We start from the raw sequence: 141,302 nt of genomic DNA, 5'->3' as shown, positions 1-141,302 counted from the left end.
GATACCTGTATGGAAGCCTTCTGTTAAACCAGAGTTAAGAAAGTCTACTAGGTGTCTAGATGGGTGCTGAGACATAAATGCAGTAAATACTGGCATATTAATGGACGTTAGATAAGGCTTGGAATACATTTTATTTGGACACATGGTCTTTGCATGTGCCCTAAAACATTTTGAACAGACATGCAACAGTCTACATCCACTATAATTACAAGACCCAACATTGAAATTATTACATATCTGGGACTTGCCCAGAAACTTGATTGGGCGTCCCAGTTTTTCTCTTGACAACGTCTCTGGAGCACCAGAGGAACTAGCTCCTTGTGTGGAGGCATGTTCGTCCGCCATGTTGGGACAAAAATTTGTAGAATGGGCTGTGGAGGAGCAGTATGCCAAGCCAGTGTTCTTAGACCTGCAAAGTGTCTGCAAAAAATGACGGTATCAATCCTTCCCCAGTTGGACACTTTTGCAGAAAAAGACCTATGGTAGTCATAGAAGGCTGAACCACCATATTTGTTGCCCAGGTCTACCAGCTTGAGCATATAGAGATCAAACTCCTCTCTTCTGTTGGGATAGACCGCACAGATGACATCCCTGTAAATACCAAAGGCTAGTACAAATTCAGGGATAGTCAGTTTTCTGTTCAGGCGGGCATCCCTAGATCTGACAACAACAGATACATCATCATAAGCATACGTCTTATTCTCAACAATATCCTGGGAGGCAATCAACAGGGAAGCCAGGTTGACGTCTTTACCTTCCAGGATATGCCTTTTGATGTGCTCAGGTATCATATGAGCCGGGCTAACTTCCTGGTCATGCAGGGTGATGGCTGGAGCAACTAATGGCAAGTCGGCTGGTGCTTGTGAAGCAGCAGCGGGTGGCCCTGCTAGAGTAAGGGCCGTGGTGACCGACTCAAGTTTCTCCAGCCTGGAGTTGACCTTGCTCATGGACACCATGAGTGAGGACAACATGGCATGTATGTCTCCTGGGTTGGACTGGCTAGGTCCTTCCCTGGCATCCATGTTATTTGTAGATGTACGTAGCAGTTTGAAAAGTTCTGCTTTCTTTGCTGTAGCGGGGTAGGGGATTTGTTGTCTCCTCAATTCCGTGGTTATACGCGGGATCGTCCAGGATCTGATCGATGCTGGACTAGCTAGCTCTCCTCCGTGTGTGGAAGTGACAGCTCTAGCCGGGGTGCTAGGCAGGGAGAAATCCTCTACCCCTTCCTGAGACATACTATAAACAAAACAATGAATTAGTATATGAAACCACCAAATTGTACTGGCAGGCTAGCTAGGCCGGATGGCGAAACCTAATACTTGTTTGGTGACAGATGAGGCCCTACTAATTGCCAAGCGGCTTGAGAGGCTCTATCTATGCGTTGGCGCGAGGGGTTATTGAGGCCACTCGTCGTAGTGGCAGGAGTTTTAGGCCTCTCGGTGACTGTAAGACAGAAAACAGGGGAAGGGAGTGACAGGTGAGGCCCTCTCTATGCAACATGCGAGGCGGCTAGCTAACGTGTGGCCCGATGGGTGTTTGCCTCTGAAACGTTGAGGCGGGGTGTTGGCCTCGCGGGACCACTAACTGATAGCGACTGCCAAGACGGGGTAAATACCTATTGGGAAGCCTGTGACCCTATTGCCAGTACTCTAACCTAGGGGGAAGAAATGAAATGTATGGTAGAATACCATATGAGCAGGTGTACGTACCTGGTAGTATGACAAATTCACAGGAATAAAACGTGTGGAGCAAATATATATAAGCTTGACAGCCTGAAATGGGTAAAAGAGAGTAGTACGATGAGTGTGGATTGTTGGAAAGAAAACAGACTTGTAGCCTGTAGCGGCAATGTTTTTATGGTTTGCTGGAGTATGATTGAAAATAAAATGTTGTGATATACCATGGGAATAGAGATGTGTTACTCAGAAAAATGATATCATGGCTTTAATAAGACATCTGAGGGAGGCCGTGGCCTATGTACAAACAACATATGTGTTATATAATAATGGTGTGTAAAGGAAACAAAAAATGTAAGTTATATATATATATATGTATATTGCTGTGCAGGAAACTTATGATTGGTTGGATCAGTACGTGTGATTCAACCCGAGTATGCATGAAAAGGAATTATAGCCTTATGTGTCATGGTTAACAACAAAGAAATGAGGCCTGTAACGTAGGCTGAGTCCATTTATAATGAAATGGAAAATTTATGAAAACTCCTGGAAGCGTGGGAGTCCAATGATCCATACAGAAATTTTAGCTGGTTTCATGCCCTTGATGTAATAAGTGATACCTTTAAATAGCAATGAAAATGGTCTGTCTATTAAAACAAGCAACTATATAACCGAATGTATATACATGAAATGATTAAATGTAACTCACGAAACAGATCTATGTGAATACATAGCAGAATAACCGAATCTAGTATGAAGGGAACCAGAAATTAGCACGAATAGCTTAAACGTATGCACTTTAATGCGAACAGCAATCGTGCATGAATATAATATGAATAAGTGCCGAACGGAAAACACAACCGAAATGATAATCGTTAAATGAAGCAAGGGAAAACAGTTGTGCGAAATGATCGCTTCTCTTAATACGCATGATTTAGCCGAACAATTTGTACGAAATGAAGCCGCGAGAAAGGCTGTGTAATGCGACTGTGCAGAGAAAACCGTATCAAAATACAAAAGATAAATATATATATTTTTTAATTATTTTTACAGTTTTTTTATGTATTATTTATTTTTTATAATATATATTCACAAGCAGCACCCCAGCAGCACCCCATTTAAGCATGTTCAGGTGAGTGCAACCACCCCCCCATGTTCCATATATATATATATATATATATATACACACATATTATATATATTTTTTTACATTTATTACCTTTTATTTATTTATTTAAAACTTTATTTGTACTTTTTTCACCACTGTGGACACCTATTGCTGCCATGTGACTGCTGTTTTAGAGCATGGCCCCTGGAGGTCCTAAATTGGAGATGAGGACTGTCCCCCTAAGAAGAAGACCCGGCGGGGGAACATGGGCAGGGAGAGGGAAGGAAGGGGGTTAATTTTTATTTATTTATTTATTTAATTATTATTATTATTATTTTTTTTATATATTTACTGAATGCCTTAACCACTCAAGGCACTCAGTACAGGCAGAGCATTGGAAGCCTGTCTGATGGCTTCTGATGCACTGCCTCAGTGCCGGGCTTAAAATGGAGCAACCCGTACATGATCGCTCCAGTGGGAGCGATCACGCAGTGTTTTCCAGCGGCCACCAGCAGTGAGGGGGGTATTGAGGAGAGTTCCTTCATTTGTTAGGGGAGGTAACATAGTAAAACCCTTCCAAAGTTGGAGCTGGAATGTAAGTTAAGGTACGACCAACAGTAGATTTGTTTTTACATAGAGAGGATAGTAGACATGAGAAAAATGGACATAATAACAAATACAGCTAATAGCAAAAAGTAAAATAAATTCGTAAAATTTGTAAAGTTAACCATGTTCCTAGCCCAAATGTCCAATCCCAACCCCCAAAGAAGCCAGTATCTTGTTTGATAACCTGTACTAAGTCATGTAAATCTTTTATATGTTTATGGATCATAGTGCCATGGTCAGATAGGTTAACACAGCACATACCTTCAATAGCTTCACAGCCTAAGTCATGTTTCATTAGTAAGTAGTCAATGGCTGCTCTATTCTCAAGTGTTGCCTTCTTTTTTGCCTGGGTGTCCATAAGTAGCTCTTCTAGGGCCTGGGAAGTGGCATTTAACCCCTTAAGGACCAAACTTCTGGAATAAAAGAGAATCATGACATGTCACACATGTCATGTGTCCTTAAGGGGTTAAACCCTTTGCAAGGGAACAGGCTACAGCATTAATTACTCGGTATGATACAGTGCTAAGTCTGGGACTCCTACCATAGAGTATGCTAGGGCAGAGTATTCGGATTTAGATAAGAGAGTGATTTCAGGGTTAAAATCTGAAGTAAGGGTGTTTTTAACATCTCTCCTGTCTCTCAGCAGTTTGTGTAGCTGGGTAGTTTCAGGGATCAGGTCAGATTTGGAAAACATGGTCATGGTTAGGAGTGAGATTGCACAGGGACCTCCTGTAATGTTACCTGGAACATAAGCATAAGTAATATTTCCACAGGAGAAAGTCCATCCTTTAGGAAGATAGACATTGTAGTGGTAACTCACAACTTGGTGAGTTTTGGTACAATTCATAGTGGTGCTCAGGGCTCTACAATTCATGGTATTTTTCCACCATGTGGGGCAAAACAGGGATTCAGTATTAGGGTCTCTTGAACAATTACATGAAAAAGACCAACATAGTTCATCGGCTGTCACATTAATTGTCTTCAGGGCTAGTGGAGGCTCGCCTACCAGTGGGTTGAAAGCATAAGAATATAGTTGTAGAGATTTATGGGGTCCATGGATATGTAGGTACTTCCTCAACAATGAGATGGGGATAGGGACAGCTATAAGACAAGATTCTATGGCAAGATTCAGTACTGAGGAGAGTGTTGAGGCAAAAGGAGGTTAAATTAAAAGCCTTTGCTATCTGCAACCATATATTTCCCTGCCATGCATTATTATCTTCTGGTCTCAAGTCAGAGTTGCATATCTGAACAGAACATACAATGGTAAAGGATAAGAACAGGGCCAGCGCTTCCTATAAGGCAAACTAGAAAGCTGCCTAGGGCGCCATATAGGAGGGGGCGCCCTGCGCCCCCATCGCCGGCCCTTTAAATGCAACGGCTGCCGCACTGCCTCACCTCCCCTTCCCTGTAGCATGGCTGAGCTCCTCTCCGGTCCGCGACCCGGCCGGACTGACAGGAAGTGCACACTCTCAGTGTGCACTTCCTGTCAGTCCGGCCGGGTCGCGGACAGGAGAGGAGCTCGGCCACGCTACAGGGGAGGTGAGGAGAAGATTGGAGGGGAGGGGAGGGGAGAATATTACAGGGAGGGAGGGAGGGGGGAGAGTATTACAGGGAGGGGTGGAGAATTACAGGGAGGGGGGAGAGTATTAGGAAAGAATTCTGCAAACTAGTACATTAGTGGGGTGCCCTTCATATCTGAGAGTCAAATAGAAGCGTCAAATACCGCGGTTACATTGGAGTTTTAAAAAGTAAATTGTTTTTGGTGCTAAATAGTACATTAGAGGGGTGTACTTCATATCTGAGAGTCAAATAGAAGCGGCAAATAGTGCTCTTACTGCGCAGTTGTAAAAATTCTAATTGTTTTGGTGCTAAACTGCTAAATAGTACATTTTGGGGCCTGCTCTTCATATCTGAGAGTCAAATTGAATCGTTTAACCCCTTAAGGACCAAACTTCTGGAATAAAAGGGAATCATGACATGTCACGCATGTCATGTGTCCTTAAGGGGTTAAAAGTGTGCTTACAGCGCAGTTGTAAAAATTAAAATTTTCTGGGTGCTAATCTGCTAAAAAGTACATTTTGGGGGTGCACTTCATATCTGAGAGTCAAATAGAAGCGTCAAATAGAAGCGTCAAATAGTGCGCTTACTGCGCAGTTGTAAACATTCTAATTGTTTTGCTGCTAATCTGATAAATAGTACATTTTGGGCGTGCTCTTCATATCTGAGAGTCAAATAGTAGCATCAAATAGTGCGCTTACTGCGCAGTTGTAAACATTCTAATTATTTTGGGCTAAACTGCTAAATAGTACATTTGCGGCCTGCACTTCATATCTGAGAGTCAAATAGAGGCATCAAATAGTGTGCTTACTGCGCAGTTGTAAAACTTCTAATTGTTTTGGTGCTAAACTGCTAAATAGTACATTTTGGGGGTGCACTTCATATCTGAGAGTCAAAAAGAAGCGTCAAATAGTGCGCTTGCTGCGCAGTTGTAAAAATTCTAATTGTTTTGGTGCTAATCTGATAAATAGTGCATTTTGGGCGTGCTCTTCATATCTGAGAGTCAAATAGTAGCATCAAATAGTGCGCTTACTGCGCAGTTGTAAACATTCTAATTATTTTGGGCTAAACTGCAAAATAGTACATTTGGGGCCTGCTCTTCATATCTGAGAGTCAACTAGAAGCGTCTTGGAAGATGATGTGGAGGATGATGAGGTCCTAGACCCCACATGGAATGAAGGTCATGAGAGTGACATGTGCAGTTTGGAGGAAGAGGCGGTGGTTGCGCAGAGGCACCAGCACAGCATAAGAGGGAGCAGGGTGCAAAAGCGGAATGGCCGTCCCCTAGACGGTACGCCTGTTACTGCCCACCGCACCCAGGGACCGAGCACACCAAAGCCAGCTGCAAGGAGTTCCCTGGTGTGGCAGTTCTTCACACAATGTGCTGACGACAAGACACAAGTGGTTTGCACGCTGTGCAATCAAAGCCTGAAGCAAGGCATAAACGTGCTAAATCTGAGCACAACCTGCATGACTAGGAATCTACATGCAAAGCATGAGCTGCAGTGGAGTAAGCACATCAAAAACCAAGAAAGGTCTCAGGCTCCTCCTTCTTCCTCTTCTGCTGCTGTCTCTGCCTCTTCCTCCACCTCTGGAGTGACAGTGGCACCTGCCGCCCTGCAAACAGAGGATGTGGCAGCAATGCCACTATGTCCGCCACCATCCCCAAGCATCTCCACACTGTCCCATGGAAGCATTCAGCTGTCCATCTCCCAAACACTTTAGAGAAAGAGGAAGTACGCCCCTACCCACCCGCGATCCCTGGCCCTGAATGCCAGCATTTCAAAATTTGTGGCCTTTGAAATGCTGTCATTCCGTCTGGTGGAGACGGACACTTTTAAAAACCTGATGGCGGTGGCTGACCCACAGTACGTAGTTCCCAGCCGCCACTACTTTTCCAGGAAAGCCATCCCTTCCCTGCACAACCTATTGGCGGACAAAATCAGGTGTGCACTGCGCAACTCCATGTGTGGCAAGGTCCACATAACCACAGATACGTGGACCAGTAAGCATAGGCAGGGACGCTATATCTCACTAACTGCACAGTGGGCAAGTGTAGTGGCGGCTGGGCCTGAGGCGGAAAGCAGTTTGGCGCATGTCCTTCCACCACCGAGGATTGCAGGGCATTTCTCTTCACCACCAACTTCAGCTAAACCAGGGGGAAATGACAGCAGGAGTTGTGGATGGGCATGGAACAACAGACCGATGAGTGGTTGCTGCCACTGAGCCTCAAGCCCGGCCTGGTGGTGTGCGATAATGGGCGCAATTTCGTAGCAGCTCTGGGCCTAGCTGGTTTGCCGCACATCCCTTGCCTGGCTCATGGGCTGAATTTGGTGGTGCAGAAATTCCTGGAAAACTACCCAGATATATCAGAGCTGCTGCAGAAAGTGCGGGGCTGTCTGTGCGCGCTTTCAGCGTTCTCACCCTGCTGTTGCTCGCCTGTCTGTGCTGCAGCGTAACTTCGGCCTTCCCGCTCTCCGCCTCATTTGTGACGTGCCCACAAAGTGGAACTCCACCTTGCACATGCTGGAGAGACTGTGCGAGCAGCAGCAGGCGATGGTGGAGTTTCAGATGCAGCACGCACGGGTCAGTCGCTCTGTGGAACAGCACCACTTCACCATCAATGAGTGGGCCTCCATGCGAGACCTGTGTACCATTTTGCACTGTTTCGAGTACTCCACCAACATGGCCAGTGCCGATGACGCCGTTCTCAGCCTTACTATCCCGCTTCTATGTCTCCTTGAAAAAACGCTGCGAGCGATGATGTAAGAGGATGTGGCACAGGAGGAAGAGGAGGAGGAAGAGGGGTCATTTCCACGTTTAGCAGACCAGTCATTCACAAGTGGCTTGGAGGGTGGGTTCCTGCACCAGCATAGGTCAGGTACACAATTGTCCAGCCAAGGCACAGTTGTGGAGGATGAGGAGGAGGATAATGAGGATGAGGACGAGGACGAGGAACCATGTTCACAGCAGGGTGGCACCCAATGCAGCTCATGGGCATCACTGGAGCGTGGCTGGGGGGATACGGAGGACACAGACGATACACCTCCCACAGAGGACAGCTTGTCCTTGCCTCTGGGCAGCCTGGCACACATGAGCGACTACATGCTGCAGTGCCTGCGCAACCACTGCCGAGTTGCCCACATTCTAACTTGTGCTGATTACTGGGTGGCTAACGTGCTGGATCCCTGTTACAAGGACAACGTGCCGTCATTAATTCCTTCACTGGAGCGTGATCAGAAGATGCGCGACTACAAGCGCACACTGGTAGACACGCTGCTGAGGGCATTCCCATCTGACACCAGGGGCTCAGTGGAACCCGCCGGACCCGAACATCCAGGTGTCCGCTCAACTCTAATTATTACTATTATAACTATGATTATGAATATTATCTCATTAACTGACATAGTTATGTCAAAACAATAGTCAATGTTTATACAGAACACGATGCAAACAATCGAGAAAGGGAGAAATAAATGAAGTGGAAAAAGGATAAATTGATTGATAATTTCTACAAATATTACTTTTCTTATAATACATTTTTAGAGTTTGTATACTTATTTACATTCATTGGCTAAGGCCAAGATGCTTACACACTCCTAGTATTTCTTGTTCTGACACTCATGCATTCTTTTGCAAATATTTTGTTACTAGATTCCTAATCACATTTTTTGTTAAAGGGACACTTTAGTCACCAGAACAACTACAGCTTATTGCATTTGTTCTGGTGAGTAGAATCATTACCTTCAGGCTTTTTGCTGTAAACACAATCTTTTCTAAGAAAATGCAGTGTTTGCATTACAGCCTAGTGATAACTTCACTGGCTACTCCTCAGATGGCTGTTAGAGATCCTTCCTGGGTCATGGCTGTCTAAAATGCATCCAAACTTTCAGTGTCTCCTCCCTCTGCATGCAGACACTGAACTTTCCTCATAAAGATGCATAGATTTAATTACCGTATATACTTGAGTATAAGCCGACCCGAATATAAGCCGAGGCCCCTAATTTTACCCCAAAAAACTGGGAAAACGTATTGACTCGAGTATAAGACTAGGGTGGGAAATGCAGCAGCTACTGGTAAATGTCTAAATAAAATTAGATCCTAAAAAAATTATATTAATTGAATATTTATTTACAGTGTGTATATAATGAATGCAGTGTGTGTGTGTATATGAATGCAGTGTGTGTATATGAGTGCAGTGTGTGTGTATGAATGCAGTGTGTATGACTGCAGTGTGTGTGTATGAGTGCAGTGTGTATGTATGAATGCAGTGTGTGTGTGTATGAGTTCAGTGTGTATGTATGAATGCAGTGTGTGTTTGAATGCAGTGTGTGTGTATAAGTGCAGTGTGTGTATGAGTGCAGTGTGTATGACTGCAGTGTGTATGTATGAGTGCAGTGTGTATGAGTGAGTGCAGTGTGTGTATGAGTGCAGTGTGTATGTATGAATGCAGTGTGTGTGTATGAGTGCAGTGTGTGTATGAGTGCAATGTGTATGAGTGCAGTGTGTATGACTGCAGTGTGTGTGTGAGTGCAGTGTGTGTATGAGTGCAGTGTGTATGTATGAGTGCAGTGTGTGTGTGTATGAATGCAGCGTGTGTGTATGAGTACAGTGTGTGTGTGTGTGTGTGTGTGTGAATGCAGTGTGTGTATGAGTGCAGTGTGTGTATGAGTGCAGTGTGTGTGTATGAGTGCAGTGTGTGTATGAATGCAGTGTGTGTGTGAATGCAGTGTGTATGTGTATGAGTGCAGTGTGTATGTGTGTGATGCAGAGCCTTGGTGGGAGGTGGGAATTTTTAATATATTTTTTTAATTATTATTATTTTATTTTTATTTTGTTATATTTTTTTTTTTTCATTATTATTATTATTTTATTTATTTTTTTATATTATTATTTTATTATTCCCCCCCCCTGCTTGATACATGGCATGGAAGGGGGCTCTCACTCCATGGTGGTCCAGTGGCATTGGCAGTTCAGTGGGGGGGGGAGAGGGGCTGGCAGAGAGCACTTACTCCCCTGCAGCTCCTGTCAGCTCCATCCTCCTCCGTGCCGGTCCGTGCAGCTCTTCTGTCAGCTCACACTGTAAGTCTCACGAGAGCCGCACTATGACCCCACGGCTCTCGCAAGACTTACATTGGGAGCTGACCGAGGTGCTGAAAGGACCGGCGCGGAGGAGGAGGGAGCTGACAGGAGCTGCAGGAGAGGTAAGTAACAGCTCTGCCAGCCCCCAGTCTGTATTATGGCAATGCAAATTGCCATAATACAGACATTGACTCGAGTATAAGTCGAGTTGGGGTTTTTCAGCACAAAAAATGTGCTGAAAAACTCGGCTTATACTCGAGTATATACGGTAATCTATATGAAGAGATGCTGATTGGCCAGGGCTGTGTTTGAATTGTGCTGGCTCTGCCTCCTTCACAGTCTCAGCCAATCACAGCCAATCCTATGGGGAAGCATTGTGATTGGATCAGGCCTCCACTTCTGATGATGTCAGCAGGCAGTGGGCAAGTCAAAAGGAAACAGGGACAAAGCAAGCAGCTCCAGGCTTGAATACTATATTTAGGAAGGCATGAGGGTGCCAGGGTGATGGCTAGATGGTGGTTTTAACACTAAAGGGTCAGGAATACATGTTTGTGTTCCTGACCCTATAGTGTTCCTTTAATTATCGCATTGGGTTGTGGTGTAGGTAGGGAATGAGGAAGGAGAAGCAGTCAATGCAGTCAATACAAGTCACTGCTATTGTCTATTTCATATCACCTGGTTTGTGCTCTATATTATATTATGTTCTTTTTCCAGATCTCAGACGCCATTCAGAAATCCCTATAAACCAGCCTGAGGAATCCTCAGCCCCAGTAGGAGGCTCAGCCACAATTACCTGCTCATACAATGCTCCCATAAACAAAACACCCATGGATGCTGTGATTTACTGGAGAGCTGGCAGCCATGATGGACCTATAGCATATCACCCCTCCACATGGATGGTTCATTCCACTTACAGAGGAAGGACAAATGTGACACGGCAAGCAGATCTACAGCTAATGGGGGTACAAGACACCGACAGCTCTGTATATTACTGCTTTGTGACACTCAAATTCTGTGTTGGCAATGGTGTCATTAACAATTCTATCAGCTATGGAAATGGAACCAGACTGAGTGTAACAGGTGAGATCAGAAAATACAAACATTAAATCTATATAACTATTACTGGTATGAATGGAATTACCTAGTCAATTCTGCAGGGATAGGTACAGTACTAAAAGGATATTATAAGTTGGCAAACATAACTGAGGAATTCTCAATTTAATGTTATCACCCACATATATTTTCTGTGTAATAAATATACAGTATGTGTAATTATTCTCCCATTGATTTTAAAGTGTGCTCTGTGGGCTCGTACCACGTACATTCTGCACCTGCCTTAATCACGTTCTGATTATAGCAGATGCCAAATATGATGGGAAAGAGCATAAAAAAGTTAGAATTCACAGGAAAAAATATATTTATATTTCGTTATTTAATAAACAGTTGCTGTCACCCCGTGGTCATTGGTTATTATGTGGCAAGGACATAATGCTGACAGTCACTATCCCCTGTTTTATGGCCAGCTTTATTTAGATTACATGGAATATATTTGGGTTTCTGAGCTACATAAAGAGGGATTTATAGAAAATCATGAGATTTATAAAGTTAATAGTGTGTCAAGCAGCAGTTATTCTTTGCAAATGACACCATTTTAATTCAGCCCTTTCTGTGAGGGAAAATACGTTAATGATGGCAGCTGAAAATAACAATTGCTGGCAGGAAAGAACTCCTACTAATCTCTGTCAGACCAAGATTTGTAAACCTAATCTGAAGTGCATACAACTTTGCAAAAAACTATTAAAAACCTTCTTCTTGACACCAGAATTGCAGTCAGATATCTAATTTGATCAATAAGCTATTACCCCACTAATTAAATATTATATGTCTGTATATCATGTTTTTGCAATTATTTAGCCAATTGCTGTTTAAATATCTGTATAGACTTTAATTAAACAGCCTTTTCAGGCAGATACTTCCATATTCTTATTGTTCTTACTGAAACAAAAAAAAATATATATTTTATTTGCATTAGACTAAATCTCCTTTCTTCCAGTCTAAATGTGTGGCCTTATGTCCTAAGTATAGTCCTGCTTATAAACAGATTTCCAGACAATGGTTTGTATTGGCCCCACATATATTTGTATAACGTTATTATATTCCCCCTGAGGCGCCGTTTTTCCAAACTAAGATATTTAAATGTTTTACCCTTTTTCATAACTAAAATGCTCCATCCATTGTATCAGTTTTGTAGCTCACCTGTGCACTTTTTTTGTGCCATAAAATCCTTCTTTAGAAAATGTGCCCTAAATGCACAGCATATTCAAGGTGTGGTCTTACCAGTGATTTATAAAGAGAAAAATGATGTTCTCATCACAAGAATGAATGCACCTATTTATACTTGACAATACCTTATTGTCCTTAGTAATTGCTGATTGACATTGAATGTTGTTGCCTAGTTTATGTCTGTAACAATTCCCAAATCCTTCTCATATGTTGTTATCCCTAAATTAATATCATTAAGGGTATACGTTGCTTGTGCATTCTTTACCCCAAAGTGCAACACTCTGCATTTTTTTACATCTGCCTAAGCCCCTCTGCAGCAAAGCAATATCCTGCTCACATTTTATAACTTTACAGAGTGTTGTGTCATCTGCAAACACTGAAACATGACTTTCAATGCCTATTTCAAGATAATTTATAAATATGTTAAATAGAAGCGGTCCCAGAGGGTCACCACTTACCACCTTTGTCCATCTTGAAAATTTACCATTAATGACAACTCTCTGTACTCGATCTTTAATTCAATGTTCTACCCAAGAATAAGAAGTTTCACCTAAACCAATTTCTTTTAGTTTGAACACTAACCTATTTTGAGGAACACTATCAAACACTTTGGGAAAATCCAAGTAGATCACATCCACTGCAATACCTTGATTTATACTCACTTCTTCGTAGAATGCAATTAGGTTAGTTTGACATGACCTATGTTTCATAAAACCATGCCGATTATCGCTAATAACAAAGTTATCTGCACTTGAACCCATTATCTTTAATATTTTTATCCAAGTCAATGGTGCTACCATCACCTCTACTTCACAGGCTCGCTGCCTCTGTGTTTTTTTTTACTCCAACCTCTCCTTCACCCCTCATGTCCAATCAATCGCCAAATTCTGTCACTTCCATCTCAAAAACAAAGCGCACATACGCCCCTATTTAATGCATGGATGCGGCTTTGGTGCTGGTCAATGCTGTTGTTCTCTCTCGCCTTGAGTACTGCAATCCCTTTCTTAGTGGTCTTACGTGTTCCCAGATTGCACTGCTGCAATCTATAATGAATGTGGCGGCGAGGCTAATTTTCATGTCTGCTCGCACCTCCCACAACTCCCCGCTCTGTCAGTCCCTGCATTGGCTTCCAGTTAGATATAGTTCTACATTTCAAATTCTGGTACTTGCTTACAAGTCCCTACATAATGCTGCTCCAACCTACCTATCCTCCTTACAAGTATGTCCTGTTGAGGCCCCTGTGCTCTGCCAATGACCTACATCTATCCTCTGTCCGTACTACCACCCCCATGACACCTCTCCTGCAACTGTCAAAAATTACCTACTAAGCCCTCAGTGAATACTTTCTAACAACCTACTTCGTACCCCTACTTTTACCCTTTGTGTCACTATACCCCACTCCCTCTAGAATGTAAGCTTATTGAGCAGGGCACTTCACCCCTTCTGTTCCTGTAAGTCCAGTTGTCTGGTTAAAATTACATGTCTGTTAGTCCACCCATTGTACATCGCTACGGAATCTGATGGTGCTAAATAAATAATAAAATAATAATAATAATAATAATAAGTGATATTGCAGAAGGTCTTGATGGTAAGGTGTGTCTTTTTGCGGATGATACTAAGATATGTAACAGGGTTGATGTTCCAGGAGGGATAAGCCAAATGGCAAATGATTTAGGTAAACTAGAAAAATGGTCAGAGTTGTGGCAACTGACATTTAATGTGGATAAGTGCAAGATAATGCATCTTGGACGTAAAAACCCAAGGGCAGAGTACATAATATTTGATAGACTCCTAACCTCAACATCTGAGGAAAGGGATTTAGGGGTGATTATTTCTGATGACTTAAAGGTAGGCAGACAATGTAATAGGAAAAAAGGGGAGAAAAGGCTGCGCCAAGAGATACAATAAAATAATATTAACATTGAAATTGATGCTATGTTTGGCGCCGTTTTTAAAGTAACAGTGCACCTATATATATTTTATTCTTGCCAGGTTTTAAATGTTATTCCATTTTGATAAAACCCTTGAGGTGAAACGCGTTAATGGATTTTATTGTATACTTTTAATAATAAATTACGTTTGGCTTTATCTCTGTGCCATTCATATTTTTATTATATATATTTTTATCACTCCAATTTTATATTATCCTTTCCTGGCATTTTATATATCCTAAGGTGGGGATTATACCACCCACGCCATATCTCAAGTGCAGTGTCATCTGCACTGTATACTGTGAGTATATTTATTTTGTTTTGTATATACCACATCTTATCTTCAGAGAGCACTATCTGTTATATATTTTTCTCCCTTCTCCTGAGAATTGGACAGCACCAGTGGATCAGAATTTCCTGATATCCTACTAGCAGGGATTATACTGCAGAACGCCCATTCCACCTGAGCTGGTTATAGCTCATACAAATGTGAGTTTATTACATCTTTATTCTTCATTTTCCACGTACCCCACAATCTGCACCATTGGTCCTTTTCCCTTTTATATTTTACATATCACGGGAGGATCCAAAGCATCATAAGAAGAGAGAACACCAGCGCAACATAGACATTTATCCTCCTTTTATTTTTATATTGACTTTTATATATATTTATATATATCCTTTTTATATTTTTATTGGGACTTATTTTATTGTATTTCTTAGCGCAGCCTTTTCTCCCCTTTTTTCCTGTACATCCTTATCCCAGAGGGTTAGAGGGTGACCCTCTGTAAGGTTGCTGCCTCCTTTGTATATTATTAGCGCTAACCTACTCCACACTTTTTCTTAGACAATGTAATAGAGCAGCAGGAAATGCTAGCAGAATGCTTGGTTGTATAGGGAGAGGTATTAGCAGTAGAAAGAGGGAAGTGCTCATGCCATTGTACAGAACACTGGTGAGACCACACTTGGAGTATTGTACGCAGTACTGGAGACCATATCTTCAGAAGGATATTGATACCTTAGAGAGAGTTCAAAGAAGGGCTACTAAACTGGTTCATGGATTGCAGGATAAAACTTACCAGGAAAGGTTAAAGGATCTTAACATGTATAGCTTGGAGGAAAGACGAGACAGGGGGGATATGATAGAAACATTTAAATACATAAAGGGAATCAACACAGTAAAGGAGGAGACCATATTTAAAAGAATAAAAACTACCACAACAAGAGGACATAGTCTTAAATTAGAGGGGCAAAGGTTTAAAAATAATATCAGGAAGTGTTACTTTACTGAGAGGGTAGTGGATGCATGGAATAGCCTTCAAGCTGAAGTGGTAAAGGTTAACACAATAAAGGAGTTAAAGCATGCGTGGGATAGGCATAAGGCTATCCTAACTATAAGATAATGCCAGGGACTAATGAAAGTATTTACAAAATTGTGCAGACTAGATGGGCCGAATGGTTCTTATCTGCCGTCAAATTCTATGTTTCTATGTTTAGCTGCTGCAGCACGTTGTCTTGAGTCATCAATCACATTTTTTCTGCACTTTTTATTTGCAGAAATAATTTGTATATCTCTTGCCATAGGATCTTCCTTAATATATACTGAGGAAAAATAGTTATTTAGAATTTCTGCCTTTTCCTGGTCTTCATTAACTAACACGCCCATCTCTTTTCAATTTGCCTACACTCTCATTCAAGCAAGTCTTTAGTTGAGGCTTGAGGATTCCAGCTGTCTAATGGACCCCTACACAGAAGTGCTTTGGAAACTTCTAAAATCTGCCACTCTGCAGATCTCCAAGAAGGTTTTAGGGCTCTCCAAAAAGAAGAACAAAGACTGGTTTGATAAGAACAATCAGGAGATCCAGGAATTACAAATAAAGGAGAGATCTGCTCATCAAGTGCACCTGGTTCAGTCATCTTGTCCTGATAAGAAAGCAGAATTCCACCTTGGGTGCAGAAGCCGGGAGTGCAAGCTTCAAGAGATTTAGATCAAATGGTGGGCAAACCTTGCAGAGAGAACTCAGCTGTGTGCAGATGTTGGTGACTACAGAGGGTTTTATGAAACCCTGAAGGCAAGGAATGGACATTCACATCAGGTACAGAGTCCAATTGCACAGTGTAAACACCCCTCACAATAAAGGCTGAACCGATGGTGGGAACATTTCCAGTCTCTCTTAAGGACCAACCATATGGCCATGTTACTGCACTCCATCGTATCCCACAACAGATAAATAAAAACAGAGTTGCATGAGATTCCTACTTTTAAAGTCTATTAAGCAGCTGAAAAGTGGCAAGTCAGCAGGAGTTGATGGAATTTCACGTGAAGTCTAGAAGTATGGGGGCCTAGCTTTGCATACTTGATTTCATGATTTCTTTGTCTGCTGCTGGGAAAAAGCTAACTACCCTATCACCTTTGTGATGCAATACTTATCACCCTATATAAGAACAAGGGAGAAAAGTTTAACTGCTCCAACTATCGGGAGATATCACTACTCTCCATCGCAGGGAAAATCTTTGAAAAGATACTTTTAAACAGACTGGTACACACCATTGCAGAATAATACTTTCCTGAGAGCCAACGCAGCTTCAGAGCTAAAAGAAGCCCTACCAACATGGGGATTAAAGTATTCAGATAAAATACCCACTTTATCTCTCTTCTTCCTAAAATATTTGCAGTATTACCTACTCGCCAGGGTACTGTGCATTTGTCAATATCACAAAACGTTAAAGCACTTGGGTCTTTATTATAAGATACAAAATGTTAAAATATGGTATGGTTCATAAAGCCTTTAGAAGTATTCTTGTAGTGTTCAGCTATTCTCAATTTCAAACACCTTGTAGTCATACCCACATATTGGAGGTCGCATTCTAATGTATATACCACATTCTTAGTATTGCAAGTAATACAATTATTTAACTTGTATTCAGTTTGTGTGTTATTTGATTTGAATGTATTTATATTATCACAGGTTTTGTCTGTATTACTGCAGACTGTATAGGTCTTACATTTAAAATACCCTTGTTTGTCCCAAAATGTTTATTTTTTATTTTTATAGTAATTGTTAGTTAAAGGGACACTATAGTCACCTGAACAACTTTAGCTTAATGAAGCAGTTTTGGTGTGTAGAACATGCCCCTGCAGTCTCACTGCTCAATCCTCTGCCATTTAGGAGTTAAATCCCTTTGTTTATGAACCCTAGTCACACCTCCCTGCATGTGACTTGCACAGCCTTCCATAAACACTTCCTGTAAAGAGAGCCCTATTTAGGCTTTCTTTATTATAAGTTCTGTTTAATTAAGATTTTCTTATTCCCTGCTATGTTAATAGCTTGCTAGACCCTGCAAGAGCCTCCTGTATGTGATTAAAGTTCAATTTAGAGATTGAGATACAATTATTTAAGGTAAATTACATCTGTTTGAAAGTGAAACCAGTTTTGTTTTTTTCATGCAGGCTCTGTCAATCATAGCCAGGGGAGGTGTGACTAGGGCTGCATAAACAGAAACAAAGTGATTTAACTCCTAAATGGCAGTGAATTGAGCAGTGAAATTGCAGGGGAATGATCAATACACTAAAAATGCTTTATTTAGCTAAAGTAATTTAGGTGACTATAGTGTTCCTTTAACCCTTTAAGACCGGAGGGCGTACAATTACATCCTTTTTTAAGCGGCTCTAAACGCCGCCGGGCTTAATTGTACGCCCTCCGGTTTACCCGGTCGCCGGCGATCCCACGCCGGCGATCGCAGTTGGGGGGACTCACAGGGATTGTACGCCCTCCGTTTTTTTTTTACTTACCCGGTCGCCGGCGATCCCACGCTGGCGATCGCGGTTGGGGGGACTCACAGGGAGTCACACTAACCCGCGATCGCCGGCGTGGGATCGCCGGCGACCGGGTATGTAAAAAAAAAACGGAGGGCGTACAATTACGCGAGGACCTCACAATCACATGGCCAGGATAGCTGGCTCAGGCATTGCCAGCAGGGGGACTAACTGTAATGACAGTTAGTCCCCCTGCTGGCTGAAATCAAATTAAAAAAAAAGTTAAAACAGTGTAAAAAAAAATAATTATATACTTAGATCATATATATATATTATATATATATATATGATCTAAGTATATATGTACACATATACATACACACACATACACTGTCTAGGTGTATTTTACTATTAATATATATATATATAATTATATATATATATATATTTATATCAAAATACACGTAGAACAAAATAATATATATATATATCTATATACATAAATATATATATGTATATATCACTATATATAAACCTATTTATAAATAAAAATATAAAAAACAATTATATATATATATATATATATACATATATATACACATATGTATATATATACATATATTAATTCTACACATATATTTATGTAATATTTTTACATAATTAGGTATCCTAATTAATTACAATTAGCGGGACCTGCCTGACAACCCATGCCGAAAGTATAGGGAATTTAATTTGCTAGCACTATATTTAACCCTATAACTTTCCAAGACACCATAAAACCTGTACATGGGGGGTACTGTTTTACTTGGGAGACTTCGCTGAACATGAATATTAGTGTTTCAAAACAGTAAAATGTATTACAACGATGATATCGTCAGTAAAAGGGAAGTTTTTTTGCATTTTTCACGCACAAACAGCACTTACACGGACGATATTATTGCTGCAATACTGTTTACTGTTTTGAAACACAAATATTTGTGTTCAGCGAAGTCTCCCGAGTACAACAGTACCCCTCATGTACAGGTTTTATGGTGTTTTCAAAAGTTACAGCGTCAAATATAAGGCTTGTGTTTCATTTTTTTCACATTAAAATTCGCCAGATTGCTTACGTTGCCTTTGTGACCCTATGGTAGCCCAAGAATGAAAATTACCCCTATGATGGCATATATTTGCAATAATAGACAACCCAAAATATTACAAATGGGGTATGTCCAGTCTTTTTTAGTAGCCACTTAGTCACAAACACTGGCCAAAATTGGCGTTTTTTGCATTTTTCGCACACAAACAAATACTAACGCTAACTTTGGCCAGTGTTTGTGACCAAATGGCTACTAAAAAAGACTGGACATACCCCATTTGCAATACCTTGGGTTGTCTACTATTGCAAATGGTATGCCATTATGGGTGTAAATTTAATTCCTGGGCTACTATACAGTCTCAAAGGCAATGTAACCAATCTGGCGAATTTCAATTTCAAATGTAACGCGCTATATTTGACCCTGTAACTTCCCAAAACGCCATAAAACCTGTACATAGGGGGTACTGTTTTACACGTGAGACTTTGCTGAATACAAATATGTGTATTTTAGTGCAGTAAAAGCAAACAGTATTATGACATTGACAGTTAAAATGTCATGTAGAACTAAACAAAATAAAGAAATTTCTTATTTTCTCCCATTCTTTTCATATTAAACTATGTTTCATAGCTAAATATTTGATATTAAATGAAAGCCTTGTATCCCCTGAATAAAATGAGATATATATAATAGGGGGGGGGGGTGCATTTAATATGAAAGAGGTGAATTATGGTTGTACAGACATGTAGCGCAAATGCCAAGTTTTGTTTACGTTTTGTTTTGTTCACAACTTGTACATTTGGCTCAGTTCTTGAAGGGTTAAAAAAGATTTCAAATTAGGGGCTCCTCTAAAAACTATATTTGTTTGTTAGGTACGATGTCTTTTAAAATGTCTTCTTTGAGTATATTCCAGTATTGATGACATTAATTATTAATAACTTGGCCCTATGTGTTTTTGGAAGAGGAAGCTCTTTCTATGATATATCTTTGAGGTACATGATGATATGTATGTTCTCTATAGATTATAGGGTAAAGAGCAGTCATTTAGCAGTCATCTTTACCTAAATGACTGCTCTTTACCCTATAATATATTCATAGATAGGTCATTGAGCACTCTAAGCATCATGACATCTATGTTCTACTTTTGGTACTCCTTCTATTATTTTTTCTAAAATTATTTTCAACTATATGGTCGTGCCTAACTTGTAAATATACCTATAGCCCCTAGGCTATACATACTTTATGTATATACATTATTTCCTATTATTTTTTATAATTTTTTGGAGCTACCGTATTTCTCTAATCACCATATGGAGCATTTGACCATACTGTATAGTTGGATTTAACTTTAAATTAAGGGGTGCCTATATAATATCAGGCAAACATTTAAGTGGTAATCTCATCTATTCCCTGTTTGGGTGGTTATATGAGATCCAGATAAATAGCAGTATGGAATCGTTAAGAGCCAGTCTGAATAAAGCTCTGAATTTATATCTATTGCTAAGGATATACTGGTAACATAACTATACCACCCAGGGATCACAATATATATTTGTATCTACTTGACTTTTTAATTCACATCCTATAGGGATACTTTCTTATTTTGTATCAAGTATATTTTATGATTTTTTTCCTAGACTACTTGTATATGTCCAGGTTACACAGATAGTCACATTTTGCCTTATGGCATGGTGACTAATATTCTGTGTGTCTTTCCTAGTCATATAATGATATCATATATTAAAATTGCCTAACTTGGACTCAGGAAAGGAAATGCTTGATGCTTAACACGATACTTAAGACCATATATGTCTAGTTCCGGGAGCAGAGAGCCCCCACCTGAGATGTCTCTTCTCTAATCTTTTTGTTCTTTCTTACCTTGGAACGGATTTGTTATGTGCACATGACGTTCATCCCTATGTCTTATCTGTACTCCCTTCCTATTACTTTTCTTTGATTATTTGCACGTAAGCACTTATTTTTTAATGTATAAAACCCAGCTGATGAATAAAACGGCAGAGGCTTGTTTTGAATACAAACAGGTGTCTGGTGTCTAATTCTCGCTTCTCCAAGTGCACTTGTAATAATAATTTGGGCTTCCTCTGAATATAACAAAGATCAACATTTGGATCCACAACAAAAGTAATACAATGTGAGCAAGATATTACTTTGCAGAGGGATTTAGATAGACTGGGGGACAAGGCAGTCAAATGACAGATGCAATTTAATGTGGATAAGTGCAAAGTTTTGCACTTTGGTGTAAAGAATGCACAAGCAACGTATACCCTTAATGGAAGCAAATTAGGGATAACAGAATACGAGAAGGACTTGGGAATTGTTATAGACAACAAACTATGCAACAATGTGCAATGTCAATCAGCAGTGGCTAAGGCCTGTAAGCAGGGCCGGCCTTAGGCATTTTGACGCCCTGTGCGAAAAATCTTCACAGCGCCCCCCCCTCCCCCCCGTCATCCATGTATGCTGTAATGTTTGTGTTGTCTGTGTATGTGATAGTAGGTGTGATGACTGTGTGTGATATGTATGCTATGTGTGATATTTGTAATGGGTGTATTAACAGTGTGTGATATGCGTGTATTGGTTGTATGTGACACACACACACACACACAGAGTCAGACGGCCATACACACACACAGGAAGACATCCACACACACACACAGGCAGACAGACACACAAAGGCAGACAGTCTCACACACACACACAGACACACACAGGCAGACAGTCAGTCATACACACAGACACAGACAGTAATACACACAGACACACACAGAGGCAGACAGTAATACACACAGACACACACAGTCATACACACAGACACACACAGTCATACACACAGACAAACACGCAGACAGTCATACACACAGACACACACAGGCAGACAGCCATACACACAGACACACAGAGGCAGACAGCCATACACACAGACACACAGAGGCAGACAGCCATACACACAGAGGCAGTCATACACACAATCACACACACAGAGGTAGACAGTCATACACACAGAGGCAGACAGTCATACACACAGAGGCAGACAGTCATACACACAGACACACACACAGAGGCAGACAGTAATACACACAGACACACAGTGGCAGACAGTCATATATACACACACACACACACACAGGAAGACAGTCTCACACACACAGACAGACAGTCAGTCATACACACAGACACAGACAGTAATACACACAGACACACACAGAGGCAGACAGTAATACACACAGACACACAGAGGCAGACAGTCATACACACAGACACACAGAGGCAGACAGTCATACACACAGACACACACAGAGGCAGACAGTCATACACACACACACAGACACACACAGGCAGACAGTCATACACAGACACACACACACAGGCAGACAGTCATACACACAGACACACACAGGCAGACAGTCATACACACACAGACAGTAATAAACACAGGCAGAGAGTCACACTCACCTGACAATCCCACAGTTACCTGTGGAGTTCATTGTGGAGGCAGTGCAGCTCCTGGTGACTGTTTGGTGGGGAAGCAGGGACTCCTTCCTGCTTCCCCTGCAGCAGTTTTCCGGCGCTTTTAGCTCCGCCCCCGCCGCACGGTAAGCTCCGCCCCCGCTGCAAATTAAAAAAAAAAAAAAAAAAAATTTTTTTTTTTTTTTTAAATCCACGGCGCCCCCTGCTCCATGGCGCCCTGTGCTGCCGCACAGCTCGCACACCCCTAAGGCCGGCCCTGCCTGTAAGGTATTGTCATGCATGAAAAAGGACATTAACTCTCGGGATGAGAATATAATTTCACCTCTTTATAAATCACTGGTAAGACCACATCTTGAATATGCTGTGCAATTTTAGGCACATGTTCTAAGGAAGGATATTATGTCACTAAAAAAAAAAAAAGTGCAGATGCGGGCAACAAAATTAATACAAGTAATGGAACATTTTAGCTATGAAGAAAGGTTAACAAATGTAAACCTCTTTAGTTTAGAAAAATGTCAAAAATGATAGCATTATACAAATATATCCGTGGCCAATACAAACCATTGTGTGGAAATCTATTCACAAACCGGACTTTACATAGGACAAGAGGTCATGCGTTTAGACTGGAAGAAAGAAGATTTAAGGCAAAGGAAAGTGTTTTTTTTTTTTACAGTAAGAACAATAAGGATGTGAAATTCTCTGTCTGAAGAAGTGATTTTATCAGAGTCCATACAGATGTTTAAACAGCAACTAGATGCATACTTGCAAAAACAGAATATTCAAGTATATAATTTTTCAAATGTAGGGTAAGAGCTTCTTGATCCAAGGATAAATATGACTGCCATTCTGGGGTCAAGAGGGAATTTTATTTCTAGTTTGTTGCAAACTTGGAAGTGCTTCAAACTGGGGTTTTTTTTTGTCTTCTTTTGGATAAACAGCAAAAACAAATGTGAGGAAGGCTGAACTTGATGGACACATGTCTCTTTTCAGCCTATATAACTATCTAACTATGTCTAGAAACTTGGTTCAATATATGATGCCTTGTCCCATCTATTTCTATAATGGGTGTAAGGTTTTAAATTACGATTCCTTTCCTTTCTTTTTCTCCATATGATCATATTTCCTCAGCAGCAGACGGAAAATCAGGAACTTTAGCAATTAAATGTTCGCTCATATTTCTGTTTGCTCTGGTTGTCACGGGTGAAATTCTAATCTTCAGAAAAGGTAAGAAGCTTTCCTAACTTTTCCTGTTAGTATACGCAGTTTTCTAAAACAGCTGTCTGACCTTAACTAGTCATAAAGATACACTGTTACCACTAAAACAACTTTAGATTAATGAAGTGTTTGTGATTAATAGATCATGCATAGATTCATGATAACTGCTTAGCTCTCTGCGATTTAGAAATCAAATTGCTTTGTTTATGCAGCCTTAGCCACACAGTCTCTACAGTTGACCTACACACTCTTCCTAAACAATTCCTGTATAGAGAGATCTAATGTTTAAACTTTCTTTATTGCCCAGTATTTTTAGTTTAGAATTTAATATCTTCTGCTATGTTACTAGCCTGCTAGAGCCTACACAAGCCTACTGTGTGGGATTGAATTTCAATTAACAGAGCAGGAAAGGCAAACTTCTAAGCTAAACACACTGTTCCCTCCCATTCTTATTTAAATTAAAACCATGTTTTCATGTTGGCTGTGTGAGTCACATCCAGGAGAGATGCATAAACAGAAACAAAAGTGGTTAAACTCCTAAATTGCAGAGAATTGTGTAGTGGGACTGCAGGGGCATGGTCTATACACAAAAACTGCTTCATTAAGTTAACATTAGTGCATAGAGTACATTTTTAAGCCATTCCTGCCAAATTGCTATGAAGAGATGGAGAGGATGCACAAAAATATTTTGAGATGTTTGAATTGCAGTCAGAAAAATCTACTTGTCGTCCATTTACATCCCCTTAACAATTGTGAGATTCATTGCGTCTCTAAACTAATGGTGCAGATGTCAATTTATTCCATACACGTTGTTACAGTGTATTTAATGCTAGATAAGGTGCTAGTGGTGATATTTATTTTTTGTGCTCATGGTAAAATTAACATTTTGTTTAGAGTGACACTGTTTTGTATGTAGTTTTCCTATGCAATCTCAACTTTCTGTGTCTAGAAAATATTTCACAGCATACTCCCCTTTCCTCCATATTCTCGTATTGCCTCCTTTCGTCCCTTTACAAACATCATATATAAGTGTGCATGGGCAGGAAATTGACCACGCACGTTACTGTGGGCAGTGTGGTAAATGTGATCACTAAGGTGGTGACACTCAAGAAATAGATCCAGAGAAGAAATGGGACAGTAAAAAAGGTGAAATGTGAGACTCAGCAGAACAAATCCATGAAGCTGTAGTAGTTCTCTAGGTGTACAAAATCTTCAAATGTCATCACTGCAGAAAGTATATATTCAAATAGTACACTTTATAATAACTAAATATAGCTTCATGACATATAAAACAGTGTTGTGCAATCACCAGTTGCCCCATATAGCACCTGCTCAGTTCTGATTGTTGGCCCATTTAAAAATGGTTCCATAACCATATGGTGATTTTTGGCTTGATACCAAGTTTTACATAGCATCTCTATTATGGCTTCCAGATTAGGGTGGGTCTAGTAACTCCACTCTATTCATGCACTTTGCCTACCACTAGGGGTTTGTCAAAGTTTTGAGACATTTCATTTTCTACATTTCTCTTGTATTATAAGTAAAAATCACACCAGACATTGTTTCAAACCCGTTCCATATTGCTTACAATAAAATCTATGTGGGCTGATGGTATTATTATTATTATTATTATTATTATTTTATTATTTATATAGCGCCAGCAAATTCCATAGTGCTGTTATAAATATGAACACTCAGCAGCCTAAATCCTGATGTCTTGAGAGATATGCGAGTAGATCATACCTTAAAGAATGAGCCCTCCCAACTTATATTTTCCAATATTGTTAGATATTCTGTACTAATACAAATGGGGCTTAATATTTATCATCATTATCATATGTAACAAATTTTGAAAGGTTACAGCACAGAGAACCAATCCTATGTTTAATGAGCCGTACTGTGGAGATTTCCAAACCCCCATGAATTGTGGGAGAATATAAAATGTTCTGTGTTCTCTTCGAACTCTATGTAAAGATTGTACTTCTTGTCACAGAACGTCTATCTATTTTCACGTGTGCGGTATCTGTGTGTAATTTAGAGAGCAGGTATGGTGTTTTGCACTGATCTAGTCAATTGTGAATAATTCCTCTCTTGTTCTAAGAACAGTAGCTTACTATCTGGCCTGTGTCTACTGCTCCAACGCCAAGTGTTACAAACTATGGTGGATCTTATAAGCAAATCATTCTATTTATTTTAATTATAATATAGAAAATATCAGATACAATGTGCACAATGTCCTCTGTCTCTACCAATATCATTAGTCCATTCTCCCATCTTTCAGCCACATTCCCAGCTTGACGTCAGTCCACACATGTCACCTATTGTAGAATAATAGAATTAATTATTAATGTAATAGGAACACAATGCAAAAATAGTAAAATGTTATTGGCAGACAATGTATAATCATTTCTAGAATGTTATGTAATGCATCATTTTATGTTTAGAATCTTATCGTAAGAAAGAACATATAAAGTAAGTGCCTTTGACTAATTTTTATTGTATGAAATACTCTGTATCTACTCTATAATATACACACTTATCTCTTACTCATATATACAGCTAATTCTCGCTCTGCTACTCTCTATATAATATACACTGCTATCTCTCACTCTGCTCCTCTCTATATAATATACACAACTATCTCTCGCTCTGCTCCTCTCTATATAATATACACAGCTATCTCTCACTCTGCTCCGCTCTATATAATATACACAGCTATCTCTCACTCTGCTCCTCTCTATATAATATACACAGCTACCTCTCACTCTGCTCCTCTCTATATAATATACACAGCTACCTCTCACTCTGCTCCTCTCTATATAATATACACAGCTATCTCTCACTCTGCTCCTCTCTATATAATATACACAGCTACCTCTCACTCTGCTCCTCTCTATATAATATACACAGCTATCTCTCACTCTGCTTCTCTCTATATAATATACACAGCTATCTCTCACTCTGCTCATCTCTATAATATACACAGCTAATTCTCGCTCTGCTCCTCTCTATATAATATACACAGCTATCTTTCACTTTGCTCCTCTCTATATAATATACACAGCTACCTCTCACTCTGCTCCTCTCGATATAATATACACAGCTATCTCTCACTCTGCTCCTCTCTATAATATACACAGCTATCTCTCACTCTGCTCGTCTCTATATAATATACACAGCTATTTCTCACCCTGCTTCTCTCTATTTAATATACACTGCTATCTCTCACTCTGCTCCTCTCTATATAATATACACAGCTATCTCTCACTCTGCTCCTTTCTCTATAATATACACAGCTATCTCTCACTCTGCTACTCTCTATATTATATACACAGCTAATTCTCGCTCTGCTCCTCTCTTTATAATATACACAGCTATCTCTCACTCTTCTCCTCTCTATATAATATACACAGCTATCCCTCACTCTGCTCCTCTCTATATAATATACACAGCTATCTCTCACTCTGCTCCTCTCTATATAATATACACAGCTACCTCACACCCTACTCGTCTCTATATAAAATATATACAGCTATTTCTCATTCTGCTCCTCTCTATATATTATATAGAGCTATCTCTCGCTCTGCTCCTCTCTATATAATATACACAGCTATCTCTCGCTCTGTTCCTCTCTATATAATATACACAGCTATCTCTCACTCTTCTCCTCTCTATATAATATACAAAGCTTTCTCACACCCTGCTCCTCTCTATATAATATACACAGCTATCTCACACTCTGCCCCTCTCTATATAATATACACAGCTATCTCTCACTCTGCTCCTCTATATAATATACACACAGCTATCTCTCACTCTGCTCGTCTCTATATAATATACACACAGCTATCTCTCACTCTGCTCCTCTCTATAAAATATACACAGCTATCTCTCCCCCTGTTATTTAATGTATATTATTTAATGCAATGATCTGTCTGTTTCTCTGTAGTTCAGCCATCCAGCTGACTGTTATTTCTTCAACTTCTGGTAAGTCGGAACATATAGGAGGGAATGGTGTGTCTTTAATTTACTCAGTAAGGTGACACAGAAGCCAAAATTAAAAGATTGTTGTATTCATGATCATAGCATAGACATATTGAGAAAATTGAGATGTAAATGGCAGCAATGCAGAATGTGAGAGGAGTAGTGATGTCTTGAACGGTTCGCTGGCGAATAGTTCCTGGCAAACATAGCTTGTTCGCCACGGACAACGAACATATGCAATGTTCAGTCTGCCCCCTATTCGTCATCATTGAGTAAACTTTGACTCTGTACCTCACAGTCAGCAGACACATTCCAGCCAATTAGCAGCAGACCCTCCCACCTCCTAGACAGCATCCATTTTAGATTAATTCTGAAGTTGCTTTTTTTTGTATTTTTTTTTTTAGACAGAAGTGTGTTATATTTGAGCATGCTAGGCTGAACGTGCGTATATCATGGCTAGTTGCACTGAGGGTATGAATATATAGCAGTACATTGTTGTGAAAGATGGCTGTCATGTTTAGGGTGTAGATTGCACATTATCAACTGTGTATTTATATCAGCAGCTCCACCACTAGTTATAAATCATGTGTGAGTCGCCCCATGAGATGAGACTAGTGAATAACAAAATACATGAACGGTTAAGGTAAAGGCATGTAAGGAACTACGACAATAAACTCTTTAGGGGGTGAAATAATGACATGTTTAAATGCTTGCTACTTTACGATTAGTTAATGTGCAGAGAGCAGTTCATGTGATCAAAGGCATGGTGTGGAGGATCGGCTATAGTGGGACATGCTTGGCAGGCTGCTGTTTACTGCTTGTGCTCATCCGATCCCTTCTGGGCGCCAGGTGCAGACCCTGGGAGTCCCTGATACCTGGAACAACAAAGGCAAGTCTCTGGCTGAGTGCCGGGTTCACGGCTTGAGGTGGTGGAAGCTTGTTTTGTCGGGTGGTCGGATCTGTCCCGGTGGTGCTTCACGTCCGGTGCGGGATTGTGGTGGCTTAAGGTGGAGGCGAGTGCTTGACATGGGGCAGGCTCTGCATTTCTGTTTGTGCCTCTGGTCCCGTCTTCGACGCCTTTTGCGTTGGTGGATTTTAATGGAGACTGCTTCGCTTAGCTGTGGTGGAGCTTGTTGGGGCTTCCTGCTTGCTATTTGCTTCCAAAATTGATTAAAGAGTCTGTCCAGCTTAGACTCAATATCATGCCATGATTTGCTGGTACCAGGAGGACACCTGGCTGCTGCCATATTGGGAGAGTCGCAGATGAGTATTTCAGCCTGGGCGGCTGTGCTCTGTGCGTCCATTAGCTCCAGACAGCCTCTCAGGGGTGGACCGGGATAACCCCCACCGGTCCGAGGGGGGGTAACGGAGCTCCTGCCGGGAAGTAGCTGCTCCTGGGCATCCCAGGACGGGAGATCGGCTGCCTCTCCCGCCCGGTGACCACCAGGCCACACTTGCCAAGCAGAGGTAAGTAAGACTCTGTCGAGTTGCTGACCGCTATTAAGCATGTCGGGTCGGTCAGGTAGGAGCAACATTTCTGGGTCATCCCCTTCTTGGGTGAAATTCGCTTGTTGATAGCTGCTTAAAGTGAGATATTGAGGGAGCTCACACGAAGTGCGTCTTTCCTCCATGACAGCTAGGCCCCGCCCCCCGGAAGCTGCTTTCTTAGTGAGAGCAGGGACATTGTAGCTGCTGCTGATTTAATAAGGAAATCGATAGCTAGGCTAGTGTATTCAGTGTCCACTACAGTCCTGAAGGACTCATCTGATCTCTGCTGTAAGGACAGCACCCCAAAAAGCCCTTTTTAGGGCTAGAACATCAGTCTTCTTTTTTTTTCTGTGTAATCTAATTGCAGTTGCCTGCCTGCCAGCGTGTGTGTCAGGCATACAGCGTATACTGTGCCCACTTGCCCAGTGCCACCACTCATATCTGGTGTCACAATAGCTTGCATTTAAAAAAAAAAAAAAAAAAACTTTTTTGACTGTAATATATAATAGCAGTCAGTTTCCTTCACACGTGTGCGTTTCAGGGCCTGCCAGGGCACAGTGTCACACCAGTCCAACTCATATCTGGTGTAACAGTAGTGTACATTTAAAAAAAAAATACAGGGGGCTTGTTGTCACCTTTCGGGGACCCTTGGTGTTTTACGTGGCTGGGTGGAGGAAGAGACCTTCAATGACATCAATGAGGACAAGGAACGGGACATGGCTAGCTTGGTATCCAACCTTGTGCAAATGGGGCATCTATTGATCAAAGTCTATAAGATAATCAGTAGAATAATCGATTTGTAAAGAAAATGGTATCTTGAGTTTCTTTGTCACTAATTTACAGTGACCATTTTCTTTACAAATTGTGGGCAAACCAAGATGGAAGAAAAGATTGGGAAAGAGACAGATCCAGGGTCAGATCCAGAGGGCTGGATGTAAGATCATCAGATGAGACCGGACAAAAGAACACACTCTGGAAACACCTGACACTCTTTCCAACTTCATTTCTGGTACCTAAATACAATTCTTTATCAATCAGAACTATTTCTATATTTCTTTACTTCTCTCTAAACATGCTTGCACACACCATTCATGAAATATATCTCAAAGCCTTGTGCATCATTCAAATTCAGTCTGCAGTTGAATAAGAATCGTTCATAAAATCACTGGTAAGTTAATCATCTGCAGTGTAAAACTTGGTTAAAATATTATTTTTGATTACTGGAAGACTATGGTTAAATTGACTATTTCTGTGAGAAATATTGGATTTTTTTTAGTTGCAATGTTCAAGTGTTTAACTGCGGGAGAATTGCAGACAGCAGTGAGTGAGTTAACTCAGTGTGATTCTGACTGACAGCATCTAAGGTTTTTTAGGACATAAAGCTGCAAAGCTCTGTAAACGAATTCCAAAGCTGAGAGATTCCTGTAGTCTAGCATCTATGTGGATATAACTGCTAATTACATACTAGAGGAATTATTTTGTAATTTTGCATGTAACTCCTTTAGAAACGAATCTGCTCATGTTGCTGGATTTTGTTACTTTTAAGCTGTCTTTAATTGTGTCATAACTGTTACCATATCTTATACTTACTGTTATACCTAAATATTCACTGATATTGTCATGCATGTTACATATTATTACTTATTTGTCACAATAAATTATATTTGTATAATCGGTTGTGATTAATGTGTGAAATACAAATCCTCTAATAAACGTACTCCACAAGAAATCCTCTAATAAATGTATTCTATAAGAGTTAAAATAGTGGGTAACGCTTCACTTTAAATCAATCAAGGGGAAATAGTGCCAAAGTATCAATTTTTGTTATTAATAAAGATTTAATACATTTTTGATAATTATAACGGAACGCCTGGCACCCCGACCGGGTACCTTCCACTGACGGATGCTCCTGAGGCTTTCTGAGGGCTCCAAGAACTCCAGCAGACACCATCAGGCACTGGACACTACTCAGTCCTGGGAACTCTGGAACTGTGTGGGGAATTAGCTCTAGTCCTTACAAGGATTTTACCCATTGAATCTCCTGCAAGCTGGAACAGCAGACACAGGAGCAAATATTCTTCCCTCCAATAACTGAATGAAACACAGTTTGGAGTGTAAGCAGGAATAGACAGAGCTGTGGTTTTATTGCTTCTTTTATACAGGTTTTTACACAATGTTACCACCCACATGGTTTTGTGGCACAGCCAATCACATACATTATAATACAGTTAAACACTCCCAGTTAGGACACACAATCCCTCCCCTCTGCCTGTGATATAATTACTGTACACAATGGGTTAACTTAATTACCACAGGCAGGAAAATATACAGTTTCATACAATATTCATAACTCCTAAACTATACATGCAATCTCCATAAAAATTACATATTCTAAATCAGCATATTCCGAATACAGACACAATCAGACAATTCCCTCCAGTGGTTTTAAAGTTAGGTGGAAGTCCTTTTTGACCGACCACAAGCATGGCTTTCCTGCCCAAAACAGTTCCATAGATGTGGGCTGTGCGGTCGGTCAATTTTCTTCTCTATCCTGGAGATAATTGGCTTAAGTAACTGTAGTAAACTCAATTATCTCCAGGTACAGAAAATATCACTAAGTCACAACTGCAACAAAACACATTAAAATACATAACTAATATTCTATAGAACTGAACCCCCACATTTGACCTATCTTCGGATAGCTTGGATCTGAGCGCTCACTATAGCCGAACAGTCAAATCGCCATGGGGTTAAAGTTTAGCAAAGGCTGATGAAAGACCGAGGAGGGACAAAGCAGCCAGTTCCAACTGGTCTGGCAGTGTCCCTGGGACAACGCCCTGCTGGAGAACAATGGGACAGGAAACGGGTGAGGAGAAGAGGCACACCTTCCCATGGATTCAAAGGGGCAGAAAAAGTGTCCAAAATCTAATAAGCCCAAGCAGACTTTTTAAATGGCAATATTTCCCAGGGGCCATAGTCCCATGGCAAGATGCTGGCAAACAGGCCCCTCCAAAAACCAGTGGCAAGGTCCCTTTCGCCACAATAATTTTTATAAAATATTATTTTTAATATTTATTATCCCATAAATATACTCACAGGTATAACAGAAATATGGTCAGGTTCTAGATTTTCAAGTGATTGGAACTATCAAGATAGGGTGTCAGCTTTCACATTTATTGTTCCTGGAATGTTGATGATCAAGAAACGGAAGAGAGTTAGGAATAAAGTGCAACAAGCCTGTCTAGACATTAGTCTTTTAGGTTCACTTATCTACTTAAAATATTTTGATCTGGGGGCGGCGGGGCCTGACCGCAGAGCCGGATGGACGAGGGGCACCTCGGCTCCACAACAAAACTCTCAGAACCAGGCAAAAACTAACCTTTTTCCCTTGAAACTAACATTTAGCAGCTATATGAAGGCAAAGGGGACTCAAGCACCCACTCGCATTGTCAATATCGGCCCTCGTCCTGCTGGCAATGCTGACTGCTGGGCGGCTGGGATTGAGGCCTGCCGTGAGGCTCTGGCAGGAGAAACGGACGATCTCCCGAGCTTAATCCGGCAGGACCTCTTGCATGCCCACTGAGGGCCCCGTTCCCCCCCCCCCCCCGTGGGCCAGGGAGTTATCCCGGACCCCACCGGAGAGGCAGTGATCACTTACACCACCTGAGTGGCGACATGATAAAACATGGACCGCATGGCAAAATCCAAGATGGCCGCCACGCCCAATACAAGCCGGAGAAAGAGCTCCCATCTACACAATCGGAAGCTACAACTCCCAGCGCTACCAGCGGACCCAAGGGGACTTTATCTGGACTCTCACTCTGCCCACACAAAGAGGAGCAGCGGACACGGCACGCAGGTTTTTTTTTTGCACCCAAGGCTGTTGCTGGCAGAAGCACAAAAGCGAACACACCCCTGGCCAGCAAGTACCGAAGCACTCACGCAACCAGCGGGAAATACAAGGGACTTGATGATGGCCAGGACGCCAGCCGACCCAGCGCAGTTGCAGGAGTAACTAAGCGGCTGTATATTATTTAGTCTAGCATACCCCTTTTACTATTATCCTTGATTTTAATACAGTTGATAGTATTACTGCTAACCTGCATAGATATCATCTAAACATGCCTAAGCCTACATGAAATCTAAATATGGCAAGCTCAGTGACTCGCTGCCCCCTAGTGGTCAATCTTAAGCAGTGTGGAGAAATCTGCACCTGACATTATTTCACATAAGCCTGTAACTTAATAATCGTATCATACCTACTCAAATAAGCATGTATAGCTCAGCTATAAAGTTTTATCCACGGGTACCAAACCTGTTATATCTAAAAATTTAAATGTGCTGTTTACTCTGCCATGTCTTTGTATGACATTGAATAACTTGTTCATGCCGTTGTGGCACTGCAGGCATGTTGTAATTACAAGCACAAGAAAGATAAAGAATTATATATATATATATATATATATATATATATATATATATATATATATATTTTGATCTATAAGAATCATTATAGGTGTAACCCAGGGAATACCTATAGCATTTGGCACCTGGGGTGGATCATGTATTTTGCACCCACATATTTTTTAAATGTTTTCAAGAATATTTAAACTCCTGCACACACTCTTCACAAAAAACCTGCACCCATCTTCTATAAAATTCATGCACCTCCCCTTCACAAAATCCCTGCACCACCAACACTTTAGAAATAAAACCCTGCACCCCTTCCATAAAATTAATTTACCTCCTCTTTACAAAAAACCCTGCACCACTCCTTCACATAAAAACCCTGCACCCCATTACATAAAATTCATATACCAACCCCCCTTCACAAATAAAACCCTGCACCCCCTTACATAAAATACATACACCCCCCCTGCACATAAAAACCCTTCACCCCCTCCATAAAATTAATACACACCTCCCTTCACACACAACCCTGCATGCCTTAGAATCTTTACTCATAATTATAGATTACTCAAATGGTTGAAAATGCTGCTCTCTGCTCAGGCCTGACTACTGCCTGCAGTGCCGTCCTCACGTAAGTGCAGATCCTTCCTCTACCAGAGATCTGTGAAGGTGGATAGGCGGCTGCGGCATGTCGGAGTGACGTTGCACGCTTCAAAACTCCTCCCCCCTTAGTCTAGTGCTGGACAGACACATTGACACTGGCAGTCATGGCACCCCCATGGTGAGTGGCACCCGAGGCAGGCCCTTCCACCCCCCTCATCTAATTAGTACGCCACTGGTGTAGCCATTCCCTCCAAGAGTTGTGTTCATTCTTTAAGGTCCAATAAAATCACTATGAGTCCCCTTTCTACCACCACATACATTCTTTCAGTGTCTGTGTGTATTTTTAAAAAATGATTCACAAGGATGCAGTGGTTGCTCAGTTGACCTTTGCTGGGAGAGCACAGATCTTTCTCCAGTCTCTGTTGCATCCATTGTAAAATAAAGGGTTGAGTGGAATCAAAGTGGTCCATTACAGTGGCCAGGGTAAAATTTGTCTGAGTGCCTCAAAGGTGGCTAGTCCTACAGGAGCCAAACAAAGGTATTAATTACCCTTTGTTTGTCATGTTAGTAGTCAGAATCAAGAAAAACATTTTATGAAACCCTTGTAATAGTTAGAATCTACATCATTTACAACCATTTCACATGGTGCCAGTTAAGTACGGCTTTTAATTTCCTATGGTCCATTTCTAACCTGTCTGAACCTAGCTTGCCTCATACTGCTGACTTTCTGAACTACTGGGATAGGAGGAAGAATATGGGGCCTGCTCTGAGTTTGGTTTCCAAGCAGCTGTTGTCATTTACACTGACCATTGTCCATAGTGAGCAAGAGTTTTTTTTTTTTTTTTTTTTTTTTTTTTAAATGGGAACATTCTGAATCCACAGTGCTCATACGTATCTCTGCAACTGATGTGTAAATACCCTTCCTCAAGATAAAACTCTCAAGTTTGTTTACCTTGCTCTCACATAACAGTGAAAGCCACTTGGAAAAAGGGTAGTAGAATTGGATGTAATTTTTTTTTTTTTTTTTTTTAAGTGAATTTTCATAAAATTTAAGAAAAATGTGAGTAGGCAACTGATGACCCACTCACCCATTCCAGCCTTTCCTTTTTGTAAAAAAAAAAAAAATCCTCTTTTTAAAATTAAATAACTCCTGTCCAAGTAGAGCACTTAAAAAAAACACTGCCCACTGAACTTTACTTTTCATTTTTTTTTAATATTCACTTTTCAACTTCAAATGGCTCCTGCTGCAGATGCTCCTATTTATTAGTACAAGATTTATAAAGGAAAAACAATGGATCGTTATAAAAGTTCTGAGCGCTGGATATCCCGAACAAAATTTCAAAAAACATTGTTCAGCCAGATTAAACAATCACCCAATGCACAAGTCTCTAAAATACTACTTCCTTTAGTCTATTTCTTCTGAGTGTACATGTATTAGAAATATCAGAGTCATTAAATCCCTTCTTTGCTAATGTATATATGAATGCACCTGCTCTAGACATTCAATGCTATGCTTGTATGCTTACTATTAAAATCGTATGATCTCACTCACTTTTAATGTTGATATTGACTCTAAGGTGATTTACTCAATGAAGGAACAAGACATGGAATGCAAAATGAACAGGTGAAGTAAAATATCCTCGTAGTTTATTGTCCTATAAGTGTGCTCTTGTCTGTATTAAGGAAAATGTGTGCCTGTAGAAATGGCTTATTATGGGTCCCATTAGTGTCAGAGAATCCTAGAGCATGCCTGCCACACCACATCACAGATTTGACTGGGCCCATCACTCCAGAGGACCCAGTCACTATGTTGTCCCATGCAATGCTTAGAGTGTCCCTTTCATTTCTGATATGTAAAACGACTCTCTTTGTCGAAGACTAGTTTATGTCAGTGTACCTGTAAAATAGTAACTGTGGGCAGTGGTTGCTATTTGAGCATAGCACATTAATAATAGCACTGGTTTTCCTGTGTAAGGGGCAGTAACTACTAAAAATAACCATAAGGCTTAGTCATTATGAGAAAAATAATAATCTGTGCTTGAATGTCTGTTTGTCTATCTTTCTATCTTTCTGTTTGTATGTCTGTCTATGGATTTGTGAACAAAGCAATTCACAGAATTTAAAATCTAGGTCAATAAATAAAAAGGCTGATGGTAGCATTATTTAGTGTAATTCACTGAGTATCCCTTGTTCGCCTCCTCACTGGAGGAATGTTGTCTAGCATTCTTTTACAATAGGAATGGCCCATTTTAAGTAGATTGTCATGGTGTTCACAGCACAATATATGATTCCAGAGGTACATGTTGATTATTGCTGCAGTAACAAATAGGTATTATTGACCATGACTATAACGCTCTTTTTTTCCTTTTCTTAAGATTGAAGCGGATATTTTCTATGCACACCTGAACTTGATCAAAGTAGATCCTGGACGATCATGCCACCATCCAAGCCATGAAACAGACGTTATATATTCTGCTGTTAAATATTAGGGGTTTTATTAGCTGCCTATCCCCTGTTGGACCGTATTGATGGACTAAGCTAAGATGTACATTAACACAAGTTGAAAAAAATGCTATTGCTTCCTCCCTCTGCTTCCTATATGGCAAATGCAAATCTTAATATAAAGAATAGGCGTCATTCATTGTATTTGTGTTTCTGAGTTCTAATGTGTATGTATAACATGGTTTCTGTCTATGAGCAGCAAGAGTGAAATAAGAAAAATTATCTTGATGAGTCCCTGCCACAACAGATTGATAGATTTTTTTTTTCCAATTTGACAATTTTTTATTGTTTTCAAACTTTATGGGGTATAGAAGAAAGAAAAGGGAAGGAATCAATAAAGTGGATGAGACATAAGTAGTACAATATCACAGTTTGGTGACATTACATCACTGATAGAGGATGTGTACAACTGATAAATCAGAAGGTGATACAAGCAACGAACATGGGCCTACAGAATTTTTCCTGGCTACATATTGAAACATCGTGTTCATATTGTTCTGCTGATTAGGTTCTTCTATTACAGAGGTAGTATAATACTGGTTGGTAGTGATGTACCGAACTGTCTGCCAGCGAACAGTTCCCGGCGAAATTAGCGTGTTCGCATTCGCCGCGGCGGGCGGACACATGCGCAGTTCGATCCGCCCCCTATTCGTCATCATTGGGCAAACTTTGACCCTGTGCCTCTCGGTCAGCAGACACATTCCAGCCAATCAGCAGCACTCCCTCCCTTCCACACCCTCCAACCTCCCTCCCAGCATCCATTTTCGATTCATTCGGAAGATGCATGCTTAGTGAGAGGAGGGAAAGTTTAGCTGCTGCTGATTACATAGGGAAATTGATAGCTAGGCTAGGGTATTCAGTGTCCACTACAATCCTGAAGGACTCATCTGATCTCTGCTGTAAGGACAGCACCCCAAAAAGCCCTTTTTAGGGCTATAACATCAGGCTGCTTTTTTTTTTTTCCCTGTGTAATGTAATTGCAGGTGCCTGCCTGCCAGCTTCTGTGTGAGGTTCACATTGGATACTGTTCCTACTTGCCCAGTGCCACCACTCATATCTGTTTTAACAATTGGTTAAGCTTTAGATTTAAAAGAAATAATTTTCTTTCACTGTAATAGAAGAGCAGTTGCCTGCCTGCCAGCTTCTGTGTCAGGTTGGATGCCTTGCCCATTTGCACAGTCAGTGCCACCACTCATATCTGTTTTAACAATTGGTTAAGCTTTAGATTTTAAATAAATAATTTTTTTCACTGTAATAGAAGACCAGTTGCCTGCCTGCCTGCCAGCTTCTGTGTGAGGTTCACATTGGATACTGTGCCCACTAGCCCAGTGCCACCACTCATATCTGTTTTAACAATTGGTTAAGCTTTAGATTTAAAATAAATAAAAAAATTTCACTGTAACAGAAGAGCAGTTGCCTGCCTGCCAGCTTCTGTGTCAGGTTGGATGCCTTGCCCATTTGCACAGTCAGTGCCACCACTCATATCTGTTTTAACAATAGCTTAAGCTTTAGATTTTAAAGAAATAATTTTTTTTCACTGTAATAGAAGATCAGTTAGTTGTCTGCAAGCATCTGGGTGTCAGGCCTACTTCAGCGTGTGCTCTGCAGACCTGTGCCAGCGTGCTTTGACAGTTGCCAATCATATCTGGTGTCTCTTTAGCGTGCTTTTACAAAGAAAAAAGGTTTCCAGTGTAAGCTAATAGCAGACAGTCAGTGTCCTTCAAGCGGCTCTGTCAGGCCTTCCTTCAGCGTGTGCCCTGCACAACCCTGCCAGTGTACTTTGACAGTTGCCACTCATATCTGGTGTCTCTATAGCGTGCTTTTACAACCAAAATTTTGTTTCCACTGTAATAGAAGAGCAGTTGCCTGCCTGCCAGCTTCTGTGTGAGGTTCACATTGGATACTGTGCCTACTTGCCCAGTGCCACCACTCATATCTGTTTTAACAATTGGTTAAGCTTTACATTTAAAATAAATATTTTTTTTTCACTGTAATAGAAGAGCAGTTAGTTGTCTGCAAGCGTCTGGGTGTCAGGCCTACTTCAGCGTGTGCTCTGCAGACCTGTGCCAGCGTGCTTTGACAGTTGCCACTCATATCTTGTGTCTCTATAGCGTGCTTTTAAAACCAAAATTTGTTTTTCACTGTTATAGATTGAATAGCAGTTACTTGTCTTCAAGCGGGTGTCTCAGGCCTACAGTGTGTGCTCTGCAGAACTGTTCCAGTGCACATTGCCAATCATATCTGGTGTCTCTATAGCGTGCTTTTAAAACCAAAATTTGTTTTTCACTGTTATAGATTGAATAGCAGTTACTTGTCTTCAAGCGGCTCTGTCAGTCCTTCCTTCAGCGTGTGCTCTGCAGAACTGTTCCAGTGCACATTGCCAATTTACGTTGCACTCATTAGAACCAAACACTGTGGGGTGATTTCACCAAGGACCACACGACGGAACAGGATCTGATTTTTAGGGTCCTTCAAATTGAAAAGGAGGATCCGGTATTTATTCTTATATCTGCTGTCAGTACACAGGAAAAGTTTAAATATTTCTTGTTCTACGTTCTCTTCAACTCCACGCACCGACTCATCCAATACGTGAAGATCTGGGGTTTCTCTGACTCTCCTCAGTAGTGTATCAAACAGAGTCTGCACTGTGGTAACACGGACATCTTCAGGACATAACTCAACTATTTGCAGATAGGCAGTCTGCAGCTTCTCTTTTTCACCTGTTCTCTTCTTTCTCTTATGCGTATTCTTGTCTATATGCAGGTGGTCTCTTGCCTTTCTTTTAACCAATTCGTTCCTTCCATATGGTTTCAAAAGATCTCTGGCATCATTACTTTCAACGCAAATAACGTCATCATAGTTAGTCTCCTCATTATTCACCGGGAAGAGAGTGTTTGCACTGACTACCCACAGCATGCTCTTGCCATTGCCTACTCCACCTTCAACGACAGGGTGCAAGTCCCATGGAGAAGGATCATTCACTTTATTATCTGTCTTTATTTCACAAGTAGTGCCTGGAACATCCTCATGGGTCACAAGATGTAAATCTGGACTAATGTCAACCCCAGGGTCTGGAAAATCATCAATTTGAAATTTTTCGAATAATCCCAGTGGGCTGCCACATTCTTCCTCCTCTGATGGTATTAAAGTTTGCAGAGATTCACTATGGGGTGGTGTCAAGCATTTTGGAGAACAATTAAGCATCTCCATCCCAATACGTTTCAGATGTCCTATCAGCTCTTCCACCCTATGCGATACTATGGGCAGGCTACCCGTGACGTCATTACTCACGGCCCTATTTCACGCGGACACTCTGTGTCAGTGTGTATCATGGTCTCTGTGGACAGGGAACAGTCTCTATTCTGCTCTGTGTCAGTGTGTATCAGGGGTTTTGAGGACAGGTGTCAATCCATATCTGCCAAGTGACCCTATTTAGGGGGAACAGTCCCTATTCTGCTCTGTGTCAGTGTGTATCATGGTCGCTGTGGACGGTGAACAGTCTCTATTCTGCTCTGTGTCAGTGTGTATCATGGTCTCTGTGGACAGGGAACAGTCTCTATTCTGCTCTGTGTCAGTGTGTATCAGGGGTTTTGAGGACAGGTGTCAATCCATATCTGCCAAGTGACCCTATGTAGGGGGAACAGTCCCTATTCTGCTCTGTGTCAGTGTGTATCATGGTCTCTGTGGACAGGGAACAGTCTCTATTCTGCTCTGTGTCAGTGTGTATCAGGGGTTTTGAGGACAGGTGTCAATCCATATCTTCCAAGTGACCCTATGTAGGGGGAACAGTCCCTATTCTGCTCTGTGTCAGTGTGTATCATGGTCTCTGTGGACAGGGAACAGTCTCTATTCTGCTCTGTGTCAGTGTGTATCAGGGGTTTTGAGGACAGGTGTCAATCCATATCTGCCAAGTGACCCTATGTAGGGGGTACAGTCCCTATTCTGCTCTGTGTCAGTGTGTATCATGGTCTCTGTGGACGGTGAACAGTCTCTATTCTGCTCTGTGTCAGTGTGTATCATGGTCTCTGTGGACAGGGAACAGTCTCTATTCTGCTCTGTGTCAGTGTGTATCAGGGGTTTTGAGGACAGGTGTCAATCCATATCTGCCAAGTGACCCTATGTAGGGGGTACAGTCCCTATTCTGCTCTGTGTCAGTGTGTATCATGGTCTCTGTGGACGGTGAACAGTCTCTATTCTGCTCTGTGTCAGTGTGTATCATGGTCTCTGTGGACAGGGAACAGTCTCTATTCTGCTCTGTGTCAGTGTGTATCAGGGGTTTTGAGGACAGGTGTCAATCCATATCTGCCAAGTGACCCTATGTAGGGGGAACAGTCCCTATTCTGCTCTGTGTCAGTGTGTATCAGGGGTTTTGAGGACAGGTGTCAATCCATATCTGCCAAGTGACTTTATGTAGGGGGAACAGTCCCTATTCTGCTCTGTGTCAGTGTGTATCATGGTCTCTGTGGACAGGGAACAGTCTCTATTCTGCTCTGTGTCAGTGTGTATCAGGGGTTTTGAGGACAGGTGTCAATCCATATCTGCCAAGTGACCCTATGTAGGGGGTACAGTCCCTATTCTGCTCTCTGTCAGTGTGTATCATGGTCTCTGTGGACGGTGAACAGTCTCTATTCTGCTCTGTGTCAGTGTGTATCATGGTCTCTGTGGACAGGGAACAGTCTCTATTCTGCTCTGTGTCAGTGTGTATCAGGGGTTTTGAGGACAGGTGTCAATCCATATCTGCCAAGTGACCCTATGTAGGGGGAACAGTCCCTATTCTGCTCTGTGTCAGTGTGTATCAGGGGTTTTGAGGACAGGTGTCAATCCATATCTGCCAAGTGACCCTATGTAGGGGGAACAGTCCCTATTCTGCTCTGTGTCAGTGTGTATCTGTCACGACTAGTAATGTGGTCCAGCACGCAGAAACTATGTAAACATATACATAAGTAAGAAAAGGAAAATAATAGGATAGAGCGTGAACCGGACCTTAGAATGGCCGGACTAATACGCTAGAGACAGAGAATGGTCAAAGGGAAAGCCGAGGTCAAGGAAGCCAGAAAATACTCAATACCGATAAAACAAGCCAAGTCAGGGAAACCAGAGATCAGAATAACCAGGGAAACGCCAAGGATCAGGATACCAGGAAATCAGAAACACAGAATCAGCACTTTCAGGAAACCAGGAAACTGAAACCACGACATGGCAAAGTAATGGGGAAAGCTAGGGGTTTAAATACCCCTCTCTAGGCTATGATTGGTCAGAGGGCGACCTCTGACCCCAAAACGCGCGTGTGCGTTGACGTCGTGACGTCACGCACACGTTGGTATAATTCTCGGGGGCGGGGCTAGCAATAGACGCGACCACGCGGTCGGCGCCATCTTGGATCTGGGCGCGATAACCGGAAGAACTACGTGCGCGGTTCCCGGCTCGCCGACGAGCAGGTAAGCTCGTGTAGTCGGAGCGGTCGTGCCGGTCGGGCACGACCGTGAGGCTCGGCGGGCCGGTGACCGCAACAGTACCCCCCACTCGAAGACCGCGCACCGGGCGGGAAGGACCCGGCTTAAGAGGAAAGCGGTTGTGAAATGACCGGATAAGACGGGGCGCATGGACCCGGTCAGCAGGAACCCAACAACGTTCCTCGGGACCATAACCCTTCCAGTCAACGAGATAGGACAAGACACCTCTGGATAATTTGGAGTCCATGATAGAATGGACTTCGTATTCTTCTTGATCACCCACTACCAAGGGCGGAGGAGGAGTGGATACCCTGGTGTAGCGATTGCAAGTAAGGGGCTTGAGCAGAGACACATGGAAAGTATTCGCTATTCTCATATGAGCCGGTAGTGCCAAAGAATAGGTCACTGGATTAATACGTTGGGTAACTCGAAAGGGACCAATGTACCGAGGGGCAAATTTCATGGATGGGACCTTAAGCTTGATATGTCTTGTGGAGAGCCACACCCTGTCACCTGGAAGATAGACAGGATTAGCGCCCCGTTTCTTGTCAGCTTGGACCTTTGCTCGTAATGAGGCTTTTTGCAGAGCTGAATGGACGGAATCCCAGGTATCATGAATCGATTCTAAACGGGTGTTCAAAGCGGGGATATCTGTGTCTGAGAATGCAGAAGGTAAAACAGTGGGGTGATAACCCTGATTAACAAAGAATGGACTGTGATTAGAAGATTCATGAGTGGCATTGTTTCTGGCGAACTCAGCCATGGGTAAGAGCTCATACCAGTTAGATTGATTGGCATTTATAAAGCAACGTAAATAGGCTTCTAAAGACTGATTCGCCCTCTCTGCTGCTCCATTTGTTTGATGGTGATATGCTGACGAAAAGGAGAGTTCGACGCCCAATTGTTTGCAAAAGGAACGCCAAAACCTAGAAACAAACTGGGTACCTCTGTCAGATACTATGTTTTTGGGTACACCGTGCAACCGAAAGCTCTCTCTCAAGAATATTTGAACTAGATCTTGGGCAGATGGTAATTTTTTAAGTGGGACGAAATGTGCCATCTTCGTGAATCTATCAATAACCATAAGAACTGTATTAAACCCGTTAGAACTGGGTAGATCCACAATGAAATCCATGGCCAAGTGGGTCCATGGAGCACTAGGTATGGGCAGTGGTTGTAACAGTCCAGGAGGTGACCTAGGAGGAACTTTAGAAACGGCACATATTTGACATGCCCCAACATAATCTTTGATATCGTTTCTAAGAGCAGGCCACCAAAATCTCCTGGAGACGGCTGAGAGAGTTTTATGGACTCCAGGATGGCCCGCTGTGAGGTTGTCATGGAACAAATCTAGTACCTTCTTTCGAAACTGAGGTGACACATACAGTTTGTCCGGAGGTTTTCCCACAGGTGCCTGAGTTTGATCTGCTATTATGGCACAGAAGAGTGGAGAAGACACTTCGGAAACAGTAGTGGCAATGAGGCATTCAGGAGGTACAATAGGATATATCACCTGTTCTGGTACTTCATCTGTCTCAAACTGCCGAGAAAGTGCATCTGCCTTGGTGTTTTTAGTACCAGGCCTGTACGTAATTACGAAATTGAATCGGGAGAGGAACAATGACCACCTAGCCTGACGAGAGGACAGTCTCTTAGCGTCCCCAATATAAGCCAAATTCTTATGATCAGTAAAGATCAAAAGTGGCTCTTTGGAACCTTCCAAGAGATGCCTCCATTCCTTAAGGGCAAGTACAATGGCCAAAAGTTCCCTATTCCCTATGTCGTAATTCCTCTCTGCAGGTGTGAGTTTGCGAGAGTAAAATCCACAGGGATGTAAAGGCGTATCAGGACTTTCTCTTTGAGACAGAATGGCTCCAACTCCTGTCTCTGATGCATCCACCTCGAGGATAAATGGTTTGGATGGATCAGGATGGGTCAGGACAGGTGCTGAGGAAAATAAAAATTTTAATTGTTCAAATGCCTCTCTTGCTTCTTTGGGCCAAGATATACAATTTGCTCCTTTTTTTGTTAAATTGGTTATAGGGGAAATCACGGAGGAAAATCCCCTTATGAATTTGCGGTAGTAATTTGCAAAACCTATAAAGCGTTGAGTAGCTTTAAGGCCCTTGGGTAATGGCCACTGTAAGACTGCCTCCAGTTTGCGAGGATCCATCTGGAAACCAGACGGAGATATAACGTATCCAAGGAATTGTATCTCCGTTTGGTCAAACTGGCATTTTTCCAGTTTACAGTAAAGGCCGTTTTGTAACAGGGTTTTCAGTACAATTCTCACATGATCGTGATGTGTCTCTAGATCTGGGGAATGGATGAGAATGTCGTCCAAATACACTAGAACGAACATGTGAAGGTACTCTCTTAGGACATCGTTAATAAAATCCTGGAATACCGCTGGAGCGTTACATAATCCAAACGGCATAACCAGGTATTCGTAATGTCCCATTCTGGTGTTAAATGCGGTCTTCCATTCGTGACCGTCCTTAATCCTGACTAGATTGTATGCACTTCGGAGATCGAGCTTGGTAAAGACTCGAGCTCCCTTCAATCTGTCAAATAGCTCTGATATAAGGGGAATAGGGTAGGCGTTTTTAATGGTAATCCTATTCAAACCCCTATAATCAATACAAGGGCGTAGGTCTCCTTCTTTTTTAGAGACAAAGAAGAATCCAGCCCCGGCTGGTGAGGAGGACCTACGGATATGACCCTTTCTGAGAGCATCCTTAATATATTCCTCCAAACAAAGATTTTCCTGGGGGGACAAGGCATAGATTCCTCCCTTGGGAGGCATAGTCCCTGGTAATAAGTTTATAGTACAGTCATAAGGTCTATGAGGAGGTAACCCTTCTGACTGGACCTTGTTAAATACCTCTTTCAAATCCATATACTGCTGTGGAATTTGTGTGGTCAAGGGAGGTGTAACAGGAACATTGATGGTGCAAATAGGTTGTGGGATTTGCTTAAAGCAAACACCTTTGCATCTCTCACCCCAACTCACAATCTCTCCTTCAATCCAATCCAAACGTGGATTGTGTTTCAGGAGCCAAGGAAAACCGAGTATTATCGGCACTGTAGGTGAAGATATAATTTGAAAGGTCATTTCTTCAGAATGGAGAATACCCACTGAAATAGTGATTGGCAGAGTTTCGTGTGTGATGAAAGGCTGGGTAAGAGGCCTTCCATCAATGGCCTCGACTGCTATAGGTTTCTCTTTATGTCTTAAGGGCAGGAGATGTTTTGCAGAGAATTCTTTGTCTAGGAAATTCTCTGCTGCCCCAGAGTCAATCATAGCCTCACACTGAACAGTAGTGTTCTTGAAAGATAAGGTTACTTTGACAAGGAAACGGTTCTTAGTCAATTTAGGGGACATATACATCACACCTAAGGTCGGTCCCCGTACGTGCCTTAGGTGTGCAAGTTTTCCGGCCGAACCGGGCATGACGATCTTAGATGTCCCTTCTTGCCACAATACATACATAACCCCTCGTTACGTCTGTGTTGTCTCTCTGCCTCAGTGAGTTTAGCGCTACTCAATTGCATGGGTTCAGGTTCTGGAAGAGGCGTTTGGCTACTCACCACTGGGTTAGAGAAACGAGGGGCTATGGACAAATTAGAACGTCTGTTACGTTGTTTGTTTTTCTCTCCCTCTCTGAGCCGGTTATCAATGTCTATCATGTATGCAATAAACTCGTTAAGATTAACCGGAAGGTCTCTAGCTGCAGTCTCATCTTGTATACTCTCAGCTAGACCCTCAGAGAAAGCAGCCACCAGACCACTATTGGTCCAATCAACCTCAGATGCTAATGTCCTGAACTCTATTGCATAATCGGCTACAGAACGACTGCCTTGCTTGATTCTCATAAGGGCTTTGGCAGCGTTCTTCTCCCTGCCTTTAGGTTCAAACGTAGCCTTAAAGGCCGTAAGAAAAGTATTGTAATCACGGGCTACTGCGTCACCACTTTCCCATAAGGGGTTAGCCCAGGTTAAGGCTTTTCCTGTTAATTGGTTCATCAGATAGCCAATTTTCGATCTATCTGTTGGGAATGAACCTGGGGAGGCCTCAAAGTGGTATTCAATTTGGTTTAAAAAACCTCTGAATTCCTTAGAATCACCTCCATAGCGAGGGGGCGGTGACAAGGTTATGGACGGTGGTTTATGTGGTACGGGAACCACTACAGGTGGCGGAACCACAGGTGGTACCGGAGGGACCTCTAAATAGGCAGTCCTCTGGAGCAAGGTCTGAAATGCCTGGGCAAATTGGTCTAACCTGTGGTCCATATCCTCCACCCTACTCTCACATGCGATCATATGCTTGCATAGTTCTGCAGGATCCATGGCCATGTCGTAATGTCACGACTAGTAATGTGGTCCAGCACGCAGAAACTATGTAAACATATACATAAGTAAGAAAAGGAAAATAATAGGATAGAGCGTAAACCGGACCTTAGAATGGCCGGACTAATACGCTAGAGACAGAGAATGGTCAAAGGGAAAGCCGAGGTCAAGGAAGCCAGAAAATACTCAATACCGATAAAACAAGCCAAGTCAGGGAAACCAGAGATCAGAATAACCAGGGAAACGCCAAGGATCAGGATACCAGGAAATCAGAAACACAGAATCAGCACTTTCAGGAAACTGAAACCACGACATGGCAAAGTAATGGGGAAAGCTAGGGGTTTAAATACCCCTCTCTAGGCTATGATTGGTCAGAGGGCGACCTCTGACCCCAAAACGTGCGTGTGCGTTGACGTCGTGACTCACGCACACGTTGGTATAATTCTCGGGGGCGGGGCTAGCAATAGACGCGACCACGCGGTCGGCGCCATCTTGGATCTGGGCGCGATGCCCGGAAGAACTACGTGCGCGGTTCCCGGCTCGCCGACGAGCAGGTAAGCTCGTGTAGTCGGAGCGGTCGTGCCGGTCGGGCACGACCGTGAGGCTCGGCGGGCCGGTGACCGCAACAGTATCATGGTCTCTGTGGACAGGGAACAGTCTCTATTCTGCTCTGTGTCAGTGTGTATCAGGGGTTTTGAGGACAGGTGTCAATCCATATCTGCCAAGTGACCCTATGTAGGGGGAACAGTCCCTATTCTGCTCTGTGTCAGTGTGTATCATGGTCTCTGTGGACAGGGAACAGTCTCTATTCTGCTCTGTGTCAGTGTGTATCAGGGGTTTTGAGGACAGGTGTCAATCCATATCTGCCAAGTGACCCTATATAGGGGGAACAGTCCCTATTCTGCTCTGTGTCAGTGTGTATCATGGTCTCTGTGGACAGGGAACAGTCCCTATTCTGCTCTGTGTCAGTGTGTATCAGGGGTTTTGAGGACAGGTGTCAATCCATATCTGCCAAGTGACCCTTTGTAGGGGGAACAGTCTCTATTCTGCTCTGTGTCAGTGTGTATCAGGGCTGGGCTTTGAGGACAGGTGTCAATGTTAGGTGATTTCTGCCCTTTATGGATTAAAAGCAGACTCTGCATCAACTGTGCAATTTTCCATGGGAGTTTTGCCATGGATCCCCCTCTGGCATGCCACAGTCCAGGTGTTAGTCCCCTTGAAACAACTTTTCCATCACTATTGTGGCCAGAAAGAGTCCCTGTTGTTTTTAAAATTCGCCTGCCCATTGAAGTCAATGACGGTTCGCGCGGTTCGCCGGTTCGCGAACATTTGAGGAAGTTCGCGTTCGCCGTTCGCGAACCGAAAATTCCGGGTTCGCGACAACACTACTGGTTGGGAGTGTGCATCTAATACACTTGCAAACCCATGTCTGCTAGTAACCTTATTACCTTTGGTGTTGTAATCAACTTAGATTTTAGGTGTAAGCGCATGAGGTTTCTATTGTCTACTATAGGTTGGACCAGTGTGTCCTCTTTTGTGGGCTTTATTCCTCGCATTAATACCATAGTTTCACCTTGCCTTTTTATTATCTTATCTGTGGTTTGTCTTCAATATATAGGGTGTAACTGAGAACTTGAGGGGATGGAGGTTAGGGAAGAAGGAATTAAAAAGGGAGGAGGAGGAGCCAGCCAGTGTTCACATGATAGGAAGGCAGGAGTACCTAAGCTAACGTGTACTGGTAATGTGCCAGAGTGTATTTTCTTCCGTTCCCGACATAGAGGAAGCCAGGTGTTGTGTGTAGATTTGGTTGGTTAACTAGGGTGTTTGAATGGCCAATTTTCCCATACTTCCTCTTGTTGGTGGAATTTGGGGTATGTTTACCTCATATCTTCCTACAAGGGATATATGTCTTCGATGATTTCACACATAGAGGTGTTATTTGGGGAGAACCAGTTCTTGGCTATATACGACAGAGCTGTTATGAGAATATGAAAAAATCAAATACCTGATCGGTTTAGGGTATATGTCCTCAACAATGAAGGAGTAATTAGGAGGAGGTATTGGGTATGGTCACTTTTGTGTGTTTATGTATTAGCGTTATGAGGTCTTTTCAGTAGGGTTGTATTTGGGAGAAACTCCATCAAATGTGGATGAACGTGAATGAGTATTTGTGGCATCTTCAACACATGTTTGTTTTGGATGGGTTTATGTTTGCTATATGGGTCTGTACCATGTACCAGCAGTAGGATATTTTCCTTGAAAGTTCCATGTGGGATGCACATAGAATTAGTCCCTTATAGGTGTTTACAGCTCTCAGTCATGTGGTTTCTGGCAGCTTGCGGCCTAGGTCTTTTTCCCATGCCTGCATGCAGTGCATAGTTTTTTTTTATCTGTTCCTGAGTTAAGTAGGGCATAAATGATAGATATAGTTTTTTTCACTGGTGGAAGGGCCATGAGGAGTTTTTCAAAGTCTGTCAGCATTTTGCACGTTGACAGAGAAGGCATCTTCAAATGGGTATTCCACCAAGATTGTAATTGTACATGTGCATGTATCATTAAAATGGTTTTAATTTCCCATTTAGTTGCAATTCGTACATGTATTTAACACCACATCTATTCCATACACTAAAGTTGAAGTCAGGAATTATAACAGACAATGCAGATATTGGTGTGGCTAGTGAGGCAGGGTGGCAGCTGCACAGACCTGGCCTTGTGTGAGAGGGTATCCACATCATGTTTGATACACCATGATTCCATCCAAAAGTGTTCAACATGGACAGGGAGTTTGACACCTAAAAAAGTGAAATAATCATTCCTCCAATCGTAGGAATATTTGGCTTTTAGTTCCGACAGGTAGGCATCCTCCATCCTCACTGTGGCCTGTGTCTTTGTAAGATTAAGCTTATGATAGGAACATTGACTTTAGGATTGCAGTATGGAACAGATTGATATTTTAACGATAACTTACCATTTGGTAAATGATTGCAAGAAGCATTAAAACAAGTCCAATATCCATTATTAATATATACCCATGGAAGATAGCATCCAAGAATATGTTTCAAGCAAAAATGGGGCCTTAGTGGTTATGGTTATTACAGTGTTCCTTTAAACTGATGTACAAAAGGTCACATTAATATGATGTAGGTTATTTACTTTGAATATATAATAGAGAGAATAGAGGAGGGGTCTAGATTCTTGCTTGATGGAATAATGGACTCCAATAATCTCCATCTGGAAACCTTTCTTGACCTACACATGTCAGAGTCCCCAAAAGAAACCACAAAGGACCCCTGCTAGAAGTCTAATGATTTAGTTTTTTTTTTGTATTTGTCAGAATGGATACACTAAAAATAAAAGTACATTGGCTCTAATTTGCGATTTGTCTCAAGCTCACAAACTCTTCCTGATCTCAGAGGAAACAGTTACACAGTTAATTCTGAATAGGTGTTTCTCGACACAGGAAAGGCATACTGTAAGTAGGGTGGCTTTTTATAGGCAAATTGAGACTGGTCATATGGGTTAACAATATCATCAGAAGCAGACCTGCCTCAGCTAAGAAACCATGTTGACCTACAATATGTATTATTTTTATTATTATTTTATTATTTATATAGCGCCATCAGATTCCATACCGCTGTATCATACCATCTCATTAAGGATACTGGTACAATAAACGCTACTATCAAGTAATGGTAATAGCTCTTGAAAACATGAGTGGACATGCATCTTTGATGAGATGAAAGTCATTTATATTTAAGGATATACTACACTGTTCTGCTTTCTTTGTTTTTACATGTACCATAAATTAAGTTGATATCATATCCATCAAGTTGGCTGTAAGTATTTTTAAATATTAAAGCACATAAATGTGGACACATTTTCTGTTTTATTTCATTACTTTGTTCTATTCATCATTATTTATCACTCCCAGTCTTTTATCAAATGTCTGAGTGTAAGAAGTGATTTGCCTCAGACATGATTTGCCTCAGACAAATGCCTCAGACATACCTTGGACAATTTGGTGAGATTCAGGGTTTGCTTTTTTCTACAAAACCGGCATTGCTCTGAATTCAGTGTGAAAGGTTAAAGGTAATTAGCTGGTAAAAAAAGAAATTTGTCTACAGTTGAGGTCATATCTAAAAAAAAGAAAAGAAACAAATACTAGATACCAGTAAGGAGCTATAGCTGGCATAATATGCGATGCTGACTTTAGATCTGTCACATAAGTATTAACAATACTAATGGATGTATATAGAAAACTCAAAGTATATCACTATAATTATAACAATAATAATAACAAATTACTAAATGGATTGGAACTTCTCAAAAATATAAAGAGAAAAATAATGCAATCATCCTAATCCTGACATTCGCATAGTCGTCCCAAAAAGCATATTCCTAAATTTACCCCATAAATGCTTTTCCCATAAAACACAGACACAGGCAACCAAATTATTTTGGTTAAAAGTTATCACAGCTTTTAATTTTATTATTATTATTAATAATATTATTATTATTGACATTTATATAGCGCCAACAGATTCCGTAGCACAGTGATTCCTCAAGTACCCCCGAACAATCCAGGATTTAGTGATTAACCAGTTATGTCTAAGGCATTTAAAAGAAAATAATATTAATAATAAAACACTTTGGAAACAACAGGGTAATCCCTAAATTCTGGACTGGCAGGGGGTACTTTAGGATTGGGTTGGGAACCCCTGAATTCTGCACCATAACCCTTTCTGTTTAAACACAATCTCTGCCATTGAAAAAGAGTAATTTTATCAATGTTATATGTTTTGTTTTCAGAATTTAAAAGTAAATGAAGGGGTTTCATCAGAATGAGAGATTTCTTATTATTATTTAAAATTCACTTGGAATTTATTTAGAATTTCTGACAATTCTCAGGAAAATGCTTTTTGTGTTGCAATTAGAATGTATTAGAAAATAGATGGGATGTGTCACTAATTTTATTATTGTTACTGTGGTATTTTACCAAACTCTATAAATTATATACACATAAACTCTGGTCTGTCTACTTTAACAAATATTTATTCAGAGAAAAAACAACAACATCATACAAATAATGACACACAATCTAACTAACTATACCAACAACAACAACAATCTAACTAACAATATCAACTAAATCTTATAAAGTCACCCGATCCCACTCACAGTTCACAATTATAAAAATTAGCCCATGTCTGTTCAGTAGCACAGCCAAGAAGGAACAGGGAGGCATGGGGATAGGGGGAAGTGGTTATCTTGTTCCTGACTTGTAAAGGTATTGAATTACCCAATTACCATATCAAAGGGTAAAGCTTATCCCACTGTAAGAAAAGTACATGAGTTTGGTCACATGCCCTGGTCACCATATTAGTTTGTTGACAAAATATCACCACAATACCACCATTTCTAATCAGCATGGCTGCACTCTGAATGTTCTCCTGAGATGGTATGCTTGGTACCAGTCACAGATCAGCCCACTGTCAGAATAATGGATCATTTTCCTCAAGTTACACAGATCCACCACCAGCTAGTCTAGACTGCCCATGGATTTCATTGCATTGTATTAAGTTTAATCAAATGGCTAGCAACATGTGCATGCTGTGTATTTTCAATTATTAATGTCACCTTGTGACAAATATTGTCTACTGTACTCCATCCATCTGCCTGTGTATTCTTCTTGCATTTACACTCTTATCAGTGGACAGTAAACAGAGATACCAACTTCCAGTGGAGCCCAGCATACAGAACTACCAATATGATATAATACCTAATTTACTACATCACATGTTGGCTGATCAATCAAATAGAATATCAATCAAACCTGCCAAGTATGTACCAATAAGTTTAGCTACAACTGTACTGATGAAATATAGAATAGGAATTAATATTATCACACTCAATATATCGCACTCATACTGCAGTTAGAATAAGATATAACTATTTTATTATAACCTCCCCAATGGGATACGTTTAGTTCCCAACATATATAAGACTATATTAGTGAATGCAATTTATATTTAAAATGAAAGGAAATCTTCATACATTACCAGAATTCTTATGGTGAAACCAATCAGTTTGGAATTCTCCACGCTGGGTTCTCTAGTCTGTAACTCAGTCTATTACCATCAATTAGTCCCTTACAGCACTGCTCCTTAAGGCACACCTAACAGTCCAGGATTTAGGGATTACCCAGGTGTGCCTTAGGTGTTTAGAAAAAGAAAAAAAAACAGGTGTGTTTTTTTTAAAATACCTTAGACTCCGATAATGTTTACCCGGGTAATCCCTAAATCCTGGACTGTTCGGTGTGAGTTGAGGAGAGGGTTGAGGAGCACTGCCTTACAGGACCTTATTTACTTTGCCTTCTTATCTATCTGATCTTTGATGAGGATCTAAAGATTCCTGATCCTCCCTATTTCTTATTTTTCTCCCTATCGAACCATTTGTAACGGAACCGCTGGCACCCCGACCTGGTACCTTCCACTGACGGATGCTCCTAGTGCTTTCCGAGGGCTCCAAGCACTCCACCTGACACCATAACAACTGCAGACCCCACGAACCGCCACAGCTTGGTTGGGGTCTCGCCGTCTCCACCCGTCTTACCAGAGCTTAGTGATTATACTCTGGGGAGTATAGTGATTATAGCAATCCCCAGAGTGTAGTTCTCCAATCCACCAAAGGGCTTTCTTTTATGCAGGTTTATCTGAGCACTCAATATATCCGAACAGCGCTCCGATCCCGCGAACAGAATAAAATCGTCATGGGGTTAAAGTTTAGCAAGGGCTAAAGAGAGATTGAGGAGGGACACTAGACAGGAAAAGGGGGGTGGAGAAGAGGCACATTTTCTCATGGAATTAAAGGGGCAGAAGAAGTGTGTTATAATCCAATATGCCCAAATAATGTTTTTAAAGGGCCATACACCCCAGGGCCATAGGAGGCTGGCAATCAGGCTCCTCCAAAAGCCAGGGGCAAAAGGCAGTTTGTCACACCATTATTTTCCCCTTATCAGTTCCTCCCCCTTGTTTGTAAATGGGCCATACCTGAGATTAAGATCTGGCTTCTGATTAATTTATTTTGATTGGTTATGGGTGTATCTTAATATGTTATAATTGATTTGGCCTCTTGTGACTTAGTAGATGGCACTCTTTCCCCAGGTACGAAAACCATAATTAGATCATTGATAACCTGACTGAACAAATAAATTGACCTTTAATTCACATATACTGTGTTAGTTAAAATCACTTTAAATATCCACCTTTGGATATTCTTTAACCAAAAAAAAGGTTGGTTGTATATCATTATAACATATGTATCATATATCCTTCTAACCTGTATAAATATCTGATAAATATAGTCACATAGACAAAAGGAAACAACTGTGATTCATTGTACATCTAGCTGTGATTCATTGTACATCTATATCAATCAAGGATATAGTTTACACATTGTATAGCAAACATATTTTAGGGTACCTTTGTAAATCATGCATGTTTCAGTATATCTTATCAAGTTGAATTATTTTATGTGGTGTTATTATGTAATGATTTTAGTATGGAAGTGAGCTATCTCTTGTTGGCTGGCAAACACTCTGGATTGTTTCGTAATGTTTATCCGCAAACAATTACATTGTTCCCGTGCTCCTTTGAAGCTGTCTAGATTCTAGGATTTTCAGGTGGGAAAGTCCATCTTTGTAATTCCACATATATCTCAGAGTGAAACTAGATAAAGGGGTTTGTTTGTTTCTCAAGGTTTATCACTCTAAGGCTATTTTGACATTTGTCCAGAGAGGTTACGAGCAGTGTTAGAAACACCTCAGCCAATCTCGTCATCCATATTGTTTCTATGAATATTAGAATTTATACTGTACTAAATAGCACAATATATCACATTAAATATTAAAGACCTGTTTTGCCTATGTGAATCCTCAATGCTGAATGAAAGAAGCAGGTAATGAACAATGAATGAACAGCTCATATTTATGTTCATTAAGAATGGCATTAAACAAAAGTGCAGGATACCAGCACTTTAATTATTTGTAGAGAGAGTCCAATTCAGACAACATGCAGGCATAGAGAGCCTGTATACCTCCAGAAAGGTAGACACATTTTTTAGGCAAAGAGATCTTAAGTAAGTTGTTCTTACGCATGTGCAGAGATACATTAAATATATGCACTTGTGTTCTTCCCCCTTGGGGATCTTTGCTTCCAGTTAATCCTATGTTCCAGCTCTTGCCATGGCCTTCTTTGTCTCTCCCCACCCCCCGAACACTGTTACACTTAATGTTTTGGCACTCAATAAGTCAGAGCAACTTTTGGTCTTGCAGTGCCTCAGTCATACCGATACAAGAGTTCTGCAGAACCATAGATTACCTTCAGGGTCCATGGCTAAATATCCCAATGCCAAAAGGGTGTTTCTGGCAGTTCTACTTTCACATTGTTCTCTTCATCTGTTCTCAGGTGTTAGTTGATCCAGGGGGGTGGGAGGGACAAGCCTCCTAAATGTTTACCTTTGCCTCTAAATATGCCCAAATGTGTCACGGCTCTCAGCTCTTCTGTCGGCGTGGCTGCACATAAACTAGGCAGCCATGCAGACAGAAAGGTTTCAAACTTACCTTGGTCGTGGCGGGCAGCTGCCAGGTCTCCCTCTGTTCTGGTCCCCAGCGGGTGCGACGATCTTAGTAACACGGGCCGCTGCTTACCAGGATTTTATAATAAACTTACCTTCGCTCACATTAAATATAGCGCCAACGTGCGTGCGACGTCACGTCATAGACATGCACGCACGTTTTGGGGTCAGAGGTCAGAGACAGCCAATTACAGCCTATAGAGGGTTATTTAAACCCAAATTATTTTTTTTGCCAGTGCCCTGTTGTGGTTTCCACTAGTTGGTTATCCTAGAGTGTGTTCCTGTGTTTTTTCTGGTATTTGACTTTGGCTTTGTTTAGACTTCCCTAATTTCTGGTATCATTTACTTCTGGCTTTCCTCATCATTGCATCTCATTCTGTATCCCTGACCTCGGCAAGTATTTTGATTATTCTCTGTATGTTAAGTCCGGACATTCTAAGGTCTGGTTAGACGTTATCCTTAGTCTTAATTCTTAGTGATACAATTCTGCATGCTGGATCAACTATAATCCTGACAAAATGAAGGGCAGCGCAAATTCATAGTCCACACGCTTTGCCTTCTTGATACATTCGGGTCCCTGATTGTAGATCCCAGAATGGATACCTCTATGGGACATTCATAGCTACCTTACTCATAGGGGACCTCCACATCAGTAAGTTGGTCTTGCACAGCCTTCAGCTGGTGGACTGTTAGAGAATGGTAAACCCAGATGATCATGATTATACTTTGCATTTGGCTGTTCCAGAATACCTTTTTTGTGCCTCAAAATCTAGTTGCACACATATGCTTCTCACATATCTCATATCACTGACCATTCCCCTTATGATGTAGTTTACCGCTCCACTAATTAAGCCAAAGGAATGGACACAGTAGAATCCTTTCTATCTGATCTTTAGAGGCAGACTCTGCTAGCCACACGTTCAGTGTTGAAAACAGGCTCCTGGACACTCATACCTCAATGGTTTGGGAGGGAAGTGCTCATGCCATTGTACAGAACACTGGTGAGACCTCACTTGGAGTATTGTATGCAGTACTGGAGACCGTATCTTCAGAAGGATATTTATACCTTAGAGAGAGTTCAGAGAAGGGCTACTAAACTGGTTCATGGATTGCAGGATAAAACTTACCAGAAAAGGTTAAAGGAACTTAACATGTATAGCTTGGAGGAAAGACGAGACAGGGGGGATGTGATAGAAACATTTAAATACATAAAGGGAATCAACACAGTTGTGACGAGACCAATCTCACCACTGTGCATTGGAGGAGCCTGTTTGCCTGCCTGCTGCCTTTAGACTATGGCCCCATGTTGAAATGCTTGATTTTCCTCTGCAAAGACACGAAAGCCAGGTCATTCGGTACTTGCCCTATTTGAACAGTGATACCCCCAGATAGCTATACCATGGAGCCCATTCGTATAATGAAAGACTATGTAAAAGACTTTGGCTCCATGGCAATTGAACTGTATGTATGTGATCTGAGTGCCATTCAGTAATAATGTGCACAGAGATCTAAGCTATCTGGGGATATGTTGAATGTACATGTTTTATGCAATAGCTGCAGTTATATATTTTTATGTATTTTATTGTCTTTTGCTACCATGTGTTCAATGGAGTTTTGCCTCTGTCCTTGGAGATAATTGGATCCATGCTTCATTTGGTCATAAATGACTTTGATCTATCTTTTAAACCACTGGACCAATTTAGATGATTTTGACATATGTTTGTATGTATGGAGTATGCTGATTCTGAAAATGAAAGTTTTATGTGAATGTGATCTATACTTTTAAAGTTATGAATAATGTGGAAAAACTGTATTTCTCTGCCTGTGATCATTACATTAACCCATTGTGTAAGGTAATTGCATCACAGGCAGAGGGGATGATTTTGTGAGGGAGTGTCTGAGTGTATTGCAGGTGTTTATTGGTTGTTTTACAAAACCCTGTGGGTGGTACTAATGTGTAAGAATGTGTATATAAGAACAATAAACCCACAGCTCTGTCTGATCACTACTTGACCCTCAACACGGAGCTTTGTCTCGTTCTTGGGGGGATTTATTGTATGCTGTTCCAGTTCGACTGCTATCAGTGTAAACCTTTCATATGGTTTTTCCTATTCAGTTGTTTACAGCATTCGTATGGTTCCGGTTCACCTGTTTATGGTATTCATATGGTTTCCTGTTCGGGTGATTGGTGTCTTCAGTAGCTGCCTGTATATCTGGAAGGGAATATCTCCTAAACGGTTGTTAACCCCTTTTATGCCTGGGGGTGCCGTTACAACAGTAAAGGAGGAGACCATATTTAAAAGAAGAAAAACTACCACAACAAGAGGAGGACATAGTCTTAAATTAGAGGGGCAAAGGTTTAAAAATAATATCAGGAAGTATTACTTTACGGAGAGGGTAGTGGATGCAGGGAATAGCCTTCCAGCTTAAGTGGTAGGGGTTAACACAGTGAAGGAGTTTAAGCATGTGTGGGATAGGCATAAGACTATCCTAACTATAAGATAAGGTTAGAGACTAATGAAAGTATTTAGAAAATTGGGCAGACTAGATGGGCCGAATGGTTCTCATCTGCCGTCACATTCTATGTTTCTATTGATGTTTTACTATTATTAGCTGTAACTTATGATTTCTCAATGTGTTTATAAAAGTCTGTGCTTACTCTGGGCAAAACAAATGTTGAAAATGTCGAGTTATTCTTAGATGTCAGTCTGTGAGTTATAGCCGAACATATAAGTGATGTTTCTGTCAGGACGAACCAATGGCCCAACACGCAGAACTAAGTTAAACACGGAACAAAATAACAAACAGTAACAATGTATAAGAATAACCGTAATGAGCCGAGTTCAGGAATACAGAAAGGTACAAATATGGAATAAGCAAAGCCAAAGGGTCAGGGATACGAGAAATATGGAAAGTCAAGATCAATAACCAAATAACAGTAACAGGAAGGCGCTCTCAGAAAACAAACAGGATGGAAACCATGGCAGGGCACTGAACAGCTGCAGGTTTGGGTTTAAACAACCCAGTAAAGCCTGCTATTTGCTAGTATGGGTCCAATGACCCCAGAACGTGCATGCGACACCGCAGGTAAATTCATGTCACTAGGGGCAGGTGTCCTTGCTAATGCTGCACCCGGCAGCTGTCCTGGGAGCTATGCGGAGGGAGATGCGCTGGAGGCAATTTCTCCCTCCTTTAGTGTGACCGCACCTATAAAATGCGGTCACATCGCTGTGCCGATCGGGCACCGTGACTGCATGACTGCACTGATCAGGTGCGGTCACACTGACGTGCCGATTGGGCACCGTGACAGATTCATTCAGATTTCAGAGAACAATTGGTTTTCTGCCAAAAGATACAGCATAAGCACAAGCTATAACAAATGTTTTTTTTTTTTTTTGTTCAAACAGGTTTTTGGTGTGAAACGTAAGTTTATTTTTTCAATAATGCGGTTTACAGGCTTGCTTGTAAACATTTTCTTTTTTTGGCAGATCACACTGTAACATGTCAGAAAGACATGTTAATATATTTTTTGTTCAATATCTCTAAAACATGATGTGTCAAAGGACAGTTTTAAAACATTTGCATGTTGATCATTCAACCGTTGACAATGAAGAGGTAGAGTACATTTTAAAATGAACCTTTTTATTTATTGATGATATTCTTTAAGCGAAATGTCATTTTAAACCACATTTGCTCAGCTGTAATCCAAAACCTATAGGTAAAACTTTAATTGAACTTAATTCCCTTAGAGGCGATAGCAGTATGTTCTATACATTTTTTCCAAACGTGCATTTGTGTGACTGTGGTTACATACTGCTTCCAAAATGACATGTTACAGTGTATAATGCCTCTCTCTTTTCTCTGCACCACTGTTTACTGTCTGTCTCTCACGCTGTCTATTCATAGTCTAATATGTCAAGTAGACTTGGAGATTCAGATCCGTCAGAAGCAAAATGCGATTTTCAAAAAACTCTTCGACCAAAAATTTTCACAACAGAAACATTTTGAAAATCATAAGAACCGAAAAATGTTCCCCGTGAATAAGTCTAGTAGCTTCTGACACTTAATACCTACTTTGAATAATTATTTTACATTTTGTTAAAGAGACACTATAGCAATTGTTTCCCTCATTTTGGGGGCTTCCACAGACATTTTCAGATTGACCCCAATTTTTTTTTAATCAAACTGAAATATAAAATTGAATATAACTATACAAAATTAAATCCAAACTCCCACCACTACTGGCCGGCAGCAATGATTAGAGCACACAGCATCACCAATACATATAATACAAACTAAAGAAAAGAGTTACTTGCACATCTTCCCAGATCCCTGTGCATTTTTTAGTATCACTCCAATGGCCATTTAATTGTAAGCTCACCTGTCACGTCAAGGCAAACCTCTTAGGTGAGTCCTACATTAGCAATTCACATATTTACTTGAAGCTGAAAAATGCAATGTGAATTGTTAGCACAGGACTCACTTAAGAGGTTTGCCTTGACATGACAGTGAGTTTACACTTAAATGGCCATTGGAGTGATACTTAAAAAACTCCAGTTATTTAAATGTGCATTGCGATTTGGGATAGTGAGTAACTTTTCTTTGAATTATCAAATCGAACTGAAAAACTTTTGACCAAAATTCTTCTGAATCAAAAAAAAAAAATCAGAATCATCCAAATCGAAAGTAGCTATGATTTTCACCATGTAAAAGTCTATTCTAAAGCATTTTTCTCAAATTATCTTCCAAATCCAACTATCTTCTAATTGCTCTCCCTGTCTACAGTCTTTTTTTTTTTTTGCCTTTCTTTATTTATTTATTTTTTTTTTCAATGTTTGATTTTTATTGAAAATTTTCTTTAGATAACTGATAATGGGGGTACAGAAAGGAAGAAGGGATGGGACAAAGATGCAAAATGTACATATATATACAACACATATATGCAACACATAAAAATACACTCAAAAATACACTCAGGACAGCATTGTTTTATAGTTACACAAAAATTGTAAATACAGAATGGTACTGTGAAACCTTAAGAGTTCAGGTGAGTAAATCCAACTAAAGGCAATAAAGTCCAGTAGAAATCCAAGCAATTATGGTACTTAAATTACAGCAGGCAGTGCAAAGCATGTATAATCGGTGCGTGGGGATGCGAGATGTGACTTCGGAGAGTGCATTAACCATCGGTGGGATATAGTTAATTCACCACTTGGACTGTGATCCATGCCAAGCTGCCCTACACAGGGTAGACTGGGATTTAGAATCCTGTAGTGATGCAAACCATATACCCGTGAATGTAAAGGCTTTATGTTGCCGTATTGTGTTATGCACCTAGGGAATAGAGGACATCCTTGTGTTGACGTCTGACCTCTATGGAGCAGGCCTGTGCGTCTATTGTGAGTTTAGCAAAGTTATATGTCATAGTGATGCTTTGGTTACAACATTTGAAATAGAGTGTTTGATATATTATAACCCAGCTTGTGCGGTCTCATCATACAGTTCGTGTGGTGGGAGGACGCATCAGCTGTTAACTAGAGGTGTTATCAGGGGCCAACGATTTGGAATAGACCTGTTAGTAGGTGTTAATTATCCCACTCTTCAGCATGTGGGTGGACGACATCGCCGAAAACTCGGTAGTAGCAAGTGTATTCATTGTTGATCTATTAGCATCCTTATGGAGCGATATCCTATGTGTTTATAAAGAGAGGGGGCTAGGGATTATGAAGTAACTTAGGGAAGAGGGGGAGAAGTGGGGGAAGATTGGGGGTTGGGGAAGCCACCAATACTTGATATTTGATATAAAACACAATCTGTACGGAGCAGGGTAATACAACAGTTAGTGGATCACATCAGTTTAGTGAATTGTTCGTAAGTGGATTCCCAATTGTCCCAATGTGTATTAAATGCGGAGATATTTCCTCTTTTTGCCCATTCCCTTTCATGACAGTAAACGGTGTTGACTCTATTGATTAATTCTTGTAGGGATGGGACTTTGCTGCTTTTCCAATGAGTTACAATGCAGAGTTTGGCTGCTATCAAGACGTTAATGATCGCTACTTTTGACGGGGTACAATGTATTGCAGGTAGAAGATGGAGTAAGCAACCTGCTGGGCCTAAAGACAACTGCATGTTATACAATGAATTAATAACATTTTTCACGTAGAACCAAAAGGTTTTAAGTTTCGGGCAGTCCCCAAAAATGTGTAGAATTGATCCCATTGCTTTATTGCACCTCCAGCAAGCGGAGGTGGCATCCGGGTAGATGTTATGTAATCTACTGGGAACTAAGTACCACCTCATCAGAAATTTGAAATACGCTTCCCACAAGGTGACGCATTTTGTGGACTTTTTAGTGAGTGATATAGCTGCTAGCCAGTCCTCTATGGGAAATTCTACACTTAGGTCGTGTTCCCACTTAAGCATGTAAGGTAGCTTTACAGATTTGTGGTCTGCTGAATGAGCTAGATAGCATAATTTCAAAAATTTCTTTGGTAAACGGGATTTGGCAGACATATAGCAATTGTGGCCTATTGTGCTAATAGACGAAAGATCTAGGTGAGAAATAGCAGTGGTGGTAAGTATGTGTTTTACTCTCAAGTAGAGGAAGATATCACGGTGTGGTAGGTTGTGAGAGAGTTGTAAGTCAGGGAAGCTGCGGAGGCCCTCGGAATTATAAAGGGAGTATACATGAGTGAGGCCATGGAGAGGCCAGTGATGTACGGGGAGATCTGGTGAAATCGCTGTAAGCGCTGACATTGGAGCTAGGTAAAGTAATTCTTTTTTAGGGCATAGAGACCCACTCCATGAAGACCAAGAGCGCAATAGAAATCTTGTGCTAGGAAGTAGGGACGAGGAGGAATGATTAGTCTGTGACCATAACATGTCGGGTAGGGATTGGAGATTACCGCAAGCTTGTTCTAGCTTAAGCCATATAGGGTTACTTTTCCTCGTCATAATATCCAAGCTTTGTGCCAGAGAGGAGGCCTTATAATAATTGCTGATATTGGGGACACTTAAGCCTCCTCGATGGATGGGATGCCAAAGGGAACGGAAGGCAACTCTTGGGGGTTTTCTTCTCCAGATATGTGCATTTATTGCAGCTTGAAATTTGGCAAGGTTAGAGTTCGGGAGGGAAATGGGGAGTGTGCGAAATAAGTAAAGTATGTGTGGCATTGCCATCATTTTAATTGAGTTTATTTTGCCTATCCAAGAGGTATTCAGTTTGTCCCACGATTTCAGTTGAGATGATATTTTGGCTAGGACTGCTTCATGATTTTCTTTTATGGTTTGCGATTTATTTTGAGTTAGTTTAACACCCAAGTATGTGATAGAGGTTCTGCGCCAGTCGAATTGAAATTGTGACTTCAACGTATCTACAGCGTGGTGGGTTAAGTTCAAGGGGAGTATTTGAGTTTTGTTGATGTTGTTTTTATAAAATGATACCGTACCATAAGCTGTGAGAGTTCGTATAAGGTGGGGTATGGAGGAAGATGGGTTGCCTAAGAAGAGTATTATATCGTCTGCAAATACAGCGAGTTTTTTATCTCCTGCAGGAGTGGGAAGGCCTGGGAGTAGAGGGTCTTTTTTGATTAAGCGAATAAGTGGTTCCAGGCATAGAATGAAAATCAATGGGGATAAGGGACAACCTTGCCTCGTTCCATTAGATATGTCGAAGCTGATGGATGAGAAGCCGGCATTAAAAACTTTTGCTGAGGGCGATGAATAAAGGGCTAGTATGCTCGTGAGGAAGGGATCAGAGAAACCAAAGGCTTTCAAAGTGGCCTTCATGTATGCCCAGTTAAGGCGATCAAAAGCCTTTTCTGCGTCAAGGCCCATTAGGACTCCGGTTTGTCGTTGACGAGTGGCCCAATCTATTAAATCCATGCAGAACCTGGTGTTGTCCCCCACCTGTTTGCCTGGCACAAAGCCCGCCTGTTCTTCGGAGACTAAGTTTGGTAGTATAGATTTTAATCTGTTAGCTATAAGTTTCGCATACAGTTTCACATCTGCGTTTAGCAGAGATATAGGTCTTAGGTTGCCACTAGACGTAGGCGGTTTGTTCGGTTTGGGAAGAGTAATAATGTATGCCGCTAGCATTTCTTTCGGGAAGCGGCCCACACTTTGTATTGTGTTAAAAAGCTTGGTAATGTGCGGTGTAAGTTGTGGTTCTAACTTAATGTAATAATAGTTGGAAAGACCATCTGGGCCTGGAGCTTTGTGTTTGGGTAGGGATTTGATGGCTTCAGCTACTTCGTGTTCTGTAAAAGGGATGGTTAGTTGAGCATTTTGTTGTGGGGTGACCTGTGGTAGTGAGATATTTTGCAAAAAAGGTCGAAATGTCTCGGTTAGTTGGGGTGTGTATATTGTCATTTTTATCTAAATTATACAAATCATTGTAAAATGATGATAATTCATTAACTATATCTTGAGGGTTGAACAATTTAGCGTTAGATTTTGAGAGAATGTACGGTATTTTTGTTTGAAGATATTTAGATTTTAATTGATTGGCTAGCATCTTTCCGGCCTTATTGTTTAGATTATAGTAAGTATGTTGAAGTTTTGCCGCTTTAATGGTATGTTCCTCGATTTTAAGGTTTAGTATTTGTTCTCGTAGTAACGTTATTTGTTTGGTTATGGCATGGGATGGGGACTTTTTATTTGAGTTTTCTAGCGAATCAAGTTGTAGTTGAAGCGAGTCATTGAGAGTACGGGTTATCTTTTTTTTAGTTGAGCCTAGTTTTATGAGCGCTCCTCTAATGACGGCTTTGTGCGCCAACCATTGAGTTTCTATGGAGGTGTCGCTCGTGCTATTTGTGGCAAAGTAGTCTTGTAGCTCATGGGTAATTTTGCGTAGACTCTCAGATGAATCCAGGATGGATTCGTTTAGTCGCCAAGTGCCACGGCCTTTTGCGGGGTATGGCACTGCTATTGTAATTAATATCGGAGCATGGTCGGACCATGTCCGTTGACCTATGGAGTGATCCAAAAGATGGGGCAGGGTAGCTTTATCCAGTAGACATAGATCTATGCGTGTGTAGGTTAGATGAACTGGGGAGAAATAGGTAAAATCTTTGGCTGTAGGGAAGAGACTTCTCCAGGTGTCATAAAGATCGTGCGAGAAGATAAGATTAGAGAACAATTTGCTGTTGTGGGAAGTAGTTTTGTTGGGTTTCTGATTGTTGATACGTTGTACGTCCAATGAGGGGTCTAGGGTGCAGTTGCAATCACCACAGATTATAACATGACCTTGTTTAAGGTTAGATATTTTTTTTATAGCTTTATTAAGAAATGAGAATTGGGCATCGTTTGGAGCGTATAGGGAAGTGATCGTTACTTGGATACCATTAAGTTCTCCAACTAATATTAGCAATCTTCCGGACGGGTCCGCATATTGCCTTATGGGGGTGAATACCCAATCTGCGTGAAATAGTATAGCTACACCTTTAGATTTATTAGGTGCATATGCGTGATATGCTGTAGGGTATTTAGATGATTTAAGTTGTGGCGGTTTATCTTTGCTGAAATGGGTTTCTTGGAGGCATACAATGGCGGCATCTGCATTATGCATATCTTTCAACAGTTGCCTCCTTTTGTATGGACTATTCAAACCTTTTGCATTGAGGGAAAGGATTTTCATTGAGTTAGTCATTTTGATAGGTATTAGAGGTGTGCAGAGAAGAGGCGTGAACCCATTTTAGTGAACAGAATGAGCTAAGTCTCCAGGCTATGTCGACCAATGTCAAGGTACTCCATGTGGGAATTCGGAAAATAGCAAGAGGATGTGAGTTGTGGCTTCCGAGGGGGGGAGCTTGTTGTAAGGGTGGAGAGTAAGGGGGGTAACGGAAAGGGGTAACAACAATAACATAGTAACTATATACACAATCATTTCCCTTGAGTGGAAAACGTGAAGTGGCCATATTAAGAACACTAGGTAACTTAAGTGGTGACCAGGGGGGTGGGGGAGCTCCGGTAACCTGATATGGTGGTAGGTAGATAAACGGACTGCTTATGAGTTAAGGAGATTGTCAAGGCAGTTTATTAGTAATGGCCGTGAGATACCTGAGAAGAGAAGGGAGTAAATACTTGGTGTAGGCATTCGATTGTGTGCGGATTCGACACGAGCTATATATATCGGCTCGCTGAATTTCATCCGAACAAATATACGTAATACAGGTAGGTGAACTCTATGGCTTATGAGGTGAGCTCCAAACATGTAAGGTTCAGTGAGTCTTAAGTTGGAGTTTGACCCTCGAATTGTTGCAACATAATTTTGGCTAGTGGACACAGAGACTTGCAACAAACGTGTGCCTCAGGAGAGCTCATGTGTAGCCATCTGTAGGATATTCTCATTTAAAGCTATAGGGTAACAGTTAGCGCATACGTAGCGCACGTAGTAGTGAAGCATCAAATATCACAGACATTACCAAAATAAGAAACATTACCAAAATAAGAAACAATAAACAATATTAAATCAAAAATCTAAATGTTTGACTATAGAGGTAGATAGCCGATTGTGTAACCATCTGTAGGATATTCTCATTTAAAGCTATAGGGTAACAGTTAGCGCAAATGTAGCGCACGTAGTAGTAAAGCATCAAACAACACAGACATCACCAAAATAAGAAACAATAAACAATATTAAATCAAAAATTTAAATGTTCGATTATAGAGGTAGATTACCGATTGTGGTAGTTTAGTTGGTACTAGTGCTAAAAGGGAAATTGATACCGAGATCAATGATTCGCAATTAGAGTTATTCTAGGATTAGTGCGGAGAGACAAAGACATAGTATTTTAAAGTTTAAGGTGAGGGTAGGCTGTATGGTGGTGGATGCGGAAAGGTAAGTGCTGTAGTCATAGAAACATTGAGAAGTATTGGCCAAGTATAAGGCACCTGAAAAGTATTGGCCAAGTATAGGGCACCTGAATGCAATCGATTTATTGCACTGTTTAGCGACCTTGGTCTACAGTTACAAGCCGGGATGATGTGTGCGATTGTGGGCAAAAAAACTCCTTGCCCTTGGAAGGGTGGCAACTAAATGAGATCATGCATCCCTGGGCTGTAAGAGCTAAACGGTGGGATAGCAAACATAGGAGAGGCGGCAGAAAATAACATAACAGAGAAAGATCGCCTCATTTAACAGATAAAGGGGTCGGGAAAAATCTCCTGTCGCTGCACGTGGCGTACACGCCGCGAGAGGGACTAATCCCGACCAGGCAGAAATAGAAAGGGAATCCCTTTACATTTAGGTACAAGTAATGAGGGCGAAAATAGACATAGCATGTAAGTGCATAGAGCCCTTAGTACATAGCAACGTTTAGAATCATACCCATACTGCTACCCGGACAAGGTTAGGTTTAAACGTGACAGTCTATCATTTTGTAGGTTGAGCACCAGCCATCTGCCATTCTGCCGAGATCTTTTTCGGTGATAGTTCTGTTACGACATCTTGGTGGTTGTCTGTGCTGTGCCATAGCTTCCACTCGGATAGAAGTTTCATGCCGTCCTCGGGTTCTGTTATTACGCGTGTCTTGCCTTGTCTCCACACTAACAGCTTGGTTGGATAGCCCCATTTGTAGGCCACATTATGGTTGCGTAAAGTTTTAGTGACTGTTATAAATTCTTTGCGTTTTGCCATAGTGGTTGCTGAAAGGTCTGCGAATAAAGCAATTTTCGAATGCGGGTCAGGAAGCATTGGAATTTTCCTCGCAGCCGAAAGCAGGGTTTCTTTGTGGGAGTAATAATGAAACCTCACTATCACGTCTCTCGGCGTGTCGCTTGTTAGTCGGGCCGGTTTAGGGAGCCTATGCATCCGATCGTACGCCCAGGCAGAGTCCGGCAGATCGGGGGCCAGCACGTTGCAGAGGGACAAAATGTAGGCTGGGAGCGCGTCGTTGGAGACATCCTCAGGTATGCCTCTGAAGCGGATGTTCTGTCTCCTCGATCTGTCCTCCATGTCCGCTAGTTTCATCTTTAAAACAGTATTTTCTTCTGCTAAGGTCTGAAGCTTGTCCACAACTTCATTATGAGCCTTGCATAATTCCTCCGTTTTATTTTCAAGGTGGTTAGTTCTCTCGCCCACACTTGCGATTTCTCGCCTGAGATCGCCGTCGATCCGTTGGAAGTCTGCTTTGATCGTGGCTCTTAGATCTTGTAGCATTTTGTGTAGGCTTCTTTCTGTGACGGGTGAGTCGGCGTATCTAGAGGGTATGGATTCTGGATCAGAGAGGCCTTCCGAGAAATCTTCCTGATCACCATCGCCATCTTGGTTTGGTTTGCGGCGGTCCTTTTTCTTTTTTAATTTCATCGATTCTGAAAGTTTGAGTTGCTTAGGAGGTGACATCTCGCAGCTCTCTTGGGTATAGGGATCACAGGTAATGTAAATATCCGTGAATTAATGGAAGTATATGCTTAAATTGTAGCTTTCAGGTTGTATAGTCGACGGAGCTCCTAAGCCATGCGACCAGCCGCACCGGAAGCCAGACACGCCCCGCCTTTCTTTATTTTTATTGTGCTTTGAGTGAAAACATTAAACATAGATTCTCGTGGTGCCCCAATAGCAATCCCCGAGTTGATTCACAAGCATAACAGTTGGAGCATTGAGATTATCTGCACATTTTTTGTGAACATTACAATAGCGCAACAGGATAAGCTTGAAGCAATAAACATGTGACCAGTCGAGTTAACCCCTGTAACGCTGCTAGGTTCTGTGCAAGGCATGTGGTGGGTAGTCTTAGGGGATAGAATGTTTAGCTGTGGTTTATTATAGGGCACATTAGGTCTTAGGCTGCAGGCTGTGGACCTGAGGCTGCTGCTTCTTGTAAAGTCCATGTACTGTGAGTTTTGAGAGTCTCTGTGTTTGTATGGAGTGCTTGATCCTCTAAAATACTTGTTTAGCAGCCTGGCAGTTCATTTGCCTGTCAAAGGTAGTAGGGACCCTCCCGTCCATCTGGGTCCATCCGGGTGTCTCATGTGTTCTACTGATTGCGGTAGGTCTCTCACACCTGTCAGGCATATTGTCCAGTGGAGCGTCGCCCGTGTCCTGCATGTGGGTAGTTATAAAGGTCCCTTTGCAGAAATACGCTGCGGCTTGGGATCCTCACTCGCTTCCCGCACCTGGCTCAGCTTTGGGCATCTATTTCGGTCGGAGGGTCTCTATCTTCCAGACCGAGGTGTTCGGTGGGTCTTTCAGGTACCCTCCTGATGTGTACCACCAGGGCGCAAGGCGTGGCTGCAGCTCGCAGGATCTCCATGGTGTGTGAGTAGATGGTAAAGTGCCGCGAGCCGCCATTTTACGAGGGAGGCCTTAAGTGCGCTGTATCCCCCAGACGCCTCACAACCTGGGCTCTCTCCAGTAGGGACCGGGATGACCCCCCCGGTCCAAAGGGGGGGTAACGGGACCGGCCAGCAACTCAGGCAATCGGCATGTGGCAGCCGGGAGGGGAGACCCAGTAGCAGCCGTCCACCTCGCTCTCCCCCCGAGTAGGCCGTGGTCCCCGAAGCCTTGTGCACCTCCCAGGGGGCCCAAAACTCCCAGTCTCAGGGTCCGCCACCTCTCCCACAGCCGTGGGCATATCGAGAGTTCACTTTTTTTTGTATAGCTCTGCTTTTTGTAGCTTAAGAGGCACATTTTCTCGGAAGCCTCTCCTGCATGCGACCGGTTAGCATGGCAGTCCGGCCCCGCCCCCCCCTGTCTACAATCTTATCTCTGACTCCTATCCTCTCTACCAATATTTTATATCTGTCCTTAGAACTCTCCTTCAATAGGCAATACTTGTTTTGCCTCCTTTACTTGCAAAGTCTAATGTCTGCCTCCCTTTCCTTTACTATGTAGTGTATCCCATGCCACCTTTTCCTGGCCTAATATTTCCCTCTCTCTCTCTCTCTCACACTTTTCTCTGTGACTGTCTCTTTTCACTCTTCCTTCACTTTTTAAAAATATACAATGATTGTCTGCCCCCTCTTTCAATGTATAATGCCTGATCCCTCCCTTATCCTAAAATGGTTAATGTGTGTAATAACCTCCTAACAACTAATATACAATAATGTCCAATGCCTGTCTCCATTTCTCTTCTAATAAGTTTCCCTCTCCTTTTCCGTGATTTAAAGCTTTATCCCTTACTCACTCCTCCACTGTCTAAATAGTCCCTTTACTTATTATGCCTCTCTTCTACTGTCTAACCCTGTCTATTATTTTTTAGTTAACACCCCACCTCTGCGTGCATAATTGCTCCATTTAGAGTGTCCTTCGTATAAAATGTTTTAACTAGTATGTTGATTTCCCAAATAATATTAGGACCAAGCAATACTCTGGACCTTAATGATAGAGATGGTGTTTATACAGTGAGGCTGTATAGTGCGACTAGCAGGGTTATATACAAGAGTAAGGATTCAAATTGAATTTCAAATTGAAGGTCAGAGTAGCCAAAGGGAAAGCATAACTGACTCTGAGAATTTTTCCAGTTTGACTATTCCGACTTTACATTTGAAATTCTGACGTTAGTGGTAGATGATTTTAGTAGCTGTGGAAAATGTGCCAGAGAGTTGACTCAGGTATATCTGCACAAGCTATGTGTGGATTACTATTAGTAATTCTGTCTGTCGTGTCTGCTCTGTTCTTTTGGTGTGTTTTGTGCTAATTCGTGTAGTGTTGAACCAGACACAGTTTTATTAAACTTCATTATCACTTAATACGGAGTCTATTCCAATATATAATATTGTTTTTTTTCTTATTGTTTCAATTATCTAATGGTTTCTGTTCTCTTCAACTTAACTAATTACTCTCTTACCCTTCTTATAAAATATATAATACCCCTCTATCACCCCTTACAACATGCAACGTCGGTCTGTATTTCTTCCATTAGCTAACGTTCCACTCCCACCCGTTCTGTGACTAGTATCTATACTTTTTATTGCATTGTCTAATGTCTGTTAATCTCATATCTTTACTTCACTCTTTCTATATTTGCACCAGTAGTTTCTCACACACTTTGAGGCCTTTTTTATTTTGTCATTTGCTTAGACTTCCCCATAACTATATTTTTGTCCTGACTTCCTCAATATTTACCACTAAGCATTTTTCTAATTTCATAATCTTATTTTCACCATTTCCTCTTCACATAACATATAGAAATACAAATGTTCTTACATTCATTATGTGCTTACCATCTATGTAGTATGTGTCTTCTCAGTCATAAGAACAATTAATAAAACATAATACAAAAATTTTCACCAACTGGTAACCAATCCAACCCTCAGTATGGGACCTTTTATCATTCTTCTACTCCTCCAGCAAGGTAAGGTGGAATGTATATGTGTAAATCTACTTAATAATAATGGAAATAAATTATTTGAAAAATATTTTCTTATTTACAATAGAACTGATATATATGAAAGAGAATTACATGTTAATATATTTAGAGAAAATGCACTGACCATAAACACTTGAATTAAAAAAAAGTAATTTACCACCTTATTAGCCATACACTGTTCACGTTTGTCTTTAATTTAATATATGTGAATTTAAACCCATTAATATCAATCTCTAAAACAAATATTTTTACTCTGATGTGTTATTAACATTGTTATTTATGTTTATTTTAATTTTACATTTATATTTTGATGTTGTTTGAGATATTTTTAACACCCTAATATGGTGTTTACATTTATTGTTTAGCAGATAATGTGAATTTTTTTGGTATAGTGTTTCTCGGTGCGTTACAAATTATTAGAACAAAGTAAAAACAGGGAAAGCTTCTTATTTAAAATCATTATTATCTGAAATAGCCTTACAGCAAACTATGTGCACAAATTAAATAGCAAAGATATGAAGATTGCAAAATAATGGCTTTGGTTTCCAAATAGATAAAGAATAATATATGTAAAAATAAATAAATCTGTATGCATTAAAACATGGGAGCCAACGTCTACCTAAACAGAAGAGACATTGGTCTACTTCACCAGACTTTCCCGGCAAGTACAGTGACACTCTACCAAATTATACACCTGTTAGTTTGTTGTGACTTCTAATGTTACCTTTATCACCCCAAGCCAGTATGTGAAGCCATACACATGTCTTATTATAACTCATATAATGAAAAAGTGTTTTATTGCACGTATAACACCAATAAAATATAAATTGAAAGAACAAAAAAAAAAAAGAAAGACAGAGCCAGAGGAAGACTCAGCCCGTGTGAGTTATTTTATTCAATATCATTCCAGAAAAAGAGATGTACCTCTTGACAAATGTGACAGAACCATCCGTCTGTCTAGTGCTTTGGTGGATTCGGCTTTTTTGTGCCATCCGTCTAAATGACTGATTCGTTATGTTATGAAGCATGTTTTACCGTTCCAGCCTGTTTCCCAGCCGTTCACCCCATTTCGCACGAACTCCATCTCTAACATATGGGTGGCCGCCATTTTGGGACTTTTGCACGTGTTCGCGGCCATCTTGCGTGCGAACAGCGGTGTTTGCCTGTGAACGCATGGAACTAAAAACGGATACCCAAACAGGTGAACACCGCTGAGACCTCCATGCACCCAGAAATTCATGTTGGAACTACCGAACGACGAGCCATTCGGTAGTTACCTGTAATCGGCTATGGGGAATCCAGCGAACTTGGAGATAGTTGTGGATGATGAGGATTTCGTATGATTCTAACCGGCGAACGGAGACTGACTGCAGGGCCAAAACTTGTGGAACTCTTCTCGGCTAGAAGATCTGTGCAGTCGGTCAAAACTTCAAACATCCATAACTCCCGAACCCCTTAACCGAATGGGCTGGGATTTGGACAGAGTGTTCCCCTAACCAAGACCTTTCAAGCGGTGCTGGACTTAAAGGTGTACCCCCTGGTTTTGGGGTACATCCAGAACTGGGGTAAAATATTGTACAGTATAATTGTGTTATGTGGTTATCTGAGGGGAGGAGATGTGGGGGTGTTACCCTGTGTATAATTGGTTAGTTTCATCCTCCCCCTGGGAGTGCCCTGTGTGCGCCTTTTCCTAATAAAAAGCAGGCTGGATGTTCCAGTCCTCAGATCTTGTTTTGACCCTCAACACGGAGCTTCAGTCTCGTTATTGGGGGGATTCTTATTTACGCTTAAGGACTATTATTGGGAAACTTATGCCGTTTGGTGGATATCGTTATTCGAGAGATTACTGCTTCCCCTGGTTATGGTTCGTGGATTATACAGTATACGAACAAGGACTTGATACGGTGAGAGGGGAAGGTGGCCTAAACGGTGATTTACTTATTAAGACAAAAGGTGTCTTAACAATTGGTGGCAAGCGACGGGATGAATCCCACAACACAGAAGGAAAGAAATGCAGTATGAACAGTTAAGACGTGTTACTCTTAAGGACATAATAGAACGCCGAGGTCGATCAGCAAGCAATTTAACGAAACGGGAAATTATTGCTTTGCTAAGGGAAATGGATGCAACACAGGGAACTGAGAGCGCTAATGTGCCCAGCAGTTTGGATTTAACACCCGAGGAAATACAATTTAACCGGGCAGTGCAAATAAGGCTGGCACACTTTGGCCCCAACCCCTCAGCAGACATTGTGGAACGTGTGCAAGCCGCAGTAGCAGCACACCAAGCGCTCCAAGGAAGAGGAGCTGCAGCAGCAGAGGTACCCAATAACGATTCCGGAAGGAAAAAGGTACCATTTGCTGCATTTAAAAATTTTATTGAAAATGAAGGAGAGATCGATGGGTTCCTGGCCAATTTTGAGAGGCAGTGTGCCCTACATCAGGTACCCACAGACCAATGGGTCACCATCCTCTCTGGGAAATTATTCGGCCGGGCTAGTGACGCATTTTGGGCCATCCCAGAGGAGGAGATCACCAGCTACCGGGCAGTGAAGGATGCGCTCCTAGCCAGGTATGCGGTGACCCCAGAAGTTTACAGACGGCGCTTCAGGGAAACCAACAAGCAAAGTGGCGATTCTTATGTGGAATGGGCTTGCAGAGTTCACCGTACTGCAGCCCACTGGATGGCAGGATGCCAAGCAGTATCGGGGGAGGAGGTGCTGCAGGTATTTTTACTGGAACACTGCTTCGAGAAATTGCCTACCGGGGTCCGGGAGTGGGTCAGAGATAGAAAACCCTCTACCCTACCCGAGGCGGCCCGGCTGGCAAACGAATATACTGATGCTCGCAAACTGGACAATACCGTTGTTAAAGTTCCGACCAGAGTGGAATACCGACCAGCAGCCCCTCCGATTCCAACAACATACCAACCCCCAGTGCATCGCAACCCAGTAGTACCACCGACCAATACTTATGTGCAGCCATCCAAATTTAATGCCAGGGATTATTCCCAACCCATCCGGTGCTTTCTGTGCAAACAGTTGGGACACAAGCGGCCGGAGTGTCCACTGAACCAAGCCAACCAAGCTCAGTCCTGGAGGAGACCAGCCAACACGAATCAGCGACCACCACAGCCTGCTGCTCACTGTGTAGAGCAGGAGGAATTCTGGGGCATCTTGCACGAAGCCGACCCGGTGCAAGCAGCCCATCAGGACAATCGCCAGAAACACCGGCAGACTGTGAAACTAAATGGCCGAGTGGTAAATGGACTTAGAGACACAGGAGCCACCATGACACTGCTCCAAAAGAACTTAGTCTCAGAACACCAGCACACAGGAGACACAGTGGCCGTGAGGGTAGCAGGGGGAGCCGTATTCCGGTTACCTGTTGCCCGTGTTCACCTGGATTGGGGAGTGGGCGCTAGACACGTAGATGTTGGAGTCATGAAAGACTTGCCCGCTGATGTACTTCTTGGGAATGATTTGGCCCCTTTGGTTTCGGCCTATGCTCCGATGGGCCCCTTGGACGTTAACCCAGTGACTACTTGTTCTCAGACCCGTGCCTCTGGAACCAGCCCACCTGCCGAGGAGACCCAGGTAAGACCCTTTTCCCCGACTGACACCTTAGCTCAGACCTCCTTACGTTGGGATTCCCCAGAGGAGTTTGGGAGGGGAACCCGGGCAGATCCGACCCTTCAAAAGTACAGGGACAGAGCAGATGCTGGAGAGGAAGGGATAGACGGGGAGCGGTATAAGTGGGTGGGGGACAGGCTATACAGAATCCCGAAACCTTCCCAGAAGAAGATAGCCCCTCCGCAGAATCACCAGCTGGTGGTGCCCGCAAAATACCGGCAGGAGCTTCTGCGGATAGGGCACGATGTCCCTTTAGCAGGACATCTAGGGTCCCGCCGCACGGTCTATAGGATCTCCCAGAATTTCTTTTGGCCCAACTTCAACCAGGCTGTGCGGATATATTGCAGTACTTGTGACACATGTCAACGGGTAGGAAAGCGGGGGGACCACCCTAAGGCTAAACTATCATCGATGCCTATTATAGGGGAGCCCTTTTCCCGCATAGCTGTTGACATTGTGGGTCCACTGGCCAGGGCTAGTCCATCAGGCAAGAAGTATATTCTTACTGTAGTGGACTATGCCACTCGCTATCCAGAGGCAGTAGCGCTGTCTAACATAGAGGCAGAGACGGTTGCTGATGCCCTGGTTAGGATTTTTACCCGGGTTGGGTTCCCTAAGGAGATTCTCTCCGACCAGGGAACCCAATTTACTGCGGTGCTCACCCAGCAGCTGTGGAAAGTGTGTGGCATTAAACCCTTGCTTAGCTCGCCTTACCATCCACAGACTAACGGTCTCTGCGAGCGTTTTAACGGTACCCTCAAACAGATGCTGAGGACCTTTACAGACACTTGCAGGGACTGGGAGAGATTCCTGCCTCACCTACTGTTTTCATACCGGGAGGTGCCCCAGGAATCTACTGGGTTCTCCCCTTTTGAGTTACTGTATGGGAGACGGGTCCACGGACCCCTAGATCTCATCCGGGGACACTGGGAAGGGGAGACTGAGCAAGAAGGGACCCCCATAGTGCCATATGTTCTGGAACTTCGGGACCGCATGGAGAAACTGTCCCTGATGGTAAGGGAGAAGGCGGCCCAGGGGAGACAGAAAAGGTGGTACGATCAGGGTGCCCGACAGCGAGCCTTCCAGGTGGGGCAAAAAGTATTAGTGCTCAAACCTGTGAAGGCCAACAAGATGCAAGCCTCTTGGCAAGGCCCGTACAAAATAGTAGCGCAGATCTGCGATACTACCTATTTGATAGCCAGCTGTTCAGACGAGAGGGTCCAGAGATCCTTTCATGTGAACATGCTGAAAGAGTAACAAGAACGACCTGAGAACATTGCAGCCGTATGTGCCCCAGCTACAGATGACCCTGAGAATTTGCCTCTCCCTAATCTATTAGAGAGGGACCCCCAGACTGACCTCACCTCCCTCGTACAGCTAGGAGACAGGTTAAAGCCCACAGAAAGGATCCAAGCGAAACAGTTGTTGTGGGAGAAACAAGCAACTTTCTCCCAGGAGCCAGGTTACACCCACCTCACGGTACACAAGGTAGAGACCCCTGGACAGACCCACTTACGACAGCTGTCGTACCGTATCCCTGAAGCAGTCCGAGATGGAATGCGGAAGGAGATACAGGAGATGACCCAGCTTGGGGTCATCGAACCCTCTGACAGCCCTTGGGCTTCGCCTGTAGTCCTAGTACCTAAGAAAGATGGGACCACCCGGTTCTGTGTGGACTACAGGCGACTCAACGAGCGGACTACCACTGACGCCTACCCCATGCCCCGGGTAGGCGAATTACTAGATCGTATTGCCAGGGGACGTTATCTGACCACCATAGACCTATGTAAGGGCTACTGGCAGATTCCCCTGGCCGAGGATGCTATCTCCAAGTCGGCATTCGTCACCCCATTCGGCCTGTACCAATTTAGGGTCATGCCTTTTGGGATGAAGAATGCCCCGGCTACCTTCCAACGGATGGTGGATAGACTCCTGGATGGCTTCCAAGAATTTGCCTGTGCATACTTGGACGACATAGCGATCTATAGTGGGTCCTGGGAGGAACACCTGGTACACATAGGGGTGGTACTGGATAAGATTCGGGCCGCCGGCCTGACATTGAAGCCAGAAAAGTGCCATGTAGGTATGGCAGAAGTACAGTACCTGGGTCACCGAGTGAGATGTGGGAACCAGAGACCAGAGCCCGCCAAAGTAGAAGCGGTGGCTAACTGGCCCACACCCACTACTAAGACCCAGGTATTGGCCTTCTTAGGGACAGCAGGGTACTACCGACGTTTCGTTCCTGACTACAGCTCTATTGCTAAGCCCCTGACAGACCTGACGAAAAAGTATTTACCTAAGCAGGTCCTGTGGTCCCCGGCTTGTGAAGCTGCGTTCCAGGCACTGAAACAAGCTCTCGTGAATGCCCCTATCTTGGCTGCCCCAGTCCCTAACAAACGCTTTCTCGTTCACACAGATGCTTCCATGTATGGACTGGGGGCTGTGTTAAGCCAAGTTGGGGAAGATGGAGGAGAGCATCCTGTCGCATACCTCAGCCGAAAATTACTACCCCGAGTTATGCGGCAGTTGAGAAAGAATGTTTAGCCCTAGTCTGGGCATTGAAAAAGTTAAGTGCCTACTTGTATGGGCAAGAGTTTTCCCTTGTAACGGATCACAACCCCCTCGTTTGGCTTAACCGGGTCTCAGGCGACAATGGGAGACTGCTGAGATGGAGCTTGGCATTGCAACCTTACAACTTTACTATTAGCTACAGACCCGGTAAGCTGAACGGAAATGCGGATGGCTTATCCCGGCAAACCGACATATCCACCACCTCTTAGTCCGGGCATCCCCAAGTTGACCCGCCACAGGGTCAAACCAGGTCTGCCGGAGTGTTCCACAAGGGGGGAGCCGTGTGTCGGTCAAAACTTCAAACATCCATAACTCCCGAACCCCTTAACCGAATGGGCTGGGATTTGGACAGAGTGTTCCCCTAACCAAGACCTTTCAAGCGGTGCTGGACTTAAAGGTGTACTCCCTGGTTTTGGGGTACATCCAGAACTGGGGTAAAATATAGTACAGTATAATTGTGTTATGTGGTTATCTGAGGGGAGGCGATGTGGGGGTGTTACCCTGTGTATAATTGGTTAGTTTCATCCTCCCCCTGGGAGTGCCCTGTGTGTGCCTTTTCCTAATAAAAAGCAGGCTGGATGTTCCAGTCCTCAGATCTTGTTTTGACCCTCAACACGGAGCTTCAGTCTCGTTATTGGGGGGATTCTTATTTACGCTTAAGGACTATTATTGGGAAACTTATGCCGTTTGGTGGATATCGTTATTCGAGAGATTACTGCTTCCCCTGGTTATGGTTCGTGGATTATACAGTATACGAACAAGGACTTGATACGGTGAGAGGGGAAGGTGGCCTAAACGGTGATTTACTTATTAAGACAAAAGGTGTCTTAACAACAACCTTCTTATTGTAAGAAGAAAGAATGTACCTCTCACTTCATGGAAAAAAAATAACCATAATTTTAGAAAATACCTGACTTTTGTCTTATGTTTTAATACAGAATAGAAGTACCTTTGTAATGTTTAGGTGATTGACATGTAAGTTTCCTGCTATGTCTGAAGCAGGACATCAACATATAGCTTGAAAAGTGGGTAACACTGCTACCTCTACTATACCAAACTTGAATACATGCGATGGTGAGGTTCCTAGCGCTTCTTAGATCTGGGTATGGCAGCTGGTAGTTCCCAAACCAGGGTCTCTTCTATCTGGTAGTAACAAGGTATAGGTCAGGAAAGGGTACAGAGATGCAGCGCCTTCTGGGTGTCCTCAGACTCGTATGGTGGTAAGTATGGAAAATATGAGGACAAAAAACAGATTATAGTGTGGTGAGGTAAAATAAGAAAAGGACACCCAGAAGGCACTGCTTCCCTGTACCCTTTCCTGACCTATACCAAACTTGAGTTTAAACCCCAGTATTCACTGCTCAGAAACACCAATAAGAACAATTAGTGCAATCTCCTAGTTATTCAGCAAGTCCTCCATTAAACAATGTATTTATTTTTAACAGAGTTTTTATTGAAATTTTGTATTTAAATACAGACATAATGTACAAATTTGCCATCATTATAATTATTATAAAAACATAATTAATAATATACAGGAAATGAATGGCACATACAAAAAACAACAAATCTACAAAAGCAGGCATGTTCGGGAGACATCAAGTGCAGATGGTCCAGGGGACCGCATACAGATATCCGGAATAAATTTGCTAGTATAAAACATTAAAACCCCAAAAACTGACATCAAGCCAAAAATCTCATGATGCAGCATCCAGAGTCTCAATCCACTGACACATTTTTATATTTTCTAGGGTTAATACAGAATGTTAAAGCAGTGCCTCTTTCTATTTTACACTGATATTTAATAGAATCTTTTATATATTGCCAGGATTCTACGTTTCCTACATTTTCAGGATTCTGGCAATAGATAATTTAAAAGCCAACATTGCATGAATGAGAAGCTATTTTTGTTTATTTGTAGCAATGGTAAATAGAGATGTAGCAAAACCATCTCAGATATTCATATCATATTTGCCTAACCCCAAAAAGCCTACTGGTTTTTGAGAGGATTGAATTCCAACAATTTGTATCAGGGGACAATCCCTCTAAATATGTCTTTCATTAGCTTCTTACTGACCCAATCTCCAACAATAAAAAAACCTAATCAGGAAACAGTTCGTGAGGGGGCTACGTACCACCTATTTAGTAGTTTATAATACATTTCCATTTTATTTAAGCAGTGTACCGAAGAGTATACTGTCTGCAGAGGAGCGCATCAGTCCCTAAGGTTAATCTCAATCTTCAGGTCTTTTTTCCATCTTCCGATCCCTCTAGGTCAGGTCAACATCTTAATAGATCTCATTAGATCTATGCATCTCGACAATAATTTATAATGCTATCCTAGGTTAATGATGTTATTGTAAGAAGCTGAAGATGTTTCCTTTGGCAGTGCTACGATCAAGAAACTTGTGACTCTAATGTAGTTAAATAAGGTAACTCTTATTTTAGGAGATTTTGTTTGTTGAAGATTTTGGAAAGATCTAAATCTTGTTTCATTTAACAGAAAATAAATTTTGGAAATACCGGCTTCTATCCATGCTGTCGGAGTCTATGGTTTCTATAAGTTGTATCATATAGTTTGTTGGTGTTTTTTTCTTTGTCAAATTCACTTGTTTTTTTTCAAAGACTGACAGAATTTATGTAAATTGTCAAGGATTAAAATGTATGAATCTCCCGCTCTGATTATGATTTTTATTACTATTTATATCCCAAAAAGCGTTGATCAGCTTATGAGGGGGTTTTAAATTATCTTCTTCCATAGTGTACCATCATTGTGGTTTATGATTTTCTAGATGCAAATATACAATATGAGACAACAGGGTGGCCCTATGTTATAAAAAAATATTAGGAAGGCCTATTCCCCCTTGTTTTTTGTTCAAATATAAAAGATGTATACTTATCTTTGGCATACACCCAAGCAAAACAGAATTAAGCCATGTTTAGCATATTTAACCAGGGAAGGGGCACTTCTAGAGGGACCATTCTAAAGATATAAATACACTTCAATGTGGTGGACCTTCCCTCTTGATATCTCTAATGGCCTACATTGCTTCAGAGGGTAACTTGTTGGGTTATGCAGTAATATTGGTGCCAAAATATTTGTAGCTTTTCTCGTTACATTTGGACCCTTGATTATTATCTGAACCTTTTATCTCTTGCTTATTCAAATAAAAGTGCATTCCTACAGTCTTTTCCACCTTTAATTTATAGTTTGAAATGATACTAAATGTATGCATTAGAGGCATCAATATAATGGTAGACAGTATGCGATCGGTAAGGGGTAATAAGGTATCATCATCATTGGCATATCTTTTAAGGAGGCTGATGGGGGGCAAGCCACCTAAATGGTTGGTTTTGCACTATATAGTCAGGAATGCATGTTCCTGGCCCTATAGTCTTCAATTAATCAAATGTAGCCATGTGCACAAATCAGGATAAATAGAAACACAATGTCCTATATTATAACATTGTGTCCAGCATGGACTTCACAGTTGGTAAGATAAAATCTTCATATAACCAGATGCTAAATAAAAGTTCCAGGCTGTGTACCTCAAAATAACTTGAAAATATCCCCAAGAATAGAATTTAGAAATCACACTAAAACCAAAAAAAGAGACCTTTACACTGGAAAATGTGAACTTTTTACAGACTCACAAATATCCCTCTATTGCACAGACAATGGACAAGACTTACCATCCAACAATCAGACAATTATTGCAAACCAGAGAAGAAAGCACTCCAAGCTGCAGGACACCGATCTCGACGATTTGTCAGAGCAACCTTAATATATGTGGTGTGCCCAAATTATGGGCTTTATCAAGACCTACACATATATTACACTGAAGAAGAGAAAAAGTATATTGGACATCAGATGAAAACATTGTACACCAGCTTCAATATCGGATACTATTTGTCACGCCAAGGGTGCATAATTCATTTTTGCACTATAGAATATTGCCATTTAATGTATTATGTGTAGTGCATATATGAATTGGCCACTTGGTTGCAAGGTCAGATGACAGAATGGGTAATATAAATGGTATAGGAATGTGAAAGGGGGCAGGTGGTTTACAACATGGATTGATCTTTTTATTAGTCAAAGGCTCTGCAAGGTGTGAAATTCTACACATGAGATGCCTGGATGTCAAGTTCCAATGTAAACTAACTGACTTTAATCATATGGCCTCTACCTCTATTGATGAGTTAATTTCTTTGATATGTTAATGATCATTAGCTTTCAAGAAACCCCCCCCCCCCAAAAAAAAAAACAAGCCTTGTGTTCCAGTATCATATCCAAAATAAACACTATTACTTACCCACAGAATAATAATTAAGCCTCATTTTTATTATATTTAGAATGGAACAAGCACAATCTTTTAATCAAGCCTAAACATGAATTGCATAACTTACCCATATGGGAAGGGATTGGGATGTCTGCTATATTAGGTCGCAAGTAAGGAGTGTGATATATCTATAGAATAGAAAAATGGTAACACATTCATAGATGCAAATATTATTTGTGTGGCAAGTACATAATAGGAGATTAACCCCTTAAGGACCAAACCTCTGGAATAAAAGGGAATCATGACATGTCACACATGTCATGTGTCCTTAAGGGGTTAAACCTAATGGTTCCATTTGGATTGATGTTGGTCTGGAACACAAGGGGGTTTCACTTATGGTTTCAACAGGTACACCTTAACTGAATCCCTGGGCAAGACTTGATAATCCACAGGGTATATATCTAATGATTCTGAAGTGTGTTAGGACTTGTTTGGGGCCCAAAATCTGAGTAAGTCACCATTCCTTTCCAGAGACCCCCTGGGCAGAAGTTTTACTTTGAAAACCTGAGTAAGTGATTAGTACTTCTGGTATTTTATCTTTTTTTGTTTTTATCTGTTGTTGGTGTAAATAATTTGATTGACACCTATATTTTTGCATGCACTGTGACTGTTTTTTGCTCATAATAAATATTCCTTTATTAAGTTCTGCCTTTGTCTGGTTAAGAATCACGTTACCGGAAGAGACTAATGAGGAATTTTGCAATTACATAGATATTGTGCTAAGTGTATTTGGTGGGTTTTTATTATTATGTTACCTGGGGACCAAGGCACCACATTTATAACTTGTCTTGGTGGTGGCAGCGTTAAAATAGTAATATTTATATTATTATGCTTAAGTGTGGGTGGTGTTAACGGGGATTTTATCATTGTTTCCGGCCTAGTGCAGACAAATAGTGAACTTTAACCACCACAACTAAATCATGTACACTCTTGAAGTAGGGTGCGTTTGTGACACTATTTAATACAAAGATCTTCTTAAAGATACTTTCATATACATGTACATTATATACATGCTTTACCATCAGAAACAGAATTTATTTGACTTGTGCATAAATCCCTTTCAGCTGCAACAAGCAAATCAAACACCTGTCAATCAATGATGGACAAATCGACTTCCTAAATAAATCCAAATAAATCAGTTAGTTCATCTATTATTTAAAAAGCATTTGCTTCATTTGGCACAGCTAAAAGGTGATATGATAGAAACATTTAAATACATAAAGGGAATCAACACAGTAAAGGAGGAGACTATATTTAAAAGAAGAAAAACTACCACGACAAGAGGACATAGTCTTAAATTAGAGGGACAAAGGTTTAAAAATAATATCAGGAAGTATTACTTTACTGAGAGGGTAGTGGATGCACGGAATAGCCTTCCAGCTGAAGTGGTAGAGGTTAACACATTAAAGGAGTTTAAGCATGCGTGGGATAGGCATAATCCTAACTATAAGATAAGGCCAGGGACTAATGAAAGTATTTAGAAAATTGGGCAGACTAGATGGGCCGAATGGTTCTTATCTGCCGTCACATTCTATGTTTCTATGTTTCTATGTATTTGTGCACAAGTCGAAAACCTTTCATTCCGTGTAGTTATTGCATTATAATAACAGCATAGCTACACTATTAGAGACAAACTGAATTTAAAGGATCCTTCTAGGAATAAAAAAAATGCATTAATATGAAGAAATCTAATTCACTATAAACTAAATGTCTTAAGTAAAATAATTCTGAAAAATTAGTCTTACTTTTAGTCTTATTTTGTTTCCTAATTTTACACTGTGTGATTTGAATTGTGTTTTTTTACAGACATTGTACAAAGCTCTGCACAGTATTACTGCGCTCTGCAGGATAGAACGATGAGAGTGACAGAGGGAGGATCTGTTACCTCCCGATGTAAATTATCATACCCAGAACGTGATGATTATACAGCACTGCTAATTCAGTGGTATGACTCAGAATATGGAAATTGCTACACTGGATACAATATCGATAACCTCACTATGATCTCCACACATGATAAATATAAAGGGAGAATCTCCATAATGACAAATTCGGTTGAAATCCGGGAAGTGAATAGAAAGGACGGTCCAGTAATCTGCTGCAGTGTTAATGTCACATATACTTCAAATGTTCCATTTTATTTCAGCACATTATATGGGACACGGCTTCTGTTTGATGGTAATAATCACATTCCGTTCATATGAGACATATCTTTCGCTGTTTAGTTTGAATAATATAACATATTGAGCTGAATTAGATATTTAGTTTGAATAATATAACATATTGAGCTGAATTAGATATTATTCTCAATGTTTTTCACATTGCTCCCACTCCTCCCAGCACAGAGCAGATATCAAACAGTAGTTGATCACAGTAGCTACACCATCATGCTGGGCTATGTGGATCCATGTCCTTGTTATCTTCCCTGTCTATTTTATTAGAAATATTTATTCTTCAATATAATTTTAATCGCATCATGCAACAATTTTCCTGGGTTTTTTGGTTTTATGCCTTCTAAGAGTGACTTCATAACACATGGATCTGCAACAAGGGCACCAATGTTTTATATAATAATGGGAGTGTTAAAGACTAACTACTAAATAGCCCACAGCATAATTCTTCCTATTCCATCACACTATACCTTGCAGTATGAGGGCTAAACATAGAGCAGGTGAGCAGCCAGCTCACAGGTAAAAATAAACTGGATAAACAGTTGGCGTCTGCTCAATTGTTCCTGCCCTGTTAACTGAGCACTGGACCTAAATATATATACCGGGCAATTGTCATTTAGGAACCGGTCATTGGTTCATACCCTTCAGTAATTGTAGTAGGTAAGGGGTATTAATACATTTTGGGTGTCTATTGGACCCTCTATACACAAATTATTCCATTCTGTGAAATGGTCAGTCCTCCAGTATTTAAATTATTATGCTTGTATGTTCCTTACTCTTTACACGTTGTAAAGCAAGGACCCAGAATGTGTTCCCCTGTTTTGTGTAGAATTATGATTTCCTTCAGTCACTGTAGTAGGTAAGGTATAAGAATGTATTTATTTATTTATTAAATATCTATACACAAAGAGTTTAATTCTGCAAAATCGTCAGCCCGTGCAACAGAATGCCAATTTTAATGTAATGGAAAGCAAGGGGTGCCCATTTCTAATGGCACTAGTATAACAGTGTTTCAACCTTCCCACTATCTCAATACATGTAGGCATTTGTGCTGTTGGTCCTTGTTCCTTGAGCTATTGCACTTTGATAGGTGCTGCTATATTACATACATTTAAAAAAAAAATACGCACCATTATCACTTGGAATTTTTGCTATTTGTGATTGGTGTTTTTGTTCAATGACCTTTAACCTTTTGAAGGCAGGGACCCAAAATGTGTACCCCTGTCACTTGTAGAATTACTATTCCCATAAAATGTATCCAAATATACGACTGGATTGGAATTGTGGAGTTAGAATTCTAAAATAATGAAGTATCTGTATTTTGGTTAATCTTGCTAAAAAGAAAAAAACGCTTGGTCATCTAACCAAAAACTTTCAAAGTCAAATCCTTATTTTCTAGTTTTAGAAATCCATACAAAAATAAATAAAACCAAATAAAAACAAAGAGACTGTTATATAAAATATTGCCCATAAATTAATCAGATCCTGGGAAAGTTCAATCTTAATGTCTAGACCAGTGGCGTGCAAATATTAGATCCCCGGATGTTGTAGAACAACAACTCCCTTGGTGCATTCCATGCCTATGAAATGTTTAGAATGACAAAAGATAATGAAAGATGTCATTTTAAAACATCTGGGGATCTACCTTTTGGGCACCACTGGTCTAGATAATGGGAAGAACCAGCTGTGCAGCAGTCGATTACCACCTTTTACTATCACTCGCACTGCAACATACAATGTGAGAGAAGAGCAGGTACCAACATAGAGTTATCTGGAGACACCGAGAAAATGGTGTGACAGTGCACATATGCTTCTGGCACCATCACCACTATAACAGACTGCAGTAGTTATGGTGCTGCAAGTTCCCCTTTAACACCTTAAGGATTCCCTTTTATTCCAGAAGTTTGGTCCTTAAGGGGTTAAAGGGATTCTCCAGTGCCAGGAAAGCATTTTCTGGAGTATCCCTTTAAATCTGTTGAGTGCTCAGATTATTACACTTGGTGGGTGTGTATGACAACTTGATTAGAATGATGCTACATTACATAGAGCAAGAATATTATGTCATTCAATTTATGATGCTTACGTTAATTTAATTATCTGTACTTTCTGTCAGCATATACACAAAAGAAACAAAGTCAGATCACTATTGTTTTGTCACCTTCCATAAGAATGAGCAAACTCCTATTCCTCTACTGTCTGTATAAAGATGACTGTATTCTCTCTAGATCAGGTCTGGGTGGATCAGTTGGAAGCTGTTACTGCTCTCACAGGAGACAATATCACCATTTCCTGTCACATTAATTACCCAGCTGGAAGGAACATTAGTGTACAACAAGTTATCTGGAAAATGGGAGAAGATTGTCACATAGCAGATAATATATCAGTTATATTCTCATCTGAGGTCAGGGAAAGTACTGAGCGTTTCTCTGTGGTGGATTTCCCTAATGATGTCTCCCTGCGTATAAATAATATACAGATGAATGATGGGCGGACTTACTGCTGTTTAGTGAAAACCAATGAAGGGGAATTCAGTATAAAACATGGCACAGAGCTGGTGATTACAGGTAAAATAGATTTAACTCACTGAATTCTTAAATATTTCAATATTTAAATATTTTCTTGAATTAAGGTTTTTTGTAAAGGTACACTCCCAGCAATGTAATAAATACCCACCCAATGTTTCATAGGACATTCTCCCACCCTGTGTGTAAGGCCACCAGACCCCTCCATCAAGGTCTGACATCCCTTCTAGTAACGATTTTTCTGATAATGCAGGATAATCATATTATTTTTCGTATTCGGGAATGATACAAAACTGGATTGTGTTTATCCAGCCAACCAACAGGGCACAGATCACGGAGATGCTCACTTCTATTCACAGGAAATAAACTTCTTGTGGATTATAAGCTAAATATAGAATTGTAGTGATTTTTTTGTAATTCCATTTTTTCACACACTTACTTGCTGATCTTATCCCCCAGGTTGCTATCCACTTGTGTTGTTAAATTCATCTCCTCTAGATTGCAAGCTCATTAGATAAGGGTTTTCATTATCAACTTGCTCCTCTTACTGTTTATAATAGTTTTTCTTTATTTCTATTATATTCCCACAATTAAAATTTTAATATTCTGCAGAATTTATTATTTTTATTAATAATAATTACACTTCAATTCAATGTTTAGTGAAAATTAAGGATTTAATTTTATAATTTAGAATTTTGCATTCATATTATAATTTTATTGAGAAAGAGTGATAGGTACAGTGAAGGAAAAAAGTATTATCCCCAGCTAATTTTGAACGTTTGTCCACTGACAAATTAATAATCAGTCTATAATTTTAATGGTAGGTGTATTTTAACAGTGAGAGACAGAATAACAAAACATAAATAAATACAGAAACATGCATGTCAAAAAACGTATACATTGATTTGCATGTCAATCAGTGAAATAAGTATTTGACCTCATTGATTTAGGACTTGGTGGCAAAACCCTTGTTGGCAATCAGAGAGGTGAGACTTTTCTTGCAGTTGGTAACCAGGTTTGCACACATCTCAGGAGGGATTTTGTCCCACTCCTCTTTGCAGATCCACTCCAAGTCATTAAGGTTTTGAGGTTGATGTTTAGCAACTCAAACCTTCAGCTCCCTCCACAGAATTTCTATGGGATTAAAGGGACACTGTAGTCACCAGAACAACTATAGCTTAATGTAGTTGTTCTGGTGAGAATACTCATCATATGCAGGCATTTTCATGCAAACACTGCCTTTTCAGAGAAAAGGCAGTGTTTACGTTGCCCCTTGGGAAACCTCCAGGTGGCAACTCCTCAGATGACCACTGGAGGTGCTTCCTGTTGCACAGTAGCCAGCAGTGCCATTCAGCGTCTCCATGCTCTGCATGGGGACGCTGACTTTTCCTCATAAAGATGCATTGATTCAATGCATCTCTATGAGGAGGTGCTGATTGGCTAAAATGGCATTTGGCCCAACCCCTTGCCGATTTTATCCAATCCAATGCCAAAATCAGAAATTCTGATGATGTCACTAAGAGGACGGGGCTAGTGCCGGCGGACCCGCGCAGCGCTGGAAATTAGGTAAGTTTAAATTATTTTTAAGGGGGCTAAGTTGGGGCAAGCCACCTAAATGGCTGTGTTATTGACCCTATAGTGTTCCTTTAAGGTCAGGAGACTGGCTAGGCCACTCTACTTTAATGTGCTTCTTCTTGAGCCCCTCCTTTCTTGTTTCTGATACTCATGCATTGTGTTCCATAAATTTTGATACTAAATCTCTGGTCCCAAAGTTCATAATCACAGGGGTTGTAATGTGGGGAGAGAACAAGGAGGAAATGGCAGCCTGGTTCTAAGAAGGGACACCAGAGAGACATGTGAGCCATATGACTGACTGTTCATTACATATTTAGGTTTTTGTTTAACTTTACAAAAGAAGAGTAATATATATTAATTGTATGTATTGGTTTCACTTCATATTTCCATATTTACAGTATATTGTATGTTTAGTCAGTGCGATTATCTGTTTAATATCACCTGGTTTTTGCTCTATATTATATTACGTTCTCTTCCCAGGGCTCAGGCGCCATTCAGAATTCACTGTTAATCAGCCTGAGGAATCCTCAGCCCCAGTAGGAGGCTCAGCCAACATTACCTGCTCATACAATACATTACCTGCCATAAATAAAACACTCATGGATGCTGTGATTTACTGGAGAGCTGGCAGCCTTGATGGACCTATAGCATATCACCCCTCCACATGGATGGTTCATCCCACTTACAGAGGAAGGACAAATGTGACACAGCAAGCAGATCTACAGATAATGGGGGTACAAGACACAGACAGCTCTGTATATTACTGCTTTGTGACACTCAAATTCTGTGTTGGCAATGGTGTCATTAACAATTCTATCAGCTATGGAAATGGAACAAGACTGATCATAACAGGTGAGATCAGAAAATGCAAAAATGATATATAACTATTACTGTTATGCATGAATGTAATGAAACAGTTAATACTAGAGTTGAGCGGACACCTGGATGTTTGGGTCCGGCGGGTTCGGCCAAACTTTGAAAAAAAGTCCGGGTTCAGGCTCGAACTTGACCCCGAACCCCATTGAAGTCAATGGGGACCCGAAATTTTGGGTAAGAGTAGGACAAGTGCCCTGCAAACAAATGTGGATAGGGAAATCACTTAAAATAACATAAAATGCATAAAATAAGCAGCCGCTTAGTAGATAACTGCCTATTTCCCACGGTATTAGGGAGCTATCTACCAAAAGGCTGAAAGACCTAAATTGGTCACCTGAGCGGTGGGTGGGGGCCATAAATAACAAGAAGGGGGGGGACCTACTGTCCTCCCCCCCGGCCCCCACTCCTGAGCGGTGGGTGGGGGCCCTAAATAAAAATTTAACCCCCCAGGTGACTAGTGGTCCCCAAACCCCTAGTCACCCCTCCCCCCAAAAAATAATCCCTACCTACCCCAATCTAAAAATAATGAGGGGGACTCTTATCTAAAAACCTGTAAAAAATAAATTAAAAAATAGACTTACCATTTGATGTCTTCTTTCTTCTAAATTATTTTTTCAGCCCCCAAAAATGGCAAATAAAAATCCATAATAACGGGGGTGGAGCCTGGCACTGAACTGGACCGGATGCCATTTCTCCCAGCTCCGAAAATTAAATAAGCAATGTAAGTGCTATCTCGGCAATTAGCTACCATCCGACCCTGCAAACACCAGACACTGCCTGGGGACACCCCACTGATTCCCCAGATGCCCTTCCAGTACTCCCAGAAACACCTAAAGACGAAACGCAAGACCGGGGCCTACCACAAGCCCACCTACTGCGACCTCGAGTATCTTTGGAGCGGGGACCTCACGGGAGACGCAGCAGAGTGGTGGTCGCCCCATACAGCACCTGCCAATACATCCATGGGGCGCAGAAACCTACACCCGGTAATGCTCCAGAACAGAGGGATATCGGAGCTATGCTCCAGCGGCACACTCCAGCCAAGTTGGCGGCCGCCGAAAATCAACCTCCATCAGGGGCTCCCCATATAGCTGCACATACAACACCTCAGCTTCAGAGCCCAGCGGAGGACACACAACAACAGCCCACAACATCAGCAGGTAAGACTGAACCTGCAATCAAACAGGACCTCCAAATCCTATACACTATGCTACAGGACATTCAAAGCCTACTCACTGCTGACCTGCCCATCCTAAAATCATCCATGCAACAACTCACAGGCAGAATGGAGGCAACTGAAGCAGATATTAAAGAGCTCCACCAAGACACCTCCACCATGCAGGCATCTATATTCCAACTACAAGTAGCCCAACAGGCTCTCTCACTACAAGTAGCAGCGCAGGAAGACAGATACCGCTGCAACCACATAAAGATAAGGGGCATACCGGCCACCGTCTCTCAGGAGGAACTGCCACATTATGTGAGAAGGCTGCTGACCTCAGTGCTGCCACCCGTTACCGCCAAAAAAATTACCATCACGGGGCTATATCGCCTACCGACGCCCACCACAACCACTTCCACAACGCCCGGTGATGTCATACTCCGCGGCGCACTACCGCAAGACAAGGGGCAAATAATGACAGCGGTAAGGAATAAGACCCCACTTGCATTTGAAGACTCACAATTGTCCTTTTACCAGGACTTATCCAAAGCCACACTGCAATGGCGAAAATCTCTGAACCCTATCACCACCCGACTGTGGGCAGCAGGAGTGTCCTACAGGTGGGGAACGCCACGATCCCTCCTCGTCTCTCACAAAGGGACCATACAAAAGCTGAGCACAGGGACTGATATTCCAGCGTTCCTAGAAGCACTGGACATACAGGAGGCAACGGCAGCCCCAGCGGACTTAAATCGCACCCACGGATGGGACCCATCCAGTGTGGTACCATTTGTACCAAGAACTGCAGCCGACTACCCGCCTGACACCTGACCGGCAGGGACACCACCAGCTCCAAGCAAAACCCACTGGAGGGACTCACCGATCCAGCAGCCCTAGGCTGCAAAGTTGCAAAGTTGTAAAGTTTTAACGCTTTGATTTTGGTTACTAGTTTTTGCCAAATGTTTTCGCTTATTAATGTAGAATCACTCATACGAGGACACAATCACTGACCTGGGTCGCCTAGGAATAGAGAGACCAGGCTTACTATAACACAACCAGGCACCCACGAAGCAGTACCATCTATGGCCCTAGTTCGGTTTCATAAAGCCACACATAACCCGTCACCGAACTGCAAACACGCCCCCTGCTACCCCGTAGGTTAGGGGCAACACCTCCACCGAGAGGCCAGCCATGCACAAAGGTAATCACTCCCCCCCCAGCACACACACTATCGACACCCAAGTGCAGAAAACTGCTTGATCTAACTCTAGACCCAGTGGCGTACATACTGGGGTCGCAGGGGTCGCGGCTGCGACCGGGCCCGGCCCACCAGCCCTGCGACCCCGGTATGTATGTCACTGGGCCAGCCTCTTCTCCTGGGGGGGCCCAAGAGCCGGCCACCTCAGGGCCCCCCGAGGCTGGCCCTGCTGTCACCCGGCTGGCCGGTCCTGCAGGCGCGCGAGGGAGCACTGTCTCCTAGGTGCTTCCTCTTCAGCTCCCTCGCGCACCGCACTGATACCGGAGCCGGAAGATGACGTCATCTTCCGGCTCCGGTATCAGTGCGGCGCGCGAGGGAGCTGAAGAGGAAGCACACAGGAGACAGTGCTCCCTCGCGCGCCCGCAGGACCGGCCAGCCTGACTGCTCGCCGGGTGACCGGCCCCCCAGGAGCCCAGCAGCACCACTGGTCCCCAGGGAATCCCCTCAGCTCTCCCACAGGTAAGGAGGCTGGGGGGATTTTAAAAAAAATGTGTTTGTGAGTGTTAGTGTATGTTAGTGTTAGTGAGTGTGTGTGTATGTTAGTGTGTGTTTGTGAGTGTGAGTGTATGTTAGTGTGTGTGAGTGTGTTAGTGAGTGTGTTAGTGTGTGTGAGTGTGTGTTTGTGAGTGTGAGTGTGTGTTTGTGAGTGTGAGTGTATGTTAGTGTGTGTGAGTGTATGTTAGTGTGTGTGAGTGTGTGTTAGTGAGTGTGTTAGTGTGTGTGAGTGTATGTTAGTGTGTGTTTGTGAGTGTGAGTGTATGTTTGTGAGTGTGAGTGTGTGTGAGTGTATGTTAGTGTGTGTTTGTGAGTGTTAGTGTGTGTGAGTGTATGTTAGTGTGTGTGAGTGTGTTAGAGTGTGTTATAGTGTGAGTGTGTTAGTGTGTGAGTGTATGTTAGTGTGTGTTTGTGAGTGTGAGTGTGTGTTAGTGTTAGATTGTGTGTGTTAGTGTGTGTGTTAGTGTGTTAGTCTTAGAGTGTGTGTGTGAGTGTATGTTAATGTGTGTGTGTGTGTGTGTGTTAGAGTGTGTGTTAGTGTGTGTGTCTGTTACTGAGTATGTTTGTGTGCATCTGTTAGTGAGTGTGTATGTATGTCTGTCACTGAGTGTGTGTCTGTCAGTAAATGTGTGCATCTGTTCATGAGAGTGTGTGTGTCTTAAGCACTTACCTTTCTCCAGCGCCGTACTCCCTTGGAGCTGGGAATCTCTCTGCCCCGAACCGCCTCTCAGCTCCGAATGCGCATGCGTGGCAAGAGCCACGCGCGCATTCAAACCGCCCATAGGAAAGCATTATTCAATGCTTTCCTATGGACGTTCAGCGTCTTCTCACTGTGATTTTCACAGTGAGAATCGCAGAAAATCCTCTAGCGGCTGTCAATGAGACAGCCGCTAGAGGCTGGATTAACCCTCAGTGAAACATAGCCGTTTCTCTGAAACGGCTATGTTTTCAGCTGCAGGGTTAAAACTAGAGACCTGGCACCCAGACCACTTCATTGAGCTGATGTGATCTGGGTGTCTGTAGTGGTCCTTTAAGTGTATGTGTTTATGCATGCACTGGCGTACATACCGCGGTCACACAGGTCGCAGCCCTGCGACCCGGTGCCCGCCGCCATGTGTTGCGGCCCCAGCCCGCACAGAGTAAGCGCGCGGGGGGGCCCACGGATCAGTTTTCGCACCGGGGCCCCATGGGTTGTGTGTACGCCACTGTCTAGACCTGTACATGTTCCCAAGCTTGCTCACACACGAGCGAACACAATCGACTCGTAAACCCCTACATTGCCCCAGGAACATGCACCTCTTGTACCACCCTCCCTGGGCTTGAACAGACACCACCAGTGTACCATGCACCATACTCGCCAGAAGCCCCCTGTATCACTGTATACGATCACTGTATATGTGTAACACGTACAATATCATACTGTTTATTTTGCTAAAGTGACAGATATGCATCTTTGTAATGCAATGCACAACAAAAATAAAGAATTTATAACAAAAAAATCCATAATAACCGACGCGCTTAAAAAAAAATACAAAAAATTAAAAAAAAGACCGCAAAAAAAAAAAATCAATTTTCACCCATGGAGGGCTCCTCGCAGACTCAGAGCACTCTGATTGGTGGGTTTAAGCCATCCAATTAGAGTGCTCTGACAGGTAAATGAAGAGATTGACAGGTAAGTCTCTACATTTACCTGTCACAGCACTCTGATTGGTTGGCTTGAAATCCACCAATCAGAGTGCTCTGTGTCATTTTACACAGAGTGGGAAAGTTCTTTGGAATTTTCCCACGCTGTGTAATTTGACTCATAACACTCTGATTGGTTACTTAATCCACCAATCAGAGTGTTATGAGTCAAATTACACAGTGTGGGAAAATTCCAAAGAACTTCCCCACATTGTGTAAAATGACACAGAGCTGCTCACTGTTTAATAGACATGCCCCTACTCGCGGTATAGCGAGTAGGGGCATAATTTAATAATACTAAGTAACCAGCTTATATAGAGGCTGGGTCACATGCTGCACTGGCCAATCACAGTCATGCCACTAGTAGGCATGGCTGTGATGGCTTCAAAGGGCACACAAGTCAAACGCTTGTTAATTGGCCGCCCTGCAGCCTTTCAAAATGCATCATTAAATCGCTGAATACCAAACTCCAACCCGAACATACAGTGATATGTCCGTGTTCGGGTCCGGGGTCCAAAAAACATAATGTTCGGTACGAACCCGAACTTTTCAGTTCGGGTTTGCTCAACTCTAGTTAATACTGCAAAGATGGGTACAGTACTAAAAGGATATTATAAGTAAGCTAAAATAATCTGAGGAACTCTCAATATAAACATTGCTTTTCTGTGTAATAAATATATCTGCAACGATTCTCTCATTGATTTTAAAGTAGTCTCACTGATTGGTTGGGACTATACATTAAGGTAGATGCCGAATATGCCTGACAAGAGCTGCAAAGGGTAACAGTCACAGGAAATAATATTAATAATATTTATAATGTTGACGGATCAGTGCTGATCCTGCCCCCTGGTGGAAAAAAAATAAAGTTTAATTAAAATCCCACCCCCTTTACCCATTTTAATAAAAAATTAACCCCTTCCCTGCTAATTGATCACTGACTACAGTGATCAATTGGCAGGGATTACATTTTACTATGATCTGATTTTTTTTTTAACCCCTGAGGGTTAATTCTTTTTTTTTAACCCTCAGGGGTTAAATGTATTTTATTAATTAATTTAAATATTTTAAAATTATAAATTTAGCTAGCTGGGGAGGGTGGAAGTTAGTGGGGAATTGGGGGATTTAGTGTTAGGCTAACTAGGGGTTAACGTTAAAAAAAGTTTTAAAATAAGCTTTAAAAAGTAAAAAAATAAGTTAAAAAAAGTTTTAATAACGTTTAAGTAAAAAATTAAAAAAAATAAACCCTTTACCCAGTCCAAATAAAAATTAACCCCTTCCCTGCCAGTCGATCACTGCCTACAGTGATCAAAACACAGATCACAGTATTATACTGTGATCTAATTTTTTTTAACCCCTGACGATTAACTTTGATTTATTTTTTAACCCTCAGGGGTTAAATTTATTTAATTAACTAATTTAAATATTGTATAACTAAAAATTTTGCTAGCTGGGGTGGGTGGGAGTTATGGGAAAATGGGGAATTTACTGTTAGTGCTGCTTACTGCTAGTTAGGGGTTAACGATAAAAAAAAGCTTAGAAAAATGTTAAATCTGTAAAAAAAAGTTTTACAAAAGTTTAGTAAACTTTAAAAAAATTAATAAGCAAAACAAAAGTTTAAAAAATAGTTTTAAAAAGTTAAAAAATACATTTAATAACGCTCATTACCACTACACCTGGTACAAGCTAGCGGAAAAATTATCCCACGCTAAGGTTTAAAATATGCCTTTTGAAATACCCTGGGATGTCTTCTTTAAGAAATGGTATGGCTTTATGGGGTATTTGGATTATATAGCCTGGTAAAATACTCTAAAATGGGACATGGGCACAGCGTAAATATTTAAAGTTTGAAAAAAAATGGAATGGCTGCGTCCCAAATGTGCCCCTCCGATGTCCACATATACCTGGCAAAGGTACATGCAGGGGTATTTTTGTGCTCAGCAGACATAGCTGAGCAACATATGAAGTATTATACAGTGGTAGTACACATAAGGTTTGCAAAATATACTGTGCAAACTCACTTTGTGGGTCAAAACAGAAAAAACGCTTATTACCACTACACCTGGTACAAGCTAGCGGAAAAATGATCCCACGCTAAGGTTCAAAATATGCCTTTTGAAATACCCTGGGGTGTCTACTTTAAGAAATGGTAGGCCTTTGTGGGGTAGTTTGAATTTAAAACCTGCGAAGATGCTTGGAAATTGCACATAGGCCCAGCGTCAAAATTCAAAGTTTGGTAAAAACTGATATGGTTTGGTCTCCTATATGGCACTGTAGCTTCACGAAATAGTGCCAAAGACATTCATTGGGGGTGTATTTTTACTCAGAAGACTTAGCTGAGCATAATGTGGGGGTACATGGCACATATGAATGGTGGGGGTATATGGCACATATGAATTATACAAAATGCCCAGAAAAAAAGCAATCCGTATGTAAAAAATGCCCAAAATAATTTTTTACCACATACTTTGGCATATATTGGTAAAATAATGGGGGCATGTTAAGGCACAATATGCACCTTATGAGATACCTTGGAGTGTCTACTTTTACAAATGGTAGGCCTTTGTGGGGTGTTTTTGAACAGTCAAACTACTATAATACCCCAAATGGAAGCATAGGCTCATTAAATCCGTCTCTCAAAATTCTACTGTGAATATTGAAAAGGACAGGTCTCCTATATGGCATTGTAGCTTCACAAAATAGTGCCAAAGACATACAATGGGGGTGTCATTTTACTCAGAAGACTTAGCTGAGCATAATTTGGGGGGTTTGAACTTAGTGGCACATATGAAATATACAAAATGCCCAGCAAAAATGCAATCCGTATGTAAAAAATGCACAAAATTATTTTTTACCACATACTTTGTCATATATTGGTGAAATAATGGGGGCATGTTAAGGCACAATATGCACCTTATGAGATACCTTGGAGTGTCTACTTTTACAAATGGTAGGCCTTTGTGGGGTGTTTTTGAACAGTCAAACTACTATAATACCCCAAATGGAAGCATAGGCTCATTAAATCCGTCTCTCAAAATTCTACTGTGAATACTGAAAAGGACAGGTCTCCTATATGGCATTGTAGCTTCACAAAATAGTGCCAAAGACATACAATGGGGGTGTCATTTTACTCAGAAGACTTAGCTGAGCATAATTTGGGGGGTTTGAACTTAGTGGCACATATGAAATATACAAAATGCCCAGCAAAAATGCAATCCGTATGTAAAAAATGCACAAAATTATTTTTTACCACATACTTTGTCATATATTGGTGAAATAATGGGGGCATGTTAAGGCACAATATGCACCTTATGAGATACCTTGGAGTGTCTACTTTTACAAATGGTAGGCCTTTGTGGGGTGTTTTTGAACAGTCAAACTACTATAATACCCCAAATGAAAGCATAGGTTAATTAAATCCGTCTCTCAAAATTCGACTGTGAATACTGAAAAGGACAGGTCTCCTATATGGCATTGTAGCTTCACAAAATAGTGCCAAAGACATTCAATGGGGGTGTCATTTTACTCAGCATATGTAACTGAATACAAAATAAAACTTTGTACAGGAATAGCACACACCAACTTTACAAAATACACATGAGAAGTTCTTTGTTATAAGTTTGTGTGCCAAAACCCCCCAAAAATAAAATTTTACTCCAATATTTAGCAGAGATTGGCGGTGAAATGGCTACGTAGAAAGTGCCAAAACAACCTTAGGTAAATAGCCTGTGGTGTCTACTTTATTTAAATATATACTTTTGTGTGGCAATTTTGTTTTCTTTTATGGCTATTAAGCTTACAAGACAAACATACCAAATTCTAAAATCGCTCCACATTAAAAGTTTATTTTACTCCTTGTGCTTTGTGACCTGTAACTACCAAAAAAAACTTAAAATCCCAGACACATTATATATTCTGTAAATCAGAACAACTAAATTAATTTATTTTTAATTACTTTCCTTAACCTGCACTAATTGTGCACACATTATTATTGCAAAAACTGTAAAAAAAAAATCTAATTTTTTCATTTTTTTGGATTTTTCTGTATTTTTTAATAATAAATAAGCATTTATGTATTTATATGTTACATCAAATTAAAGCCCTTTTTGTCCTTTAAAAAACGGTATATAATATGCGTCGGTGCAATAAATTAGTAAAATGCAAATTGCAGTTGAACGCAAACAGCAAAAAATGCAAAAAATGCCGTTGTCATTAAGTGAAAGACAAGCTTCTGAAGCTGTGTCCTTAAGGGGTTAATCATAAAGTATATACATAGAAAATTTAAATTTCCGCTCAGCAGAATTTCTGATAAATTGTTGGTGTGTAGATATGTTATCATTTTCTGTGGAATAAACGTGCTTGTCTGGATACATTTAGTATAGAGCAATGAGGAGATTACTTCTACACTTGGAGATTCGGTTAGACCTAAATTGCAATTCATCCAAATTGTGGGTGTTTGGCAGAAATGTTCCAGAATCTCGAAATAACTGAATAGCATGACAGGTGGTACGGTTGATTCAGAATTGCATTTGCTATGCCTATTGCTAGTAGCTACTGCCACTTAACACCAAGTTTGAATCACTATTTACCGTTTGAGAGTTCTTTTTGATGTGAAGAGGAAATTATAGAATGTGTTGAGCTATTTTTCTTCCTGAGTTTTCAGGAGTATTGATTTTTTTTCATGATTCTTGAAATTTTGCAGTCAAACATTTTCTTTTGGCTCGAGCTGAATTTTTTCAGGCCAAAGTTTTCCCAAAGCTGAAGACCTAGACATTTTGGTCATACCAAATGTTCTCACCGTACACAAGTCTAATTGGCCCCTGTCATTCCACATTCCCCATACACTCACGTTTTGGGGGCGTGGATATGACAGGGGCCAATCAAATTGAATACTAGGGTATTTATACTTACCTCTCCCTTAACTCCCTGCCCTATCATGGTTTCTGATTAAGTTCCCTTTAGTGCTTGTATCATTAAGTAGTGTTTTTTTTTTCGTGCTTGACCTTGGCTTTGTATTTGACTCAGTTTTTCTCTTTATCCCTGCTTTATCTTGTTTGCCGGCTTACTGATTCCTGTGTACCAGACCTTGGCTAGTTCTTGTTTTCGCTGTCTCTCTGTTCCCTTGACCTCGGCTCGTTCCTGACTCTGTCACTTCTCTGTTCTAAGTCGAGTCCGGCCATTCTAAGGTCCGGTAAGACGTATCTGCTTTTTCTTTTTTATTGTTGGACTAAATATTTCGTGTTGGGGTACACTACCATGACACAAACTGGATGTGTGGGAAAGCCTTGTTCTTCTCTCTTGTTTTTCAATTTAAAATAAAAACTTCTGCTTAGTTATTTTTTTAATATAGTCAGATATAAAACAATCTCCTTTTGTGAACTCAGTATTGGCATCACAAAAATGCCTGATATTGCATAGCCATTAGTCTAGGCAAGATTGTAGTTATTCTTCTGTGGCAGTAAACTAATAGATGCCTTTTATTCACCCTTTTGGTTTGACCAAATATTTTCCCTGACTATTTTTCTTGGACGAAATTCAGATGAGCAAAACTACCAAATGGATATAGATATTCTATTTTTTTATTTTATTTTTTACTGCAAACAAGTATAAAACCCAGTAATATGTCATCAGCTTTCAGCACACTGATATAATATATAATGTGTAAGATGTAGACTACATCTTAGTATTGAGGACAATGCTACATCAAGCATACTTTCAATGTAGCCTGTCTTTAACTTCTATATTTCACTTTATTACAATCTGAAACTATTACACTTCTGGATTTATTATTACACATATATCCAGAGACTCTTTAAATGCTTCCACTCCCTGTCTTTCATAATTTATGGTATGTCTGCCATTTTTAATAATAGCCCCCACTTACTGGCCACGGACATAGCAACACTATGTTATTTTTTTTTTCTGCTTGAGTTTTTCTTTTTTTTTTATACGATTTTTAAAAAATATATTATTAGTCTCACCATGGGGGAACTTCAAGTGGACAGTCCCATTCCATGAAAGAGGAAAGTTTCCACTGACTGCTCACTGTAATGGTCAAATGGGCAGAATTACCAAATAACATTTGATCAGTCAACCATTCGGTCATTCGGACTGCTGAATATTTGTATTACATTTTCATTCATTTTGTCTTTGAATGCACATGTGTAATATGTATCTTGAACTTTCTAAATTACTAACCAGCTGGTAGTTTAGTGATTAGGATTTGAGATTGTCAGGATTAATTATATGCCTCTAAAAAGGGTGGGTGGGCATTTAATACACACAGTTTATGTTGTTCAAATAATTCTAGAATGTTCATCTCAGATTGTATAGAGAAATGCCTTACCTAGGTAATACAGAATCTCATAAGCGGTCACAAAAGATATTGATTTTCCAAATTAACTATAACGTGGCTCTTTGTGTTTCTGGAAGACAAATCTTAATGATGTGTTACTAAGAAATAGCTTTGAGGTGCATGACGATATATATGATCTTACTTCCCTTCTTAAACAGCCTAGAACCAGCAAAACATTTCTACTACTGTTCCAGTATGTCGATCATGTTTTGTTAGAATTTGGTGTATGTTTTGTTTACCTAATGCACAGTACTGCGTCACTATATAAATAATTGTAATTGTAAGAGATAACATGACTATTACTAATCAGCTAGATTTGTATTTTATAGTTTGAACATTTTTCAACGTGAGTTGGGAATGCCTAGATCAGGGGTAGGCAATCTTCTGCACTCCAGATATTGTGGACTACGTCTCATCTGATGCTTTGCTAGCGTTGTGGCTAGAAGACCTCTATAGGAGATGAAGTCCACACCATCTTGAGTGCCGAAAGGTTGCCTACCCATGGCCTAGACCATTCAACCTATAACCTGCTACAATACAATTAGTTTATGGGATTGTTAATGTATTAATAATACTAAAATAATCTACATCAGCCTAAAATAATACAATCTTTATTACATAAGGATATGTTCGAACCTTTACTTGATATGACTAACTATAATAATCTTTTAATAAAAGAAGAGAAAACGGGGGGGCGGAGCCTGACCACGGAGCAGTCCAGACGTGTGCCGCATGAGCTCCTGTGTCTGGCATACTAAACTCGACAGCAAAACGAGCCAAAAGCCTACCAGGCTGCAAAAACTTACCCGACCTAATCCTGACATGCCGGCGGTTCCGGGGATACCTCTCGCGGGCCTCTCCTCCGCTGGCAAACCGGACTCAGGGCTTTGCGGCCTACCGGTCACTGGGCCGAGGAGAGACGGCCGCTCTCCTACGGCTCTAACCGGAGGTGACACACGACTAAAGGGGTCCCCTCCCCCCCCGGACCGGCGGGGGTTATCCCGGTCCTACCTGGCAAGCACCCGGGCGGCAGACACCTGCCACAATGAAAGACAGGCTGACTCAGACCAGCAGCAGCTACGCTCCCCTGGGCTGCCCAAGATGGCGGACATACTCACCTCACACACAGCAGCGGACCACGTGGAGCGAACACTCCAGGGCATCGACGAGATATTTGCCCGATTCTGGGCCAAGCTGGAGAGGCGAATGCAACCCACACAGCAACCCAGACAAAGGGACACCCAGAGAGGCCTAAGCCCAAACGCTGAAGGCTATCAAACAGGCACAAAACCTACCCAGCAATCTACCAAGCCCAAGACCAGCCCACGCAAACCGAGGGTCAGAGGGGCGCTTACCCAGCAGAGACCACCAAGTGGGCGGAAAAAACCCCGCCGCAAGAAACAAGCACGCAACAGGACCCTCCACCGCCTGCGTAGAAAACAGGACTTGGACACTCTGGGTCATGGGGCCTGGAGCCCGAAGTTGCCAGCCCTTGAACCGACCCGAAGCCAACGAAAGGGTGAGTGCTGCCCAAAACGCACCTTGACCCTGGAGAAGTCAAACGCCCGCAGCAGGAGCATACCGGACATGGGTGTCGGTTAAGCCAACACTGGACTGATTACCTGTGGGGGGTAGCCACCGGCCGCACTAAAGGCCTTACAGCGCACATGGACTCGGTGCTCTCCCCCACGTTGCCTCTGGAGCGCTGTGCGGTATGCCAGTCATCGTTTATTGCCTAGCCTATATGTGTTTTAACGCTTAGTCAGCCACATTGCAGCCTTAGGCATCTCCACATGTACTGATGCAGCCTCAAATTATGTGTATAGACCCACTGCTTAGCCTGGGTACTATGCCCTTCACCTGCCTTTCATGACTAAAACCCTAGCAAATGTATTCTGGTATTGCTAAACTGCATAACTGTATTTTGATAACATATCTGGTACAGTCTGATAGAGATCGATGTGTATATATATGACGAAATGCATCCTCATAGTTTGTTCACTCATTAGGATGATGTACCAACTCAGCATGCCACTAACTGCAGCCAGTCATGTTAATCCACTTCTTGTAACAACGACTTTTGCTAGTATGTATCGCTTTAACTAACAACCTGATCGAATCTATATTGCTTGAGAAAGATATAAATAATCATTTACGATCGCTATTGAGTCTAGATAGATTTGAATACCCTAAGAATCTACGTTTTAATCTCACTCTATAATAGCGATAACAAGCATGTACCTACTCTTGTCTTTGTAACTTTAAAAATTGTGCATGTTTTCTCACTGCCTTACTGATTACAAGCTGTGTATTTTGTCTTCTGTCACAAGCTGTTGGGGCGTGACAAGTTGTATGTAAATTATTTGCACTTAAAAAATAAAGAATTTAAAAAAAAAAAAAAAAGAAGAGAAAACAAGTCCGACACAATTGGTTACATCCACAAAATCTGGACCACCGATGCACACCACCAGCCTAAAAGGTAATTCCTTTTTTAGCCTAAAAATGTAATTCTGTAGCTTATTTCTCTGTTCCGCATAAAAATACCTGTCTCATAAACTACATTTCATCATACAATACATTACAAATACGTATTGTCTTACAAATTGCAAAGTTGGAAGATCATATAGCTTTTAATAGTCAGTGGTAATTTATGTTAACTAATGAATTTACTGCCGAAGCTTCATGCATTCAAAAAGTGATCTAACACATGATGTAAAATAATGTATTTTATTTATGTGTTGATATGTATTGTAATCTGATCAGCTAGCTGTGATGTTAGTCCAAAAGTATAAACTTACGTCAGGTTTGAACATTTCATGATTGCATAATCTGTGGGGTATTTGAATCAGGATTGAGGTTTTCCATGACAATATCAGTGATGCATCTGTGTTACCTTGTTTTAGAATAAGAAAACAGAATGCCTTGCTTCTGGTCAGTCTAATACTGCTAATTCCAAAGGTTTTAAAGGTCATTCAAATTTGTGAGATGTAACATAGCTTAGCCAATAACTGATAATAGACTCATCTTACAGCCTATACATTTACAGGTGCTTTCCTTTCTTGTCACTTGCATAAAACACAATCATTTTCCATCATCAAGCATTGCTCATAAGTAAACTATGAAACCCATGAAAAAAATATATGTTCAGAACGCATTCAATTTTGTGAAGTGTTGGTTCAAGTTCTCCATCTTGTCCCTTGGGAATGTACCCCTAAAATTATGAAAAGAGCAAAACATTTGAAACTCTCTAGAGCAAAAATCTATCAGGAAATAATAATGATAAAAATAATAGTAATAATAATAATAATAATAATAATAATAATAATAATAATAATAATAACTGAACAAGGATTTAATGCTCAGTAGCCTAGAAACGTTTTGGGATGTGGACCCTTAAGTCATTAAAGCAATGCCTCTGAATAATGTCTCAGTTTATATACAGAGAGACAAAAATATTTACATTTCCTTCTTACCATCGATTCTATTATTTTAGAAACCAGTAGCACTATGTTTCATCAGACTACGATGACATCTTGCCCAACTTTGCAGGAAGAGGCAATCATTTTCTCAAACTCTAAATTGTCAACTTAATAATAAATCTCATAAAAACAAGGTTTATATTTTTTACCGTTAATGGCAAATCTCCATGAATTTAATACAAAAATAAATAGCACTACTAGTATCTTCAAAAATTAACACACAGACTCAAATTTATTATAAAAAAATAAAAAAAATTATGTAACAATATACTTGGAGAAAGAAGTATAAGAAATACAAAGCCCAATCATAGTATTTGCACTTAACTAAAGTTTGTGTGTGGATACATATAAAAGTTTTATCTACAACTTGGCCATGAGTTCGTTCTGTACATATTATCTTCTTGGGTGAAGAGAGAGACAACTTGTACTGCTATTTTCATGCATTTCCACTCATTAGTCTACTGACATTCTCATAACCACTTTTTCTGCATACTACGGGTAAAATAAAACATATTTTTATGAGAATTCTAAAATCTAAATGATATGGATGGCTTGCAGAGAATTGTTTTCCACATATACTGACATAACTTCTTACTCTTTAAAAAAAAAATCTCAAGTTTACGATTTAAAAATATAAACTTAAATAATTTTTTTTGAAGAGAAAACCAATAAATGATTTATGTCTAGAAACTTGCATGAATTTAAATATATGATGTCTTTATATTGTGACTTCATTCCTTTCTTGATATTTTTTTCACAGGTGTACACAAAATATCAAGAACTCTAATAATAGTTATCAGTTCAGTCATATTTCTAGCCATTCTGATTGTCGTGGGTGGAATTCAAATCTTTCGAAAAGGTGAGGTTTCCTAACTGCGTCTATTGGTGGGGTATATTGTATTCTAAAACAGCTCTCTGAACTGAACTAGTCATACAGATGTAAAAATTAGATATACTGTTGGAGGTTAAAATAAAAGGTTTCTGTAGCGAATTGAAGAGGGTATACTAAACTATTTTCCTAATAGAGGAATGTTTAAATTGGGGTCAGAGGATTGGTACTTGTCCATTTTCATTCTATGCTAGGATCCCATTTGTGAGATTCATCCTCTCTGACCTTGTATATAAAAAGGAAAAACATATACAATATATAGTAAAGTATATCAAAAGATCAATAAAATGAATGTTCTACACTATTACAAATTATACAAAAGATGCACACCAAATTCAACTATAACAGGACTTTAATGCAAAACCTAAAAAAATTACAAAATAACACATAGTGGCATGGTTTGCATAACAAAGCAAGATACAAAAAGAATACATTGAAATCATAAGCCAAACAAAGAGAAAACAGTGAATTGCAATCTACCCTCAAACTTTCGACATGTGCCTTTCTCAAGGGACCAGCGTGTAACCCATATCCTATATCAGGGATAGGCAACCTTTGGAACTTCAGATGTTGTGGACTGCATCCCCCATAATGCTATTTCACCCATAACGCTGGCAAAGCATCATGGCAGGTGTAGTCCAAAACATCTGGAGTGACGAAAGTTGCTTATGCCTGTTCTATATGGCTCTAAAATACCTAAGACTCAACTGATGGAAATTAGTTCAATATAAAGGAGTGCAAACATGACATCATCATGTGTGTCATCATGGGAATATAAAGAATAAACTACCCCAAAAGTATATTCCTATGATCGCACACTTGGTAATGTTTGGGAATTGAATTGATAGCCATCAGTTGGTTTTAAGGTAAATATATATATATTTTTTTTAAATCTGTTTTTTTAGTTATAAAGGTCAAATAACATAAAGCGTATTGAGATCTGTTACATGGGAAGTGTACAATCCAATGCTTCTGGCAGATTTAAGCCTCCCAAGTATATGCATAGCAAACAGTTAGAGATCACTAAACTTATTATGGTTGAAGACATATTTCTCCCCCTTCCCCCATTGCCCTCCTTTAGGGCGCTGGACCCCTGTCTAGAACCTCACGTACTTCTTATGTGGTCCACCCCTTGAACCCACTGGATTATGTTGCCAAGCTAACGGTATGTGGATGCGGGTGTTTGGTCAAGTCGTGGGCATGTGTTTAACGGTAAACCTCTTCCGGTCCCATCCGAACCGCTCGCCAATAGCACAAGCGATCCCAGATATAGGGGCGAGGTTTGCAGTACATCTTATTGGCCCAATGGTCGTTGCCCCCTAAGATGCTCAGTCTCCCTGGTGTCTACAATGGTCCCTGTGGTCAGAGTCAAGTCAGCGGCTCTCAAAAGTGGGGGGCATTCGTTCATTCCTCCTATGTGTACTCAGAGTGATCCCTGTCAGAGCATGTGTCTCGCTCCATGTCATGCGTGTTTGTAATCTCAATGTACGTGTAAGTGTAGAGTTAAAGAGCGATAGTCTTAGGTGGGGTTGCAGGAAGAGAGAAAGCAAAAGCACCAGGACTCCAGTTCCACCCGTGTTTTGATAGGACACGGTGGCCCCAGGGTCCCTATTGTAGGTGGCTAGTATGGGGTAGGACATTTAGGGTTGCATTTAGCAAAATATTAACTATATATATATATATATATATATATATATATACACACACACAGTGGAACCTTGGAACTATAACCTAATCTGTTCTAGAAGGATGTTTGAGAGCTGATTTGTTCAAAAACCAAATCAACATTTTTCATAAGAATTAATGTAAATTAGATTAATGCGTTCCAGACCCCCAAAATTACAGCATTTTAACACAAATGTTAAGTTTTAATAATACGTTACATGCATAGAATCATACAGAAATACAATAAACACAATGTAAACAAAATGAAAATGTTATTTTACTTTACCTGTCAGCTCTGTTCGCTGACAGAATGGAGCTCTGTTCTCTGACAGAATGGAGCTCTGTTGTCTAGTGCTAGAAGGCCGATGTGTCATACCAACAAGGTTAATGCCGTGTGATTTTGCTCTAATACCGAGTTTTGTTCGGGTACCATGAAATTTTTTCTCAAATGTTATGTTTGAATACCGAATTGTTAGAGGAAGGGAGCATTCCAGTTCCGAGGTTCCACTGTATAAATATATATATTATATATTTATTTCAAGTAGGTTTTCAAGAAGAGTAAGAATTCATTGTACGGAAATATGAAAGAGGAAAATTACCCAACCCGGGTGTCTTATAGTAAGGCAACCAGATGGGTAAAGGCCCAGTCCAATCTTAAACTAAACGTAGCAAAAAAACAAAAAAAACTTTATTGAAGTCTATTAAAAGACTGGGTCCGCTTAGTGATGGACAAAAGTCCTATAAGGAGAGCGATAGCTGCATAGGTAGTCAGCTTACAATAAGCCGATTCAATTACATAAGCCCCTTGTGGATCGAGGCAGTATACTAAACCATGCAGCAATCCGGGAAACAAGACAGCAGTAAGGACAGGAGGGGGGAGAGAAAAAAAATAAAGTGAATAATCCCCACAAAACCCCTAAAGTCCTGTGCTAGCCCTAATTCTCCTAAATAACACCTTCGTGGGTGTTCTAATCTAAGACTCAACTAAGTCCATACACATAAGCCCCAGTTAACACGCTAAACGAACATGAGTGCAGAAAAAGGTGCTGAAGTGCTCAAGTAAGTGAAGACTGACTGAACCCGACGCGCGTTTCGGCGTAACCGTACGCCGTCATCAGGGGTATCTGAAAGGAGGCTGTCCCCGCGGTTTATTTAAACCGATATCTCAATTTGGTCCACGTGGGTATACCACCAATCCCGTGTGTCCAGAGCATTGGCCGGCTGATGATTAGAGGGGAAGGGGGCGTGGCGTGCATATGCCGTAAATCCAACCCTTCACAGAGACCAAAGCATATTTAGACCGGGAGATTTTAACCCTTGGAGTGCCCAGTTGTTCCACTGAAGAAAGTATCATATTAAATAAATATGTATAAAAACAGGAGGCTGCAGCCAGTTTGGAGTATAATTTACACAAATCCGTTATAGTCAGTTTTATAACAGCTTGGCAACATACGGATACTGTATTACAAACAGCTAACTGTAGATTCCTTCCAAGTTAATATATTAAGGTAAACAGGGAGTGTAGTAGAGCACTCAGGACGAGGGAAGCGGGGTAACCCACATATACTGGACATAGTAAGAGGATAATAGGGGGAATAGCCTAGAGGTGCAAAAAATAGAAATGAATAAAGAAATATATACATATATACAAGCTTGTTATTAAGATAACATTGTTTGTCAGAATACGGCAGTACTCTAAATAAATGGAGAGTAAGAGAAGCCCTCATTCAACCCATTAGGTGAACGTGTTTTAAGATGATAGATCCAGAAAGCTTCTCTCTGTCTAAGTCTGAGATCCCAGTTCCCTTTCCTAGGGGGTTGTGGTATATGCTCAAGACCCATAAATCGAATACCCGCTGAGGAGTGATTGTGGTGTTGGTGTAGGTGTCTTGAGACTGGCGTCTCCAGATGTCGCCTGACTGAGTTAACATGTTCGCGTATCCTCAGTCTGAAATGGCGAAAGGTCTTGCCCACATATTTAAGACCACAGGAGCAAGTCAGCAAATAAATTACCCCTGTAGTATGACAATTGAAGAAGGAACGAGGTTTGAACATCTTGGAGTCGCCCAGGTCAGGGATGGTCTTTGAATGTCTACTTATGAATGGGCATGCACTGCAGTGACCACATTGGAAAGTGCCCATTGGTAAGTATTTTTGAAAGTAGCCAGAGGGGGAAGTTGTTGAGAGATGACTAGGTGCTAAGATATCTCTCAGGTTCCTGCCTCTTCTTGCTGTGATCGACGGAAAGGGTGGCAGGATTTCTTTTAAGTGCTTATCAGATTTGAGGATGGGCCAGAATTTTCTAAAGAGATTTGACATAGTGTCCCATCCTGCATCAAATGTACCAATGCAGCGTATTGTGTTCTGCTCAGTCTTTCGACTCACATCTGTGATCAGTGTTTCACGTTCAGTCTGGATAGCTCTAAGGTAAGCTCTTTTTAGAACCCTATTTGGGTAGCCCTTGGTTTTAAACATATGTCTTAATTCGTTCGCTTTAAGTTTGAATTCTTCCATTGTTGAACAATTCCGGCGAAGTCTCAGGTATTGACCAATGGGGATTCCTGATTTGAGCGGTGTGGGGTGATGGCTGGTCCAGCATAAGAGGTTATTGGAGGCCGTCTTTTTCCTAAAAAGGGTTGTGGCAATTTTACCCCCCGACACCTGTAGCGTTAGATCTAGGAAACAGAGCTTTTGACCCCCCATTTCACTAGTGAAACGTAGATTGAACTCGTTATTATTCAACAGGTGTACGAATTCCTTGAATCTATCTGGTGTGTCTAACCATATCAGAAACACATCATCGATGTATCTTTTCCAGTAAAAAATCTGATCGATGTATGGTTTCAAAACTGGGTCTAGGTTAATGCATCTCTCCCACCAGCCAAGATGTATGTTGGCATAAGAGGGCGCACACGACGTCCCCATAGCTGTGCCAGTGGTCTGGTGGAAGATTTTGCCATTAAACAGGAAGACATTATGGGTTAGAATAAATTCAAGTAGTTCAGTTACGAAATTCACATAGTGATCGGGTAGGTCAGTTTCCAGTTTCAACATTTCGCGGGTATGTTGAATACCAAGGTTGTGGGGAATCGAGCTATATAAGGCCTCCACGTCTAGGCTGCATAGAGTAGCATTTACTGGCACGACAAGATTAGATAGTAATTTTAGCATTTGCTTCGTATCCCTAAGAAAAGAGGGTAGTTTCTGCACTATTGGAGATAGAATTTTATCGATATAAATGCTAGCGTTCTGTGTCAAGTTATCGCAGCCTGAGACGATAGGTCTGCCGGTTGGGTCTGTTAGTGATTTGTGCACTTTAGGCAGGCAGTAAAAGGTAGATAAAACTGGCTGTTTGGTGCACATAAATCCAAACTCGTCCAAATTGATAAGTTGTTGGTTGACTGCTTTTGTAAGTAGATTTTTTAACTCAATTTGGTATTGTTGCGTGGGGTCTTTGGCAAGTACACGATAAGTGCTTTCGTCAGATAGTAATCTTTCTGCAATCTGAATGTAGTGGTCTTTGTTAAGTACCACCACATTACCCCCCTTATCCGAGGGTTTAAAGATCAGATTCGTATAACTCTGCAGTTTTTTAAGAGCTGATGCTTCCTGTGAGCTAAGATTACCACTAGGAGATAAATCAAGATCTGCCACGTTTATATTTTCAATTTCCCTGGTTACCATTTCAAGAAACACCTCAAGGTTTTTGTAGTCTTGAAAGTGTGGAGTGAACTTACTCTTGGGTTTTAAGTTGGTATACGGGATGTCATGATGTATGGAGCCCTCCCCATAATTAAGCAATTCGACAAGAGTATCGAGGCACTCTAGGTCTTTAGGTAAGAGGCCCAGACTTTGTGCCTTGATTTCTTTCTGTACTGCATGGTATTTGAATAAAGCCAACTTCCTGACAAACAGATTAACGTCCTTAGTCCAGGTGAACTTACTGAATGTTGGGACGGGTACAAATGATAGTCCCTTTTCTAGTACGCTAAGTTCAGTTGGGCTAAGGGTGGTATTGGAGAGGTTAATGATACGCAGAGAGGACTCTTTTATTCCCTGCGTCGTCTCTGACCTCTGCCTCGGTACCTGGTGTGCGGGCCCTGAGTTAGGTCCGCTTGTCTTAGCCCTAAAAAATCCACCCCTTTTTTTAGAATGCTTTTGGGTGGATTTCTAGGGGTAGAACTTTGGGATTTTTCTGTTTCCGTATCAGTTGAGTCATACTCGGATGTACTGAATTGATCGGAATCCACTTTGGACCTCTTTTTAAAGGAGCGGTAGATTCTACCTTGTTCAAAGTCCTTTATATCTCTCATATATTTCTGGTGTTTCCTTACTTTTACTATATGTGAGAATTTGTCCAGGTTGGATTTAAGTTTAATTTCCAGTGACTCAAATTGTGGTTCTGTTTTGAATCCTTGGACCAACTCAATTTCTTTGTCCAATTCAAGCTGGACATTGGTTAGTTTCATGGATTCATATTTGCAGATGATACTCATAAAGGTATTTGAGCATTTAGAGGCTGCCTCCTCCCATTCCTTATAAAACTCTTCTGTCTCAGCTTGTCTAGACGGGAAAGTCTGAACCCTTAGCCCTCTTGGTATAATATTTTTGGCGGTATATTTTTCAAGGGTAGAGACTTCCCAACTTATCCTAATCTGCTGTTTAAAGAGTTTAGTTAGTTTGTTAAAACTAGTATGAATATTCGGGGGTGACAGTGTTTCTAAAGTGCTGTCTGTACTGAAAACAGAATCTACGTCCGCACACCAGGTACTGGCATTAGGTTTGTTGGATAGAAAGCCAGCCATACTCACGGTATCGAAACTGACAAAATAGTAATGTTGGTGACCATATAGGTGAATAACACCAATTTATGAAATAGAGAAAAAATGAAAGGCCTCTAAGGGCCAGAAGACTGGGAAGAAAAATCCAAACCCAACTTCCGTACCCCAGGAGAGATGGTCACCTAGACTGGGTAGTAGGGCATAACCCTGAATTTATAAACATGAAAGAGGAAAATTACCCAACCCGGGTGTCTTATAGTAAGGCAACCAGATGGGTAAAGGCCCAGTCCAATCTTAAACTAAACGTAGCAAAAAAACAAAAAAAACTTTATTGAAGTCTATTAAAAGACTGGGTCCGCTTAGTGATGGACAAAAGTCCTATAAGGAGAGCGATAGCTGCATAGGTAGTCAGCTTACAATAAGCCGATTCAATTACATAAGCCCCTTGTGGATCGAGGCAGTATACTAAACCATGCAGCAATCCGGGAAACAAGACAGCAGTAAGGACAGGAGGGGGGAGAGAAAAAAAATAAAGTGAATAATCCCCACAAAACCCCTAAAGTCCTGTGCTAGCCCTAATTCTCCTAAATAACACCTTCGTGGGTGTTCTAATCTAAGACTCAACTAAGTCCATACACATAAGCCCCAGTTAACACGCTAAACGAACATGAGTGCAGAAAAAGGTGCTGAAGTGCTCAAGTAAGTGAAGACTGACTGAACCCGCCGCGCGTTTCGGCGTAACCGTACGCCGTCATCAGGGGTATCTGAAAGGAGGCTGTCCCCGCGGTTTATTTAAACCGATATCTCAATTTGGTCCACGTGGGTATACCACCAATCCCGTGTGTCCAGAGCATTGGCCGGCTGATGATTGGAGGGGAAGGGGGCGTGGCGTGCATATGCCGTAAATCCAACCCTTCACAGAGACCAAAGCATATTTAGACCGGGAGATTTTAACCCTTGGAGTGCCCAGTTGTTCCACTGAAGAAAGTATCATATTAAATAAATATGTATAAAAACAGGAGGCTGCAGCCAGTTTGGAGTATAATTTACACAAATCCGTTATAGTCAGTTTTATAACAGCTTGGCAACATACGGATACTGTATTACAAACAGCTAACTGTAGATTCCTTCCAAGTTAATATATTAAGGTAAACAGGGAGTGTAGTAGAGCACTCAGGACGAGGGAAGCGGGGTAACCCACATATACTGGACATAGTAAGAGGATAATAGGGGGAATAGCCTAGAGGTGCAAAAAATAGAAATTAATAAAGAAATATATACATATATACAAGCTTGTTATTAAGATAACATTGTTTGTCAGAATACGGCAGTACTCTAAATAAATGGAGAGTAAGAGAAGCCCTCATTCAACCCATTAGGTGAACGTGTTTTAAGATGATAGATCCAGAAAGCTTCTCTCTGTCTAAGTCTGAGATCCCAGTTCCCTTTCCTAGGGGGTTGTGGTATATGCTCAAGACCCATAAATCGAATACCCGCTGAGGAGTGATTGTGGTGTTGGTGTAGGTGTCTTGAGACTGGCGTCTCCAGATGTCGCCTGACTGAGTTAACATGTTCGCGTATCCTCAGTCTGAAATGGCGAAAAATACTCGGAAATACTCTTTTAAATAGGAGATATACTGCCTGGATTTTTTTTTTGGGATCAAGACAATACATAAATCACTAAAACAAATGTGATTACACAGTTTCTCAAGTGGAATAAAATAATAAAATGTTTATTATACCAAAAAAGTACAAAGCCACACTAAAAATAATGAATGGTGAAAAAGTAAAAATGGAAAGTGAAGTGGCACACAAGATCAATCATTTGCATATCTGGATTTGTATTAACTTCGAATCTTGTGTGCCACTTCACCACTCCTACTTTTTTTACATTTTCACCACTCATTTTTAGTTTTTACGGGTTTTACACTGTATTGAATGATCAACCCTTAATAAAGGCATTAGTTAATGCAGAAAAGTTAAAAATTTTGTAAAAGTGAAATTTAAGCATTGTTTTTCTCGATGGTTGGCTTATAATTTAATTGTACTTTTTTTTGTATCTTGCGTTGTTATCCAAGCCATACGGCTATGTGTAATTTTATAATTTTTTAAGGCTTTGTAATAAAAGTTTGTTTTGGTTTAGTTTGGTGTGCATCTTTTATAGCACTGTGTGTGTTAATTTGCACCTCAGTGAGTGCAGTATTGGATTTGCATCCGGGCAGTATTAATGCTTTGTTTGCCTGTCTGTATTATACACTAATATTACAACATCTGAGAGTGGAAAAAAACTCTCCTCTTGATGACAGGAATCGTCAAACATAATCATTCCATTAATGGCTTGCATTAATCGATTCCAATTGAAAGCATTAGATTAAAATGTTAAAAAGAGCACACTTTATATTAACTAAAAAAAAATGCTTCCTTAAAGGACCACTCTAGTGCCAGGAAAACATACTCGTTTTCCTGGCACTATAGTGCCCTGAGGGTGCCCCCACCCTCGGGTCCCCCTCCCGCCCGGTTCTGGAAAGGGGAAAAGGGGTAAAACTTACCTTTTTCCAGCGCTGGGCGGGGAGCTCTCCTCCTCCTCTCCGCCTCCTCTCCGCCCCGTCGGCTGAATGCGAAAGCGCGGCAAGAGCTGCGCACGCATTCAGCCGGTCGCATAGGAAAGCATTTACAATGCTTTCCTATGGACGCGTGCTCTCACTGTGATTTTCACAGTGAGAATCATGCAAGCGCCTCTAGCGGCTGTCAATGAGACAGCCACTAGAGGATTAGGGGGAAGGCTTAACCCATTAATAAACATAGCAGTTTCTCTGAAACTGCTATGTTTATAAAAAAAATGGGTTAACCCTAGCTGGACCTGGCACCCAGACCACTTCATTAAGCTGAAGTGGTCTGGGTGCCTAGAGTGGTCCTTTAAATATAAAAAATATATAAAATATATGCAATAGTGGAAGTAACACCCTAGGTTTGGTGTGGTTGATCCAGGAGCTGATTCACCAGAAATGGCTATTTAGTGTAATATCACTAGTATACAAATTGTAATTAAAATTGAATATAATAGTGCCAATATTAAAATAAAATAAAAATAGATCAAGTGTTCCAGGAAGAAGGTGCAGCAACTATGTGTGTTGTGTACGTCTTTAAATCTGCTAGAAACAGAATCAATTGAGTACACACCAAATATTATACTTTGTGTAAAAAGATATAAACCATATAGAAAAACAGTATTAGGAGCTATTTTCTATAATACAGTAAGATTGGATATCGCAACTGTGTGTGGTATCACAACTATATATGGTGTGTACGTCTTTAAATCTGCCAAGAGCAGAATAAGTAGAGTATACACCAAATATTATACTTTATAGAAAAATATATAAACCCTATGAAATAGAAAAACAGTAAATGGAACTGTTTTCTATAGTGCAATAGAATTAGGTATCGCTAAAAAAAACACTTAAATCAAATGAATTAAAAAAGGATGAAAGAAAGTGAAAATAACAAGAAGTTTATTAAACATATTAAAACTATTAAAAATACAAAAAATACAAGCCAGGAATGGTATGCAAAGATATTACCAGCAGAGTAGTTGTCCTTATTCTGAATTAGCCACAGGGACCGGCTAGGATTGATGTGGATAGTTTGTAACAAAAAAGAGATCTCTCTAGCTGTCGGCTGCCGTTGAGGTTAGCGTGCGTCTCAGACCTCACTCTGAGCGGTAAACGCTATGGGCCAATTGGTCCCCAGATCGTGGGTTGTTTTTCAGTAGAGGTAATGCTCTTACTGCTGGATCAGAAACTGCGTCCGTATCCTGCTCGATCAATTTCAGTCTGACGCGTTTCGTGGGTGTCAGCCCCACTTCTTCAGAGGCGGAATCAATAGTATGCAATAGGCATACCAGACCATTATACTTATATAAAATATATACTGAATCCTGATGTATTTAGAGATGTGAGTACTGAGTAGATCATAGGCCAACATAAAGAATGAGCTCTCCCAACTTATATTTTCCAATATTGGTAGATATTCTTTACTAAAACAAATGGGATTTAATATTCATCATCAATACCAGTTGTAACATATATTTACAGACTCTAAAAGGTTACAGAACAGAGACCCGATCCTACGTACAATGGGCCATCCTGTAGAGTTTTCAAAACCCATATGGATTTTGGAAACGTGTACAATGTTCTGTGGTGTTCTCTTCTAACTCTATGTTAATTATTAATGTAATGTGAACGCAGTACAAAAATAGTAGAAAAAAGCTTAAAATATTGACAGACAAAATACAATAATAAATTTGTAGAACCATAGTAGCTAAATGTAATGCACAATTTTATGTTTAGGACTTTGTTGTAAGAAAGAACATAGAATGTAAGTATAATTTCCTTATTTTCTTTAATAGAATATACTCTGTTATCCACTCGATAAGATGCACAGCTAGAGCTCACTTTGCTCCTCTGTGTTAAATATACATCTGAATCGAAACTCTTTATAAGATACTTTGCTACCTTTTGCTGCTTATCCCTCTATAATATACACAGCCCTTTACTCACACTGTTCCTGTCACTGTAAGATACACAGCTATCACTTACCCTTCTCACATCTATATAATATACATAGCAATCACTTACCCTGCTCACATCTGTACAATATACACAGCTATAACTTATCCAGCTCACATCTATATAATATGCACAGCTATCACTTATCCTGCTCACATCTATATAATATGCACAGCTATCACTTATCCTGCTCACATCTATATAATATACACACCTATCACTTATCCTGTAGCCCATGGAGAAGCATAGTAAGTGGAATGGACCCTGACACAGATAGGAGGCAGGCATAGGAAGCAATTTGTAAGTAGATAAGGGGTTAAAAGGAGTGGGTTTAGGGGTGGGTGTATATATAGCGGCCATTTTAGGTAGTGGCCATTTTAATCAGCCTTCTCTCACCTGTAGTTATCTGCAAATCAGGGTCGGAGTCTCCGTCTTTTGCTTTGCAGATGGATCCTGTGGAGGCCTTCTTGGCGAGTGTGTGGTCCGTGATGGAGCAGCACGGCTCGGGATGCCTGGGACGTCAGCGGGGTCTTCATTGGTGCTTGATCAGGCCATCTGAGCACCTTAGTCCCAGTGCCGTGCTCACAAGGAGGAGGAGCCTGGGAGCTGTGGCGGGAGATCGTGGGCAGGAGGCGGAGTGGGCAGAGGTGCTGGGAAGCAACGGCCTGTGCCGCTCATGGACCGTGGTGTTGGCTCAGGATGTCAAGGGGCTTGTGTGGAACAGCTGGGGATAGCAGAGGGGGTTCCCCTACTATGGCCACAGCTCCTGTTAGGGCCGGGGGGACCCCTGTGTTTTTGGTGGGTGTGAAGGGCTCTCAAGCACTCCTATCAGACCAGGTGTTAGCGGTGGGGACTTGGCAAGTTCTTGTCCGGCCCTGCCAGGGGCCAGGGATGTTGTGCAGCACCAGGCTGGCCAGGAGGCGGATCGCATGGCAATAGTGGCTGACCCTCAGCGAGAGGGCCATAAGGATTGCTCTCAGGTGACAGGAGCATGTTTACCTGCGTCTGAACTGGTGGCCAGCTGGAACGCACATCTGAAGATAGCCTGTGAACGGGTGCGCAGGGGCGGATAGTCCCCTGTAGGACAGTGCAGCAGGGGATGGATTGCAGGCTGCAGATGTAGCAGCGTGAGGTGGTCAGTCTCTTCAGGTAGGTGTAGCTGGTGCTGCCACAGTGCCTCCATGTCATCTAATAGGTGCCCTAGTGATGTAAGACGTACTCCTTGCGGCAGTTCAGGTCAAAATAGCGGGCGTAGAGTAGAGAATGGTGGTGAGGCGGCTACAGGTGCTGTGTCAGTGGACTTAGGCAACAAGAATGCTGGAACAGTTCCCGGCGAAGCGTCGGGGGGGGGGGGGGGTGATGAGTGGATCGCATTGGCAGGGCCTATACCACATGCGGAATGAATGAACGTGCACGTTTCGTTCACCGGCCCCTTGGGAGTCATCTTAAACAGGACATCAAAGAAAATATTTGGCGGGGGAATTTCTGAAGATATTTTTCCTTCTGCTGGAGGAGTATATTAACTTGATGTAAGAATACCTTAAGGATGGCAAGAAGTAGGAGGATGAGAAAAGTCTTTTGGGAACTGGCTGCAGGACTTTTGTATCTTGGCAAGTGTGCTGGGGGAAAAGTTCCCGGAACGCTGTTACAAGTTCTTTTGTGATTTTAATGGGATCTAGGAGGCCTATCATACGTATGGTGGCTTAGCATGGTGGAACTACGATGAGCAATTTAGGCAGCGCTTGTCGGCCAATCCGGGTATGCAGTGGGACAAGATGGACTTGCCGCTCTAGCAGAAATTGATGATGGCGCAAAAGGCTGCTTCCTTTCTGAGGGGAGTTGGCGTGGGATTAGCTTCTTCCTCGCCGACCGCCCAGAAAAAAGGATTCTGTGGGGGAGCTGTGGGGGAGCTCACTGATATCAGAAGTGTTTCAAGCAAGGTAAGGCTGTGGTGGGGGTCGGCAGGGGTTCTACTTCCGAGGGTGGGTGTAGCGGAGAGCCGATCTTTCACAGCTATTCTCCACTAGAGATCCCAGTGAGGCTCAGGAACAAGGTGATGATAAGTCCACAGGCAAGGTTTCTAGCAGGTAGAGTAATACAGCAATATCCCCATCGCAATCCCAATAACTGGACGACACACAGTTTCAGGAGTAGAACTGACAAGCTTTATTCCACAGTGCCTTATAAAGCCCTCTCCCATGCAAGGGAGGAGGTTCTATCACTTAATACATTATCCAATCTGTGAACAGTAACCTCCCACACATCTCCTCCCCTCCTCTAGCATCATAATCCCCTTATCATGTACATAGTTTTACCCAAGTTTTGGATGTACCCTAAATTCTTGGGGTACATCCACAAATCCAATATCTCCAGATAGCCCTAGTCTGGAGGAACAACATATGTTAAAATCAGCCCCTTCGGATAAAGCGTTCGGGAGTTATGGGACTTTAAAGTATTGACCGACCGCATGGGTAAAGTATCCGAAAACAGTTCCATGCATTTTGGCCCTGCGGTCAGTCACAAACAGGCGAATACAAACAGGTGAATTATTGCTGTTAAGTGGCCTGACGGGGATTCGGATGAATCCCCTAGTTCGTGGGGTTCTTTCTACCGAATGGCGGGCCGTTCGGTAGTTTCCCCACGGAGTATTGGGAGTCTGGAGGTCTCAGCGGTGGTTGCCTAGTCAAGTGTCCGATTTCGGTTCCAGACACTCGACGGCAAAACACCGCTGTTCGGCAGTTTAAGATGGCCGCCGCCACGTGTTCGTATCCCGAATGGCGGCCACCCAGAGGACAAAGACCACACTGCACGAATAGGTAATTACCCATTTGCAACATTGTTGCAAACGGTAATTGAAGGCACACTTTACACAGGGTGGTCTGGTTGTTCGGTAGTTTCATTCCCTTGTTTTATTCGAATGATTCTACCGAACAACCAGAGGAATACAGTACTTTACACACATTCAACTGCCAATATAACCGGATACAATGATTTCTATGCATGTTCACACACATTAAACCAGCAATATGACCGAATACAATTATTCCCATGCATGTTGTAGGACAGCCCGGTACCAATCCGCTACAGTGGGATCAATGCCGGTGAAGGTTGACGCGATGTTGCCTTGGCTAAGTCGGTATGCTAACCTAGATGATGCACACTTGTTGGCTGAGGGTGGGGTTTTCTGAAGGCTTTTTATTCCATTCAGGGATAGGGTTGTCGTTCGTTGGTTTCACAACTTGAAGTTGGTTTTTCAGTACCTTGGGGTGGTGTGGGACAAATTATTTAAGGAGGTTCAGCTGGGGAGGATGGCGGGGCCATTTGTGGAACCTCTTTTTGGGGACCTATGGATTTCGCCACTGGGGTTGTCCCTAAAAAGGAGGAGGGTAAGTTTAGGCTGATCCACCATTTGTTATACCCTAAGGAGTCATTTGTGACATTGGCGTGGAGCTCTGTTCGGTTTCCTATGAGTCATTCAACCATGCAGTTGAGTTGGTGAGGAAAGCAGGCTCTGGTGCCCTCATGGCAAAAGCTGTTGTCAAGTTGGTTTTTCGGTTGTTACCGGTCCACTTTCATCATCTCCTGCGCTGTTTTTTCAATGGTACTTACGTGGTGGATCTTTGCTTACCTATGGCATGCTCAATATAGTGCGCATACTTCGAAAAATTCAGTACCTTCCTGGCATGGGTGGTTAGAGAGGAAACGGGCTGTGGTTCCGTGGTTCACGATCTAGATGACTTTTTGTGCGTCAGGACTTTCCGTTCTGAGGAGTGCAGTTTGGGGTTCTTTTGGCAGCTTAAAAGACTGTGGGCCCAGTGACTTGTCTCAGTTTCTTAGGCCTGAAAATTGATTCGGTGGCTGGGGAGTGTCATTTACCATCAGACAAGCTGCCCACACTTTGGGAAAAAGTGGGGGCGGTTCAGAGTGCGTGGAAGTACAGTCACTGCTGGGAAGTCTTACCTTCGCATGTCGCGTAATTCCAATGGGGAGGGTCTTCAACTGGTTTCTGCTGAGGGCCACTTGTGGGATACCATCCCCTCACCATTATGTTCGGGTCTCTCATTCCATGAATGAGGATTTGGGGCATTTGGGATGTGTTTCTACAGGACTTTAATGGGCAGGTTTTCTTTTCGGGGCTCGGTGACGTCCTCTTCGGATCTCAAGTTGTCCTTGGATTGCATGTGGCAACGTGTGGCTTTGGCGTACACTTTCCGAGGCGGTGGTGTGTGGCGCAGTGTCCAGTAGAATGGTTGGGGTGTCCACAGATGGGTAATCTGGCCTTTCTTGAGTTGTTCCCATTGGTGGTTGCCTTGTCATAATGGGGTGAGGAATTGAGGAACAAACGGGTGGTCTATTTCACTGATGATATGGCTGTAGTTCATACCGTTAATTGTCTGTCAGCGTGCTCTGTTCCATTAGTGCGTCTGCATTTTGTGTTGTTGTGCATGTCTTTGAATATCATGTTCCGGGCATTCCATATGCCTGGTTATCTGAACGTAGTGGCTGATGCGTTGTGGTTGTGGGGTATACTGGGGGACAACATTCCTGGGATGAGCGTTTAGATTCGCTGTTGTGGTTTTTGTGTCATTTGCTTGCTGGACAGGCATTGCTGTCTGTGGTTGACTGGACCCTGGTGGCACTGGCATTTCTTTTCAAGTTGAATGGATGGGAAGATCTGCTGAAATTTCGTTATCCGGCAGGCACTAAAAGGTTTTCGGAAAGGAAATCTTCAGTGGATAATAGGTGTTACAAAATCCCCTTTGTCTGCCACAACCCTGTTATTTTATTGCTACATTTGTTGCTTTTACCGAAGAACTATTGCAGGCCATTCGCACATACGAATGGCCGACCATCCGGCCCTTGGTGTGCACCGCCAAATAAACCCGTTCACCTCTCAGAATACCGAACAAACTGTCAAACGGTCGACCACCCTACCTGAGAAGTGTGTCCCCAATTAACCACCCAGGAGCTGTGGTTTTGTAGGTAACCGCAGCCTAATTGATCGTTGGTGGTGTGGTCACCGTTCATATGAGAAGGGTCGAACGGGGTACCGAATGAACTGACGAACTACCTACCGAACGACCGGCCACCCTACCTGAGGTGTGCCCCTGGTTAACCACCCTGAAGCTGAAGTTTTGTGGTTAACCGCAGCCTAATTGATTATCGCTGGATGCTGTTTGGAGCTTTACTCTCCAAGATAGGGAACCAGGACATCTAAGCGGTCCAACCTTTAGCTAGCCTAGAGGCAACCGTAACAATAGGCGCCTGGTATCTTTTGAGGTCCTGCAGCAGTTGGTAGGGGTGTTACCTATAGTGTGTTTTTCTGGTTTCGAGGTGGTGCTGTTCATCGTCTGTGTGGGCGTCAGAGTTGCAGTTCGGAATCATGGAATGCAGGTGGATTTCTCTTGTGCCTAGGTTTCTCTGTGTTGTATAGGTTTTAAGGGTGGCAGTTAGTTACGTGTGAGCAAGGAAATTTTCATGCAATTGAGGGTGGGTCACATCCCAGACATCATATTAATACATGCCGGGGGGAATGATTTGGGGCTTATTACCAAGAGGGAGTTAGTGAGGTTGATGAAGAGGGACATGGATCAGATCCGGAAACTCGTTCCTGAAGTGGTCGTGGTGTGGTCAGAGATGATTTATTGGAGGCATGCTGAGGACCTTTCCGTGGTGGCTCAGTGTAGGGGGAAGTTAACAGTTTTCATACAGCTGACGGGCAGGGTAGTGGTTAGGCATCGGGAACTGGAAGGAGTGCTTCCTGGGTATTATCGGGCGGATGGGGTGCATCTCTCAGATGTTGGGTATGATCTCCTTAATCTTGGGTATCAGGAGGGTATCAGTAAGGCCTGGGTGGTGGTGCTCAGGTGGCTTAAGGGGGTTACGACTGTGGGGATATTTATGGGATGATAATATTAAACAGTCAAGAATTGCCCACTATTTCAATTCTATTAGATCTTAGAGATCGTTATCATGTAAGTGAAATGTATTCCATACAAATAAAATCACAATTTGCTATAAAAATAATTTATTGTGACAAATAAAATAATATATTATGCAGCATGCATGATAATAATCAGTGAATATTTAGTATAACATAAGTATGCAATACAATGGCAATACACAGTACAAAGCTACAGCATCAACTGTCAAGACAAGATTTATGAGGGTACTTCACAGAGTAACTTCCAGCGAGAAGCCATAAAACCTTGGCTAACAGTTAACTGAGTAACCCTGTCAATGCTGGCTAGATCCTCCTCCTAGGCATATAATATCCTATTCTCATGTAATTTTCAAATAAAATAACATTCAAACCAGCTCATTAATCATTTCCTGGAACCATCCAATAAGAATAATCTACCAGATTCTATAAGCCAAATTTTAATTTGCCTAAAAAGATATCTTATCTTGTTTAGAGCAAATCAATACACCTGGATAAATACAACGGTATGCTAACACATGATAATATCCCATTAATATATAATTATTCTTAATTCCACCTGCAGAATGGAATGTTTATAACTATATATTCTTTAGTTAACTAAGGTTTCTAAATATTGAAATCTGACCGTGATTTATCCAGTCATATATCATGCTATTAGATGTTTAATTAATTTAGATGAATTAAATAAAACCAGCATAATTACCAGTTAAGTAGATATTGTCATCAGGTGAGTAGGTAGTCCCAGGAACTTGAATGCATGTATGATTGGTTGTATGGAGGTATGTAAGTAATAGTAAACAGTAAGTGTTGCTTAGAAAGTAAGAGTAAAATTCTAAGTGTCCAGGAGTGTTTCTTGAGTGTTAGTCTCAGAGTGAATATCTGTCATGGATCTCTCTGCATGTCCGAATCTGAAATCCCAAACTCCCTCCAACTCCAACTCCAACTTCAACTTCTCTCTTCCTGTCATGCCTTAATTATAATATCCTCTTACTTCCTGGTTCCACGGAGCTTAGCCACACCTCTTTATGACACGGTCTCCCTATTTAATCTGACCGCACCAGCTGATCGACGCTGGATTAATGAACTACGTTCCGTACTCACGAACCGGCTGCAACATCGTTGTGAAAGCCTCTATTACCGGACCGGACTGGAAGACTTCAAGTTCCCTTCACCTTTCCTCATCCACGACTAAAGCTGAACACTATCCATGCTGGATAAACCGCCTCTGAGGAGATCTCGGGAACCAGTGTTCTATGTGCCGGAAGCTAAGTAAAACCTCTGTGATAAGCGTTGCATCTCAAAGCTGTTATTTCCTGTCTCCAAAGTCCTTCGTTAAAGCCAACCCGTTACAGCTAACTTCAACTCATACTTTTTCTCAGTTAGCTGCATCTGTCTTACTTCAGTTAAAGTCTATGGAACAGCTATTGTAACTTCTTATCACCTAATTAACTAATACTACTAAAGGACTCTTTCTGATTCAGTCACCATTTACTACTTAAAGCTACAGTGCATCTAATTGTGGACTTCAGTTATCGTTTACTACTTAAAGCTACAGTGTATATAATTGTGGACTTCAGTTATCGTTTACTACTTAAAGCTACAGTACCTGTAAATTGGAATTAAAGTCAATACCTTTTACTTTTTATAATAAATGTTCAAACTATAAGAAATCTGCAGTTGTGTTCCTTCATAACAAATGTTTAGACGTGACAGATTAATCCAGCCTTTGTAATGGATCCAGCAGATTTCGATTCTACTATAACTACGCTGAATCAAAGAGTTGATACACTAGCCCAAGGTGTGCAAGACCTGCAAGTTACTAACGAAAGAATTCTCACTTATGTCAGAGATCTACAAACTCTTTAATCATTTATACTGACCATAAAAATCTCGAATATCTTCACTCCAATAAAACACTGTCTGCTCGACAAGTAAGATGGAATCTCTTTTTCTCCCGGTTCAACTTCCAAATCGTCTTTAGACCTGGGTCTAGAAACAAAAAGGCTGATGCCCTTTCCAGGATCCATAAAGACACTAAAATTGAACCTCCTTCGCCTAAAGTCATTGGAATCTTATCTTCTCTTATTGACGACATTAAAGATCTCAGTGAAGATGCTCTCGAACTTCCTAAATCAATTAAATTATCTAAGAAAAACGGTCTCTACTATTTCAAAGACCGGATTTACGTACCTCCCTCCTTCAGAATTAAAGTACTCGAATTTATTCATGATTCTCCTCTGGCAGGTCATCCAGGTATAAAAAAGACCCTTGAATTGTCTAAAAGATACTATTGGTGGCCTCGTCAAGACCAAACTATTGAATCTTATGTCAAATCTTGTTCTGTATGCCAAAGATCAAAACATGTCCATCATCAACCATTTGGTCAATTATTGAATTTACCAATTCCTGAACGACCTTGGCAATCCATTTCTATGGATTTCTTGGTAGAATTACCTCCTTCTCATCATCATACCACCATTTTAGTGGTAGTAGACCGCTTCACGAAAATGTCTCATTTCATTCCTTTAAAGAAGTTACCCTCATCCTCTGAACTTTCGAAAATATTTCTTGACAACATAGTTAAACTTCACGGACTGCCAGACGAAATCATTTCAGACCGAGGAACTCAATTTACCTCCAAATTCTGGAATGCATTATGTGCCACTCTTCATATCCAACGTAAACTATCATCTGCATATCATCCTCAAACAGATGGACAAACTGAAAGAGTCAACCAATGCTTAGAACAATATCTACGATGTTATTGCTCTCACTTACAAGACGATTGGATCACTTGGTTACCTATGGCAGAATTCGCATACAATAACTCTTTTCATACCAGCAGTAAAATGACTCAATTTCTATCCAATTATGGATTTCATCCTTCCTCATTTCCTGCTCAGACAGTTTCTTCATCTAATCTCTCCGATTCGAATCAAATCTCTCATATGTCCTCTTTGTTTAAGAAATTGCATGAGAATCTGGAATTGGCCTCCTCCAATCAAAAGAAGTTTTTTGATACAAAAAGACAACCTTCACCTTCTTATCAAATCGGTGACCTTGTCTGGCTTTCCTCAAAGAACATCTCTACAAATCGTCCATCAAAGAAGTTAAGTTCTCTTTTTCTTGGTCCTTTTCCAATACTATCGGTTATCAACCGTAATGTTGTTAAATTAAAACTTCCACCAACTTTAAAGCTACATCCTGTTTTCCATGTGTCCTTGTTGAAGCCTCATCATCCTGACCCTTTCCAAAGAAATGTCACTACTTCTCCTGATCCCATATTGGTCCAGGGTGAAGAAGAATACGAAATTCAAAGTATACTGGATTCAAGGATCCATCGTGGCTCCTTACAATACCTCATCAGATGGAAAGGATATGGAGTTGATGAAGATACATGGGAAAACTCCTCTGTCGTTCATGCTGACAAATTAATTTCCAAGTTTCACAAACGTTACCCTTCCAAGCCAAGTCAATAGCACCCAGAGGTTGCTCATTAAGGAGGGGATACTGTCATGCCTTAATTATAATATCCTCTTACTTCCTGGTTCCACGGAGCTTAGCCACACCTCTTTATGACACGGTCTCCCTATTTAATCTGACCGCACCAGCTGATCGACGCTGGATTAATGAACTACGTTCCGTACTCACGAACCGGCTGCAACATCGTTGTGAAAGCCTCTATTACCGGACCGGACTGGAAGACTTCAAGTTCCCTTCACCTTTCCTCATCCACGACTAAAGCTGAACACTATCCATGCTGGATAAACCGCCTCTGAGGAGATCTCGGGAACCAGTGTTCTATGTGCCGGAAGCTAAGTAAAACCTCTGTGATAAGCGTTGCATCTCAAAGCTGTTATTTCCTGTCTCCAAAGTCCTTCGTTAAAGCCAACCCGTTACAGCTAACTTCAACTCATACTTTGTCTCAGTTAGCTGCATCTGTCTTACTTCAGTTAAAGTCTATGGAACAGCTATTGTAACTTCTTATCACCTAATTAACTAATACTACTAAAGGACTCTTTCTGATTCAGTCACCATTTACTACTTAAAGCTACAGTGCATCTAATTGTGGACTTCAGTTATCGTTTACTACTTAAAGCTACAGTGTATATAATTGTGGACTTCAGTTATCGTTTACTACTTAAAGCTACAGTACCTGTAAATTGGAATTAAAGTCAATACCTTTTACTTTTTATAATAAATGTTCAAACTATAAGAAATCTGCAGTTGTGTTCCTTCATAACAAATGTTTAGACGTGACACTTCCCTTTTTCCCAACTTTTAAAGGGCCAGACTCTCTGTACGTCATTAGTTGATAAGGCCAATAGGAAACTGAAGGTGTGGTCAACCTGCAGATTGCAATTTAGGTATTTGGTGCATAGAGGGGAGTCTCGTCTCACTAAACCTTCCTATCCAGGAAAGAGTTAACTTTTCCTGATGACGATTTTGACATCATTTGGCTTATCTATATGACTACCATAACTTAAATTTACTTGTCAGTTCAAAGTGTTTGCCTCAGTCTTTGTGGCAACTATTTTGATCATCATTTCTAAAACTGACAGTTCTAAACTAAATGTCACCCCTTATTTACAATGGGACCTTGTAAAATTTAAAAAGTAAAATGAATTACTTATCTTCTCTGTCACTAATGTCTGTGCTTAGAATTATTTCTATTTCATTAACATTTAGACAGAGCCTTCCATCCCCCTGCTTCATTGCTTATCACTTGGCTTGTTTATATAATGCATTCCTTAGCTCAGGCTCAGTGGCTGAAAGCAAGGAAATTATGTGTCTTTGTTAGCCTAAAATCCAAAATGGAGTCTGCTCTGTTCTGAGTGACTCTGACAATATACACTTTTAATTTCTATTTTAGCACAAAATGAGCTGTGGTGGGGTAGAGTTTGTTAATAACCTGCAGGGTTAGGTTGAGTGGAAAATACTCGAAGGGGTTACAGTGCTTTGGTAGGTTCAAGCTTGTCAGTGTCTCCGAACCTGGGGGTGTAGGGGTGTCACGTTATACCCCTACAGTTTGTTATATATTGGTAAGCATGCCACTTGGTTGGTGTGTTATGTGTTATGTATTATGTATTTTCCAACGTTAAATTGTAGTCTGCGTTTTAATGGGAGTGAGTATTAAGGTTAAGCTGGATATGCTGAACAAGGCGACTATGCGCATGTCATGCTTACATTCCTAAAACATACACTGCTATCTCTCACAATGATTATCTCTCTATAATACATACCACTATCTCATACTATAATCCACTCTCTATAACATTCATTTCTACAGTTTAATTTATATTACTTGTATTTAATGTTCTTTCTGTTTATCTCTAGTTCTGTCATCCAGCAGAATGTTGTCACTGCAAATGCTGGTAAGTCTGATTGGTTGGTTCATCTGTATGATAGAATACAAAGGGGACAATGTTCAATCTTTGTTTTTTTATTATACATTTTTATTGAGTGAAGCATAAAAAAAAAGAAACATTCATGCACAGATTGGAAAGGTTATACGGTTACAAGTAATACATGTGTTACAGTCTGGTTGCATTACATTTCCATTGTTCAACAAGCGGAAATCATTACACCAGAGAAATCCCACAAGGTGTGTATCATCCTCTGCCTTCTATTGCAGGGATAGACAAAATAATTGAAGGGTGTCTAGGCAAACAACTGATTTGAGTGGAAATTGTATAGGTGATTTGGGGTACACCTCACCACTGCCTGCATTCTGGGCCTATCAGGTGTATGAAATGACATTTGAGGTTATTCGATTAATCGCTGTACATGAATAGCTACAGGAGTGATATGTAACTGGGGAAACATAACTCGAGACAAAAGGATGAAGGTAGGGTTACATAAAGAGAAATAAAGGGTGAAAATCAATCTAGAACTTGAAATAGTACCTGCACCTACTAGATCACCGCCAAATACAAGTGGTACGTTGAGGTTGGAGGTTACTTAGGGTCTGCAGCAGTGAGTCTATGAACCTTATCTGGCTACTTTATTTTATAGTCTTAATTACTATAGTTGTCTATGGGTCATCTTGTGTGGGCGCTTGAGGGAAGCATTCTGCGTATGCTGGGTCAGATTTTTGTCACAAGGCCGTCGCTGTCAATTGCATCATGATTGCGTGGATGCGTCTACTAGTTTACGTGATCATGTCTGGGCCTTGTCCATAAATGATCCAAGGCTGGCAAATATAGCGGTACTTAAGAGCATTGTCAGCTGAGGACAATCGAAACTCCTCCAGAGTGCGGAAGTATTCTACTTTGTGTAATAGGGCCTGGATAGACGGAGGGGCAGAGGATCTCCACAGGCTACTGATTATTGTTATAGCTGCTGTGAGTATAAAGTAAGTAATGGATGCCTTATAATTACATAGTCTAGTGTTGTTCTTGTGGAACAAAAAGGTAGCCATGTCCATTTTCAGGTGGGATCCCACAACACTCCTAATAAGTTTGCGGTTACCCTCCCAGAATGGTGTCACTTTGCTACACTTCCACCATATATGTATAAGTGTTCCTCTATCTGTCCCACATCTCCAGCAGATGCCTGATTCAGTCGAACCATATCTACTAATATAGGCTGGGGTGATGTACCATTTAGCTAGTAGTTCAAAATTGATTTCTAGCAGGTATATACTGGAGTGTAAGAGTGAGATCCTGTGAAAAAATTGGAACCACTCTCTGTCATGCAGCGGAGTTGTCATATAGTCATTCCACATGCGTGTGTAAGGAGGTGGTTTGGGGAATATCATGGTAATAGTAGTTTATAACACTTAGAGAGTAGTCTCGGTACTGTTTTACCCCCTGAACAGAGCAACTCAAATTTAGTCTCCTCTCATTACGCATTGAGAGGAAAGTGCCTTTAGAAAACGCTTTAGGATAGTGTATTTAAGGGACGTAATGACCTTCTTATTGCCCTCAGGAATGAGCTCATTAGAGGACCTCAAGCCTTTTGAGTTTGTTATGTGACTCAATTGTGTGTATGAGTGCAGGGCTTGGATTTTCCCCTGTAATCCATTCATACCAATAGGGAATAGAGGATTGTGGAAAACTGGATTAAAAACTGGATTAAAAAACTAATCTTATTGATTTTTTTTGATTGGGTAACTAAAATTATAGATAAGGGTGGTGCAGTAGACATTGCTTACCTAGATTTCAGTAAGGCTTTTGACACTGTTGCACATAGAAGGCTTATCAATAAACTGCAATCTTTGAGTTTGGATTCCAATATTGTTGAATGGGTAAGGCAGTGGCTGAGTGACAGGCAACAGAGGGTTGTAGTCAATGGAGTATATTGGAAGCTTGGGCTTGTCACCAGTGGGGTACCTCAGGGATCTGTACTTGGACCCATTCTCTTTAATATTTTTATTAGTGATATTGCAGAAGGTCTTGATGGTAAGGTGTGTCTTTTTGCGGATGATACTAAGATATGTAACAGGGTTGATGTTCCAGGAGGGATAAGCCAAATGGCAAATGATTTAGGTAAACTAGAAAAATGGTCAGAGTTGTGGCAACTGACATTTAATGTGGATAAGTGCAAGATAATGCATCTTGGACATAAAATCCCAAGGGCAGAGTACAGAATATTTGATAGAGTCCTAACCTCAACATCTGAGGAAAGGGATTTAGGGGTGATTATTTCTGAGGACTTAAAGGTAGGCAGACAATGTAATAGAGCAGCAGGAAATGCTAGCAGAATGCTTGGTTGTATAGGGAGAGGTGTAACGGACCGTTTCAGCATATGAGGGGTTAAATCGGTTTAGGCGATAATCCCCTTTTTCCAAAACAAGGCACAGCTACTGTAAAAGCACCAAAACTCACGAACTGGATATAGGTGAATAAGGTAGCACTCCAGCTGGAACCTCACAAATAGCTGCTAGCAGATGAATAGGAAAAGCAGACATCAGCTTACACTCCTTAGCAATCAATCTCCAACAGCATACAGTGAATCCCCCCAAGAACGAGACAAGGCTCCGTGTTGAGGGTCAAGCAGTGGTCTGAGGTGCTGGGGCACCCAGCCTGGTTTTTATTACATGAGTACACATACAGGCCCCTCCAAGGGGGAGGCATAAAATAACCAATCACATACATGGTTCAGCCCACACATCCCCTCCCCTCAGATAACATTAAACCCAATTATCCGGTACACTTTTCCAGACAAGTTCTGGATGTACCCCAAAAACAGGGGGTACACCTTTAAATCCAGCATCGCTGGATAGCCCTTATTCAGGGGGGAAACATATCCAAAATTCAAGTCATTCGGATGAACAGTTCGGCAGATATGGGTTTCCAAAGATATGACCGACCGCATGGGTAAAGTATCCGAAAACAGTTCCATGCATTTTGGCCCTGCGGTCGGTCACAAACAAGGGAATGAAAACAGACGAATTGCCTGTGTTATAGAGCCTGGAGAGGGTTTGAATGAATTCCCTTGTTTGTGGGGTTCTTTCTACCGAACGGCGGGTCATTCGTAGTTTCCATACGAATTTCTGGAAGTATGGAGGTCTCAGCGGTGTTTGCCTAGTCAAGTGTCCGATTTTAGTTCCAGACACTCGACGGCAAAACACCGCTGTTCGGTAGTTTAAGATGGCCGCCGCCACGTGTTTGTTTCCCGAATGGCGGCCACCCAGAGGACAAAGAATACATTACACTGATTGCCAATTACCCGTTTGCAACATTGTTGCAAACTGTAATTGGAGGCACACTTATTCCTGGGTGGTCTGGTTGTTCGGTAGTTTCACTCAATATAATGAATGGAGTGATTCTACCGAACAATCAGTTGAATGCTGCATACATATCACCCAGGTTAAACTTAACACATGAATACATATACAATATTACAGGCAGTACACTAGAATATGCTTCACAGTCTTAAAGGGACAGTAGTCCCAAAAGTCCCAATCTGTTCATAGATGACTTTAAAGGGCCAGTAGCAGCCATATACATTATTACATGCCCAAATATAGTTTTTATAGAGCAATATGTCCAGGGGCCATAGTCGCAGGGCAGGAGGCGGGCAACCAGGCTCCTCCAAAACAATGTGGCGAGATTGGTTTCGTCACAAGAGGTATTAGCAGTAGAAAGAGGGAAGTGCTCATGCCATTGTACAGAACACTGGTGAGACCTCACTTGGAGTACTGTACACAGTACTGGAGACCATATCTTCAGAAGGATATTGATACCTTAGAGAGAGTTCAAAGAAGGGCTACTAAACTTGTTCATGGATTGCAGGATAAAACTTACCAGGAAAGGTTAAAGGATCTTAACATGTATAGCTTGGAGGAAAGACGAGACAGGGGGGATATGATAGAAACATTTAAATACATAAAGGGAATCAACACAGTAAAGGAGGAGACTATATTTAAAAGAAGAAAAACTACCACAACCAGAGGACATAGTCTAAAATTAGAAGGACAAAGGTTTAAAAATAATATCAGGAAGTATTACTTTACTGAGAGGGTAGTGGATGCATGGAATAGCCTTCCAGCTGAAGTGGTAGAGGTTAACACAGTAAAGGAGTTTAAGCATGCGTGGGATAGGCATAAGGCTATCCTAACTATAAGATAATGCCAGGGACTAATGAAAGTATTTAGAAAACTGGGCAGACTAGATGGGCCGAATGGTTCTTATCTGCCGTCACATTCTATGTTTCTATGTTTCTATTCTGGCTATATATGCAGCACTAGATATCTCAAAAAATTAACACCTGGATGGTTTCAGATCTTCATTTGTGAATGTGTATGGACTTAGCAGATACGATGTGCTTCTGACCAAAAAGTAGGAAAGATGGCTGCCCCCATGTAGCAAGGATTAGCCAGGAGATGCAATGAAAATAGTTATTCACTTATATCTAGGCACTGGGCTCTAAAAATATAAGTATTGGAGCACCTCATGTTCTCCATTGCTTTCCTTAAATTAAGTTACATAGTTACATAGCTAATCATCATGGATATTTAGGGGAGAGAGATGGTGATAAGTCTGGTAGGTGTGCAAGCCTTTTCCAGATGTGCAAGTTTGGAGATATCGTGGTGTGCGGATGTATGTGTGGAGACAACAGTTGAGTGATGAGCCAAGGCAGTGCTTGGAGAGGTATTTGTGTGGACTCCTGTGCCACAGCAATCCATTGTTTCAGGGATTGTCTGGTTGACAAATCCACAATACGTCTCAGATGAACAGAGTAATAATATAACTCCAAGTTTGCAAACCCGTCACCCTGTCTCGTAATCTAGAGAGGATATTGTATGCTATTCGGGGCATGATGTGTGCCCAAACAAGTTTAGTAAAGGTTGTTTTAATCAGCATAAAAAAATATTTTGGAAGCGTGATTGGGAGTGCATTGCAGATGTACAGCAATTTGGGTAATACAATCATGATATTGTGTTGATTCTGCCTAACCATCTGAAATGCAGTTTATTCCATTTGTCCAGATCTCTGGAGATATCTTTCAATAGGGGTATGAATTTGGAAGCATAAAGATCTGTGGGTGATGGTGTGATTTTGCACCCGAGATATGTGATACAATGATTTGTCAATTTGAAATGAAAATCTTTCTTAAGGGAGTGTTTTGGGCGGTGGTATGTTTAAGTTAAGAATTTTGCTTTTTTTTCAACATTAATCTTAAAATTAGATAGGTGGCTGTACTTACTGAGTTCATGTTTTAGAGGTGGGAGGTACCTATGGTGAATAATAAGGTGAATAATAAGTCATCGGCAAATGCCGATACTTTGCAGTCATATGTTTTCCCCTTAAATCCCCTTATAGCCTAGTTATTCCATATAGCCTGTAAGAGAGGTTTTAAAGTCAGTATAAACAATAAGGGCGATAGTGGACAGCCCTGCTAGGTGCCATTCCTAATGAAAAATGGTTGGGATATTTGACTGTAAATTTTGAGCCTGGCTGTAGGCTTGGAATAAATGGCCGCAATCAACATTAGCCATTGTTCCCCAAATCCCAAAGCGACCAATGTCGATGTGAGGAAAGACCAGTCTACTCGATCAAAAGCCTTTTCGGCATCTATCGATAATAATATAGCGGGGGTTGTATGTTGTTTAGCTGTGTGGAGAATGTTGAGGATTTTAGTGGTATTATCTTTTGCCTTTCTTGAGGGAACAAATCCTGCTTGGTTAATTAAAGTGGTCAAAAGGGGGCAAAGGCGGTTCGCCATCGTTTTGGTTATCAGTTTCACGTCAACATTGATCAGGGAAATTGGGCTGAAGCTCCCGCAGGCCTCTGAGTCTTTTCCCGGCTTCGGTATAAGTATAATGGTTGTCTCCAGACTGGGATTAGGGAATGGGGGAGATAGAGCTCTTGCTAGGTGTGGGACAATGTCAGGGAAAAAAGTTTTATAATAAAAATGTGAAAACCCATCTGGGCCTGGGCTCTTGTCTGCCAGTGTAGATTTACTAGGGTATTGTGAGTATTTTTGATTTTGGGTATGTAAGTGTCATGATTACTAAATAACCCAACATGCAGAAATATGTAATACACAATGAATAAGGATAACGTATACCGGGCCTTAGAATGGTCAGACTTAACATAATAAAGTTAAAATCCTAGCCGAGGTCAGGGACACAGAAAGAGGCAGAACCAGGAAGCAAGACAAAAATCAAGGGTACCAGAAATACGGGGAAGTCAAAATACAAGCCAAGTCAAATACCAAAACAAACTTGAATAGGAACACACTCTCTGTTAACCAACTAGTAGATACCACGACAGGGCACTGACTAAATGCTATTTTCAGTTTAAATAACCCTCCTAAGGCTATGATTGGTTGTACATAGTCTTTGACCCCAAAACATGCGTGTGCTTAATTTGTGTGATGTCACATGCACGTCCGCGCCATCTTTGTTGAGGGGCTACATAGTTACGTGGGACCAGTGCTAATTAGAACTCCGCACCGGTCGGGGATCACTCCACGAGGGTGCTGAATGACAAGCTGACTTGCCTTAGGTAAGTTTTTTATTATTTTAACAGCATGACCGCAGCGATCAAATGTGAACACGCTGTAAGGAGGCGCAGTGGACGTGACAGTAAGTTGTCTGTCTTGAAGTTTGAGAGCCGATGCAAGTAATTTCCCACACCAGTCTCTGGGGGCAAAGAAACTATGTTTGGTTCACAATATGGTCTTTTTTTCCCCATAGTTTAATACAATTTTAAGTTCTGAACATAAAATTAGGAGTGACTTAAAGTCCCCTCTAATCATGGATTGGCGCTCTTCCCACTGCATAAAGGGATTTACGTCAGGTATGTCGTTATCCCTAAAGTATTGGCATATCTTTAATTTAAGATATTTTTTTATGTCCTCTCGCTGGACAATCTGTAGGTTAAGGAACCACTGGGTTTTGTTTTGGGGTATTGTCTGGATCTGTATGGATATAGTTACTGGGGCATGGTCTGACCACGTTATGTTCCCTATTTTAGCTGATGTCAGCAGATTGAGATAATGGTGGTAGAGAAAAAACATATCAATTCTTGTGTATGTATTATTTGGTTTAGAATAAAATGTGTAATCTTTGGATGTGGGGTTTAATATCCTCCAGCAGTCAATCAATCTATGCTTGGTAAAAATGTTGTACATCTGGTTCGGCACATTGGCAATGTGAGATGGGTTTTGTGCAGTGTTATCCCAACCTGCATCTAAAGAAAGATTAAGGGCCCCCCTCCGCCTTACTAAAATGACAGGAGTTGTACCCAGGGAACCAGTCACAATGATGAACCTTCCCGAATCGTCTGAGAATTTGGTCTGGATGATGAAGGGGACATTATTTTTTATGAGAATCATGACTCCTCTAGATTTACTAACGGTATAGTTGTTGTAGAAGTATTGCTTATGGTACAGTTTGGGAGCCGCGGGTCCCCTGAAGTGCCTCTTCTACAGGAAGACAATATCTGCTCCTGCTTTAGAGATATCTCAAATAGTCAGGGTTCGCTTTTCTGGCTTCTTTAGACCCTTGACGTTGTAAGATAAAATGCTAACTATACCATGGTCAGATAGTGTTACTGCAGACTGTGCTGAGCAAGACTGGTAGATAAGGTTATTATTTACTTTCCGTGTAGGCAGCGGTACAGTGATACATAATACACATAAAATAAAGAAACATAACATAGAAACATAAAACTTTAAATAACCTGGGTGCATTGGGTGTGTCATGCACATCTGTAGGGAGTCAGTGTACAGACCCATAGGTCGATAATATAAGAACCATGGGGCAGGTGTGTAGTATGATTACATAGTCATGAGCCAAATTAAAACACCGCTCAAGGGTGATGTGGCAATTGACAGTATTCATCAATTGTCTGTAGGTGTAAGTGATAGGGTAAAGGCTTTGGATTCCCAATTTGGACGTGTCGCCTCCAGCAAACCATATGTGTAGCATAAGGCTTAGAGATTGTCGTCTGTGCCGATTTCAGATTACTTCGAGATGGGGCACCAGTGATGCCAGTGTCATGTTTTTGGGCCAGCCTAACATAACTAAACAACAGATTCCCCAGTAGCTGCCCCCCCCTTGAACCCCCCCCCCTCCACCCCCTTTTTTATTTGTTTATTTGTTTTATTTAATTTTTATTTTTTGTATTGTGTTTATAGTTTTGGTAGTTAGTCTGTTATTTTTGATCTCTGTGTTGTCTACCTTTAACCAAGAGGTATTGTTGTGGGGGTATCCTCTGTGCTGTTTATATTATGTGCCTTCAGCACAGTAAAAGGGGAGATTGTGACAGCTAGTATTGACGTGGGGGGAAGAAACCACACAATGGGTGAGTATTCATGTCGGTTGCTAATTAGAGGCTACTTTGGGGAGACTAACATACTGGTGCCTCAATTAGGGAGGAACTATAATTTAAAAGAAAACTGAGATAAACCATGATAAACTACTAATCATAAGAAACATTTGCCTCCTTGGATGCCTGGCAGAGCAAGTTAAAAGCTATACGACCTGCATAGCACCATCAAGCGTCCTTTGGTTTCCATTTAGAAATCGGGGAATTTTGTGCTGGTGTCCTCACAGCCTGTGTGCATTTTCAGCCGGTTGCCTGTTTCCCTCTTGGCCTTTGAGGCAGGTGTTGATCTCATAACGGGTCAACTTGGGAATGTCCATTGATGGCAGCTGGAGCATGGACAAAAAGTTTTGTAGGTCTTCTGGTGATGTGAAGGTGGGTTGTTGCCCTTTTTGCTTCACTGTAAGCGAGAAGGTATAGCCCCACCTGTACTTTATACTCATCTCCTGTAGTGCAGCAGTAATAGGCCTCAGTGCTTATTGACCTTGTAGAGTAGTCCAGGAGAAATCCTGGAATATCTGCAGCTGACAGTTTTCCCTGCGAAGGATGGGAGCAGTATAGGCTTTCCTTATTATTTTATCTTTAAGGGTGAAGCAGTGCACCCGACATATGACAATTTTCAGTCTTTTGCCAAGCCACGTGGCTTGAGGGCATGGTGGGCCCTGTCTAACAGTACCTCAGTGTCATGGGGTCATTGTAGGACAATATTAAATAATACATGTAGTGTTTGAAATAAGACTTTTCTGGGTTCCGAAGACTCTGGAAGGCCCCTAATTCAGAGGTTATTCCTCCTGCTCCTGTTATCGAGATCATAAAGATGTCTCAACAGGTGACGGATGTGGTCATTTATGCTGTTGCTCCATGGTATGGAGTCATGGTTTGTGGAGTCCCTCTCTTCTTCCAGATCTTCGACTCTATGACCAACATGTTGGATGTCCTGTTTCAGGGAGGATATCTGGTCTTGGACTGAGTACTCCAATATGAAGAGCATGAAGTCCATATATTTCCATGTTGGTAAGCTCCGGAGTAAGGCATGGAGGTCTGGGTCTTTGCCAAGGGAGGATTGCTCCGATGCTGCTGGGCTTTGAGGAGGTGAGTCATGCAATAAAGATGGCGTTTGCAGGCTGTCTTCATCCTCCAGGGCCAGCGCCCTCACTTTGTCTCTAAAGTATTTGTCCAGATTGCCAGATGTTTTTGTTTGATGGCAATCCGGGATGTTTAGAAGGGCTAGAAACTTCTTCTTATTACCTATATTTGGTGTTATCGTAGTTTAATCAACTCTAATATGGTTGGTTCTTTGCAAACACATCCGTCTACATAGCTGTCTAGGTCATGCCCCCTCAATGTTGAGTCTTTCATTTACTCGGCACGGTGACAAACAAACCAAAAATAAAATTTGCTAGGACATGTGATTGTAGTATGAGCCATCAGGGGTGAAAATTTTAAAATAAATGGAAGCAATTCAGAATGTAATTTTAGAAAAAAAATATATAACTTAGAAATAAAAATAAATACAATTAAGAAAATAAGCTACTAGTAATTAAAAACTAAAAAAATCAACTAAAGAAAAAACAAGATAACTTTATTAGATATCAGACACCTGGGTGTGTAACAATATAATGTACCCTTAAACCATACATTCCCCTGCACGCATCACTAAACTTGTAACATCCCCAGAAAGCTATTCTCTAAAGGAGTACTCAGGCCAAAAGTGCTCAGATCAGAGGTTTCTAGTCCAAATAGACCAAAGGTGAAATTATGACTGAGTCGCAAGCATCCTCCGATTTGCGCACAGTTCCAGAGCGCTGGGTGGTAGGTCCGTGTCACAATTGATGAAGTCAGTAGATGATCTCTTGTGGTGATCCTGTATTAATTACACACACTAAGCTCCTATATATTTTTGTTGGGCTGTCTCTAAATATTATGGTTATAATGTTATTTTCGTTTCATGTACTTTCTGTATATCTGTACTGTATGAAGCATTCGACTGATTATTTGCTATAATCACTCTATTCGCCATACGAACAAACTTCTGAACAATCAGACCACCCCAGAGAGAAGTGTGCCTCAAGTTTACCCCCCTGATCGGTGGTCAACCACAGTCTAATTAGCAATTAGACAAATGCTCGGTGGATGGCTGCTGTTCAGCTGCTGTTCAGCATGCAAACACGTGGCGGTGGCCATCTTGCCATACGAATGCACAGAGGTGTTTGGTCGTCGAGTGTTTGGAACCCAAATCGGATACTCGTCCACGCGAACACCGTTGAGACCTCCAAACTTCCAAACTTCCATACATTCGTGCCGAAACCACCGAACGGGTCGCCGTTCGGTAGAAAGAATCATCTGAACAAGGGGATTAATACGAATGCAAGCACAAGCCATTTAGCCCTGTATTTTCACAGATTTCAGTTCACGAACAAAGACTGACCGCAAGGCCAAAACGTATGGAACTCTTTTCGGCTACTACCTCGTGTGCAGTTGGTCAAACTCCCGAACCCTTGGTCAGATCTGGGTAATTTTTGAGCATGTTGTTCACCCAGATCGGATATTTAGAGGTGTACCCTATGTATTTGGGGTACATCCAGAAACTGGAGAAAAGGGTGTACTGAGTAAGTGGATTATGTGTCATACTGAGGGAGATGTGTGGGTGGTAACTTGTGTAGGATTGATTACTGTACAAATTACTGTGGGTGTCTCCCTTGCATGGGAGAGATGCATATAAGCAGGGTATGTGGAATAAAAGATCAGTTTTGCTCCTGATACTGTGTGTCGTCCAGTTGTTGGGAATCATGATGGGATATTACTGGATTATTTTATTTGTTATTGATGCTGTTCATCCTGGGTTAACTTCTTGTTCCTGCATTACTATTTAATACCAGCGGAGAAGTCTATGGGAAACTAGTGCTCTGCTACAATCTCTTTCTATAAATGACTTATTTCAGGGAATATAAATCTATCCGAAATACAGAGTAGTTTAATCCCTTCATTGCTAATGTGTACCTGAATGCACTACCTATACACATTCAATGCTATGTTTGTATGTTTACTTTTTAAAAAATATATAATCTCACTCACTTTTAACATTGATTGTGCCTTTAAGGTGATTTACCCAATGAAAGAACAAGAGGCGGAATGGAAAATGAACAGGTGAAGAAAGATATGCTTATCATATAAGTGTGTCTATGTATTACGAGTGCAGTCACTTCTGCATTCTGTATGTATTAAGAGTGCAGTCACTTGTGAATTATGAGTACCAGTGGTGTCAGGGTGTCCTAGAGGAGAACTTCCATAGACTTATAGGTCCATGACATGACAGCTTCAGTGAATTGGTGCTCTTTGTCCAAGACTAGTTATTGCCAGTGTACCAGTAAAATATTAACTGTGGGCAGTGATTTCTATCAGAACATAGCACATTAAAAATAGCACTGTTTTTTTCCCTTGTAAGATTCAGTACTCACTACAGAATTGTTAAACGTAATCATTCTGAGAAAAAAAATAATCTATTTATAATTTTCTCTCTGTCTATCTATCTTTCTTTGGATCGATAAGGCTCAGAAACAGAGCAACTCACAATGAAAGTCAAAAATTCAAGTCAGTACATGTAAAGGCTGATGAGACTATAAATTAGTGTTTATTTAGTATGCATATTTTATCTTAACCCTGCACATAATTCCTGCAGGTTTTTGTCTTTTAGCATAATGTTTCTATATGAATGCTTGATGGTTTTTAGGGCACACTAAATGATTGCAGTGGCACACGTGGATTACTGCAGTAAAGAATAGGTATTATTGACCATGACTACACCTTGTTAACTCTTTCTTTTATTTTTTTCTTAAGGAGGAAGCAGGGTTTTTTTATGCTGACCTGAACTTGACCAAAGTAAATCCTGGACGATCTCACTACCAACCAGACCACGAAGCAGTAATTATATATTCTGCTGTTAAATCTTAAGGGTTAGCTGTCGTTACCCTGCTGGATATATATGTGTACAAAGTCAAAACAAGGTTCCTCCCCGGAAGGTGACACAAGGTTCCATGAGTGCTGATGTTTTATTTCATTATAGTTCAGACAGTTCATTTGTTCAAAATGAATATGTATAGGCTTTATTCTTTTTTCAGATACTTAGAGTTTTCTTTTATCTCTCTGGGAGAGATGGGGATTTTTGCTAGTTAGTAGATTTTCCCTTTTTTTCTTTCAGGGAGATTTATCCTTAATTTCAGGAGACTAGCTTTTACCATTCCTCCAAAGGTTCAGAGTTGAAATTTATACTGTGCTATTGTAAATAGAATAGGCTACATTTGTTACACATATGGACTCTTTGCTATTATTTATGATTAGAACATGGATGCCATTAACCAATTGGAAGTATGAAAGGGCAAGACGGAGGACTATATAGCTTTAGAGCATAAAGCAAGATGGCATCTGATGGATTGGCTTACATCACAGGGAGAGGGCAGATTGAATCAATGGACAAAGAGGATTGCAGTGTTCCAGAGGTTGAATTATTCTGTTGACATAATGAATCTTGTTTTCTATATGCGTCACTTGGTTTTTACCAAGTACGAGATTAAAGTAATTTTGCTTAATAAAACATATTATTCTTCAAGCTGTACATAAGTATTTTTTTAAAATATATAAAAGCACATTTAGTAGCCTTCTTTTGTTTCACAGACGCATCAATTTGCAAGATCTGTCCTCCATTCTTTATCTCTAACCGTCTACTATGAAATATCTGAGGACCAGAAAATTATCTGCTTAGACCTGAGAAAATGTCTCCTGGTTAGTTCTTTAACCAGTATCGCGTGGGGTGAAATGATGAATAGCAGAGATTTCAATTTTTTATTTTTTTTTGCACATCATTTATTGCACTGCATTCCGTGTGAAGGGGTAATGCTAATTTTACCACATGACAGGAGGCTTCATATTTTGCATTAACTCTCTTTACTAACTCCAAATAGCAGTAAAGAAAAGGAGTGAAAACATTAACCAATCAAAAAATAGTAGGAGGTATAGTATTCACAGTGATGAGGCTCCTCCCCCTCTTTCTTTACTGCTCCATCAGCAGACAGAGTTTCAGGCTCTTCCCTTTTATTTAGATTGTATTCTCTATGTTATATGCTAATTTTCGATTTCCTTATTCTGTTTTCTTCTGGGAATCTTCTCCCTTCTATCCTGGGGGGTTTTTCCCCTTTCATTTTAAGTTTATTTTCGTTATTTACGTTTATATGTGTATATGTGTTAGACTTTCCCCTCAGGATACCTCCGTTTTTCATTCCTCGTTTTTCGCTGTCTCCCCAGCTTGTTTCTCCCTCAGGGTAACGCTCACCCTGTTCCCTAGCACTCCCTCGCGGCTCACCAGCCGCATTCTGTTCGCCGACACGCCGGGAAACTTCTCTCCCGGTTTTTGTTCCGGCGGCCATCTTGGATCTCGCGTCTCGCGAGATTCACGGCCGCCATTTTGGGAGTTCCTCGATCTCCGCAGTGTCGGCCTGCAGAGCTCATCCAGTAGTCGATATCCTTTCTTCAGCTCTCCTTTGTTGTTCAAGCAGGGGTCACAGACGTTTTCTGTAGGATAAAGAGGCTGCTGGCCCTTCCTCAGTGGTGAGTCCACTGTTATTATTATTCCTATTCCTACTCACTGACCGGGTGGATTTTGTGCCACCATCTATTACAACAGGGTGAAGCCCTTAATGCACTGCTGCCATCAGGTGGATTTCGTGCCACCTACATATATGTATATGCTACAGGGGCATCCCAACCCCATATTGATGTCATTTTAAGGTGGATTTCGTGCCATCCTCTCAGTTATTATACATATATTTCTGGGTGCGGCCCAGCAAGAAAACCCAATTTACCCTGCTGGGGTTTCGAGTATTGGTACTTGTACCTACACTACATCACACCCTGCTGGGGTGTTACTACCGATCTTATTACTCTTTTGAGTGCATATTATATCTACTGACCCCTAGCCCATCTACCCTGTGCCAACACCATAACCACTATGGAAACATCTCAAACACCTGCGGACTTCCAGTCCATGATTGCAGAAGCCATCTCCACCTCTATGGAGAAAGCACTGTCCAGAGTCATGTCGGCATCTACTGACAAACCCAAAAAGGCCACGCTCACGCTACCTCAAGACGAGGACTCTGAGGCCTCAGAGTCACACGTACTGGCAGACCCTCGCCCCGCCAAACGCCACTGGAAAGGTGAGAAAGCGGGCGATACTCCAGCTAAGGGTAAAGCACCCAAACGCCATAGACCAGCCCCACCCACACCTGCCCACTACTCCTCGGATGAGGGGGAAGAACACTCACATTCTATGGCCGTACTAGACGAGTGGCAGGCCGCGGACTCTGATCCGCAAGATGACAATTGGGACTCGGACTCCGGCTCCCATACGGGCCTCTTACGAGGCACCTTCCTAGATCACAGTCAGCTACCAGACGACCTCGCTCCTACCCAGGAAGACGAGGCCATCCTAGACCCCACAGGGCAACGTCTTTTTGACCCTCGCAATATCCGCCACCCACGCTCCGGGGACTGGACACCCCCCGACCACCTCTCCCAATTTATGCACCGCTGGCTTCGCAAACCACTGGATAAAACGGTGCTCAACCGTCTACGCTCGGAATGCCCACGTCCCTCACTTCCCGACCATGTTACTCAAACCCCGGAGTTTGACCAGGTGATGAACACCTTTATGTCCCGAGGTGGCCGAGACCCCCGACGGGGCGTGGAGAAGGGATTCCACGGGGTCCAAGACAAACTGCTGGACGCCATCGGCCCGCTCTCCCGCATACTATACCTAGCAGACGATGCTTTCACTAGGGCCGATCAATTTGACTCTAGCATGGTCAAAGAATGGGCACATGACATCAGAGAATGGGCACAAAGGTGCTTCTGTTTCGTTGGCAATACCAACGTAGCACTCTCCTCTGAGAGGCGCAAGGCAGCTTTACTCCGTATTGACGGAAAACTGGTGGAATTGGGCACCAAAGAACTGGGACCGTTGGCACAGGGCAAACTATTTGGGGA

The 141,302-nt window shown here is 41.5% G+C and overlaps 1 protein-coding gene across 1 annotated transcript; it reads left to right on the top strand.

Moving 5' to 3' along the window:
• The first annotated feature begins 70,461 nt into the window (after window positions 1-70,461).
• On the top strand, window positions 70,462-138,792 carry LOC134601891 (uncharacterized). Its single transcript, XM_063446396.1, has 10 exons — window positions 70,462-70,506; window positions 82,873-83,244; window positions 85,463-85,801; window positions 87,815-88,186; window positions 101,565-101,639; window positions 103,400-103,498; window positions 114,321-114,348; window positions 125,821-125,858; window positions 137,365-137,411; window positions 138,102-138,792. The coding sequence occupies exons 1-10, from the start codon at window positions 70,470-70,472 to the stop codon at window positions 138,213-138,215; spliced, it is 1,521 nt and encodes a 506-aa protein (XP_063302466.1). The 5' UTR covers window positions 70,462-70,469; the 3' UTR covers window positions 138,216-138,792.
• The last annotated feature ends 2,510 nt before the right edge of the window (window positions 138,793-141,302 follow it).

This window comes from Pelobates fuscus, chromosome 3, assembly GCF_036172605.1.
Source record: "Pelobates fuscus isolate aPelFus1 chromosome 3, aPelFus1.pri, whole genome shotgun sequence".
Lineage (NCBI taxonomy): Eukaryota > Metazoa > Chordata > Amphibia > Anura > Pelobatidae > Pelobates > Pelobates fuscus.
This window is presented reverse-complemented; position numbering and strand designations above follow the sequence as displayed.

What these genes read in the sequence shown, in the direction of transcription:
- LOC134601891 (XM_063446396.1), top strand. Translation starts at nt 70,470, where the DNA reads ATGGGACCTTTTATCATTCTTCTACTCCTCCAGCAAG. An exon ending in GACACGGCTTCTGTTTGATG is followed by an intron (nt 83,245 to 85,462) that starts GTAATAATCACA and finishes TATTCTCTCTAG; the next exon opens with ATCAGGTCTGGGTGGATCAG. An exon ending in CACAGAGCTGGTGATTACAG is followed by an intron (nt 85,802 to 87,814) that starts GTAAAATAGATT and finishes TTCTCTTCCCAG; the next exon opens with GGCTCAGGCGCCATTCAGAA.